The sequence below is a fragment of the Vulpes vulpes genome, chromosome 13 (genome assembly GCF_048418805.1).
Source record: "Vulpes vulpes isolate BD-2025 chromosome 13, VulVul3, whole genome shotgun sequence".
Lineage (NCBI taxonomy): Eukaryota > Metazoa > Chordata > Mammalia > Carnivora > Canidae > Vulpes > Vulpes vulpes.
The window spans coordinates 39,820,644-39,941,376 of NC_132792.1; the positions used below are offsets into that span (position 1 = coordinate 39,820,644).

At 43.7% G+C, this 120,733-nt stretch overlaps 3 protein-coding genes across 10 annotated transcripts in view; 2 read left to right on the plus strand and 1 right to left on the minus strand.

The window, feature by feature from the left end:
* TP53INP1 (tumor protein p53 inducible nuclear protein 1) overlaps positions 1-6,751 on the plus strand; it is an 18,853-nt gene extending 12,102 nt beyond the window's left edge. For 3 of the 4 annotated variants that reach the window (XM_072734293.1, XM_072734295.1, XM_026013815.2), the window contains one exon: positions 1,732-6,751. In XM_072734293.1, the coding sequence (XP_072590394.1) occupies positions 1,732-1,978 (247 nt within the window). In that variant the 3' untranslated portion in view covers positions 1,979-6,751. Of the gene's footprint in view, positions 1-557; positions 596-1,731 lie in introns of all 4 variants that reach the window. The other variant, XM_072734296.1, reaches the window with a different exon arrangement.
* A 29,080-nt stretch (positions 6,752-35,831) lies between these two features.
* Positions 35,832-49,822, plus strand: CCNE2 (cyclin E2). Of its 4 annotated transcripts, none has more exons than XM_072734300.1 (12): positions 35,832-36,042; positions 37,019-37,054; positions 37,141-37,237; positions 37,335-37,388; positions 38,308-38,459; positions 39,336-39,471; positions 41,485-41,631; positions 42,873-42,968; positions 44,261-44,395; positions 46,307-46,418; positions 47,761-47,918; positions 48,314-49,822. In XM_072734300.1, the coding sequence occupies exons 2-12, from the start codon at positions 37,041-37,043 to the stop codon at positions 48,425-48,427; spliced, it is 1,215 nt and encodes a 404-aa protein (XP_072590401.1). In that variant the 5' UTR covers positions 35,832-36,042; positions 37,019-37,040; the 3' UTR covers positions 48,428-49,822. The 4 variants fall into 4 exon arrangements, with proteins under 4 accessions (XP_072590401.1, XP_072590400.1, XP_072590399.1 ...); XM_072734299.1 differs by having other exon boundaries at positions 36,018-36,042; positions 37,144-37,237; XM_072734298.1 differs by lacking the exon at positions 35,832-36,042 and adding an exon at positions 36,315-36,362 and having other exon boundaries at positions 37,144-37,237.
* INTS8 (integrator complex subunit 8) lies at positions 40,575-100,642 on the minus strand. Of its 2 annotated transcripts, XM_026013783.2 has the most exons (28): positions 100,215-100,485; positions 98,250-98,424; positions 95,390-95,530; positions 95,005-95,076; positions 94,115-94,166; positions 93,040-93,222; positions 89,096-89,203; positions 87,569-87,724; positions 85,182-85,282; positions 84,615-84,756; positions 79,080-79,150; positions 78,544-78,719; positions 77,213-77,346; positions 75,463-75,573; positions 71,363-71,564; positions 67,358-67,479; positions 63,503-63,687; positions 63,056-63,089; positions 61,904-61,960; positions 61,744-61,805; positions 58,186-58,304; positions 56,291-56,394; positions 55,487-55,537; positions 53,891-53,964; positions 53,747-53,811; positions 53,554-53,597; positions 49,809-49,928; positions 40,575-41,972 (listed from the first exon to the last, which is right to left on the minus strand). In XM_026013783.2, exons 1-27 carry the CDS (start codon positions 100,342-100,344, stop codon positions 49,812-49,814), a joined length of 2,988 nt encoding a protein of 995 aa, XP_025869568.1. In that variant the 5' UTR covers positions 100,345-100,485; the 3' UTR covers positions 40,575-41,972; positions 49,809-49,811. The 2 variants fall into 2 exon arrangements, with proteins under 2 accessions (XP_025869568.1, XP_072590398.1); XM_072734297.1 differs by lacking the exon at positions 40,575-41,972 and having other exon boundaries at positions 49,735-49,928; positions 100,215-100,642.
* Between the last annotated feature and the right edge of the window lie 20,091 nt (positions 100,643-120,733).

Here is a 120,733-nt window from a genome sequence, read left to right on the forward strand (position 1 = left end):
GTTAGACAAATAATGTACTTTTCCATATATGTAGGATCCAAAGCACATACTTAAATTTAGATGAATTCCTTCTGAACATTGGGAAGTACTGCAAATTATCAGAGTTTTTTCTAATAAAATTTTTTTCACATCTTTATTTCTGGATTTCAAATCTTTTAAAAAAAAAACCCCGCTAAACTGAAATAGTTCAGGTGTTAACCAAAATTCGGATGGCTTTGGAGTAAGTAAACTTTCTGAGCAGGAAATAAGCGATGTCTCTAAAAAGTGAGACTGCTTCCATCCTGTCTGTCCTTCGGAATACCATCATTGGGCACGGAGAAGTAAGGTGCTTCAGAATTACAGATGGGCTTCAGAGTGTGCACTTTATTGTATGTTGGCCTTTGTAAGTATCGATTATGAGGTTTATGTGCTATCATAGTCTTAAGTAATACATGTGCCTTTAATGACCCATAGTAAACCAGTTTTAATACATAAAATGAACCATGTCCTAACAGTTAAATTAAATAGCATTTTAAATCGTAATAGTGATTTAATAGTTCACCATTTAACATTTGTAGGGCCAGGAAAAGCTGCTTATAAGACTCACGGGCCCAGAGTAAGTATATTCCCTTTGAGACTGTGTAATGCGTGTGAATCACTCTGAGCAGGAAAACTCAAAATGCCCACCTTTCAGAAGCTGCTGTCTCTGTATTAACTTCTCTCTCTTAGTTTCTTAATGTGACCCCCCCCCCCTTAATCCTACCATTAAAAACAAAACAAAAAAATCTTAGAAAGGCACAGTGTTTCCTCTAGTGCTCACGGGCGGGGTGGCAACTGCCCTCGCTGTGCAAGTACCCCTGGCCGCTCCTCAGACCCTCCGCGTCCCGTGCCAAGAGGGCACACACAGGCTGCCGGTGACGCAGGACACACGGACCCTCATGCGGTGGAGCCGTAGCTTAAGGGGGTGCCCCACTGGCCTTGGTGACACAACTGCGCAAACGCCACGCCACAGCATGCCCTGTTGGGACAGAAATCAAAGGCATACAGTTGTCTTTTATCATAAGCAAGTAGCGTTTTAGCTAGAAAAAAACTTGTCAAATGAACAGATTTTCCTGGGCGTATTTCTATAAATTCGAGATTTAAAGCTCGTTTCCTGGAGCATTCACCCCCAGACAGAAGGTGCAGTGAGCCTCGCGCATGCACAATCACCGCCTCGTAAGCACGGTCTATGGAGAGAGGCCTGTGCTAGGATCTCGGTCGCGAGACGTAATGATCGTGGCCTCAGCGTCACTGAGCCTCAGCTTTCTGAGCAGTGAAATCGGGCAATTCAGATATTTTCCTTTTAAGGATAATGGTGAGAACCAGATCCGTTATATTTGCAAAAACAGTCGGCCCACACGGACCCTCAGCAGGCGATAGTTCCCCTCACAGAAAAGCTTACCTGAATGCATTCGCCGCATGATTGAAGTCCACTCAAAACATGAGGCACTTCTTTTAAAAAAAGACAGTCTCCTGAATTAACCATATCTGCAGAGTGTATGGCACATGCCTCTGAGGATCTGGCTTCTCCTTTCTATCACTATCTGTCAGGGTGATCACAAACCAGAAGCTTGTGTGTCAGCCAGGAGACACTAAGCTCTTAGAGAAGCAGGAATCAATTGATTGTGGCAGGTTGAATCACTAAGTAACGTTTTCAAGTTCATTCCTAACATACTCTGTTACTTAATGCATCCCCGCGTTTTTCTGTTTCAGAGTAGAACCTCAAGATGAAATGGGGCAGCACATCCATTGCTACGTGGCAGCTCTTGCTCACACGGCTTTTCTGGAACAACCCAAGAGCTTTCGCCCCTCCCAGTGGATAAAAGAACATAGTGAAAGACAGTCTTTGAACAGAAATAGCCTTCGTCGCCAAAATCTTACCAGGGATTGCCACTCTAGGCAAGTCAAGCACAGTGGCTGGGCTGTCCATCAGCCCTGCCCACGTCAGTACAATTACTAAGAATTTCAAGCTTGGTTGGGATTCTCATGGTTTGTGCATATGTGTGTGGACGTGTGTGGAAGGACAATGAAGATGCTGTCTCTTTGCAGCCAACTGACGACCAATCACATAGTTTTATCGACGTGTTTAGACACTATCTTGAAAACCAGATTTACACGCTGTGTATCACGTAATGCCTTGCTTTTAACATTCACTTTTTTTTGTAAACTTTTTCAGAATATTTTTGGAAACATATCAATACGATTACAGTGTTTGGTGTTTGGGGATTGTCTTTAAATCTATTAAGGTGTACGTGAGTTAGCATTCTAAAGACATTTCTTCCCAAGTATGAGAATAGGCATCTTTCAATTTCATTTTATTTTGTATTACTTAATCAATATTTTGAGCGAGCAAAAATTTATTCTCAGGGTCAGCCATACACTTTATTGACCAGTACTTGATAATCTTTTCTGTATATAACGAATACGTTTTTACACACTAACATGAGCATTAACAGGTGATAGTTGCCATAGATACAATGGAATTATGGCTGAACTTTCTCTTGAAAGAAAACTTGATATATTTCTGTGTGTTTGAGGTTTTTTTTGTTTGTTTATTTGGTTGTTTTTGTTTTTTTGTTTTTTTCCGGATTAGCCATGCAGTTCATTTTGGAATTCAGGTACATTAAGTGTTAGTGAACAGTGCATTCGGTAATTCCAACGTGACTGTGTGACATGGTACAGAGACATTACAGAGTGTCGTGGGTCAAGAGCACTCGTCTCACCCGCAGAGGGATTCAATTAGACCTGTGAAGCTCTATTTGGGAAAATGTGTGTCTACGACTAAGCCGTGAGTCCACTATTTAACGTGTTTGGAGTCTTTCCTGTCAGCTCGGCTCACTTGCCACCTCACGTCAGCTGTCGATTCAGCAGAAGTACTTGTCCAGGCACTTTAGTGACCCCCTAGTTCTGACTGTCCCAGGGGGGAGATGTAGGCCTTGTGTTTCTGATACGGTGACCACGCCGCCGCCTGAGCTGCCGAGTGGCCGCCAGGCTGAGCAGGGGTTCCTGGGGACACCTTCCTAGCATCTGAATGAGGAGTAACCAGTTGGCTTCCCTCAGTTTCCATTTTTGGTTTTGTTTTTTTTTGTCTTTTGGGGGGTTTTTTTTTGGAAACTGGGGCTTCAGGCAAAATCTTTAACCACTTTGGCCTCTGTTTCCTCCAGCGGGGGAGGGAGCTTTGCCGCCGTGAGGGCTGCGTGGGGATCTGAGGTGGGCTGTCCGGGCCCAACCCTGTGTGGGCCGCCACGGGCCTGGGCCAGTCTTCCCGCCGCAGCCGCCCCCAGAGCGCCCGTGCTAAGGAGGCCAGGGTTCAGGGCTCGAGTCCCACGGAGGCCAGTTAACCCGGAGAAAAGTCTCTTTCTTACCTCCAGCCAGTCACTTTATTCTTAGCAGTTGTGATGGGTCCCCCTGAGCCACCCGCACTCCCTGGTTTCTTCTCGAAGTTACCCATCCACAGTCTAAAGCACATTCTGCCGACAGAACAGTAGTATCACCTCTGTCATCAAATAGCTTCTTTTTCCACGTCCTCTGCAACCTGAATTAAATTCATGGCCACACAAGGTTTTCAAGGGAAAAAAGCAGCATATAAGTTATGTGAAGTATTATATTTTTCAATGACCCTATAACAGCTCAGTGCAGGGAATTATGGGAGACTTTTTTTTTCTTTTTTCTTTTCTTTCTTTCTTTTTTTTTTTTTTTTTAAGTGAAGCGCTGTGCTCTTTTCTGCCTGGGTTGTTTGGAGTCAGAAGAGGTCAAACAGCATCCTTAGGTGGTGGTAGTTGGGCCGCTCTTCCACTGGCAGTGATGCAGTGCCAGGAATGTCTCCTCAGAACAAGAGCCTAGATCCCCCTTTCCTTGTTCCCTGTCCATTTCCACTACCCCTTTATTTATTTGTTTTCTGATTAGGGGCCAAGTTGTAAAGTTTTGTCAAACTGAGCTAGAAGTTATTTCGTTACTATTTGTGTTTACGCGAGTTGAGAGGTAGGGTGGAGTCTTCATGAAGGTGTGTGTGTTTTACGCCTTGTCTGTCGTAGGGCCGTGTGTTGGTCCCTTGAAAACAGACCAGCTCAATGTTTTCTGGATGTAAGCCTCAGAATACACGGGGTCTCATTTTTCATAGATTACATGCAAGTCGTTAGTACCTCACAAGCTACAGAAGTTCAGCCATGAGAATTTGTTTGGCACCATGAACAGATTTGTATATAAAACAGCAACAGTCTTTTTTTTTTTTTTACTATTATTTTTTCAAATTTCCTGATACCTGAAATACATTTACATCTCTCTCGATTATTGACTTTTTTTTTTGTTTGCTTTATCTAGACCTAGTTGGTTTTCTTTTTTCTTTTTTTTTTCTTTTCTTTTTTTTTTTTTTTTTTTGGTGGTTTTTTTGTTTTGGTTTGGTTTGGTTTGGTTTGGTTTGGTTTGGTTTGGTTTGGTTTTGGTTTTTTTATGGTTTATACCTGGAAAGCAAATACTTTGTCTTGGGGATGTTTTGTTTGAAGGGTTAGCATGCCATCAGTCATACCAGACTGGCTTCTGTATCAACACCCAAGGTTTCTGCCTGAAATTGGCATGTGTTGGAACTGAAAGAAGCGGTTACATAATTCATTTGAAGTTCTTGATCACTAGATTGTTGGGCTTCTACTGTGTGCAAGACACAAGACCAATAAGAACAGAATGATGTTGACTTGTTAAGTATTCTTTGAAACATAGCCAAAATGCAACTTATTATAAGTTAATTATCATTTCTGCTGTTGTAAATATTACTGGTTTACAATGTGCTTTAGTGCATATTTCTTAAAACTTCAAGCAGTGAAAAATAAGACCCCTCTGAACTTAGTGCTCTGTTTCTAAACTGATAACATAGAATGTTACTTGGAAAAAGTCTGGAATATGTGGTGCACACAAGCAGTGCTTCACGAACGAGTTTCTTAGCTTTTAAAACGCACCATGTTCCTCGAAGTTTGTGTTTTTGTTAATAAAACATTTTATAATGTATTTTCTATGTTTATTACTTTTTCTTTCTCAACTATGTATTGCACTGTAAGTTGAAGATAAACCATCCTTTATTTATCCTCTGTGGCAATGCATTTATATGGCTGGGTGGGTGGGGAATTTTTTGCAGAAGGTGCACAGCGATTGGGTTTTTTGACTTTCTACTCCAGCAGGCTTTTTCTACATTAATTTCCTGTATATTTTTCCAGTTCCCACGCAGACTGCTCCTGTTTACGTACCTTCTCTGTTGTATCAGTACTTTGATTCCAGTGAGAAGACAGTTTGCTTAAAACTTGCGAGCGCCATTCAGCATCGCCCATTGATCTTACTTTTCAAATCTTTGTAGTGCACTGGTTTTGTCATCTTTACATCTTCATTGAAGCTAAGTGTCTCTGCTATTTCTCTTTCCCCTCAAGGAAAGATACTGTCTTTCTACACTCATAGGAAAAAAAGAGTATCTATCTTTATCCTCATTTTCTTTGAAGTAGAAACAAAACAAAGCAAAAAAAAAAAAAAATGAAGGATTCCAACTGGAAGATAGGCATTTAAGTTTAAATAGATTAGTGGAGAAAGTTTAAGATTTTCCAGGTATTTTTGTTTTTAGAATCAGTAAAGAGACTGCTCCTTGTACTGGAGATACTAGCATATGTTTGTAATGTTATCTTAAATTTATCTTTTATAAGGCCCATTCATACTGGTTAAATTCTTTTAAAAGTTGGGCTACTCTCTTGGATGGCTTCGCTGCCATCAGTCACGTTGATGCATTATAAATGGCATCCTTATCTACTTATTTTAATGCTTAAAATTTTATATGAAATGCTTTATTAAGAGAACCTACCTAATACAGTGGTGTCAGCCTTGCCATGTACTAATTTCACTTGAAATATGACACCGGTTACAGTGGTTTAGGGCAGAGGAGGAGGTACTAGGAAGCCTACAGATAAGGAGATCTTTTTCTATTTGCAGCAGTATCCTTTATGTGGGAGGAGAAGTTACTATTCAAGGAAGGCAGCTTCAGTGGATGTTTTATATGTATCATTTAGAATTTTTCTTATATATATTTTTTAATTGTATAATTGTTAAATGCCCCATTTTGCTCTGTATGTGCTGAGGTTTTAGCATTTGTTTTCTAGGTGGACTTCTGAAAACCAAATCAGTACCTGGGGAGTTAGATGTGTGTGTATCCAAGCTTGATATGTATGAGTGGTTTTGCTTGCTTTTTGGTTGTTTTCCTCCAGAGGTTTGGAACTTTAATCAATAATTGTGTGCGTTATTTTCTTAAAAAGTAGCTTGGGTTTTTTTCTCAAGTATCCTTGTGAACACATTTGCTTTTCAAGGGCAGGGCATCAGTTAGACTGAAGAGTATTGTAGATTATTATACTATGTGCCTTCTTGATGTATTTCTGGACACAAATTTTTTCAACTTGAAAACTCAAAAGGGACATTTGGTTAGATTATATACTGTACATCATCTATGCATAAATGGCAGCTTGTTTTCTTGAGCCACTGTCTATAAATTTTTTTCTGTTTTTATAGGATTTTTTATACTGATTGGTTCATAGATGGTCAGTTTTATACACAGACTAAACAATACAGCACTTTGCCAAAAATAAGTGTAGCATTGCTTAAACTTTGTGTATTAACACCAGTTCTTTGTATTTGGGTTCCTTGGTGCATTTTGCACTACTTGGAGTTGTGGTTTTTAATCTGTCAATAAACAAAATGTTCTTTAACTTCACATTCGTCAGATTTTTTTATTTTACCTTTATGGTCATCAGTCTTAAAACTAACAACAACTTAATAGAGTTACTTGCTATTTAGTTTTACTTTACCCAAAAGATGGGTTCAGTATGCACTTTAAATGCTGTTTTAAAAATTTGTATAAAATTGGTATGTTAAAATTTCCCCCCTGAAATGAATACTCATTTATGTGAACATGAATTTGAGGATGACTCCAAACCAGTACCTCTTCCTCCAACCTATGTGTGTTAAACAAATACATAATTCTTAGCCTTTTTTTTTTTTATTTATGATAGTCACAGAGAGAGACAGAGAGGGGCAGAGACACAGGCAGAGGGAGAAGCAGGCTCCATGCACCGGGAGCCCGACGTGGGATTCGATCCCGGGTCTCCAGGATCGCGCCCTGGGCCAAAGGCAGGCACTAAACCACTGCGCCACCCAGGGTTCCCTCTTAGCCTTTTTTTTTTTTTAAGATATTATTTATCTGAGAGAGACAAAGCACAAGCAGGGGGGAGGAGCAGAGGGAGAAGGACAAGCAGACTCCCCACTGACACAGGGCTCAATCCCAGGACCCTGAGATCATGTTCTAAACTGAAGTCAGACACTTTACCGCCTGAGCCAGCCAGGCACCGCTGGTTCTTAGCCTTTTTAAAGCTACGCTGTTTTCAATGGCTCTTTCCCAGAAGAATATAGACACAATCTAACATAAACATCTTAGGGCCATATGGACATTCATTTATATATATATAATATATAAATTTTTTATTGGAGTTCAATTTGCCAACATATAGCATAACACCCAGTGCTCATCCCGTCAAGTGCCCCCCTCAGTGCCCGTCACCCAGTCACCCCAACCCTCACCCACCTCCCCTTCCACCACCCCTAGTTCATTTCCCAGAGTGAGGAGTCTCTTATGTTCCATCACCCTCTCTGATTTTTCCCATTCATTTTCTCTCCTTTCCCCTATAATCTTTCACTATTTTTTATATTCCCCATATGAGTGAAACCATGTGATGATTGTCCTTCTCTGATTGACTGACTTCACTCAGCATCATACCCTCCAGTTCTATCCATGTTGAAGCAAATGGTGGGTATTTGTCATTTCTAATGGCTGAGGAATATCCCATTGTATACAGAGACCACATTTTCCATTCATCTTTCGATGGACACCGAGGCTCCTTCCACAGTGTGGCTATTGTGGACATTGCTGCTATAATCATTGGGGTGCAGGTGTCCTGCCGTTTCCCTGCATCTGTATCTTTGGGGTAAATCCCCAGCAGTGCAATTGCTGGGTTGTAGGGCAGGTCTATTTTTAACTCTTTGAGGAACCTCCACACAGTTTTCCAGAGTGGCTGCACATTCCCACCAACAGTGCAAGCGGGTTCCCCTTTCTCCACATCCCTTCCAACATTTGTTGTTTCCCGTCTTGTTAATTTTCCCCATTCTCACTGGTGTGAGGTGGTATCATTGTGGTTTTGATTTGTACTTCCCTGATGGCAAGTGATGCAGAGCATTTTCTCATGTGCTTGTTGGCCATGTCTATGTCTTCTTCCAATCCAATCATGAAATGGGCAAAAGACATGAACAGAAATTTCACCAAAGAAGACATATGGACATTCCCGATTTCCATTAATGCCATAATCTGGGAGCTCTAGTTTAATTAGGCCATTCTAGAGAACCCAAAGAATATCCACCATGTTAATGAATCCTTGGGGAAAGATCTGCATTCTAGAACAAGCCGATTTCAAGACAGATTCTTGTCATCTCTGAGAATCCACACTGAGATATAATGATTGGGGACAGGCAGGTAGAGGGGTCATCCAAAAAATGGGAAGAACATCTTGAAGTGAAAAAAGCCGACCCTGGAATAGTCGGTTAATGGTCACCACTGAGAAGTGTTTGCCTGGCCTGCTTACAAGGGAAAGGGGTGGCTGAGGGAATCTAGCAGCTGTATCCCATCTCAAGGGCAGTGACTGCATGGGGTCTTGAAAGTAGGTAAGTAGAAAGCAAGGCTGTTTCATAAGGACAAGCATGTCAAAGTTTCAGTTTGACGTGGCATCAGGTTATCTCGCTCCTTTGTTTGACTGTGTCCTGGTGACCAGAAGGTTATTCGTTGCCACGTGGTCTGTAAATGCAACATATTGAAAAAAAAAAAAAAACACCTAAATGCTTATACAGAGGAGAATGATTGAAAATATGGCATATCCACAAATGGAAGTCTATGCACATTAATAAAAAAAAAAAAGATGAGCTCTGTGAACTGATCTGGAATTATTTCTGAGACTCTTAAGTGAAAAAAAAAAAAAAAGCAAAGTGCAAAGACTACAGTAAGCTACCCTTCACATAAGAAAGAGTATAGGGAAACACACATTTGTGCAAAATACTGGAGGAATAAATCCAAAACTACAGACACTGGCCAGCTACCGAGGATGGGTCAGAAAGAATTGGACCAAGGGGAGGAATCGGACAGGGTCGTGAGGATCAGGGGCCGCCTCATTTCTCTGGCATCCCTGTTTGCACAGCTCTGACTCCTAGAACCACAGAGATGCCGCCAACGCCCCCAATAATGAAAATCAACTAGGCTCTGGGGGGGTTGAGGAGGGACCCCAAATGGGAAGCAAGAGCAATTGAACCTATTAGAAATGAGTCCATAACCACCGTGAAAGCAAAGGGGAAGGAAGAGCTAAGTAGCTGGGAGTCCGTGTGTGCACTGGGGCCACCGAGCGAGAACACACCTGCACCAGCGCGCTCCTCTAAGGGGGTCTGTTTCTCACACATTGAGCAGCAATTCTGCAGTTAATTTATGTGCCATTAATTCATGTATAGCAGGACTGCATGGCGAATGTATGATAGAAGACGAGAGCCAGCTTTCTCACAGTACGTGGGGCACACCCTCCAAGGGGACCCCTGTGCAACCCACCCCTTCCCTGTCGGGGGGGCCTTTCCCATAGAATATGACAAAGGTGATAGGATGTCGCTCCCAGGCGAGGTTACATCCTACGGCAGAGGTAGGGATTTTGTAGACGTAATCGCAGTCTTAATCAGTTGCTTTTAAGGTCTAAAAAGACATTCTCTTGGATGGGACTGACCAATCAGAGACAGTCTAGAGGTCACGAACTTGAAGCAATCGAGACTCTCTTTCCATTGCTGGATTTGAAAAATGCCAGCTGCTCTGAATTCTATAGTTATTTTTTTAAAAAAAGAATCTACCTTCTAGTGGCCCAGGGAGCATGGGGACAGGTCCCTCCTCAGCCACGCCCACACCACGACACTGCCACATAGCTCTTTCTTCCACTTTACCTGCTTCAAGTTTCTAGAATATTCAGGCTGCCACCCTCTTTCTTCTCGGCCACCCTCTGTGCATTCAGCTTAGACCCCCTTCTGCACCACTAGGCCATCCTCGGGCCTGCAAGCTCAACCGAACCCCTTATCTTTCCAGCACGCCTGCTCCGCTAATCTCCAACTTCATGTCCGCCTCAGTCTAGGACCTAGTTTCTGTGCCCCAGCTGCCCCAGAGCCCCTAGAGGGTATCATACAATTGTGGGGAGCAGGGCCACGAGACGCCTGGGGGCAACAAGCTGAAGTGCCATTCTCTGGCGCCTTCTGTGTGCTGCTGGCCACCTCTGTGAGCTTCCCCTTCGCTCCTCTCTTCAAGCCTCCAAGCCCAGCGCTATCAAACCATGAAGTGCAAACGAATCATGTGGGAAACCTGAGTAAGAGTGCAGATTCTGTGGGGTGCCCCGAGGCTCCGTCAGTTGCAAGTCTGACTCCCGATTTCAGCTCGGGTCACGGTCTCAGGGTCATGAGATAGAGCCCTGCATCAAGCTCCATGGAGCCTGCTTAAGATTCTCTCTCCCCCTCTCTGCTCTCCCACCACCCCCACCTCTGCTCACACATGCACGCATGCACAGTCTCTTAAAAAAAAAAAGAAAAGAAAAAAATGCAGACTCTGATCCAGTAGGTCTAGGCTGGGGCCAGAAGTTCTGCATTTCTTTCTTTCTTTTTTCTTTTTTAAGATTTCATTTATTTACTCATGAGAAACACACAGAGAGAGGCAGAGACACAGGTGGAGGGAGAAGCAGGCTTCCTGCGGGGCTCCATCCCAGGACCCCGGGATCCCGACCTGAGCCAAAGGGAGATGCTCCACTGCTGAGCCACCCAGGTGCCCCAGATTCTGCATTTCTAATAAAGTCCCAAGTTATATCCATGCTGTGAGCTCACGGGCCACATTTTGAGTAGCAAAGCGCTAGCCTAAAGAATTTTTTTTTAAGATTTTATTTATTCATGAGACACAGAGAGAGGCAGAGACACAGGCAGTGGGAGAAGCAGGCTTCATGCAGGGACCCCGATGTGGAACTTGATCCCAGGACCCAGGATCACACCCGGCGCCCAAGGCGATGCTAAACTGCTGAGCCACCCTAACCTAACGGTTCTTAAACTCGATGAGCATTACAGACATCTAGGTATTTATCGAAAGGATACAAAAATACTAATTTAAAGGGGCACATGCACCCCGTAGTTTATAGCCACATTATCAACAACAGCCTAATTATGGAGAAAGCCCACACATCCATCAGCTGATGAGTGGATAAAGATGTGGTGTGTGTCTATATAATGAATATATTATTATATATTATGTATAGTTGAATATTACTCAGCATCAAAACGAATGAAATCTGGCCATTTGCAACGATGTCGATGGAGCTAGAGGGTCCTATGCTAAGTAAGTCAGTTAGAGAAAGACAAATACCTTATGTGGAATTTAAGAAACAAACACAGGAGGGGAGAGGGAAACCAAGGAACAGATTATAGGGAACAAGCTGGAAGGGAGGCAGGCGGGGGATGGATTGACCACGTGATGGGGGTTAGAAGGGCCCTCTGATGAGCACCGGGTGTTGGCAGTGATGAATCGCTAAATCCTACACCTGAAACTAGTACCACATTGTGTGTTAACTAACTGGAATTTAAATAAAAACTTGGAGAAAAAAAAAAGAATTACCTGGAGGGCTGGTTCAAACACAAACCACTGGGTCCCACCTCCTTAGTGTCTAACTAGCAGGGACTAGTGGAGGAAAGGCAGGCAGGGGCAGCGCCCTCCAGCCAAAGAGCAAACTGCCCTTAAAGGGAGAAGCCCCACCGCCCTCCGCGGCGCCCAGGGCGCCCTCCACCCTGCCCCGCCTGCAGCTCCCTGCAGCTGATGAGCCCGGGATAACAGTCTGACAGGTGACGGGTGCCTGGGGGTTAATTGGATGAAGACAGCCCACCAACGAGCTCGTGAAGACTCCCAGGCCGGGCAGCAGCCAGTGGCTCAGGGTTGCGTCAGCCTCCCGGGTGGGGTGCCGGGGTGCCGGGGTCCTGGGGCCCAGCCCCGCGGGGGCCCTGCCTCTCCTGCTGCTGCTGCCCCGGCTTGTGCCCTCTCATCCTCTGCCAAATATATAAGTAAAGTTCTAAAAGGAACCCCAAACCCTAGCCGTAGACCCTCCGACCGTGGCGACCGTGGCGACCGTCTCAGGGCCCCCCGGTCCTCGGGAGCTGTGCCCCTGACCACTGTCCCCCTGCCCGCGTCCTCATTCCTCCGAGGGACAGCGTGGCCGGACCTCGGCCCCAAAGGAAAAGAAATCGTGGCACGAAATCCGTGACCTGGTGGCGGCCCAGCAGGTGTGCCTGCAGTCCCCAGGTGCACTGAGGGCCTGGGACCACGGAGGCCAGCACCCCAACCTCCAGTGGCGCCCGGGACCCGGTCTCTGGCTGCAGGGTCCCCAAGGAGCACGAAGAGGAAGGACGCGTCCGGGCTTGGGAAGCACGGAGCCCTGCGGGATGCCCGTGCACCTGCTGCCGACGTCTTCCTCCGGATGAGAGCGGCCCAGTGCTTCTGAGGTCCCCCCCACCCCCAATGGTCCCAGAGGCCGTGGAAGCCAGCAGCCAGGCCTGGCCTAGCAGGAAGGCGCCACCCCCACCGGGCCTGGAGCCCAGGCCCCGCCTGCCCCTCTTCTGGGCCTGCGGACCGGGGTGACACCCCTTCCCACCTGCCGCCCTCAGGGAGCCCCCGAAGTGGGAGGCCAGGGCGGTGGCCCCCGAGCCCACCCGGGCTGCGCTGAGCGGTCTGCTGCTGCTCAGCCGCCGTGGGTGCGCCCTCCTGGTGGCCTCTGGGCTTGGAGCAGGGGCCCGCGGGCTCGTTCCCCTTGGCCCCCCAACAGGCCGCCGCGGGTGGCCGGGCAGCAGTACCGTAGGGAGGCCCGGGGAGCCGCCGCACCCCTGCCACGCGGCATAGGTGGCACTGCCCCGGCCCCTGCCGCCCTCCGGAAGGGGGTGCTCGGAGCTCGCTGCCCCCGGGGGGTCCCCATGCGGGGTGGCCCCACGCTGTCGTCTGTGGCCCTTGCCGGAACCTGCTTTTCGGGCGAACTGTCCTATTCCCTCTGAACTGTGCACATTTTCTTTGTTCCCTTCCCCCCACTGAGGGGACCTCCCGTCCCAGCCCTGCAAGATGCACGATTTTGTCCCTGGGACACCCGGCGCGCCCCGTGTGTCTCACGCCCAGCGGCCTGTCCGTGTTCTTAGTGACACTGAGAACGGGCCCTCTGGCAACTGGTGGCATCTTGGACCCAGCGTGGGACACTCCACGCCCTTTCGGTCCCCAGGCCGCGCCGCCTCCCCCAGCCTGGCTCCCCCTGCCCCGCTCTGGGCCTCTAAGCCCCCGGCCCTGGGTGCCGGCTCCCCAGGCATCGCTTAACCTCTGACCTTACCTCGGGTGTGCATTCGGCCCTGGGGCGGTTAAGACGCGTCCTTCTTGCTTGGCTGCCTCCTCTAAACTCCAAGTGGGACCTGCCAAAGCAGTGAGGCTCCGGGAAATTCTGTATTAAAGACTCTCTAGACCCCCTGGTTCCTCCCTGAATAATTACCCTGATGCATCGAGTAGGGCGGTATTTTCAGGTTCTATAAGCTAAAAATCATGTATTCAAAGGAATAGGAATCAGAGGGATTACTAAAAGAAGGGATTTACTTCTAGAAGATGAAGAAAAACTAACTTCAATTTATTTATTTATTTATTTATTTATTTATTTATTTATTTATTTATTTCGCTGCTGAATGATTTACCTAAGGAGACTGTGTCCCAAAGTTGCTTCCATACACCCTGGCTTGATGGTTTCATATAAAATTTAACATTTGACTGAATGAAAATTAATCTCCTATTCACACGTAAGGACGGTAAAGGGGAATGGAGAGTATCCGGTGCTCAGCGTTCCCCGAATCCCCTCCCCGGGGCGAATGTGGAGACTGAGCTGGAGAGGAGGAGGCTGGGGACCCTGTCACAGAAGGGATGCGTGGGAAGGGGCGTGGAGAGGACAGCAAAAGGAGATGTTTGGTTTGGGCCCCCTGAGGACTCCAGTCCACGGACTTCCACGCGGGAGCTCTTCCCGATGGATCCCAGGGATGACATTATTCGGGTCAAAGGAACATTTGACAACTGTATTCAGGGGGAGGCCATCCTAGGGCCTCCCGGCGGGCTCAGTCGCTTCAGTGTCTGACTCGTGATCTCAGCTCAGGTCTTGATCTCAGGGTCCTGAGTTCAAGCCCTGCGCTGTGCTCCATGCTGGGTGTGGAGTCTACATATAAAAAAGGGGGGGTGGATGCCTGGGTGGCTCAGCAGTGGAGTGTCTGCCTCTGGCTCAGGGCGTGACCCCAGGGTCCAGGGATAGAGGCCCTCATCGGGCTCCCTGCATAGAGCCTTCTTTTCCCTCTACCTGTGTCTCTGCCTCTCTCTGTGGGTCTCTTGTGAGTAAACAAATAAAATCTTAAAAAAAAAAAAATAGTAGGTCATGGTATAGACATCCAGTGCTATTTTATCCCACTACCTCCTAGGCTACAAGGAGCCTCTACAGGGACGCCTGGGTGGCTCAGCAGTTTAGCATCCACCTTCAGCCCAAGGCGTGACCCCAGGGTCCCGGGATCGAGTCCCACATCAGGCTCCCTGGGCAGACCCTGCATCTCCCTCTGCCTGTGTCTCTGCCTCTCTCTCTCTCTCTCTCTCTCTCTCTCTGTATCTCTCATGAATAAATAAATAAAATCTTTTAAAAAAAAGTAGCCTCTATAGAAGATGATAAATTGAGCAATGGATTAGTAGTTAAAGAGTTGACCAGGCTTTATCTGCGATGAACAAAGCCTCTAGAATAACAATAATAGGGGCAGTTGTGGTGGCTTCAAGGGGCAGCTTATTTCTTGGCCAGCCTTCCCTGTCACCTCCCCTGTCACCTCCTCTCTCACCTCCCCTGTCACCATTGCCTCAGAAACCCCGAGAGGCCCGGGCCAGGGTTTCCTGATTCAAACCCAGCCTGGGCTCCAGGGGACACGGGGAGTAGTGGCTTCTCCCTGAGGAGCCTGGCTCGTGGTGCAGGCCCTCGTCAGGAAGGGAGTCCGGCTGGTGAGGTCCACGTGCTCGGAAGACCTTGAGTTGTACAGGTCAGGCAAGGGGGCGGCTTTGTGGTATCTCTACTGGGGGCGGGGGGTGGGCGGATTATGAATATCCAGAAATCCTAGGCAAGTTAGAAAACCTTGGAACTAAAGAAGAACTTAAAGATTGATTTATTTATTTATTTATTTATTTATTTATTTATTTATTTATTTAGGAGAGAGAGAGAGAGAGCACGAGTGGTGAGAGGGGCAGCGGGAGAGGCGGACGCCCTGCTGAGCAGGGAGCCTGATGCAGGACTCGATCCCAGGACCCTGGGATCATGACCCAAGGCTGATGCTCAACCCCTGGGCCACCCAGCGGCCCCAAACAACAACCTAAAACACACAGAGAGAAAGTTCTGCTGGTCCTAAAGCATTTGGACCCAAACAGCGTCAGACAGCAGGTGCCGGGGATGTCTGTGTGCGGCGAGGCCTGTGGAGCCGGGGAGCGGCTGGTAGCGTCTTGAGTAGCAGACATGACGGCAACGTTGCTGTATGTCCCTGAAGGAGAGGAATAAACTTGGAATTAGCTCTCGTATACCTTGTTACAGAACCGGGTCGCTAGACCTCACACATGCGGTTACACGGAGCCGATGACAGCGCTTGTGTTCCCACTGAAATTTTTGCCGTATTCTTTTTAATAGAATTTGTACATTTTTGGACATTTCCTAAAATCCCTACAGGGTTGACATCCTAGACCGCTTCTTGGCGATTCTCTGTGGTTGCTTTTTTTTTTTTTTTTTTTTGCATGATTCTATTTTAAAGCCAGTTTTGCGAGGTGCCGGTGCCAATGCACGTACTGGGAGTTCAACCGTCTTGTCATCACGTACTCAGGCCCCAACGCCTTGTGTGTTTTGTCCGCTTTGACAGAGCGTGCTTTCCCGTCTCTCTGTTGTTACGTGGTGGGAAAGCCCACCGGTCTGGAGCCTGGGAGGGTGGCTTCTGGTGGCACGCCACGGCAGTGCCCGCCTTGCCGCTAAAGTTCCAGGGAGCAGGGGAAGGCACCAGGGGACATGGGGCTAATGCAGCAGGTCAGCAAGGGCCCCCACCCCGGAGGGACTCAGGCTGCGTAGACGCCAGAGGCCTACAGGCCTGGGGTTACTGCCTGGACGCACGCGCAGGTGAAGCCACGTGCCGTCAGGATCCGTCCTCCGCGTTTATTCCTCGTGGCTGTTTCTGCTTTTCAGTCGGGCCTAGTGTCGTAGTCCCCGTGAATGTGGCCTCAGTAAGCCGGGGACCCCTGGGTGGCTCAGCGAGTTAGCGCAGCCTTCAGCCCAGGCCGTGACCCCAGGGTCCCGGGATCGAGTCCCGTATCGGGCCCCTGCGTGGAGCCTGCTTCTCCCTCTGCCTGGGTCTCTGCCTCTCTCTGTGTCTCTCGTGAGTAAATAAACAAAATCTTTAAAAAAAAGAAAAGCCTCAGTAAGCCTGCGTGGCTGACGTGGTGACAGGGTGACAGCTGAGCTACGAAGGGACTGGGCCATTCTGGGGCCGGGCTGGGCCTCTCCCCTCCACGGGCCCGGCGTCCGGGAGCCGAGGTCTCTCTGGTAAGGGTGTCGTCTTGTCGGACTCCGGGACAGGGGTGCACCTGCCCCCAGTTGTCCGTGGAGGGACGACGGGGAGGACGGCCACCTGCCTGTGTGGCACGACCCAGAGGTGGGCCAGCACCCTGGTGGCGGCGCGGCCCAGGAGGGCTTCGTGTCGCCTGCCTGGCACCGACCAGGAGACCGAGTGGCAGGACGGAGCCCACTGGCCTGCAAGGGCCTCGGGGTCTCCCTGGTGCTCCCCGGGCCTCCTGGGCCGGCCCCCCATCGCTCCCGCGCTGGAGCCCCCTCGTGCTCCCTTCCCTTGCTTTTGGCCTGTGACAGCCTGACGTGTGCCCTATCCAGGTCTCCGTCCCAGCTTGGGGTCCCGACCCCTGTGACGCACTCGCTGCCCACTTTCGTCCTCCTAAGGGCCAAAGGCCACCATGGGAGTCTGCGGCCACGACCCTGGGACCCCTGGGAAGACTAGCGAACGCTTCTACTGCGCTCTTCTCCGAATCCATTTAAACTATGACGTGCACTGGGTGACGTGCTATATGCTGGCAAATTGAACACCAATTAAAAAAAAAAAAAAGGTGACAACTGCCACTCCTCGCACTTCACGGGCCAAAATGTGTTACATGCAAGGCCTAACCTTAGAGGCAGGCACATACCATCCAGGAACATCCCCAAAAATGGTGAGAACTGGAGATGTTTGATAAATTCCACCAATAATTGTAAAACCTGTAGTTTCAGGTAGCAGCCTTGCATAAACTCAAAAAATAAAAGTGGGATCACACACACAAAAATAAAACATAAATAAATAAATAAATAAATAAATAAATAAATAAATAATAAATAAATAAATAAACTACAACGTGGAGCCAGTCAATATTCTGCATAACCGGAATTGGTTGGAAGGCCACCCGAATTGGCTCTTTCTAGAAACAACATTATTTCAGTGTGATGAGGCCGGTTACCCATCCTATCAGAACCCTTGTCTGGCCATTACACACACATTGTCCCAAGACTAAAAGGGTCTCTGGTTTAAAAAAAAAAAAAAAAAAGGAGGAGGGTTGGAGAATTCCTGTCCTGGGTGCTCAGGAAGCTTTTTTTTTTTTTTTTTTTTTAATAGAAGGTCTTACTTTTTTTTTTTTTTTTAAGATTTTATTTATTTATTCATGAGAGACACAGAGAGAGAGAGGCAGAGACCCAGGCAGAGGGAGAAGCAGGCTCCATGCAGGGAGCCCGAAGCAGGACTCGATCCCGGGACCCCGGGGTCACGCCCTGGGCTGAAGGCAGCGCCAAACCGCTGAGCCACCCGGGCTGCCCAGCATTTCTTAATACAGCAGGAAACGGACATTTCTTCCACTGCATAAAAAAATTCTCTACAAAAAAATTAGGTCCACGGTTCCTTTTCTGCAATTCTCATCTGAAAAGCCCTTCAACCCAAAAGTTATTCCATAAATTTGGCACTGAAACTTATTTTGCAGCATAAACGGGCTTGAAGGGACCAAAGACTCAGCTGTCACAACATCACTCTCAAAATATCTGCTGAGTGTTGGAGTTTTGTTGCCTTTTTTGTTGTTGTTCTTTTTGTAACCAGGAAAACATCAAAGATACCCTCCTGGTAAACGTGAGAAGACAAAAAAGAAGAAAAAAGAAGTCTCTCTTGTTAACAGCGGCACAGAGAGGGAGGTCATCAGAGAAGCTCCATCCTGGCGCATTTGGGACGTATTTTACGAAAGATTACGGAGTAGAATAATTACTATCTACCACCTAAAGGGACAGAAGTCGTCTAAGTTGTACAATGATGAGAAGCAAGAATTAATAAAAATAAGAAAACAACTGCAGAAGACAAAAGTTAAAGATTTTTTTTTTTAAAGATTTTTACATAATCTCTACTCCCAACGTGGGGCTGGAAGTCATGACCCGGAGATCAAGAGTCGCAGGCTCCACCGGGAAAAGTTCAGCCTTCAGGTTACCATCAGTACAGTCACTAAGGCTTGGAATGATGTTGATAAATTAGTATTAAAAATGCTTGGCATTGGGGCACCTGGCTGGCTCAGTCGGTTGAGCATGTGACTCTAGATCTCCGGGTCATGAGTTTGAGCCTCAAATTGGGTGTAGAGAGGACTTAAAAATAAAAATCTAAAAAAAAAAAAAAATGCTTGGCGTCGATAGGATGCATAACCACACATTAATTATGAGGAAAATCAGAACCAAATTAAAAGACGTTCTACGAAACACGTGACCATCACTCCTCAAAAGTTTCAAGCTTGTGGGGAAACAAGAGAAAACTGAAGAAAGACCACAGACAAGAGGTGGCTCAGGAGACATGATGTTTTTTTTTTAATTTTTAATTTTTTAAAAAAAATTTTTTTAATTTTTAATTTTTATTTATTTTTTTTTTATTTTAGGAGACTTGGTGATTAAATGCAGTGAAGTGTCCCAGACTGGATCCTGGAACAGGAAAAAAAAAAGGCCATCAGTGGGAAAAACTGGTGAAATCTGATAAAACGTGTATCCATTAATTGTACTAGGCCGTTGTTAATGTCTTAGTTTTAACAAACGTGCCGTGGTTACTTGACGTTAGTGGAAGATGGGTGCAGATCGCACAGGGGCTCCGTACCGTATTTGTAACTTGTCTGTAAGTGTAAGATCACTTCAAAATTAGAGACCATTTTTATAAATGCTTGGCATGGGCCTTGGAAACCAAATCTAGGAAGACTTTGAAGGATTTCATGTGACCAGTGAGAAGACAACTTATGCCCCAAGGTCGCCAGTCAGAAGTATAAGGCCGACACCAAAGAAATGTTCCACCTTGACAGCGACCCTTCTGCTGGGCACTCTTGAGTGAGAAAATTGCTAAAGTGCTTTTTTTTTTTTTTTAAGATTCTGTGTGCACAGGATTTTTTTAAATTGTGGTAAAATACATATAAAATGGACCACATTAGCCATCTTTAAGTGCACAGTTCAGTGGTGTTGAACACCCTAGCCCTGTGCAACCATCGCCATGAAGCATCCCTGTTACTCCTTCCATCCTGTAAAATGGGAACTCTAAACCTACGAGCAGCTCTCCATTCTCCCTCCCCCCATTCCCTGGCAACCACCATTACAACTTCCGTCTTTCTGGTTTTGACTACGGGGGTACTTTATACGAGTGGAATCCTGCACTACTTGTCTTTATTGTGATGCCCTATGTCACTTGGCATAGCGTCCCCCCAAGGTTCATCCGTGTTGTAGCATAAGGAGGACCTTCTCCCTTTTTTCAGGCTAAGTAATATTCCATTGTATGGGGGTGTCCCTGGCTGGGTCCATCAGCAGAGGTGAGGTGTGGGAGTCTTGATCTCTGGGTTATGAGTTTGAGTCCCACGCTGGGTGTGGACATTATTTAAAAATAAAATATTTTTTAAAAATTCATTGGAGGGACACCCGGGTGGCTCAGTGGTGGAGCATCTGCCTTTGTCTCAGGGCGTGACCCTGGGGTCCCGGGTTCAAGTCTCACATCACGGTCCCTGCAGGGAGCCTGCTTCTCCCTCTGCCTGGGTCTCTGCCTCTCTCCGTGTGTCTCTCATGAATAAATAAATAAAATCTTTTAAAAATTTCCATAGTATGTTTTACTATATTTTGCTTATCCATTCATCAGTTGATGGACACTTGGATCACTTTTCTGTTTTAGCTACTGTGGATAAGGCTGCTGTGAAAATGGGTGCACAGTATATCTGAGACCTGCTTCTAATTCTTTTGAGTACCCAGAAGTCTGACTGTATGGAATTGCTGATTATACAGTAATTTTATTTTCTTGGGGCGATGCCTTACTGTTCCCCACAGTAACGGTACCATTTTAACACTCCCACCAACAGTGTAGAGGGGCTCTGATTTCTCTACATCCTCGCCAACATGTGTTGTCGGGTTTTTTTTCATAGTAGCCAACCTAATGAGTGTGTGAAATGGTTTTACGTACAGATGAGCATGAGGACAATAGGGCTGATGAAGATGAAACCACAGACAGGTGGGAAAAAGTACCTCGATGATAGAGTGAAAATGTGTGATGAGTCAACAGCTGGCCTTGAACTAAGCACATTTATCAGTGGATGTGAGTTTATGGTGGTTTTGGTAATTAAGAAGTGCTTAGATGGAGACTTAAATACCTCAGGCATGGGGAGATGTCCTTCAGGAGGCCCCTATTCGCATGCTTCCCTGAATCCAGCTCCTGGGATGGTGGGGGCCTCCAGCCTGCCACCAGTGAGAGGTCAGGGACGCTTGGGGCTTGCGTATGCACAGGCATATGTAGCTGAATTCGAACCTGTGTGTATTTAAACATTTATAAAATGTTTTCTTAGAAATAAGAGTGTTGGGCAGCCCGGGTAGTCAGCGGTTTGGCACCACCTTCAGCCCAGGGCATGATCCTGGGATCCCAGGATCGAGTCCCACGTCGGGTTCCCTGCGTGGAGCCTGCTTCTCCCTCTGCCTGTGTCTCTCCCTCTCTCTCTCTGTGTCTCTCATGAATAAATAAATAAATCTAAAAAAAAATATATGAGTGTTAGAGTTTTTACCATTTCTTTTTATTCCACTATTTCATTCAGTGGTTTATTACTAAGTACACTACACACTCTTTGTCCTAATGAATGCTTCGCTGCAGAATTATTCACCTCTTTGGTCATGATTTGCCTCCTTAGCTCCTGCTGGAGCTGTTAGATAACATACCATGTTACACACATAGTGCCTTTCAAGAGATCTGAAAAGTTTTGAGTCCCAAAATTCCCCAGGCAGGCCCCAAGGACTTTGGAGCATAGATTGTAGATCTTATTTTAGCAATTAAACAAATAACACGTTTGTAGGAGATGAGTACATTGCTCCAGGTTAATAGCCTTTGTGGACAATTTCTAATGCCCGCCGTGGTTAGCTACGCCGGTTTCTATCTCTCCTTCATTGGACAAAGGCCTCTGTTGTATGCGGCACTGATATGAAACCAATCCCTACTTTTTAAACAGCAAGACTGAAAACGTCTAATCCTCTCTGGTGAGAAGACTTCTAGGCTGCATTACAGTCTAATTAGGGGCATTTATAGGATTATATAAAGCATGAGGGACGCCTGCCTGGCTTGCTCGGAAGAGCCGGTGACTCTGGATGTTGGGGTCATGAGTTCAAGCCCCACGTTGGGTGTAGAGATGACTTAAGGAAACAAATAATTTTTAAAATATCATGTACAGAATGAATTTGTTTCTCCCTAATAATTCAGCGTCGCCTTTATGAAAAGGGGTCATTCGCCTGTGAAAGCAGGGCCTGGCTCCAGACCAGCCAGCTCGCTGAGTCCTTGTGTCCTCCCCGCACCCCAGGGCTGGGACCAGCAGGCCCTCCGGGCTGCGGTCGGGGTGCTGCCGGCCGTAGCACCCTCGCTAATGCCCTTGGGCTGGAAAAGCTTATTTGGGCTCAGATAAGAATAAATGATCCAGAAGGAGCCTGAACCTCTGAACATGCATTTGGGGTACCCGAGGCCCTCAGCCCATCCTACTTCTCAGCTGGGTCACTGGCTGGGGTCCCGGGGAAAGTAGCCCCAAGGGCTGAGCACCGTGGCGAGTCACCCCCCCTTCTGAGGAGGGAGGGAAACGGAGCCCCGGAGCCCTGGGTCCTGGAGGCCGGTGTTGGGCGGAGAACGTTGGGAGGACTGTCGCCCGGCCGCTGCGGACACACCTGCACGGTCCAGTGTTCCAGCCGCAAACCAGTAAGCGACAGAAACTGGATCATAGCCCATCTGTCTCGCAAACCCATTTTCTCCATTTTTTTTCACTTTATTAAAAAAAAAATCACAGTATCCCTGCGTGCTTGTTGTAACAAGTCAAATATCGCAGAGGGGTTAATGTCTCCTTCCTCATCCCACTTCTAACCTCACGATTACACACTTGACCAGCTGAGATGCTGTCCTGCAGAGTCGTGCGATCACGCAGACACATGGAGAAAAGAGTTCTGCATTTTCCCCAAAACTGTAAGATCATCCCATTAGCGTTCATCCGTAACTTTTCCTGCCCTACTCGCGTGGTAACGTTCCGGGACAGCTTTCTCAGCCCTGGCATGTAAGCCTCGCCTGCTTTTTAAAAACATAACAACGTGGTATGTTCCGTACTGCAGTTTATTCAACACTTCCTGACAGAAATTCAAATTATTTTCAGGCTTTTGCAATCCCAGATAATGCTCTGGTGAACTTTCTTGAACATATGACCTTACAAACTGTTAAACCTTGATTTCCACAGGATGAAGGAACAAGAATAACATGACTGAATGTAATCTCTTTCTATATATTTTTTATTTTAATAGACAGTAGGCTATGTTCTAAAAAGATACAGTAATTCCTATTTACAGCACCAATGTGTGAATGCTCATTTTCTCCCCCCTTGCCAGCACAAAATATTAGCAGTCTCCTATCTCTCTCTGTCTCTTTTTTTTTTTTTTTTGCCTACTACTGGATGGTTGAAAAATGGCATTTTGTTGAATTTCTCTGATTCCTGGTAAGATTGAGGTTTGAGCTCTTGCTCGCCAGGCTCTGACTCACAGACAGAGTGATGTGCAAGGCCAGTCAATGGAATTATCTTCTCCACGGCCTGGTCAAGTCACTCCTACTGGATGAGGCAAGATTCCCTTAGAGTCCATGCAAGGCGAACCCTCGGTTAGCCAGCAGGGCCCAGACCGGGGGGCATCAGAGAAAGAAAGAAAAACAAAACTAGGTTCTGAGTGGTTAGCAGTTCTAAAACCAGTAAATAAAAGGAGAGAGAAATGAGGTTACTTTTTTACTTTTTACTAACTTTCAAACTCAGTGACCTTTATCAAAACCGGGTCTTACAGGGGACGGCATAGGGAACGTGTGCTGGATGCCTCTTCCATAATCTCGTCCTTCACCTCCAAGATAAATAAGAAGGAAGGAAAAATAAATGACAGAGGGAGAGAGAAAAACGACATTTCCTTCAGCCGGGGCTGCATTCCTGTCCAAGCTGGAGGCCTCTGGGCGTGCTGGGCCTCCAGGGGCCTCCAAGGGCCTCCAGGGGCCTCCAGGGGCTCTGCTGCAGTGAAGCAGAGGGCACCCTGGTCTCCTACCAGCTCAGTCCACCCTCTCCAGCGGAGAGCGAAACCTAAGGACAAACCAGAGGCAGGAAACAGAGGAGCCAACTTCAGTGTAGTCCCTGCTTCAGCTGGTGGGGCGCCGTTGGACGCCCCCAGAGAACCTCTCTGAATCTTACATTCCCATTTTGAAAAATGAAGGAGGGGTTTGGAATGTTTCATGTGCGAGGTCGCCTCCAAAGCCAAGGCTCCACAGCTCCCACTGTACCCTGTCAATCGTGTTCTACGACTCCTGCGTCACCTTCTGCTGGTATCCATGCAGACGCGGAATGGTCGCCAACGTCCTGGGCTCAAGTGCCAACCTGCAAGCTACGTCACCTTAGACAAGCCCATTGAGTCCCCTGAGCCCTTTTCCTCATCCATAAAACCTACCAAATAAACCTCTTCGGGTTGTTGCAAGACTCAAGCGAGTGGGTGTGTTGGCTTATAAGTTCCAACGGTGTTAAAAAGCAAACGCAGTACAGCCACTCACTTCCATTTCTTTGCCCAATTTAAGCTTCACTCACCAAATACTTACATCATTCATTGCATGAAAACCGACAGAGGGTTTGGAGCACTAGAGCTACCTTAGCGAACGAGGCCCCGGAAGTTACGGACCTCGCGGGGCTGGGACGCGGTAGTTCTTTTAACGTGTGGGTCAGTTAAGGCGATCCTGGTGCAGGTGTTAGGGCCCGGGTGATCGGACCCCGCGTCAGGGGCTGGAGGCTGAGCGCTGGACCACACACACCGAGGCCTTGGCCTCCTGGAGCTTACCTCCCATCAGAGGGTTGACTGGGTTGGATCATGGGAGTCATCCCTGGAAGATCAGCCAGCGGACGGCGTGAGGCTGATTACGAGGTAGGAACCCTTGTTCTGGAACCAGGACTTCTGGCCTCTTGGCAACACTCAGTTTCCCCTTTATGAGAACTGAAGGCATTACAGATCCCGACACCTCCTGCCCCATTTCCAACCCCAAGCACTCGGCCTGGATAGGTCAACAGTCTACCAAGTGGAAATGTTGGGACGAGGCATCATGACAGCTCTTCTCCAGCCGTGGTCGGCTGTCCGGGCTTCACTAGATGCTTAAGCAGCATTCGTTTCTACATTCTGCAGGAGTATGGCTCGGCCCCCCGCTCTTGAGGTTCCTCTGGACCTACCCCATGACCACACCGCCAGGCACACCTGCAGGACCCATCACCATCCCTCGGTGGGATATTCCTGCCAGGGCACTCTGCTAGGCCCTCGCTTCCTGGCATTCGCAATATTCGAAAACTTGAAGAAGAGAATCACTAATAACTCCAGTATAAGGTGGCGTAAGTAGATGCCACTGGATAAAATGGGACCAAGGAGCTCCGCGGAGGGAAGACATCACCTGTGACCTGAGGAATTAGGGCCGAGCAGGACGTGGCCCTGATGGCAGCACGCTGTGTCCACACGCAGGCTGGACGTGTTGCACGGATCCTGTCCCCTGGCGAGGGAGCCTCGGCGAAGGACTCGGACGGGAGGCCATGAGTGATGGAGGGGATCGGGGGAGGCCGGCGCGCTGCCGCCCGGAACTGGGCCCCAACGGTGGGCTGTGCGGGTCCTGCCCGACTGGGCTTCCGGGGGTCGTGGTCCCACAGGGCCACCAGAGACAAGGTGCTGTCCGTGGTGCGTGGCCAAACTGACTCGGTTTCCTGGGCCAGACCGCAGCAGACGGGCTCATGTCATTAGGGACCCCGGGGTGTGTCCGGACCTAACCAAGGGAACCCTGTCTCTCTGCACTGTCACCGGACCGTCCACACTGCGGACTGGGCTCCCGACCAACGGCGCTGGGCACGGCGACCTCAGGGCAGCAATGCTGGGGGGCTGCACCGCCGTCCCTGCACCTGCCCCCGAGGAGGATGCCGGAAGTGGGGGACATGGAGGGATGCGCGCTGGCTGGGCCACCAGAACGGCACCCCCTGCAGTCACGGGCCAGCGGGAACAGCATTGGCAGCTGCGTTCCTGGGATGGTGACAGGCCCGCTGGGCCGCAGCCGCGCCGCCCAGAGGGAAGCAGACAGGGGGAGCCTGGGGGGCATGCTGGCCGCCTCGTGCAGAATGTCCCCGACTCTCCCGAAGATCATCCAGCGCCCCCAGATCGGAGGTGTGGGCAGTAGAGATGGCCGGCCTCAGGGCGACAACGGGGAGGCCCAAGGACCCCCCGGGGAGCCAGCCACGGGCCCCAGCGATGCCCCACATCCCAGCCCAGGGGGAGGGGACACAGCCCAGGGGCGACACCGTGAGCTGGACCAGGAGGAGGAAGGGAGGACTCACCACGGGCCTGGAACCCCAGGAGCAGGGCGGCTCCTTCCCCCCGGGAAGGGCCCTGGAAGCTTCGAGCGGGAGCCAGCTGGGACCCTCCCCTCTGGAGGCCTCCACACACACCCCTGAGCCACGGAGAGGGACCCTGTGAGCCGAGCAACCAGGAAAGCTGGCCGGCCAAGGCCCTGCTTGCAAACTGCGGGCCTGGAAAAGTCCAGGTCGTGCAAAGTGAGTGTTACCAAGTTGTAAGGCAGCATCGGATCAGAGGCACCAGGAGAAAAGCATCCAGACGAAGGTACCGTCAGGGAAAAGCAGATCTGAAAGGGAGTAGCCGAGCTTCCCGGCTATGAAAATGCATCAGAAACTATGAAAATGCATCAGAAACTATGAAAATGCATCAGAAACTATGAAATTATGAAAATGCATCAGAAACTATGAAACTGTGAAAATGCATCAGAAACTATAAAATTAGGCAGCCCAGGTGGCTCAGTGGTTGAGCACCACCTTCAGCCTGGGGCCTGATCCTGGAGACCCGGGATCGAGTCCTGCATTGGGCTCCGTGCATGGAGCCTGCTTCTCCCTCTGCCTGTGTCTCTACCTCTCTCTCTCTCTCTGTGTCTCTTGTGAATGAATGAATAGAATCTTTAAAAAAAAAAAAAAAAGAAACTATGAAAACGCATCAGAAATTATGAAAACGCATCAGAAACTATGAAACTGTGAAAATGCATCAGAAACTGAAAATGCATCAGAAACTATGAAAATGCATGAAAAACTATGAAACTTGAAAACGCATCAGAAACTATGAAAACACATCAGAAACTATGAAACTTTGAAAGCACATCAGAAACTATGAAAATATATCAGAAACTATAAAACTTGAAAACACATCAGAAACTATGAAACTGTGAAAACGCATCAGAAACTATGAAACTGTGAAAACGCATCAGAAACTATGAAAATGCATCAGAAACTGAAAACGCATCAGAAACTATGAAATTATGAAAACGCATGAGAAACTATGAAAACGCATGAGAAATTATGAAAACGCATCAGAAATTATGAAAATGCATCAGAAACTATGAAATTATGAAAACGCATCAGAAACTAGGAAACTTAAAACGCATCAGAAACTACAAAAACGCATCAGAAACTATGAAACTGTGAAAACGCATGTGAAACTATGAAAACGCATGAGAACTATGAAAATGCATCAGAAACTATGAAACTGAAAACGCATCAGAAATTATGAAGACGCATCAGAAACTATGAAATTATGAAACGCATCAGAAAGTAGGAAACTTAAAACACATCAGAAACTACAAAAACGCATCAGAAACTATGAAACTGTGAAAACGCACCAGAAACTATGAAAACGCATGTGAAACTATGAAAACGCATGAGAAACTATGAAAACGCATCAGACAGTATGAAACTGTGAAGACACATCAGAAACTATGAAAACACATCAGAAACTATGAAATTATGAAAACGCATCAGAAACAAGGAAACTTAAAATGCATCAGAAACTACAAAAACGCATCAGAAACTATGAAACTGTGAAAACGCACCAGAAACTATGAAAACGCATGTGAAACTATGAAAATGCATCAGAAACTATGAAACTTGAAAATGCATCAGAAACTATGAAACTGTAAAAACACATCAGACAGTATGAAACTGAAAATGCATCAGAAACTATGAAACTGTGAAAACGCATCAGAAATTATGAAATTATGAAAACGGCATCAGAAACCAGGAAACTCAAAACGCATCAGAAACTACAAAAACGCATCAGAAACTATGAAACTGTGAAAACGCAGCAGAAACTATAAAATTATGAAAACACATCAGAAACTATGAAAAAGTATCAGAAACTATGAAATTATGAAAATGCATCAGAGGGCAGCCCGGGTGTCCCAGTGGTTTAGCGCCACCTGCGGCCCAGGGCGTGATCCTGGAGACCCAGGATCGAGTCCCCACGTCGGGCTCCCTGCATGGAGCCTGCTTCTCCCTCTGCCTGTGTCTCTGCCTCTCTCTCTGTGTCTCTCATGAATAAATAAATAAAATATTAAAGAAAAAACAAAACAACCATGCCTCTGGGCTCTTCCTAAGCACGCACCAGTAACTATATGTAGTATTTGCGTCACAGGCCTTCAACTTTATGTAAATGGTATGTATCATAGTGAATGTTTCAGTCTACAATTTGCTTTTCCCCCTGAACATCACATTTTTGAAGACCATCCATGTTGCTACATGGGCCCTCCTTCAGCTTAACCACAGCACAGTATTCCATAATAGGACTACGCCTCCATGGACTTACCCACTCTTTTGTTGACAGGACTTTGAAAAAAGGTCTAATGAGTATGTTGGGATTTTTTTTTTTCAAGTTTTTGTTTAAATTCCAGTTGACATACAGTGTGATACTAGTTTCAGGTGTAGATTTAGTGATTCAACACTTACATATGCCACCTGGTGCTCATCGTCACAAGAGGGTGATGGTTGTTTGTTTGCTTTAATAAAACTGAAACAGGGGATCCCTGGGTGGCTCAGTGGTTGAGCGTCTGCCTCCAGCCCAGGGTGTGATCCTGGAGTCCCGGGATCGAGTCCCGCATCGGGCTCCCTGCATGGAGCCTGCTTCTCCCTCCACCTGTGTCTCTGCCTCTCTCTCTCTCTCATGGATAAATAAATAAAATCTTTAAAAATAGTAATAATAATAATCACAAAACTGAAACCTATACCTACTCTGTGACCCAGAAATCCCGCTCTTAGGTATGTACCTGAAAAGAATGAGTATGTTTGTCCCCAAAAAAGTGTTCACAGCAGGAATGTTCACCCACGAGAACGTCCACGGCACCATTACTCATGATCACCAGAACCTAAAAAAAATAAACCGAGGTAGAGCTATGATGGAACAGGGAACAGTAACAAGGAACAAAGTCCTGGTCGGTGCAGTGGCCCGGATGAGAGTGAGAAACACGGGAAGAAGCCGCACAAGCATGCGATTCCACACGCGTGTGTGTATTTACACGCATATAACACAGTATATATGTACCACGACGTTCTAGCATCAAACTAGTAAAACCACTCTATGGTGGGAAAAAAATCAGGACAGTGGCTCCTTGCTGGTTGAAGGTCGGAGCGGGGATTGCCGGGGAGAGGGAACTTTCCGGGCCCATACCATGATTCTGACTTGGCGGGAGTTGGGTTGCCCGTGTGTGCCCTGGTAGGGATGTAGAGGTGGCATTTGCGCTTTTCATTTTAAATAAGTTTCCCCTCTAAATAAATAAATAAATAAATAAATAAATAAATAAATAAATTTCCCCTCAAAACCAACCAACCCTGAACAAATGCTGAAGTCTGCTCACGCTGGGCACGCTCAGGTGTTCGGGGGGAAATGCACCGGTATCGCGGGTCCCATTGGAAAGGCACCCCGTAGTGAGACGGGATAACGGACGGACAGAGGGACGGTCGGAAGGCGAGAACTGGGGTCGAGTGGGCCCAGCAGAAAGCAGGTGCCGGTGCGCAGGGGTCCCTTATAAATCCCTTTGACTGTCATGGGCACTTAGAATTTTCATGATATCACGGGGCGCGTCTGAGTCTTGGTTCTGGCTCAGGCCGTGATCTCAGGGTCATGGGATCGAGCCCCGTGTCGGGCTCTGTGCTCGGGGCGGCGTCGTGCTCTCACTCTCGCTCCTTCTCTAGAATAAATAAATCTTTTTTTTTTTTTTTTAGAATAAATAAATCTTTAAAACTTTCATAAAGTGTAGGGCAAGATTCCAAGGTGGAATCTGTCCAAAACCAAGCATTGGTCTCTGTGCCCGAAAGCCAGCCTCCTTCCTCTGCCCGGGCCACGCTTGTCCGCCTGCAGTCCGTGTGCGCCCCCCCGCTCCCCTTCAGCACTCGCTCTCCACCTGGCCCCTAGCCTCGGGGCTGTCGCTGGTCACCCCTGTCCTCCTGGGTGCGTCCCTCCCGCAGCCCCCCGGGCCTCCTCGCACCCCCTCCTGCTGCGGCCTCCTCGGGCTCCCCGGGCCTCGCTGGGCTCGCTGCTGTCCTGGAGGAGCGGGGGACCCTGGGGCCTCTGCTCCCCTTCCCCCCCCACCCCCCTGCACGGGGCCCCCTGCCAGCGCCCGGTTCTCGCCGAGCCTCACCCCACAGGGCATCCCCCAACACCTGACAGAGCCCCTCCGGTCACCGTGGGCTGCTTGCACTGCCCTCCTCGCAACTCACTATCCCACACACGTCTGTTTTCTAGGCCCCTCACCTGGAACCAAGCTCCGAGGGTGCAGGGACTTTTGTCCGCTTCATACCGTGTCCCAGTGTTTGCTGGATGAATGAATGAGACAGAGGACGTGTCACCGCCCGCCCCCCACGGCTACTAGCCCCCCCCCATGACTATTTTCCTTCTCGTATGGGCTCAGCGACCGTGTTCCCCGCTCCCCTGGCCCCCCCACCAGAGACGCAGCCACGCTCTCCCCAGGCCCTGCCCGGCCCCCGCAGGTGCACCCCTGCCTCTGCCTGCCAACCCCACCCGCCGCCTGCCTCTCCCTGTCCTTCCTCTGCGCTGTCGGGGGGCACAGGCCACCATCCCCGGGGGCCCTAACGCCCAGCCCTCAAGACCTCTCTCCTTGCGCGCACCCCCAGCACCCCTACCCCAGGGTGGCCAAAGGCAGCTCCCAGCGGGCCAGACTCCCTGCCTGGACCCCCAGGTGCGGCTGGAATCCCAGGACCCCCGCCAGCAGCCCCGGGCCGGGCCTCCAAGGCCCCCACAGAGGCAGAGGCCCAGTGTGGGCGGGGAGCCCCTCCACTCATTCCACAGACGGGCTGTGCCGGGCCAGGCCCAGGCCGGGCAGGCGGCGTCAGGTAGGAAGGGGGGTTGCTCCCCAGCTCCCACGGCCTGGTATGGGGGGCAGGGGCGTGAAGAGCCCCACCTCACAGCAGGACAGCTCTCTGAGCGGGCATGTGGCAGGCAGCCGGGGCGCGGAGTGACGTGCAGGCACACGGGTCCACCCCACGGGCCCAGAGGCCTGGGGCACAGCCCCGCGCCCGATTCCCAGGTGCGGAGAGACGGGGCAGAGGCCCTGGCCTTCATCCCGAGGCCAGCGCAGCAGGGCAGACGGGGTGTGGGCAAGTCTGCGCCTGGAAACGGGGCTCTGGCAACCCGTGGAAGGGGCAAGCCTGTCAGGGGAGCCAGCCAGGAGATGACCACACTGAGGACACCCTGGAGTAGTCCTGAGCTGGGGGAGAGGGGGGAGGAAAAAGAAGGGGATTAATTTGGAAATGACACGGTGGTAAGTGGAAGCAGCTCAGCGCAGGGGTGCTTGAGTCACCGCACGGCAGGTCCCGGGCAAAGCGCGACGTCCTCTATAAAGTGGGGGTGACAGTAGGAACGCCTGTGTCAGTGCTGGTGGGGGCCTGCCAGGAGCTGGAACAGTGGACAAGCTGAGAGCACAGCTTAGCCCTCACCTCACTCTAGTTATGGGAACCCTGGGGGGGCCCAGCGGGTTAGCGCCACCTTCAGCCCAGGGCATGACCCCGGGATCCCGGGATCGAGTCCCACGTCGGGCTCCCTGCATGGAGCCTGCTTCTCCCTCTGCCTGTGTCTCCGCCTCTCTCTCTGTGTCTCTCATGAATGAATAAATAAAATCTTAAAAAAAAACAAACTGGTGGTTAAAACTGGTGCCCTAGCATAAATGAAGACAAGGTGCCAAACTATACCAGTAGTCATTGTACCACCACTCACTATTAAAAAAAAAAAAAAACCCAAAACACAACAGTTTATTGAAAAATGTCCTTGATGAGGCAATAAAAGGAATAGTCTAATGGAAAATTCAGTATTAAAATGTGAAAGGATTTTTTTTTCTGTTGGTGTGTTTTGGCTAAAATGGATAATAAGTTTAATGGTAGATGGTAAAAAATGTTGTATTCCTCTCTTCGTAGGAGATACAGTGGTTATCATGTAGCCATATTCATTGTGGCTTAACTTCAAATCTATGATAAAAAATATATTAAAAATACACTGGCCAAAGCTCGAACGATTTGAGCAACCAGATAAAGTACTATCAAGTTATACAATTCAAAATATTAAAAAAAAAAAAAACTGTTTAGTGCCGCCTTCAGTCCAGGGCATGACCCGGGGGTCCCAGGATCGAGTCACTTGTCGGGTTCCCCACAGGGAGCTTGCTTCTCCCTCTGCCTGTGTCTCTGCCTCTCTGTCTCTCATGAATAAATACATAAAATCTTTAAAAAACAAAAAAAGAAAACAAAACAAGTATAAATATCCATGAGTGTGTGCTGATATAACCACATCACTGGCTGAGTTAATCAATGAGACAGGAGACAAATCTAGCAGAATTCCAAATAAATCATGGAGATATTTTTCCCTAAAGGAGGGGGGCATAACTTCCCACTCCTTCCGTGCAGGCGGCGCACCGTGGCTTCCTTCCACCCAGCCTAGTATTTGAGGGTGGGGTTGGGGGAGCGACTCCACAGACGCTGTAGGTGGTCAAGGTCAACAGCAGCAGTCACAAGCCGCGGTGATGTGCGTACTCTTGGTACGATACGGGGACAACGGCGTCTACCTCTGCGGTGTTCTTCTTCGCAACCTACCACCTTAGTTGAACCATTAGAAAACCTAATTCCGCTAGAAAGTCATCCTACAGGGGCGCCTGGAAGGTTCAGCGAGCCGAGCGCCTTCCGCCCAGGTCAGGAGCCGAGGGCCTGGAACCGAGCCCCAGTGGAGCCTCTGGGCCGCACGCTCCCGGCTCAGTGGGGAGCCTGCTTGTCCCTCTCCCTCTGCACCCCACATTTGTGCTCGCTCGTTCTCAAATAAATACATAAAATATTTAAAAAATTTAAAAAGGCATCCTACAAATACTTGACCACTCCTTAAAACTGTCAAGGACATTAAGAGATCAGAAAATCTGAGAAACTGTCACAGCCAAGAGGAACCCCAAGGAGGCGTGAGTTCTAAACGCGATGGGTTCGGGGCTCAACTGGTGAAGCGTCTGCAATCCGCTCGGGTCGTGATGCCCGTGATGCCCGAGTCTGTGGAGCTCCCTGCCTCGCCCTCTCTCTCTGCCCCAGTCCCCACCCCACCCCACCCCTGTACTAGGGCTCTCTCCCCCTGTCGCTCTCAAATAAATAGAATCTTTAAAAATATGTAAGATACATAAATGTGGTAGGTTTGCATCTGGCTGCAATACAAAGACATTCGGGTAAAACTGATGAAATCTGAATGAAGCGTGGGCTTTAGCCAATAATAATGCACCGACATTGATTCATAATAAACGTATCACACCAATGTGTCAATAATAGGAAAACCTGTGTGAGGTGGTTGAGGAGGGTGGAGGGATATATGGAAGCTCGGCTCTACCTTTGCCATTTTTCCATAAATCTAAAACTTCTAAAAAATAGAACTGATTAGTTTGTAAGAAGTTTATCGTTAATTGGGAATAATTCTACTGTCCGTTACTCTAGCCTTGGAGAATCCAAGTTCTACAGTGGGATCTCCTTGCATCATTCAATTCAGTATTTACCAAGGTCCTACTTCATATGCCTCTGACCTGCTGGGTCCGGACTATAAAAAAGATGAACAAAACAAGACCCAAGGCCTAGGTGGAGATCAAAGACGTTTAAATAGGTAATTATTGTCCTGTGAGGTGAGCAGAACTGAAAAGTACAGAAAAGGGGTTTGGGGAAGGTTTCACAGAGGAGGCATAAGGAGGAAAAGGTACAGAAACAAGAAATAAGTGGGCTGGACCTGATTTTTTTTAAACCCGTGCCTCTAAAAGTCTTCCTGTTTTTCTCCCCTCCCGTTTTTTCCCTGAAAATTCAAGCCCTTAGAGAGGCCACTACTTTACTTACCATGGTGTTTTAACTTTGCATGAACAACAGGAAAATATACTTTAGAAAATGCCAAAATCTCTAAAATTATTACAGGCATGAAAGAACATCATGCATTTCAAAGTCATTTTTAAAAAATATTTATTTATTCATGAGAGACAGAGAGAGAGGCAGAGACATAGGGAGAGGGAGAAGCAGGCTCCCTGCAGGGACCCTGATGTGAGACTTGATCCTGGGACCCCAGGGTCATGCCCTGGGCCGAGGGCAGATGCTCAACCACTGAGCCATGCAGCCGTCCCCAAAGTCAATTTTTAAAAGAAATCATTTATTTTAGAGAGAGTGAGCACAAGCAGGAGGGGAAGAGAAAGAGAGAGAGAGAATCTCAAGCAGGCTCCATACTGAGCGTGGAACCTGACACAGGACTGGATCTCACAAACCGCAGAGTGCAAAAATAAGTGAATTTTAAAACTGGGATAAAAAAATAATAATAATAAATAAATAAAACTGGGATAAGTCGGGGAAAGAGGGAGCTACAGAGGAATGTATACAAATATGAAACAAAGATAACATATTGAAGGGCAATGTCTGAGGGCGCCTGGCGGGCTCAGCCAGAAGGGCCCGTGACTCCTGATCTCCAGGTTGTGAGTTCAAGCCCCACGTTGGGAACAGAGATGACTTACATTGAATTTTTTTTTTTAAGACTTAAAATTCTGGGAAATGGCAATTCTGTAGTTCAGCTTTGTTTCACCCAGGATCTTTTAAGCAAGTCGGTTTCTGCGGGTGTAAACCAGTAACAGGAGCGGACAGGGGGGCCAAGGGCCTGGCCCTGCGCATCTGCTCTGCGACGGCCACGTGCACCGGCGTCTCTATGTAACTCTTTGGAAGGAGCCTGGAAACGAGAGTGAGCTTCGCTTTCTGGAGAAAACCCGCGCTCGGAGGAACTTGGTCAGTTGCAGGCGAGCCGGATTGGAACCCGGGTCCGTCTCCGCCCGGCTCAGCCTCGTCCCCTGAGGTCGCCTCTCCCGCCTGCTTTCCCCGGGCTGCGGCCCCTGCACTTCCCGGCCAGGGGCTCCGGCCGAAGTTCACTTCTGGTTCCGCATCTCGTTCGTTTTTTTTTAATATTTTATTTATTCATTCATGAGACAGAGAGAGAGGCGGGGGCCCAGGCGGAGGGAGGAGCGGGCTGCAGCCGGGCGCCCGGCGCGGGACTCGATCCCGGCGCCGCAGGGTCCCCCCCCACCCCGGGCTGCGCGGGAGCTCCCAGGTCGGCGGGGCCTGGGCTCGCGGGCCCGTCCCGCCGCGCGCATCCACCTGTCCGCCGCCGGCCGCCGAGCGCGCGGGAAGCCTTGGCCGCCGGCCCCGCCCCTCAGCGCCCCGCGGGCGAGGTGGGCCTCTAAGCCCCGGGGCTCGTCACCCGCGTCGCGGGGCTGTGGGAGGACTCGGAGTTCCGAGGGGCGCGCGGGCCCCGGGGGGCGGGGGGCGGGGAGGGGGGCCGGGTCCCCGCCGCCGCCCGGTGCATCTCGGGAGCCCGCCGCCCGCCCGCCCGCAGCGGCTCCCGCCGGGCCAGGGCCGCGCCCGCCCCCGGGGCGCCTTTGTTCCCGCCCGCGTCCCCGGCCCGCGGCTCCCGGCGCTGCGGCCCTCGGCGGGGTCCCCGGGGGGCGCCCGGGCGCGGCGGCCGTGCAGGCGGCGAGACCCCGAGCCCGGGGCGGGCGGCTCCCTCCGCAGGGCGGGCTCCGCAGGGCGCGCGGGCGGCGGGGCGGGGCCGCACGTGGCGGGCGGCGGCGGAGGCGGCGGAGGCGCTGCGGCCCGGGGCCCGGGGCGGGGCGGCGGGGGCGGCGGGGGTCCCGGGCGGGGGCTCCTCCGCGGCGGCCTGCGCGGGCGGGGGCGCGGGCGGGGGCGGGGGCGCGGGCCGTGTTTACCTTCCGCGGCCGCTGCACGTTGCGCCGCCGCCCGCGCCTCCCATTGGCCGCTCCCGGGGGCGGGTCCGCCGAGCCCGCGCCTCCCGGCCGCCCGCTTCCCGCCGCCTGCGCGCCCCGGGGCCGCCGCCCGGCAGCTCCAGGCCCGGCCTGGGGGCGGGACGCGCGGGGCCGCAGCGGCAGGTGAGGCGCCGGGCAGGTGGGCGCGGGCCGAGGCCGGGGCGGCGGGGGCCGGGGGCGGGGGGGCGCCGAAGGGGGCTCGCGGGGCGGGGGGCCCATGGGGGGGCGAGCGCCGAAGGGGGCGCGCGGGGCGGGGCGCGGGGGCAGCGGGAGGAGCGGGAGGAGCGCGGGCGGGAGGCGGCGAGCGCGGGCGGCGAGCGCGGGCGGGCGGGGCGCGCGCCCGAGGTGTCAGTAGAGGCGCATGCGCGCGGGCGGGCCCGGCCCGGCCTATATATTGGTTGGCGCCGGCGCCAGCTGAGCGCGGAGCGGCGGCGGGTCCCGCGGTGAGGAGGCGCCGGGCGTGCGGGCTGCGGGCTGCGGGGGGGACCGGCCCCGGGGCTGCCCGCGGGCGCGGCCTGGGGGCGGGGGAGGGGCGTCCCCGCGCTGCCGCCCTGTGGGGGCCGCCCTGTCGGGGGGCGCCCTGTCGGGGGCTGCCGGGGCGGGGGCCGCAGGGAATGCGGGGTCCCGGGGGCCGAGCGTCCCGGCGTCGTCGGGGCGCCCCCCGCGCGGAGGCCCTGCGGGCGGTGTCCTCCCGGGCTGGCCGAGGCGCCCCGCCGCCCCTCCGCGGGGTCCGTCCCCGTGTCCCTCACTCCCCCCCTGGGGTCGGGGTCCCGGGGTCCCCGCGGCGGCCGGGCCCGGGGGGCGGGGAGGGCGGCCAGGAGGCCGGAGGGCGCGACCCAAGCCCCAGTTCCCGCCGCCGCGGCCGCCGCTCTCCAAATTGGCGCGGAACCGGCTCCTCCGCCGCCTGGGCGTCCGCGGCCAGTCCGGGATGCGGGGGGGGGGGGGGGGGGGTCCTGCGCTGCAAACCCTGGAGGTCCCCGTGTGGCTCGGGCACAGCCTGCGGACAGCCGCGGCGCGGGGGCCCCGCGGGCCGGGGCAGGGCGCGGGGAGCACGGCTGACAGTGTTCCTGAGCCTTGCTTTTTCCCCTCCCTCCTCCAGAGGCTTCACCCGAAAGAGGAGGATGTCCAGACGCAGGTAACCTCACTTGTCTTGTCCGTGCGTTTAAGACTACCTGAGACTCAGCACCCAGTGAAAGCTTTCCCCCCAACTTTCCCCCGCAGTAGCCGTTTACAAGCCAAGCAGCAGCCACAGCCCAGCCAGACGGACTCCCCCCAAGAAGCCCAGATAATCCAGGCTAAGAAGAGGAAAACTGCCCAGGTGAGGCAGCCAAGGGGCGAGGCAGGCAGGTGGGGGCGGGGGAGGAGAAATCCCCGGCTGGGACCTCGGTGTGACAGTGGTCTCTTGTGTTTTGCAGGATGTCAAAAAAAGAAAAGAGGAGGTCGCCAGGAAACAGCAGTATGAGATTAGGGTACTGCAGGACTGGGCTGGGGGGATTGGGGCGAAACAAGCGGGGGACCGCGGAGAACAGCACTGTGCTGTTGCGGGGCTGTGGGAAGACCCCGCTGACGCGGTGACCGGGAGGGCCCCGGGGGTCAGCAGGAAGGCGCGCATCTCCGGGGCTGGTGCGGCCCCAGTCCGCCTACAGCTGCAGAGTAAGTTTGCCTTGAAGCAGCTGGTTCCTCTTTGTAAATCCCTCCCTCTTGGAGTCGCCTGGTGCACCAGGGCCCGCCTAATCTGTCCAATGTACTGCTCTTTGTTCCCTCCCCGACTGCCGTGGAGGGTCCTAAGAGCTGCTCCTTGTGGCCCAAGTGGGATGTGAAGCCACTGACAGCTGGCACGTCCCCCTGGCTACCTGTTCCCCGTGGGGGGGGCGGTACAGAGAACGCTGGAGACTCTGTACCAGCCTCGGTTGGGGAAAGGGTCCTTTAAATGTTTGACTTCATTCAGTGGATTCCATTTTTTAAGGCTTTGCCTTATCGCGTTCTGAAGTATGGGTGCAGGTTTACCTGGGGTGGGGAGGGAGGGAGGAACTTCCTATAAAACAAGGTGCCCTTGCCACTGCCGTAAACGAGGCAGAATTTTGATTTTTACGATCCTGAAAAGTGATTCATGTTTGGCTACAGATGCATTTTCTTATTCCTCCCCTCCCCCGACACCTGATATCTTCTTGTATTTCCAGAACTGTATTTTGTTCTCTAAAACATCCCACTTGTTGCTACTCACGGAGATCACTAGGAGCTGTTATGTCTTATGTATAAGATACACCTGTCAACTAGATGTCAGCCATGCTAGCTATAGACTGTGTAGAGATATGCACTTCCACTTAGGAACGATCCAACACAAAAGCTGATTTTTTGCACCATTTTTTTCTCTTTTTTTAATGACAGAATTGTTGGCCACCTGTATTATCTGGGGGGATCAGTCCGTGTATTATCATTGAAACACCCCACAAAGAAATAGGAACAAGTGACTTCTCTAGGTTTACAAATTACAGATTTAAAAATCTTTTTATTAATCCTTCACCTTTGCCTGATTTAAGGTAAGAAAATTTTCTGTAATTTAATATCAAAGGTTAAAACTGTACTAAATATTGTACATAATGACACTTTTGAGTCCTATTTTGCCTTCGTTAGAAGAATAGAAAAACATCCAAAACTTGCTTTCTTTACTAATATTTATGCATGTATCAAGAATGGTGCTGTTTGCAAAGGATATGGGTATTTAAAACACTGATTTTATGAAGTTATTTTCATTGCGGAATACCATAAGCCTCAGGAGAAGAGCTGAATCATCTTTTAAATGGAATTTAAATGATTTTTCTAAAATCATTGTTCAAATGGAAGCACTTTAACATGAACTCCATTTTCACTTGACATATCAACCCTATTATTTCTTGCCAAGCTTAGAAAGATCCATACACAGTTCTTTTTTCTAGTTAATGTGACTAAGAGGTACAGCTTACACAAAACGTGTTTTGTGTGTAACGTGTTTGGCTCTAATACACAAATCAACAGGCAGACATTTACACTTACCATCCCTCCCCTTCGCTGTACTTTGTCCAGCTACCACCACGTTAGGTGACTCGACTACTCTACTGGGATTATATGCTTAAATATTTAGATTTTCAGTGTCGCTCTTGAGAAAACCTTGTTATCTTAAGTGGGAGAATTTGTAATTTATAAATGGGGAAAGTACTCCTGAAATCCACAGCCTAGGTTCTTGCTGTGGGATTTCAGGCTTCTGCTTTTTCATGCTAAAGAAATGGTTTCTAGCAATTTTGTCCTAACTTACTAAGAGCTGCTCCTTCCATGTTCTAACTGAAAATTTTATTTCAATGCCTTGAAGTTTATTCTTTGTAAAACAGATAGCGTATTCTGTGGGTCACATGGTTATTCTTTTCTTTCCCTTTCCATAGTTGGGGATGTTCAAAGGATGTTTGGCTAAACATGCTTAAAAAAGAGAGCAGATATGTTCACGACAAACATTTTGAAGTTCTGCATTCTGACTTGGAGCCACAGATGAGGTCAATACTTCTAGATTGGCTTTTAGAGGTATGTTCCATCAATATAAATTTCCTTTGTCTCTGTATAATGGAAAGATATTTAGATGTGCGTGCGCCTTCCACGTGCCCTTGGTAGGAGCCATCCTTTTGGGGGGTACCTACTGTAGTCCAAAATGGAACGCGTCTGCCTTGTGAGAATGAAATCTTAACACAGCCACTACATCCCTTACAAGCCAAACCCAATGGAGAATTCCTGATGTCTGTGGGTGGTGCTGTGTGCCAGGCATTAGTTACTATTGAGGGTAACCAAGATGAACGGGAGGTATAACTGACGAGGTTTTGAACCCTGCTACGCAAAGAACCAGGACGAGGTTTCAGGGCCCTTAGAGGTCCTTTTCTGCATCACCAAAATCAAAATAGGATTTGGAATCCTGATTTCTAGGTCCTAAGTGATAAGGAGGCTTTGAATATCCAGAAGGCTAATAAGCCCTGTAGGTTCCCTATAGTCTCCCTTTAATATATACCTTTATTCCTTTTCATAATGCACTGTGCCCTTAATGTAAAGGAGTAGCAGTGACCTCCAGGTTTCTAAAGATCTGTGCCAGAAAGTTCTCCTGCTTAGGTCCATTCCCCTTCTCTGGATAAATTCTAAGAGTCTCAAATTATTGAGAAAGGGATTACTTGTGTACATGACCAACTGATCTTCCTCCAGCCCTTGGATACTTGCTCTGTAGTTTCCCTGTGCTTGACAGAGATGATGCACGGAGGGAGAAACCCTGCAGGCTCCTTGGTAGAATGATACATGGCAGAGTAGATCTCAGAAGCTATCAGAAAAGTCCTTAAGACTATAGAACGCTGCCCTTTTGAGTCCAGTTCTCATACCTTATTCTGAATAGAAGGGAAGCTATTTCAATCATGTCGGTACAAGTAGGTGGCTGCGTCTTGACCTCTGGAGTGCCTAGTGATTATGGAAGCAACCAAAGCACAATTAGGTAGATTTTTTTTCCTTTTTTTTTTTTTTTTTGTTACACTGATTTTTTATCTGGTGGTTGTCCATCAGATTTATTGTTTTCCCTTAAATAGGATTATATGCAAAACTGTACAGAGTGTTAAACTTTTTCTTAGTACATCCTTTCAGTCTCAGAATGCAAAGATGGTTCAACAGTACTTTAATGTTTTAAAGGGAAAAAAAATCAAAGTCTCAATAGACGTGAGAGACATTTTTTTGAAATTGTTTCCATTCATTTCAAAATGTATAATAAATGAAGATTCCCTTAACACACTGTATATTAGAAATTCCTGTATTTCCATCCCTGTTTCCTCATTTTCAAAATGGGGATAATGGTTGCTACTTCCTGGAGTTGAGAATTTAAAGCTTTCCCTATAATAAGTATGGAAATGACAGATACTGTTTATTATTAATGACACTAGTGAAACATTAGGGAAATTCCCATTATAGTCAAAAACGAGGGATGAGATCAAGACTTTTCTATCACCAATGTTGTTCACTCAGTTCTCTTCTATAAAGACTCTTGGCCAATGCAGTACAACATGAAAAGATGAAGTTAAAAACAGAAAGGAACTGTATCACTTTGTAGTTAAATGTCTACATAGAGCAGTGAAGAGAATCATTTAGAGCTGTTAGAATTAAAAATACAGCTAAGTGTGAAAACTTATTTACCAACAATAAACAATTAGGAAATTAATGGAAAAAAGTTATCACTCCTAATCAGCAGAAGTATAAATGTATCTGGGAACAAATTAAGTCCTCATGGAAAAAAGAAAAAAAACTATAAAACTAGTAAGAACAAATGCGGATGGTAATAGATACTTTTTATCCTATCATAGTGCACATTAATTATCTGCCTCCCCTCCTTCACCACCCCCCCCCACCTCCCCCCCCGCCCAATCCCAACTGTGGTATCCTAAAAAGCAAAGTTGGGCTTTAGAAATATTCTGAAGAAAAAAAAAAAAAAAGTATTCCGAAGACTCGTATATTAGGAGAGATCTTTCTAATTTGGAGAAATGCATAGAATATTTCAACATGTGGATTCTTCTCTAGGTATGTGAAGTATACACACTTCATAGAGAAACATTTTACCTGGCGCAAGACTTTTTTGATAGATTTATGTTGACACAGAAGGATATAAATAAAAATATGCTCCAACTCATTGGAATTACCTCATTATTCATTGCTTCCAAACTTGAGGTAAGTTCTCAAAGTTTATCTATTTACCTCAGACTCCTTTAAATCAGCACATTAATCCTAGCCATAAAAAAAAAAAAAAAAAAAATCCTAGCCAATAGAGCTTTTGACAGTAACTCTGTAGGAAAGATGAGTGGGGTTTTTTTCCAAAACATTTTCTGAATATTATTGATTTTGGATGAATGGATAAACATAGTTCCCTTTGTAGTATCTGAGCATCTGGTTTAGATTCTGGAACATTACCTGGGTGAAGTGTTCTATGGCACATTCTGCTGAACAAAATACACCGGTGTGGTCTCTGTACGTAATCCTGGCACTTGGATCCATAGGAGAGTCTTTGAATACTGAATACAACCAGATGAAATAAATACGACACCGAGTTAGAATAATAATGGTCTATATCCACACTAAGATTTCTGTATCTGGTGGTAGTGCCAGGATAGAGGACAACTCTTTTCTTGCCTGAGGTTTTCTTTCACACAATCTTTTTTCTTAATACAGTTTGGGTATCATAATTTCTTCTGAAAGTTTGAAACCTGTATCATTTTGAGGGTGGGAGAGGGACCGATTCACTATTTGGACTCTCACTGTATGCTTCAGGTATTCTTTCCAGCCTGTTCTCACTCGTAGCAGGTCTCTCTTCTACTCTCATCATTCCGTTTGTTCTCTGGACTCTTAAGACAGACCAGTCGGCCAAACTGCACAACATATTTCTCGACATAACCTACTTTTTATAAAGTAAAGGAAATGTTTTCCGTAGTTTCTAGACCTTAGTCAAGCCTTGTTTCAGTCTGGCCAATACACTAAGAATTTATTCATGAGAGAGGCAGAGACACAGGCAGAGGGAGAAGCAGGCTCCATGCAGAGAGCCCAACACGGGACTCAATCTTGGGACCCCGGGGCCACGCCCTGGGCTGAAGGCAGGCGCCAAACCGCTGAGCCACCCAGGGATCCCCTACACCAAGCAATCTTAAAAGAAGTTTGGCTTTTTATTTTTTAACTGAAATGACTGGTTAAAATATTCTAGCTGTTTATTAAATGAAATTCAAGATCAGGTCTATGAAAATAAGTCTCAGTATAGTTGGCTAATTTAGATTCCTACATCCTTAAAAAATTTCGTTACTAAGATATATCATCACTTTATGAAGCTGTCCTTAAAAATGAGGCCTGTATGTGATTTGTGTGACTTTTTGTTTTCATCACAATTTCAACTGTGCTTAATTTTTTAAAAATCCATTTTAAAGGAAATTTATGCTCCTAAGCTCCAAGAGTTTGCTTATGTCACTGATGGTGCCTGCAGTGAAGAGGATATCTTAAGAATGGAACTTATTATATTAAAGGTAATAAATTTATTACGTCTTGGTTGCAATTTAGTAACTTAGTAGTTACTACTGAAAGACCACAATATAAGTAGAACAGGTTTTATTCAGTTTTAGGGTCCAGTTCAAAGAATTTAATGCATCAACATACTGACAATGGTATGAATGGAGGGGAATTTACTTAACCTGTAGACTCTTCTTTTTCTCTATCCTTGAAGTTTTCTATATTGAGAATATATTACACTTTCTTGATTTTAAAGTGATTAAGAACAACACTTTGAAAAGTAGTTAGCATACCACGCGTGAATATGTATAAATGAATTACAACGACTCCCAAATCTTAGTTCGGATTTTCCCCTTCTTCCAAAAGATAATGAGAATTATTTTATTGCCTTTTTTTTTCTTTTTATTAAAAAAGGGCTATTAACACAGAAGGATGGAGAAGAGAAGCATAAAGGTTTTTAATCAGGCCCTAAATTAGAGTTAAGGCTGAATGTTAGCTACTAGAAAGTATGTTATTAAATCTGGATACCATGAATTTATACATAAGACACAAGAAAACAATGACTTTCACTTATAGATTATCTAAGGTATATGTATTATAAATTATAAATTCATATTTTTTGCTAATTATGTCTATAAACATTTGTATTCATGGCTCTTAAATATCAAGTGCCCAGGCAAGATTCCATTCTCACAATAAAGTTGCTCAGATTCAGGCTTGAAGCACTGCATAAAGAGGATATAAAGAGAAGATGGAATTCTCTGTAACACTGTTCTCCCCTAATTATTGTAGACTGCTTGTAAATGGTAAAGTCCCTGGGCTTCATGGAGGAGAGGATATCATAAATCCGGATTTGTCTTTTTTGTTTTGAACTTTTACACTGATGAGAAGCTATCAAAGACCATGGAAAGAAAAAGTCTGGAATCAGTTCTTGGAAAATCTGAATAGAATTGGCTTTGGTCATTGAATACAATTTCACAAAGGCAGCTTTGATAAATAATAAATAGATGTGGAAGACCAGGGGCTGTAAGAAAGAAGAGGAATGAATACTAGGCTCAATGAGCTTTCTAAATAAAGACAACTAGAGAATAATAAAGGGGCCCATATTAATAGACTGGAAAATATAAGCACCTTTACATTCTGAGGTAGCTATGAATTTTTTTTTTTTTTTTGCTATGAATATTTTTAATAAAAATGGAAGAAATAAGCCAAACCGGAAAGCTTTTAAATGACTATCGAGTAAAGTAGCAATTTATTAGATTGTCTATATACCTACATTTATTAACAGGCATTTTTATTCCATTAACAGGCTTTAAAATGGGAACTCTGTCCTGTAACAGTCATCTCCTGGCTAAATCTCTTCCTCCAAGTTGACGCTCTTAAAGATGCTCCTAAAGTTCTTCTACCTCAGTATTCTCAGGAAAAGTTCATTCAAATAGCTCAGGTATTTTCACTGAATATATGCTAATGTCGTTTATTATAGCTGTTTAGTGCATTTATAGTCTTAAAATAAGCTAAACTACAAGAAACATAATGAATTAAATTCACTCTGATGAGGACAGAACTGCTGATACTGGGAACAGAATCTTGTGTTACTTAGTAATTCTAGAAAACTTGTGTTGCTTAGTAATTCTAGAAAACAAACTTATTAATGTTGGAGTTTAATTTTTTTTAATGTTTGAGTTTAAATGTATTAGGAGTAGTTTTCATTCTTTGAGTACAAAATTACAGTGAAAGACTTCTTTTTGATGTAAAATGGAAAAAGGCATTTTGTCTGTTGTCTTTCGTATGAAATTAATTTGAAAACACGGGGTACTCATTCCATTAGAATGAAGAGTACTTTGGTTACTTTTTTAAATTTATTTTTATTTTCTAAAAGGGGCCCTGAGTCTATGTGATTTTTATTTATTCATGAGAGAGAGAGAGAGGCAGAGACCCAGGCAGAGGGAAAAGCAGGCTCCCTGCAGGGAGCCCGACATGGGACTTGATCCCGGGACTCCAGGATCACACCCTGGGCTGAAGGCGGCGCAAAACCGCTGAGTCCTGTGTCCCCCACCCCCACCCCCCCCCACCCCCCCCCCCCCGGGCTGCCCCTTAGTTACTTTTCTAAAACTTGAGTTTAAACTCTGCTTTCCTAGGCCAGCAGAACAAACGTTCTTTCCTGCCTGCTCCTCGGAGGTATCTTAATGGCTACCATAACTGCCATATAGGAGCGAGGAAGACCGATGTTCTAATTCTCTGCAGGATACGAAAAGCTTACCATGGAATTGAAGGAACTGTGGTGTTCTGGGATGGGTTTTAAAGAACCTAGGTTGAAATTTATTTTTTTTTCTAGGTTGAAATTTAATTTGTATTTTAAATCTAGTCAACACACTGTGAACTAAAACTGAATTACCAGTAAAATATTAGAACTGGTTCATCTTATAAAATTTTCTAATGAATAAGGCTTATATTTTTCTGTCACAATTCCCAGTGTCCCAGATTATCTTAGGCAGCCGCTACATCCTTTTGATGGAGAACAAACATTTGATAAGCTAGTAATCACTGTGTCTACATTGTTTGTTTCTAACTCTTTTACTCACATTTCTATCTTCTGGACCCATGTGAACAACTTGTTTTATTCCACTGGACAGGTATCACCTTAGGCCTCTGAAATGTAGCTTTTTTACACCATTCTGCCCTTTGTTCAATTTAGTATCTGGATTATACTGCCTTTTAGCTAATCTAATCTCACTATTCAGACTACACTGAGGCAGATATACAGAAGGGACTAGGTTTCTGAAGGATCATTCTTAAAAATGTATCTTTCATGACTTAAAATCATCCAGTAATTTCAGTAATCAGAACTAAAATTCTTCAGGACCCTTTATGATGTAACTGAGCTCACCTATGACCTAATCTGTCCCTCTCCAGCTACTGTCCTCCTCCCCCTTTAAGGAATGAAGGAAAGGAATTCCTTTGTTCTGCACGAGGAGTTCCAAGGGAAAGGGGTACCTTCTCATCGTCTTGGCCAGTGCTGTTCCCTAGACATGGAATACTTCCTACACCCCCCGCCCCCAATCTTCCCAGCTGCCTTGGCTTTTAAGATTCACGCAGCACAGGCCTTCCCCACTCTGGATTAGGCGCCCTTCCTACCACTACCACCGCACTGCATCCTAACAGTCCTGGTCCCTTATTCACTTCCCAACTCAAGCCACCACTCTGAAGTAAGTTCTCTTCGGGTCCCTGCAGTTCTAGCAATCTTGGCATACGGGTCCATGAAGAAGTACTCATTACAGCTGACTGGTCTTTAGGAGCAACACGTATTACTCATCCTTTCTCCTCCTAAATATGTTTTTGCTTTTTCCTTTGCTAGCTTTTAGATCTGTGTATTCTGGCCGTCGACTCACTAGAGTTCCAGTACAGAATACTGGCTGCCGCTGCCCTGTGCCATTTTACCTCTGTTGAGGTGGTTAAGAAAGCCTCAGGTAAGGCACTGTGTGTTTCCTTACATGTGCACAACTAGGAAGGGCACTTGTACCAACCTCAGCTTCCTATCAAGATAGAAGAAAATTAGTTTAGAGGCCACCTGGGCGGCTCAGTTGGTTAAGCATCTCCCTTTGGCTCGGGTCATGATCCCAGGGTCCTGGGATTGAGTCCACCAGGCATCGGCTCTTAGCAGGGAGTCTGCTTTCTCTCCCTCCCTCTCTGCCCCTGCCTGCTCGAGCTCGCACTCTCTCTCCATCCCCCTCCTTCCCTTGCCCCACTGCCCGTGCTCTAAAATAAAATTACAGATTACCTTCCCTTGTGTTAGAAGTACTTTCTAATCTTCAATATATATCCATTAACAAAAAATAAGGTCAAATGGAACTTCTATCCATTTGAAGTTAGTCAACGTAGGTATAGTTCCACTTCAAGAATTCTTTGTGTGTTGACAATTTGTTTCATTTGTAGAAGTTATTGGTTAAGAAGCCCAGAGTCAGGGATCCCTGGGTGGCTCAGCAGTTTGGCGCCTGCCTTTGGCCCAGGGCGCGATCCTGGAGTCCCAGGATCGAGTTCCGCGTCGGGCTCCTGGCATGGAGCCTGCTTCTCCCTTCTCCTGTGTCTCCGCCTCTCTCTATCATATATAAATAAATCTTAAAAAGAAAAAAAAAGGGATCCCTCGGTGGCGCAGCGGTTTGGCGCTTGCCTTTGGCCCAGGGCGCGATCCTGGAGACCCGGGATCGAATCCCACGTCGGGCTCCCGGTGCATGGAGCCGGCTTCTCCCTATGCCTGTGTCTCTGCCACTCTCTCTCTCTCTCTCTCTGTGTGACTATCATAAATAAATAAAAAAAAAAAAAAAAAAAAAGAAGCCCTGAGTCTTGGGGCACCTGGGTGGCTTAGTGGGTTAAATGTCCGATTCTTGATTTGCTCCCACAAACTGAGATGGAGCCCTGTTTTGGGCTCCACACTCAGAGGGGAGTCTGCTCCTCTGCCCTTCCCCCTGCACGTGTGCTCTCAAATAAATATTTAAACACAGCAGCAGCTCTTTTTCTCCCTCAAAATAGTCACATTATTAAAAGGCCAAAAATCAGGGCACCTGGGTGGTGCAATGGGTTAAGCGTCAGACTCTGGATTTCAGGCCTGTGTTAGGCTCTGTGTACAGCATGGAGTCTGCTTGCCCCTCTCCCTCTGCTCCTCCCTTTGCTATCACATGTTTGCACTCTCTCTCAAATAAAATAAAAGGCCAAAATCAAGTTCCAACAATTTAAAACAGATTAACACTCTCAAACTATGGTTAAGGGCGGTTTCTAACGTAAACCTCACATTTTCCTCTTTCCTCTCTCTAGGTTTGGAATGGGACAACATTTCTGAATGTGTAGACTGGATGGTGCCTTTTGTCAGTGTAATAAAAAGTACTAGCCCCGTGAAGCTGAAGATTTTTAAGAAGATTTCTATGGAAGATAGACACAATATCCAGACACATACAAATTATCTGTCTATGCTGGTATGTTTCTTGTGGGGCTTCTTGGTTTGATATCTAGTAAGTCACCGAAACTGGTAGTAAAGATACTAAAAATACTTCAGGGCGGTGCTAGAGGCTATTAGGTAGTGGAAAGTTCTAACGGGCACACACTAATGTCACAGCCAGACTGCGGAGTGTTTCAGGATCAATGCCGGTAGCCCGGGGTAAGAGTTTTTTAAAAATACAGTTACAGGCAATTCAAACAACTGAATCTCCAGAACGGGACTAGTCCTACTTGCAGAGACCTAGAGAGACCACTAACGTTTGGGCCTACGTAGTCTCAAATTAATACCCAAGAGTTTGCTGGTTTGACTTTGTTTTACTCTATCAGTGCTTTATATTACCTGATAATCTCTGCATGATTTCTTCACATCTAGGATGAAGTAAACTATGTAAACACCTTCAGAAAGGGGGGACAGCTGTCACCCGTGTGCAGTGGAGGCATTATGACACCGCCGAAGAGCACTGAGAAACCACCAGGAAAACACTAAAGAAGTTAACTAAGCAAACATGTTCGGATTGACTGAGTATTGGGTATAATTTCATAGAACTTGAACTACTAAAGTTTTCAGGAAAGTAGTGCTGTGACTGTCCTAGCCAATTTGAAAGTTTCACTGCCATTCTTTGATTAAAAAAAAAAAAAAAAACAACACTTAAAATTGGCATTAAGGAAGAAATTCCTAGATTAGCTGTTTAAGCAGCTGGACTTGTTTACAAAGATGACTTCATTCCCAATGTGACTGGATAAAAAGCCAGCCACAATTTATGCCATAACAATTTTTCTTCTGATCCAGTGTTACTAGTTGTATCTTGATAAACTAAGAATTTTATCATTGGAGTTTTAGACTAGGTAAGGGCTACCTTAAAGGGGACACTGAGTAATACAATACTTTGAATCTAGTTTTTAGATTCTCAAAATTCATTCATATTCTTGACTAGTGCAATTTGGTTATTGAAAATAAAATTTAAACTTGTTTACAAAGGTTTAGTTTTATAATAAGGTGACTAATTTATCTATAGCTGCTGTAGCAAGCTATTATAAAACTTGAATTTTTACAAATGGTGAACTTTAATCTGTTTTTTTAAACTGGTACATTTGCCTTGCCATAATATTTTTTTAACCAGTAAGGCTTAGATGAACATGGCATTTAAACTGTGCTCTAAAAAGGGGGAATACCAAAGAAATTTTAAACAAGATAAATGTTGCAGCTCCTCTTTTGGGCTTTGACACAGAGGTTGCTTTATAATGACTTTGTACACCACAATTTAAGAAGTACCCTTTCAACCTATTTATATGAGAAAGTCACTTTATTAACTCCAAGATATCCCCAAGGACTTTTTCTTAATTTAGTGTGACTAAGACTATTTATGTTTGCAAAACCATTAAGGTTCTTTTTAAATTCCTACATAATGAGTTAAGGACAGTGTCAAAGTGATTAATGCTTAACACTTGACATAAATTTCTATTTTCGTAAGGCAGAAAAGTAGTACATGTATACTGACTCCTAGATTATTTATTAAAAACAAAAAAACCTGACGTAAGAACTTGCTGTATATAGACTAGCTACTTCTACACAAATACTTCAGTGTTTTTAAAAATGAAATTTGGCCTCAAGAGTGGGTCTAGTACAAGACAAATTATACTAGATTGCTAGTTTATTCTGTTACTGGACATGTGAATCTCTTCCTTTGAAGAAATTATAAATCTAAGCCATGGTTATGGTATGAAGTCTTCTGTATAGTTGTTTTTACTGTTTCAGTATTGTCTGAAAAGAAAACACCACTAAATGTGTACATATGTATTATATAATCTAATACTGTTTATTTTTTAGCCCATTGTTTAAAAAATAAAAGTTAAAAATTTTCACTAACTGCTTAAAAGTAAAGTTTTGCCATTGCTTGGAGAAATTTCTTTTTCCTTCTCTGCGCTGCCAGCTGTAACACTTCTTCTGGGTTGCTTGCGTTCAGTTCGGTCTGGCCGATGGCTTTGATCTTCCAAAACAAGAAAGTGATATTACTACAGGTGTAAAAAATAAAGTCTTGCTAGTACACCTAATACAGCACTACCTCCACGCTAACAGTTGGTCTCATGGTAAGGGCTGCGGAAGACATCCAGACCAGAGCCACCGGTCATGGACTAACAGTAGGTGCCCCCGCGTCATACCCCAGCATGCCAGCGGTAGCCTAAGGCCGTCCCACACCACCACGGCACTCACCTCGCGTCCCCAGGACCTGTGGCACGTATGGTTACAACCGCTGTATCAACCTGGGGTGTATACAGGGCTCTCGCACTAGCCGTGGTCTCAGGCACCCACCGGGGCCTTGGCAATTATCCGCAGGGGGCGGGGGGATACTGCTCTACAGTAGCACTAATTCACACTAGTATGTAAACCCAAATGTCATTTGACACATTTTTACAGTTAAATTAAGGCTCTGACAAAACAGCCTGAAAAATCAAAATTCATGTTTCAGGAAAGGCTTCATTCTTTTAATGGGAAAAAATAGCTAGTTGCTCAGCAGCGTAATAGCAACAGTGGTTCATTTCTTTCATGATTAGAAAGCGTCACCTTGGCCTATTAATAATCCACAGAATTCAGCCAAGGAGCACTTTGGGAGAACACATTCAGACCTTCGCAGATTACTTTAAAAGTAGTAATCTATACCTTTAGATTAAAAAAGCCAATTAGAACATCTCTAAACAACAAAAACTACTGTTCTGTAGCCTGAAGGGTGGCGGTAGTAGTACTGAGAAATGATCATCAGCAGGAAGGATTGCTGGACGATTCCATTTCAATCTGAGGGAATGTGTGTGGAAAACCGGGTCCTACGGCATAACTAGAGCATTACTTCCAAACAAACAATGTCACCAAGATGACAGGCTACACAAGTCCAAGGAGAAGGCAGAGGTTGGAAATGGCCAGAGACTGGAGAAATAATGGTGTGCTCTGCGTAGGAGCCAAAACCATGAGTGGATGACACCTCCTAGGGAGGATGTAGGGCAACCTGAAAGTAACGGAAGGACTAGCTTTCGGGGAGCCAAGGTTAAGGGGTCGACAGAGGGAGACACCCACACAGAAGAAAAGTAACAGAAGAATTGAATAAAAATGTCAAGGAAACCAAAGGAATAAAGAACTTTAAGAAGTGAGATGTGAACAAAAGGCTAAGGACTGAAGAGCACCCACTGGCTTTGGCCTTCGGTGACGCCAGGAGTCCAGTTACGCCGGATGGAAGAGCTTCAACACACCATGCAGAGAAGAGGAAGAGGAAGTAGAGGCACAGCCGCAGATGAAACCGTGTGTAAGCTGGGGGAGGTTAAGTACAGGAGTGGAGACAACTCATTAAGTGTCGCTGGAGAGAGAGAAAGCCTAAAACCTTGCCTTCATCAAGGAGTAACCCTTCTCACCAAGAGTGCCCTGAGCGGTGAGTGCAGGGACATATTTTAAAGGTGGGAAGGAGGGATTTCAAGCTGGTACTTAATGGCCACAATTCCAAAGACTACAGTTCCCATGTGCACAGGAGCTGCTCAATCTGTCTTCTGGTCTATTCTACACACAGGCAGGAAGCATGGAATAGGGGGAGAGAGGACAGGGGGCTAAACAGAAGGAAAGTCTAAAATAGTCCCTGACCACTGACCGCTGGCCCGGACACAGGAGATGAGGGGCCAGCGAAGGGCGGAGACCATGGTTTGGTTGGTAGTGGCACCAGTTTATATGGTTGCAGGATTTTTTCCAACCGGACTCAGTGGCTCAGGAAAAAAAAAGCACACATTTTTGAAGTGGGATTTTTCCAGGTGAAATGAAGGATGAAAAAAGCAAAGATGCTGTAAATATCAGTCACAGGGTAGTTCTGACAGTAAGCCGTAGACAAGGAGGGGATCCCAAATCTGGCTGGCCATAAGAACTACCTGGGAAACTTAAAATCTGGATTCCAGAACCTCATCTCAGACCAAGCGACAGTATCTGACGCCGTACAGATTGGCATTTGCTGCACTGAAGTGAGTAGGGAAGGAAGGGAAGCTGTGAAGGGGCGGACAGACTGGTGAAAACCTAGTCTTCAACCTGAACACCTCACTGATCCTGAGGAACATGGGAGCCAGGAAGTGAGAGAGGGACAGGTAACTGGCCCAGAGCTCTTACGTGGAACAATTCTGACGACAAGGCACAGCTATGGGTGGGGTGGATAACGCAGGGTCACGGTAACCATGGAACCCGTAAAGCTAGGGGTGTACTGGGTAAACTGACCATGTACATCCTGATGCACGCAGAGGAATAACCAGCAGACTGGTTAGATGAGCTGGTAAGGAGAAGACGTAAGCTTTAAGGACAAAGCATAAACCGATCACAAGGAGAAACGGTTTGGAAGCAGCACTGGGGAAGTGACAGGGTCGTACTGCCTGCCAGCCCTGCACAGGCTGGAAGTGGCAAGGGACTCGCCTCCCAAGTAAAGCTGGCTTTATGTTCTTTTTCTTTCTTTCTTTTTTTTTAAATACTATCGGGCTATAGGGATCCCTGGGGGGCTCAGTGGTTGAGTGTCCGCCTTGGGCCCAGGGTGTGATCTTGGAGTTCTGGGATTGATACCTACATCGGGCTCCCCACAGGGAGCCTGCTTCTCCCTCTGCCTGTGTCTCTGCCTTCTGTGTCTCTCTCATGAATAAAATCATAAATAAATAAATTAATTAATTAAATAAATTAAATAAATAAATAAATAAATAAATAAATAAATAAATAAATAAATATACTATTATCATTTTTCCTCTAAATGATGGTCATACAATTTAGTCCAAGTAGGGAACTTTAAAAGACATACCATAGGGCAAAATTTTGTTAATATGGGTGAAAGAGCAAAGACAAAGTATCTATAGTGATAACGATGCAATGAATGTTAGGCAAGTAAAAATGGGCCAAAAATTTATAATGCTTTGGCTAGTGAGTCAAATTTTCATATAAATAATTCATCTCTTCAATAACTACTGAGCATCTGTTATGCACCAGGCACCATTCTAGGTAGCAATTATGACACAATCAAGTCCCTACTTTGTGGGGAAATAGCCAGTAAGTAAGTATATAGTACATCAAAGGTACGTAAGTATAATGGAGGAAAATTTCAAAAGGGAAATGAGAAGCAGAGAGAGTCTTGGGGGGGAAAAGGGTGGGGAGAGACACTGCAGTTTTATAAGATGACATCTCAGGAGACCTGAGAGAAGAAATGTTTCTGGAAAATTAAATTTCAAAGGCCCCACAGTGGTGAATGCTTTCAGCATATGCAAGGAACAGTAGGGCTAATGGGATAAGAGAAGTTGGCAGGGGAGAAAGTCAGGTAGATGGTTCGAGGTCAAGTCATCTGCAACCCTGTAGGCCATTATGAGGATCTGACGCCACACGAGATGGGAAATCATTTAAAGATTTGGAGCAGAGAAAGGACATGATCTAACATTTTAATACAAAATAAAGTAGGGGTAAAAGCTCTAAGATCAAAACAGGATCTGTTAAAAGTAAACACAGATAACCAAATTCTGGTAGCAACAAGGTACACAAAATCTTTTTTTGTTGGTCCAAATCTTAATAGTTTAATACCAGGGGAAATAGTATATACTGAAGAAAGGCATAAAGTAACTTACTGCAATTTGTCTTTTATCTGTTTCTCCTCTTTTATGATGAAGATCTAAACAAATCAGTTAAGAATAATAAATCTGATTAAATGCCATCACAGAATCTCAATTGTGCCTCAAATATGATTTGTAAAGTACACAGTATTTTTTTAATTTACAGAAATGAACTGTTCTAATAGCCCATGTATTGATGAAAGGATACAAGTCAAGTATTCCAAAATGGTGACATCCCATATGTAGTCATAGTAGGAGTCCATAGCATCGTGACTGAAAAACAGAATTTAGTTACTTCCTCTTTCTTAAGCAGAAAATTTCAACTTCATTTTATTTTAAAAATCATTCATACCTGTTTTGTTCCTGCAATGATTTAAAGGCTGTCTTGTAGTCAATCTCTCTGAGGAACTGACATAAAATTGCCACCTACATAAATAAAGATTTGAAAAATGGTTTCATGTAACCAGTATCAACAATGATTCCTGCTTTGGATAGAGTAAATTTATTTTATTCAATATTGTTTAGAAATCTCTACACTCAATGTGGGGTTCAAACTCACAACCCTACGATCAAGAGCTGTGTGCTGCTCCAACTGAGCCAGCCAGGTACCCCCAGCAGGGGTAATTTTTAATGATTCGTACATCATCACGATCCTGTGCTCCCTGCTCAGTGGGGAGCTCGCTTCTCCCTCTCCCTCGTCCCCTGCTTGTGAGCATTCACTCTCTTGAGCTTTCTCTCTCCCTCTCTCGTACTCCCTCTCAAATAAAAATCTTAAAAAAGAAAAATCTGCCTAATGTTGTTAATCAATGACCTAAATCATAAATTTTTACCAGCTTTATTTGAGAAACTGGCAAAAAGCCAGCTCAGAAAACTAAAAGGAATGGAAAACTGCCAAACAAAAGTATTATGTAATGACTTTCAAGGATGTAGAGAGCATGCAATTAGAGCCGTCACAGCTAATTCACTCCTCCGCCCCCTCAAGGCTCTGGCAACCACCGATCTACATTCTGACTATAGATTCGCCTACTCTGGACATTTCACATGAATGAAATCCTACTACAAAGCCATGTCAATGCGGTTTTTATTCAACATAAACACTTCTAAGATCCATCCCTGATATAGCATGTATCAGCCCTTCATTCACTTTTATGGCAAAATAATATTCTACTGTAGGATCTACCAAATTTTACTGATCCATTCATCAACTGATGGACATCTGGGTTGTTTCTACTTTTTGGCTCTTATGAATAATGCTACTGTGAACATTCATGTACAAATCTTCCTATGGACAGGTTTTTAATTTTCTTGGTTACAAACCTAGGAATTAAACTGCTAGGTCACATGGTAATTTTAAGCATACATTTTGAAGAAGTGCCAAACTGTTTTCCAAAGAGGTTGCCCCATTTTAGATCACTACCAACAGTGAGTGTATGAGGGTTACAATTTCTCCACACCTTCACCAACAGTAGCTACTGTCTGTCTTTCAATTACAGTCATCCTAGTCAATATGAAGGGTAACTCACTGTGGTATTGATTTGTGTTTCCCTAGTGACTGATGTACATATCCACTCTTAAATATTTAAAAAAAAAAAAAAAAAAAAAAAAGGATGCCAGGGTGACTCAGTGGTTGAGTATCTGCCTTTAGCTCAAGGCGTGATCCGGGGTCCTGGGATCAAGTCTCTGCCTGCTTCTCCCTCTGCCTAATGTCTCTGCCTCTCTCTCTGTGTCTCTCATGAATAAATGAAATATTAAAAAATATATGTATATAAAATACACACACACACACACACACACTTGAAAACACTTCCATTTAGAAGATTCAATGACCAATGTTTTCTAATTCATACTTTCATTTTAGTTAAAATTTACTAAAAAATTTTTAAAGAATATGCCAAATTCTTAACCAAAACTATACATATGAAAATAAACCAACATAATATAAACTAACCTGTGTGTGGCAATTCAGCAAAGAACAACATTTTATCATTCGTTTTATTACCTACAAAAACAAATTGATTATTTTCAAAAACTAGTTAACATCAACTGTAACCAATTTACCATTACCACTCTGATGTGGAATGTCAACAGTGGTGAAAACTACGTGGGAATGGTAGGTATGTAAGAACTCTTATTTTTTGCTTAATTTTGCTGTGATTCTAAAAGTGCTCTAAAAATTATAATTTTTCATTAAAAATAGCTGGTTACTAAAAAATTTAAGGAATTATTTCAAAAGCCATTTATTATTAAGTATTGAAAAATACCATTTAGAAGTTGATACCGGTGGCCTAAACCAGAGGAAAGAGAAATACGTACAGAAAGAAAATGAAATAAATTTGAGATTTACAAGATAGAATCAATTATGTCTTGAAGACTAATAGGATTTTGGTAAGAGCATTAGCGAATAGAGGAGACTCAGGATTTGGGCTTGGTCAACTCAAATGGCTGACTGAACAAAAGGTGTGTGGTGTTTTGGAGTTTTGTCATCGTTATTTTATGGAAAAAGGTCAGCAGGAGGGAGACTATAAGGTAAGATGCTGAAATCAGTTTTGGACAGGTTGAGTTTTCAGGTGTTCTAGGAAATCAAAGCAGCAATGATCTATATAGGCCCTGAAAATATGGAGAGGAACTGGGTCCAGAGCATTCAATTTAGGAGTTACCATCATATACGTGGAAACAAACTCACCCTGAAAGGGGTCCAGGAAAATGAAAGCATTCAGGTAGACAAGAAAGAGAGCCCACAGAAACAACTCACCTGGTCTGTATACACGTCAGGGGGCACGGCTTTATTGAAGAAATCAGAACACACAGCTCCTGCCTGCAGGTAATAGTGAAGAGCTGCCGAATACTGATTTGTTGCTGAAGTAGAAAAATGGAAATGCAGAATTACCTATTAGACACACCAGGTGAAAAAACAGACAAGGCCTCTTTTGTGAAGAGTTGGGTATTATACTTCATGAGTTGAAAAAAGCAGACTCAAAAACAAAACAAAACAAAACCAGACTCAAACCACAAGGCTACAGATAACACTCAACGAGGACAACACAGAAAAATCGCATCTTTAAAAACTATTTTAAGGAAGCAATAGGATATGCTCCTTGCTTTCTAACGGATTAGCCAAAAATTTAGCTCACAGAAATTAAGTATTGGAGGTATCTGTTTCCCAAACACCCACTAGGAACATGCCTAATTTGCTGAGGTAGTTTATCATCAGTAAATCTATTTTGAATATAGGTATTAAGATCTTGAGAATAAGTTATTTGGGGGGTTAGGGTGAAAATGAACATTAAAACTGGTATTTAGGGGGATCCCTGGGTGGCTCATGGTTTAGCAGCGCCTTCAGCCCAGGGCGTGATCTTGGAGACCCAGGATCGAGTCCCACGTCGGGCTCCTTGCATGGAGCCTGCTTCTTCCTCTGCCTGTGTCTCTGCCTCTCTGTCTCTCATGAATAAATAAATAAAATATTAAAAAAAAAAACTAGTAATTATTGGGACGCCTAGATGGCTCAGTGGTTGGGTATCAGCCTTCAGCTCAGGGCATGATCCTGCGGTCCTGGGATCAAGTCCCACGTCAGGCTCCCTGCATGGAGCCTGCTTCTCCCTCTGCAGAGACACAGGCAGAGGGGGAAGCAGACTCCTCCTGACAGTTACGCATCTGCCTTTAGCCCAGGGCCTGATGCCAATGTCCTGGGATTGAGTCCCACATCTGGCTCCCTGCAAGGAGCCTGCTTCTCCCTCTGCCTGTGTCTCTGCGCCTCTCTCTCTGTGTCGCTCATGAATAAATAAAATCTTTACAAAAAAAAAAGTGTCTAAACAGATTTTAAAATAGCATATTTAGACTAGAACATTTTAAAATAGCAATTTTACAGGGTCGCCCCTGGATGGCTCAGTCAACTAAGCATCCGACTCCTGGTTTCAGCTCAGGTTGTAATAATTTATTTTTTTTTTAATTTTTTTTTTAATTTTTTTTTTTTTTTAATTTATGATAGTCACAGAGAAAGAGAGAGAGAGGCAGAGACACAGGCAGAGGGAGAAGCAGGCTCCATGCACCGGGAGCCCGACGTGGGATTCGATCCCGGGTCTCCAGGATCGCGCCCTGGGCCAAAGGCAGGCGCCAAACCGCTGCGCCACCCAGGGATCCCAGTAATAATTTATTTTTTAAAGTAGCGATTTTACAAACTAAACTTTAACTTCTTTCCCTAGGAATGTTTTAACCGACTTAGTAGATGAACATTCACTTTTTCAAAAGAAAAAAAGAGTTAACATAAAAATTTAAAGCATCTGAACCAAAGGCTCAACATGGAAAAATGAATATATAATGAGTATATCTAGAAGAAGAATTAGAGGTCAAAAAAAGACTTAAAGTAGTGGGGAGGGACACCTGGGTGGCTCAGTGGTCGAGCACCTGCCTCCAGCCCAGGGCGTGATCCTGGAGTCCCAGGATCGAGTCCCGTATCGGGCTCCCTGACTGGAGCCTGCTTCTCCCTCTGCCTGTGTCTCTGCCTCTCTCTCTATGTCCCTCATGAATAAATAAATAAATTCTTTAAAACAAAATAAAATATTGAGGAAAAATGTGTAATAAATTTATTTTTTGCTTCTAAAAATGCTACAAAAAAGAACAAACCACAAAGCAACCATACATCTCACTTACCAAAATAAATGTCTGCCTGAATAATTAACCAGGAATGGTTGTTTGGATTTATACTGAGGGCATATCGAACCAGCTCCTTCACTGTGATTGCCACAGCTTCAAAGTCCACTGACTGGAGGCTTCAAAGGAAAAACAAAAAACAAAAAACCCACAATGAACATTAATCTCTCTCTTTCAACTTCAAATTCCATACATATTTATTAAAAACAAAAAGATTTAGCCAAAATTTAGGTGACCAAAATACAATGCTACATATTCCTGAGAGTAGACCCATTAAAACCAACACAGCTAAGTGTAGGAGGGCCCAGGCCAGCTGCTCTGGGCCGGGTTAAACCTGCAGCCCTCTGATGCAGAGAGCCCTCTGCAGCCCTCTGTGAGCCTACCTGCCAGCCCCAGCCCTGCTGCCCCCCTGCTGCCCCCCGGAGGCAGTCGGGCACAGCCGGAGAGAACACCGGCTCCGGGTCAGACCCCCGGGAGGCTCAGGTCCTAGCTCTAGCATTACAAGGTGAAGCTGGATAAAGTGCTTCCTGCCGGGAGGGGTCAGATCCGGCCATAATCTGCCAGCCTCCCCGGGACAGCAGGAAAGCTGCGGTACTGTCTGCTAGATTATATTACATTTACAGCTAAATGACTGAAACTCCTTTGTGATATTTTATAGAAATCTATAAAATGTTGGGTCGCCCGGAGGGCTCAGCGGTTGAGCGTTTGCCTTGGACCCAGGGTGTGACCCCGGGGTCCCAGGATCGCATCCCGCGTCGGGCTCCCTGCATGGAGCCTGCTTCTCCCTCTGCCTGGGTCTCTGCCTCTCTCTCTGTGTCTCTCATGAATGAATATACAAAATCTTTTAAAAAATTAAATTTAAATTAAAAAAAAAACTTTGGGAAAAAAAAACAACTTCGTAGAACCTGCTGAGTATGTGAATATAGGAGTGAAGAGGAGCAGGGAGGTAGACATCTCGGCACAGTGGCTCTAGTCTGGGGCAGAGGCAGAGGAAGTCCTCGACCATTAATAGGAATGGGGAATTTGGGGGGCCACCTGGGTGGCTCAGCAGTTGAGCCTCTGCCTTTGGCCCAGGTCGTGACCCCGGGGTCTCAGGATGGAGTCCCACATCAGGCTACCTGCATGGAGCCTGCTTCTCCCTCTGCCTGTCTCCACCTGTCTCCTGCATCTCTCACGATTAATAAATAAAATTTTTAATTTATTAAAAAAAGAGAAATTTATAAAATGTTACCAAGAATTCTACCTACATATCAAATAACTGATCTTAAAATAGCCATACTTAATTCATGCCATTCTCACACTATTCTTGGGAGTCAATAAAGACTCCTGCTCAGGAGAAGTTTTTTTTTCTGGTCATTTGGTCACATTTTATTTTCTCTAGGTCAATTTACATAAAAGTATCATGAAGATAATAGTTATTAAGCCTATTATGTGCCAGTTCTTATTCTAAACACCTAGTTTAGAAAATGTATTAATTTATTTAATCCTCACAAATCTGAGGTAGGTACTATTCCTACATCCACTTAATAAATGAGAAAATGGACTAAGAAAGCAACTTATCCAAAGTTATATACCAGGTAAGTGAAGAAGAGTCTTTGAGACTCAAACCCTATCAATCTAGCTCAAAGCCTCTATGGTAAACTATTTTTTTGCCTCATTTATAAACATACACTGAAAATCAATCATTAGGTTACATTTTTTTAAGAGACTTTTTTATTTTAAAGATTTATTTATTCATGAGAGATATAGAGAGAGGCAGACACACAGGCAGAGGGAGAAGCAGGCTCCCTGCCGGGAGCCCGATGCGGAACTCGATCCCAGATTCCGTGATCACAGCCTGAGCCGAAGGCAGGTGCCCATCTGCTAAGCCACCCAGGTATCCCTGAGGTTACAATCTTAATTTAGGATAAGGAAGCAACTTCACAGAGTTCCTACCAATCACCAGTTAAAAAAGCAGAAGGATCTCTATCTGATTTTTGGACTGCTATCTAGTATACTAAATTTTACACAAGGTACCTCTGGGTGGCTCAGTCAGTTAAGGGCCCAACTCTTGATTTTGGCTGGGGTCATGACCTCAGAGTTCTGAGATCGAGCCCCATGTCAGGTGCCTGCTTAAGATTCTCTCTCCCAGGACACCTGGGATCTCAATGGCTGAGTGCCTTCAGCTCGGGGTGATCCCAGGGTCCTGTGATCGAGTCCCTCTGCCTATGTCTCTGCCTTCAGTGTTTCTCTCATGAATAAATAAATAAAATCTTGGGACACCTGGGTGGCTCAGCGGTTGAGCATCTGCCTTCAACTCAGAACATGATCCCAGAGTTCTGCGATCTAGTCCCACAACGGGCTCCTGCATGGAGCCTGCTTCTCCCTCTGCCTGTCTCTCTGCCTCCCTCTGTGTCTCTCATGAATAAATAAATAAATTTTTAATAAATAAATAAATAAATAAAATCTTAAAAAAAAAAATCTCTCTCCCCCTCCTACAGTCCCTCCCTCCCCCACCTGGTTCCTGTGTATGTGTAAGAAAATTAAAAAAAAATTTTTTTTACATAAAAATCTACACTTAAGAGATGCCTGTGGCTGGCTCAGTCAGTAAAGCATGTGACTTGCTCTTGGGGTTGTAAATTCAAGCCCCATGATGGGTATAGAAATTACTTAAAAATCTTGAAAACAATCTACAGTTACAATGTTATGTAATAGGCACATTTGCTTCTTGATGCATAGTGATCCTTTGGGAAACAAGCCTCAGTGAGCACAGCAGAGGGTCACTCACCCACCTTTGATCCTCCAAGCCTCTACATGAGATGCACAACAACTTCCAATCTCCAAGCTTGGGATGAAAGCAAAGTACTCTCAATCTACAGACTGCTTATCTACCTACTAAAATCTTTTCTTCTTCAAGTATGCCACAAAGAACAATAAAATAAGGCCTAGTCCTGCCTTTTAGGCACAAAGTGGGGGGAAAAAAAAGGGCAGCCTGGAGAGAAGAAAAAGTAACTTCTGTGAGGAAAGAAATGGGACTTCTGAATGAGAAGCTGCTATGTGTAGGAAGAGAAATGTGTAAATAGTTTCTTCTAGAAAAAGAACATTTTCTTCTCCCTCTCCAAAATTCCATCATCTTCTTACAATTCTCAGGAGATGAAAGAGAGAACATTTCTTAACGTATCCAAGAACTTAGTAACTAAAAAGGGTTTGGGAGCCTCTGACAATCACAGCATTAGAACGGACCCACAAAGAATTATTAAAAAATCATTTTCAAAAAGATACTTGTAAAAGATGTAAAATGCTGGAAACCTAACAGGAAATTTTTTTGACCTTGATTTTCTAATTCTACCCATTTACAAAATATCAGGATCACTTAGGGATCTTTTTCGACCAAAGGCTGGTATACCTTAGCTCTTAGAGTCACACCATATTCATTTTTAGGAAAATAATGGCTGCAAAAGACAAACTAACTTGGCTGTAGAATCCTTATAGACTTTAGCCTTTTAGTCAAATTATTCGAGGTTATCTGTATCAGGATGGTTTCTAAATACATAAATAATAAGTTATAATACATCTTACTTGGGGATGGAGGATGGCCAAATAGAAATGTGCTCAGCTGTAATATCATTCACAATGTCCTCCTTTAAAAAAAAAAAAAAAAAAAAAAAAAAAATTAAAGTGTGATTTTAACAGGAAATTTCTTTCAAAGATTTTTTTAATAAAATTATAAAATACTGACCCGAACATTGTGAAGTTTCACAAATAGTGACAAAATAATAGTCAAAACCAATGGTTCCTACAATAAAGAAAATACAGAATCCTTAAATATTATAAGTATTTAATATTCCTATCAACCTCAGGGATACCAAGTATTTTCTCTCTAAAGATTCTTTGACTTTAGAAATGTACCATATTCTTTAGTTTAAAGCATACACACTACAGGTCAAGTTTATTTTTAATCTCATGAAAGAAACCATAGTATATAATTTACACAAAAATTACCCTACTTAGGGGAGCTTGGGGGCTTGGTTGGTTGAATGTCTGACTCTTGGTTCTGGCTCAGGTCATGATCTCAGGGGTGTGAGATCAAGCCCCGAGTTGGGCTCTGCTCTCAGCATGGAGGGAGCTTGAGATTCTCTGCCCCTCCCCCAATCACGTGTGTGTGTGTGTGTGTGTGTGTGTGTGTGTGTGTCACGCACACACACAGTTTCTCTCTAAAATAAATAAATCTTAAGAGACAAATTACCATATTTAGGTGACTGGTTTATGGTGCTCAAGTCTCTTCAGATGACTTTTTGAATTGAGTAAATCTCTTTTCCAATTAGTATTTCCAGCTATCTCTAAAAAACGTTTTTTTTCCTTACTCAACATTTAAAGGATGGAATCTAGGTTATGTTCAGTAAATACATGTAACATTAATCCTAGCAAAAATTAAAGCTAGGCTTCACACATCCAGCCCTATTAGGAAGACTGCTTTAGGGACGCCTGGGTGGCTCAGCAGTTTAGCGCCTGCCTTCAGCTCAGCGCGTGATCCTGGAGTCCTGGGATCGAGTCCCACATCGGGCTCCCTGCAGGGAGCCTGCTTCTCCTCTGCCTGTGTCTCTGCCTCTCTCTGTCTCTCTCATGAATAAAAACATAAAATCTTACAAAGGGGGGGGGGGAGATTGCTTTAAAATTTAAAAAATACCTGTTCTATTCACTAAAACATGTAAAGGTAAATGCACAATAAACCTCTCCATTCAGACCATCTCAACTTCAGGAATGATCACTGAAGATAATAAGCACACTATACAGAGCACTTAAATAACCAGCATTTAAACACTCAATATTTTTCAGTCCTATTTCATGAAAATCAGTAGTAATAATTAGATCAACTTTTAGTAAGACTTACCCGTAATTTTTTGATAAAGGAAAGTAGTTCGCTCCTACAAAAAACACAAATTTTGTATACACATTTACTATCATAAATTAGAAAGTAAATTATAGATGTAAGTTTATTCCTAACTCTCCAATTCTGCATGTATGAAAGAGCATAATGTTCTATTGTTAAACAAACCTAATAAAACAATTTCTGTTTTAATCACATGTGACTTCTTCAACACTATGCAGTCACAGGCATCACTGATTCTGATTTCCAGAAGATACTAAATGACTAACAATCTCTTAAAAATAACATTTATAAACAAAAGACATTTCCAAAGGTGGCCATGTCAGTCCAGAGATCAGCACCAGAGAACTAACACTGTCCATCTTTATGATATACAAGGATAAAGGCAGATGCTCTTCAAACAGTACAAATAGAATAATAAACTCAAAAAATAAACTGACAGAAACATACCGATACATTATACCTAATGTAGATTCCCTCTGCTTTATTAAACTAACTCTGCCATCATTTCCTCGTTTGTGTTGACTGGACACACTACAGATCTGAACAACAACTTCCCAAAGGTCTTTAGCAGTCCGTCTACTTTCTTTAGGGCCAGGAAGTTCTTTGCATGTAGCTGCTAAAAGCTGTCCAAGCTATAACACGAAAAACAGAAAATATACAAAAAAATAATTTGTGACATCATACATCTAAGTTCTATTATTAAGGCACACTTAAAGAAGGATAACTACCCAAATATACCCCAGTTATTTTACATTGTGCCTTCTATCCAACCTCTGAGGAATGTTAGAGCTCACTGTCTACTGACGGATCAGAAATCTGAATGGGGAAGAGAATGCTCTGGTTCTGCTGCATTATAAGGCTCATTTTTTCTACACAATTAATGAGGACAAAAACAAGTAGAGTCTAATTACAAAACTGAGACAAAGCAGAGAGGTACATGATTTATTAAGAGTGTGTGTGTGGAGGGGTACCAAGCTGGTAAATAGTATGATCCTACTTAAAGAGGTAGGGGCTGTGTGTGTGTGTGTGTGTGTGTCTATGTGTGTGATGGAACAATATATACAATGTTAACTGTGGTAAAAGCCCAGAGGTGCAATTAAAATAGTGCTTTAGGGGATCCCCGGGTGGCTCAGTGGCTGAACATCTGCCTTCAGCCCAGGGTGTGACCCCGGGGTCCTGGGATGGAGTCCCACATCAAGATCCCCGCAGGGGGTAAGATCTAGAACAACCTTTCTCTAAGAAAAAGCCACTGGGGCTACTGCAGCTGTGAGGAAGCAGCAAAAAGGAAGGACAGACTACTGAAGCTGAACGATCTGATAGAGGCAGCCTTAGAGACCAAAAATGCAGGAAGAATCCATAAAGAGTGCAATGGCTGAAAGCAAAAGTCAGAGAAAATATAGGCTCAAAAGGTAGAGGGGGGAAAAAAACAGACACAAGTCAAGTTGAACACTTCCTACATTCCCTCTGTAATTTCCCAAAAAGAGGGCCCCTCTATCCTTCGTCCTTATTAAATCTTACACATCATTCATTGCTCTTGTAGAGAGTGAAGTGGCAAAGATCATTTCAAGTCCATCAGGAAAACCAGATGCCCAACTGAACCTAGAAAATAGGATGGGGTCCCCACTGCTGACGGCAGCTTTTAAGGAGGTGGTCATACTATGACAAGATGAAAACTGATACTTTTCCCAATCTTTTTATAATAAAAAATGTCACACGGAAAATCTGAATAGTCCCCTGACACCTGCAGACCGGACTCACCGTTGCTGCTCTGCACACACTTCGGAGCCTACGAGTACTGTTTGCCGGCTGCTAAGCTGCAGACACCACACCTCGTCCCTAAGACCCTTGGGATGTATCTCCGGGGACGGTAACACTCACCTTCATAGCCACAACTGCATGATCACACCTAAGGTAATTCAGAACGCCGGTGCCTCCTAAGGCAGTAGAAATGATGTAAAAACCCTAGGTGTGGGCGCCTGGGTGGCTCAGGGGGTTAAGCTTCCGACTCTTGATTCCTCCTCAGGTCATATCAGGGTCATGAGATTGAGCCCTGCGTTGTGGAGCCTGCTTAGGATCCACTTTCTCCCTCCCTCTCTGGCTCTCCCCACCCCCCGCACCACTGGCACTCTTTCTCTAACAACAACAACAACAAAACCCTAGGTGTGCTCTGTGAATGGACATCAAGGAGTCCACAGTCTGAAGAACATTTCACCCTATTCGTCTACTGAACACAAGTTCGCTTAGCCAGGGCCACCGTATATGCAGCTACTGACTGCAGTGCAGGGCTACTGTAGCTCCTTATCTCAATTCATTTGCCGTTGTCAACAATCACATGCTTAGTTGAAGGTCACTTACGTTAATTTACTTGAAAGTAAGAATTTTGAGAAGTCTTAGGCCCCAGGGGCACCTGGCTGGCTCAGTCAGAACACGTGACTCTTGATCTTGGCGTGGTGAGTTCAAGCCCAACACTGGGTACCAAGATTACTTAAATAAGTAAACTTAAAGAAAAAAAAAAAAAGCCTTGGGCCCAAATCAGTTGAATTCCATAAACATCTATGTGTGGGAACCAAACAAAGCACTGAGAATATAGAAAGTAAGTATCTAGATTATACAGGTCCAGTGCAACAAAAATGTATGTCCATGGTGCAAAAGTAGCAGGGCCAGTGGCACAGTTCAAAGGTAATAAGAGGAGAAAGTGATTTACTCATTTGCAGAGAAAGGAATAAGGCAAAGCTTCGAAGAAGCCACACCAACAGGCAGAAGTGGACGGGGCACCCTGGCTAAGCGACCAAATGGCACATGCTTACATGCAGAGGCAGAGAAAGCATCCGGTGTACAGAGCCCTGGAAGTACTCAGAGTACTCTGGTACTGCCAGCACAGAACCGGTGTGACCAAGGAGCAGGAACCAGCAGACTGAGGAAGAAGCACCTATACCTTAAGGCCTTGTAGGCCACACTCAAAAGACATAGGTCTTTGTCCTATGCTACTACTATTACCACCAAGCCCTCCTCCTCCTCCTATTAGCTAGTCTCTAACAACCCACGCGTCCATCAGTCCTGTGCACTTTCCAATATACCACACTGCCTCCTATCCTCATCCAAGAGGGAGACTGTATAGTTTCATACTATTTCAAAAGATCACATTTTAGTTACATGCTTAATTAAGATTATTCCCTTTCCTTTTTATGATTAACAGAATATTCAAATTAAAAAAAAAAAACAGGAAAAATAAAACTGATAAAAATCACCTAATATTCCACTATCCAGAGATAATGACTGCTAATATCCTTCCAGACTTTTCCCTTCCCATGTCTATCCATGTCCCACGCCAAATTCCAAGTTTGGAAACTGCTCCAAATTATAGTATTTTCAAAACAAAGTCCCTTACTCTAGACTTCTTTCTCTGACAAGGGAGCAAGGCGCCAACTAGGGAAGGTGCCACACAAACCCTAAGCAGATGAGATGATGAAATGCTTCAATGACTCTTCAGCAAGGTCACCAGATATCCCTCCTTCTTCTGGACCAGATCAAGGAGACTGCAGGAAGCAGTGGGAGAACTCAGCCCAAAGTCAGGCAACTTGCAGCACAATATCCTGTGCCCTTGTATACAGCAAGCCATCAAACACACACCCAGGTCCACCGAAGCACAGCTCCCCAGAACTCATTGCTGAGAGAAGCAAAGAAAAAGCTACTGTCCTGAGCAACAAGCTAGGATCATAAAAGGAAATATCTTGGAACAAAACGGTTCTCTCTGAGACCTTATTAAAGACCAAGACTACGGGGCATAATCAGACAAATACTCTAGATATGAGGTAATGACGTTACAGAAAGTTCACTAAAAAAGCAGATATAATCCAATGTCTAAAATTTCAAAGAGAAGGATGATTCAAATTATGACAATAAATTTTAGGAACAAAAGGAAGAAAAACTTTACAAAAGAAATAAGTAAACCTTCAGAGGGTTGAAATGAGCTCAGTTTTTAAAAGGACATACATGAAATTAGGAGGAAAAAACAAAGTAAAAAAGTGACAAGAGTCTTGTGCCTGGGTGGCTCAGTCAGTTAAGCGTCGGCCTTCAGCTCAGGTCATGATCATCCCAGGGTCCTGGGATCAAGCCCCGCAGGAGGCTCCCAGCTCAACAGGGAGTCTGCTTCCCCCTTTTCTCTCTCCCTCCACCTCTTTGACCTGCTTTTGCTTGCTCTCTCTCAAATAAATAAAATCTTAAAAAAAAAAGAAAATCTAAAGAAACAGGTACAATAATCTCATCCTAATAATCCTTTTGTTTAGATTAAACACAAGTTACCTTTACATATGGATTATTCTGAAGCAGAAATGCAGGAACTTGCAGTGTAAGGTATTCATTTTCCCTCCAGTTTAACATAAAAGCAACACACTCCTCAGCAATAACTTGACGAAGAGGAATATCTAAAAAAGAGGAAAACAGTCGGAGTTACCATCATAACATTAAAATGAGAACAAAACAAATACGTACTAAGATTTCAGTTAAACAAATTAAAAAGTATCTGTAGATGAAAAAATAGAAAAATTCTAAAGTTTTACATTTCTTCCAGCAAAAGACTGCATGGTCCTACTAATCAACAAAATCATCTGCTAAGAATATTTTACATGCCCAACGCCCTCCTGAGGAAGTTCACAGTACCTGTCCTCTAGAAACTTGTAATTCAAGTGAGCAGAGAACACACAAAAAAGTACATTGGTACATACAGTATAAACTTTTAGCACATTAAGAGCACAGAAATAGCTAAAACACAGAATTGTAACAACTCTGAGTAAACGTAGTTTAAATATTTCTGATTAAAATGTAATAAATACTCCTAAGAAACAAGTCATTCACTTTCAAAAAATACTGACTATACCAAAAACAATTTTAAATAAAAAGTAACGAGACCCCCTCCAAAAAAAAAAAAAAAAACCCAGAATTGTTTTGAACAAGAAAAGGAACTGTTTTGCACATAATTTCCTTTGAAATAATTATTAAATATACCTTAATATAAAATAGGTTACAAATGTTCATAGCTCAAAGTATATACCATTCAGGTTTTAATGTACTTCAGCAAAAAGAAAAAAAAAATCAAAAGAATGCTAAATAACCATGTTAACTGAAAACAGAGCTATTAAATGTCTTGAGTACCTATATTTTCATCTTTCTAAACAAGACAGCCTGTGGCTCTTTATTTCTCACCTTACCCAAAAAGGATTTGAAATGAAAAAGAGTGGCAAAGGAACACAGCAAAATAAATTATACATTATTTGTATCACTGTCAAAAACAAACAAACAAACAAACAAACAAACAAAAAACCAGAAGTGAAAGCAGTATCCCCAACGCATGCCTATCACTGAGTTCAAGATCACACAGCATTCGGCTCCAAGGCTTCCTTTATTCACCCAGCACTCTTCAATAAAAGAACTAACAAAGGTTCTTAAAAATAAATCAGAATCTAGGGAGAATTCTGATACAGGCTGAAAAGCAGTAATTTGAAGATTTAATTTCCTTGTAGGCATCTCAATGCAATTAATCATTATCTCTAAATGTAGAGTCCTATGCTACAACAGGAACCCAGAGCAGGCCTAGAATTCAATTTTTCTGAAATCTAAGGAACATAACAGGACAAGTATCTCAATAGAACGTTACCTAAAATACAAAGATATTAAAAGTTGAGGAATTTCAGGCACCTGGGTGGTTTGGTCAGTTGTAGCGTCCAACTCTTGATTTCAGCTGAGGTCATGATCCCAAGGTTGTGGGATCGAGTTCCATGTTGGGCTCCAGGCTCAGGTGGGAGTCTGCTTAAGATTCTCTCCCTCCCTCTCCCTCTGCCACCCCCCACTTGCATGCACACTCACATGCTCTCTAAAATGTCTTTTTTTAAAAAATTAATAAAAGGAGGAAAATTCCTCCCATAATACATTACTGGTTTTAGAATAATTAATCTGTAGCCCTTATTTATAAACAGAAGGATGGATCTGTTGTCCATTAACATCACTCCCAAATCCTGATAGAGCCAGGCCAATCCACATTAACACCCTCTTTTACAGAGGGCATGCATCTAATTTGATCAAAATTGACCCAATATCACCAGGGAACAATTTTTTTTTCCTTAAAAGAAGAGGGAGGAGGGTCACCTGGGTGGTATAGTTTATCAGGCCTCCAACTCCTGATTTCAGCTGAGGTCATGCATCTGCATCAGGGGACTGAGCCTGTGCTGGGCTCTCCTTCTCCCCACCCTACTGCCCCCTCAACCTACAGGCTCTCACAAAAGAATAAACCTTAAAAAAAAAAAAAAAAAAAAAGAGGGAGGAAAAGGCAGAGGACACCTTTTTGTACCCCTCCCCCTCCCGACCCATGGAGAGACCCGACTCTCACAGTGGCAGTGGAGTGCAGAGCTGTCAAACATCAGAGCCAGGTATCTGCTGAACCCAGGGACCTTAGTCTGTAACTGAGGCTTGAATACCAGGAACTGAGTCTGTGCTTGCTCCTCCTAACAATAAAGGATATGCTTGCCTTTCCATTTTAAACACTATTTGTAACACAAACTAAGGGACAAGCACCTGAACATCCAACAAGAACTTACATAAATTATGTTCAGTCCTAGGAGTCTTAGACCAAAAACAGAAAAAGTGGTATGAATTCCAAACCACTTAAAGGTCAAAAACGTACTACAAATAGACCTGTGCTTATTTAAAGGCATTTCCATCCCTTTCAAAGATTAAGAACAGAGGCTTAACCTGGACTGATGGGTTCAATTATGTCCCTTACTGCATGACTTTGGCCAAATTCCTTAACCTCTCTGCACCTGTTTCCTGACTTATGAACAGGAATAATTAAAGTAGCTACAGGAATAATTAAAGTAGCTACTTCACAGACCTGCCACCAGGACTAAATGAGTTATGCACCTAAAGCTCTTAGAATAGCTGATGCGTGCAGCTAACACTCAACAATGTTAGAATTTTTAAAAATTCCTTTTCCTTTCAGAGAAATCATACAAAAAATCAAACTTCCATCTTATTTAAAACACACACACATACACAGCATGTGTCAGTTGATAATACCAGTATGAGATCAATTTTTTTTTAACATTTTTATTTATTTATTTATTTATTTCAGAGAAAGAGTGTGAGAGAGGCAAGCAGGAGCAGGGAAACTGATGAGGGGCTCAATCCCAGAACGCCAGGATCATGACCAGAGCCGAAGGCAGACACTTAATCGACTGAGCTACCCACGTGCCCCATGGATCAATTCGTAAGACATTAAAGGGCACTGACGCATTAAAACTCATATAGTGCTAAAAAGTTGTATTATCTCCTAGAAATCAGAATGTTTATCCAAAAGACTCAAAAGCCAAAAGCCATTTTTGTTTTGGCACATTACTAATACCTTCCTTTACACTTCAATTTTATAGCTTTAAATGTGTACAGTATGTTTTAATTGCTCTAAATATTAGTAAAAGATGTATAATTAAGAAACTGCTTTAATTAAGCAAGATTTACACACAACAGAGATAGTTTATACAATAAGCTCCTTTTCCTAACAACATAGTTACAACTGGTCACACAAGGTCTGTTCCTAAAGTGACAGGCGAGTTCTTGACCCACTGGCAATCTGATTTCTGTGACGGTAATGAGGAATCAAACATTCAACCTATACTTACTAGAACATTTTAATTCTTTGTTAAAAGAGTATCTTAAAATTGCCATATAGTTTTATACTTCACTGAACAGTGTTTCCTCAATATTCATTTCCACCTGAGACCTGAGTTTCCTCACTTGGAAAGAGGGTGTTCACAGATATACTTAGTTAAGATGACATCATACAGAATTAGGACAGACCCTAAATCCAATGACTGTTGCGTTCGTAAGAGGACACACACACACCCCTCCCCCAAAGACACACTGGGAAGGCCACGTAACAAAGGAGGCAGAGACAGAGTGTGAGGCGCTAGGCCAAGGAATGCCCAAGACTGCTGGGAGCCACCTGAAGCTAGAAAAAGCTTCAAAGAGAGTGTGGCCCTGCAGACACCTTGATATCAGGTGTCTAGTCTCCAAAAATGTGAGAGAATAAACTTCTGTTTTAAATCATCTAGCTTGTGGTACTTTGTTACGGTAATCTTAGGAAATGGAATAGTTTCCCTACATTATCCTCAATGTTTAAGAGATGTCTACACCTGATTTCTGTTCTAGGAGAGCAGTAACTTTTTTTAAAGATGGCAAAAAGCCAAGAACATGTTAAGACTCTTCCCTACAATTACTTAAGTAGCACATTTCTGAAATTTGACTTTGTGAACGTCTTACCAGGAAGCCTCATTTCCAGATATCCCCGCACCCTACTAATAAGATCAGAAGGAGGCCTCTCTCCTGATTGCCCTGTTCCAGCTTCATGTGTATGAATATCCAAAAGCAGCATCTCATTCAGCATGACCTGACGAAGTTTCGGTGAGAACTCTGTCACCAATTCCAAACAAGCAGCAAACAGCTGTTTGGCATGGGAAAAGTCCTATAGAAAGAAATAACAGATCACTGGCTCACCTTTCCTATAGAATCAAAAAATGTACATGAGTACAGAACAAAAAATTCATTTAAATGGTTTACACTGATTATCCTGGAGAATGAAGCCAGATTATCTTTTATCATCTGTGTCACTGATTTATTCCAATACATACTTAATTCTTTTGTAATTAAAATCCAATAAACAGTATAAAAACATGCTATATTATTAAACAAGTTGTACATAAATTGTAACCAAAAAAGCTTTTATAGAACTTACATATTATATACACATCATATACATATATTTTATATATATAACTTATATATATTATACACACACACATAATACATACATACACATAAATTATACAGATTTTAAACATATATATGTATAAACAGAATACATACAGATTCTGTGACAAGTACCCTACTATACCTAGGCTATACATTCTTCAACAAGGTTTCACATTCTAAAATCTTTGCACACACCCCTTACTAGTTCACATCATTGGCTAATAAATCAAATAAATACACTACAATCCAACCCTTTTCTTACATATCTGCTACTAATTTTTTCAAAGAGAAGTCTTCATTCATTTTGTCTTCCACCATGCCTCCTTGACTCCTATCCTCAAGACAATGAAGAAATAATTCTTACTAAATGACGATCTTCTCATTGTGCAACCTACTGACCACTTTTCAGTTATCTTACAATGCTTGAGGGCTGCAATCACAGGGCTGCCCACTCCCTTGTTCTTGACATTCTCTCCATTCCCTTGGCTATTATGACTTGACCTCGGTCTGGTCCTCATACCCACCATGCCACTGTTAAAAAAAAAAAAAGCTTCCTGGGATTTTGATTCAGATTGTAATGAGTCTCTCTGTAAATCAATTTGGGGACAATTGATGGCCTTAGTATGTTTTTTAATCCATGACCTTAGTATATTTTCATTTATTTAGGTCTGCATTTATTTATATTTTTGTCTCATCAAGTTCTATAATTTTAAGCTTATAAATCTTGCATGTATTTTGTTAGATTTATCCCTAAATGTATGTATGTTTTAAAATAAAAAATAGTGTAATTCATTTTTTTTAAAAGATTTTATTTATTTATTCATGAGAGACACAGAGAGAGAGAGAGGCAGAGACCTAGGCAGAGGGAGAAGCAGGCTCCATGCAGGGAGACATGGCATCCAAAGCAGAAAGCTAAGTATTGTTTTCCATTGTTTTTTCCCTCCCTCTTGCCTTCTCATCGCACATCAATAAGCAATCAATTCTAGATTTTACCTCCTAATGTTTCCCTCTGTTTTCTTTTATCCTTTCTAATACTTGTGCCACTTACTAGCTGTGTGACCTTGGACAATACCTTTGACTCTGATTTCCCACCTACAAAACTGAGCTAACACCTTCTACACAGTTTGTGTGTATGTGTGAAGAATAAATGAAAGAATAAATATGTATGAAAACTGCAGAATAATCTGTGTGCCCAATAAACGTTAGTTATTTTAGGCATGGAAAAAGAAAAGCTGCCAATGACAAGCCGCCTATTATAAATTTTTCAACAGCTCCACAATTATACAGAGCTGTATAGTCCAATATGGTAGCCACTAGCTATATGTGGCTACTGAGCATGTGAACTGTGACCAGTCCAAACTGGTTATTTTATTTTACACTTGAGGTGTAAAATACTACATTTTGAATGAAAACCTAGCACACACATTAGAAAAAAAAATCTAGTGTTAGTCTAGAAATAGTTCTCAAACCTTAGCATGCATCAAAATGGAGGGCCTATTAAAACAGAACTGCTGGTCCTCATCCCCAATTTCTGACTCAGCAGGTCAAGAGTGGGACCCAATATTTAGCATTTCTAACAAGTTCCCAAATGTGGCCAATTCTGCTGGTGTGGCAACCATGCTTTGAAGGACCTCTGGTTTATAGCACTATCTACTAAAGGTTCTTTGCTCACTACCCTCTTAAAAACAGTTTTACATAAAAATTTCTATCAGAAATTGAATATTTAACCTCAGAAATATTTCTGGAGGGAGAGTTTAAGGAGAAGCTAAAGTGTAGCAAAAATACAGACTTTCTGAATAAATGAATTACACAGGATGCCTGGGTGGCTCAGCAGTTTAGCGTCTGCCTTTGGCTCAGGTCGTGATCCCAGAGTCCTGGAATCGAGCCCCAAATCAGTCTCCCTGCATGGAGCCTGCTTCTCCCTCTGCCTAGGTCTCTGCCTCTCTCTCTCTCTGTGTCTCTCATGAATAAATAAATAAAATCTTTTAAAAAAAATGAATTACACTATTTTTTATTTTAAAACATACATACATTTAGGGATAAATCTAACAAAATACATGCAAGATTTATAAGCTTAAAATTATAGAACTTGATGAGACAAAAATATTAATAAATGCAGACCTAAATAAATGAAAATATACTAAGGTCATGGATTAAAAAACATACTAAGGCCATCAATTGTCCCCAAATTGATTTACAGAGAGACTCATTACAATCTGAATCAAAATCCCAGGAAGCTTTTTTTTTTTAAGTAAACAATGAAAAGCTGATTCTAAAATTTATATTAAAAAGCAAAGAGAAGGGTACCTGGCTAGCTCAGTAGGTAGAGCATGTGACTCTGATCTCTGGATCATTTGAGCCCCACAATGGGTGGAGAGATTACTTAAAAATCTTAAGAATGAATGAATGAATGAATAAATAAATAAATAAAAGAGGGAAGGAAGAGGGGTGCACCTGGCTGGCCCAGTCAATACAGCATCTGACGCCTGTGATCTTGGATTGGAAAGATCAAAAGCCTCACATTCAGCAGAGTTTATATAAATCTTTATTAAAAATAATAAAATTCAAAGCAAAAGACCTAGAATATCCAAAGTGATTCTGAAGTACAATAAAACTGGAGGCCTTGACAGCACTTGGTTTCAAAACTTACTATAAAGCTAAAGTATAGCTCTTGTCCCACCTTTCTAAAATAAGCTCCAGAGTTGGGCTCCCTGTTCAGCAGGGAGTCTGCTGCTTCCTCTCCCCACCTCCCACTTGTGCTCTCTTTCACAAGCTCTCTCTCAAATAAAATCTTAAAAAAAAAAACAAAGTAAGCTGGAAAAGGAAAATTGTGAAAAGAGAATAGAACGTGGAGAAAGAACAGGGCATGTTACCTCTAACAGTATTTCAGGTGATTTCTGTAACGGCTGCACCTAACTTCCTCCTCTAGCCTCATCACAGCCTCACCGCGCACACCAGTGGCACTCTACCATCAGCTTACTCCTGCCAATCCGCATGTATACCATCCTATTTCTTATCTTTGAGCTTTTCCATGATGCCATCCCTTTTACCTCGCTAACTTATTCAAGCCTTGAGGTTTATTTAGCTCAGGATTTCTGCCTGAACTAAGTTTGGAAATGTCATCTTTAACCTGCCTATAAAATTTTCTGTACTAATACTTGCACAATTATACCATCTTAAATCATTTATTTAACATTTCACTTACATCTCAACTTCCCAAATACACTACAAAGTCCTTATGTAAAATAAATTACAAAAGTGATTTTAAGAGATTTGGAACACAATTTTACTAACAGAATCCTAAAGATACAATCAATAATTTTTCATGGTCTCTATATTTTTAAAAAGGAATGGAGCAGTATCCATATATCCAAGACTCCAGTTATCAAGGTGAAGGAAAAAGAATGAACTACAACCCCTTTAAAATATCTTTTTGGAGAAAAAGAAAAACATTTTAGGCCTAGAACTATATTTTAAGATCAAGGAAATATAGGAAATTCTGATTCCTGGGTTTTATGGTAAAATTAATAATGCTTTTTTTTTCCAAGGTCAGACTCTGGCTGAATATAAAGCATATTCTTAACCAGCAGTTAATGTACACTTTTACTCACCTTAACAGTACTGCAGTGTAAACCTTTGGCCATGAGAATGTAAACCAAATCTCTTGTTAAATTGTCTTTAATTCCCAGGATAACCCCACTATAAACAGAAGGTACCTCCCACTAGGAAAGAGAAAAATATATAAATATACACACATAAACACACACACAGTCATATCTAGAGAAGAATCTTTCAATAATCTTCAATCACATTTAAAATGGTCATGCAAAGGTCACCTTTATAGAGAAAGAAAAATGACAGCAATAATGAAATGTTAATCAAAATGAACTGTAAGCCAATATTAATTTAAATGGACTGGAACTTCCTAAAGGACAGTCTATAGAAAAAGAAGAAAAAAAAAAACCCCTAGGAGTATATAGATATATTTTTATGTGATCTTCACCACAATACTCTGAAGTAGGTACAATTATCCTCATTTTACAGATAAGAAAAGCAAAGTGCACAAATGTTAAGTAACTTGCCCAAGATTGATTCTATAGCTAGTAAGTATAGAAGCTGGGATTTAAACTCAGGCAGTAAGATCAGAACTCTCCAACTATTATACTTCCTAATCTATAAAAATGAGTACTACTAGCATCAACACTGATGTTCAGGGAAGTTTTTCATTTTACTGCACTTCCATGTTCAAACCCCATAAAATGTACATAACTTTCTGGCTGCTTTTTTACTTACACTTTTAGCAGACAAGTATACAGTAAGTTAGAAGTACTGCCATAGTACTTTGATTTCTCCCACATCTATGTGCTATCTCCTTTGTACCTTAGTTACATTCCACTGAAATAGTGTTCTAAAAGTTATTTTCATTTGCACTTTGCATGCAGAAAAGCTTTTAAATAAATAAACTCAGAAATAGGTAAGTCCATTAGCTGGGCATTTTTAAATGAACATACAAAGCCAAAAACTTCCTAGAAGTAAGTTTTTATGAATCAATTTCAATCTGCAGGCAAATACTCTGTAAGCACATAGCAAAGCAGCTACAGACTACATAGAAAATATTCCTTATACATATACTTACAGCTACATTTAAAGTATTTGGAGATGCTATGACAATAAATAGAATATAAATTTATTTTAAAAGTTACAGACTTAATCACTTTTCTTCTCAGCTTTTTGGCTAAGATCAGACTTACAAGTATCCTTTTTGACATTTTGTATAATCTCCATCAGTCATGTTCAAAGTGCATTTTGTCACGTGAAAGCCCTAACATTATTGAGCAAACAGGGTCTTTATTCTAAAAAAGGTCAGAGAATAACTCTTCTATTAAATTACATCAGAGGAGCATGTGGATGGCTCAGTTGGTTACGCATCTGAATTCTGCTCAGGTCATAATCTCAGGGTCCTAAGATGGGCTCTGCATTGGGCTCTTCCAAGCTCAGAAGGAGTCTGCTCTTCCCTCTCTCTCTCTGCCCATTCCCCCACTGGTACTCTCTGTCTCTCAAAATCTTTTTAAAAATAAGTAAATTACAATCAGAAAACAAGTATAACACTTTTTTTTTTTTTTTTTTTTTTTTAGTATAACACTCTTATCTCTTTTTTTTTAAGATTTTATTTATTTGAGATAGCACATGCGCAGGCACATGAGTTCCAAGAGGGGCAGAGGGAGAAACAGACTCCCCACCAACCATGGAGCCCAAATGGGGCTCGACCCCAAGATCATGACCTGAGCTGAAGGCAGATGCTGAACTGAGGCACCCAGGTGCCCCCTTCTTATCCACTCTTGAAAAAGTGTTATTTCTAACCTTGTTAGACACTGTCCAGAACTGGCGCTCTGAAGTCATGCCATGTAATTCAATTAAAATCTGTCGAATCCTCCAGGGATCCACTGATAATATCAGCTGATGCTCCAACTGACCAATGTTGACACTTGCTGAAGCTAAGAAGAGATTTCTATTTCAATAATAATTTAAAGAAACAATCCTACAAATATGAGAATGATAATTTGTTGAGAGAAATTGTATGTTTAAGTATTATATCTCTAAGTGAAAAACAGCTCTCATTTTCAGAACTCATTCATTCAACACAATGTAAATTTTATCCTCATACAGAAAACCTAACAATTTGTATTAAGCCTGTATTTAATAAATAAATAAAATATAAACAGATAAAAATCAGTAACTGTTCATGGAAAGAACAAGATGGGATATACAGAAAAACTTAAGTTGTGCAGACAGTTTCCTGTCTCAATTTTTATTTGAACATTGGCCCTTTAAAACATACCCTACAGTTTGAAAAGTTTAGATTTAAAAAGTCTCCTACTTTCAAACATAATATGTTAATAAAGGCACATATAAATATTTTTTATTTGTTTTGGTAAATACTAAAAATGTGCTTTTCAAAGGAAGAAGAAAAGAAGGTGGAGGCACCGCCTTCCCAGAAAAACAAAAAGATCATTAAAATCCCTAATTACAACTCAGCTTTCAGATACAGTCTTCATTAATCCATTCTCCGCATTTTAGGTCCTAATGTCATTTTCCTAGTGAGGTTCAAGCAGCTACAATTTTGTTTTGTTAAACCAACTGAATTGTCTCACCTACATTAAGCTCTAAAGCTTATGTTTCTTATTAATGAACAGCACTATATTTTCTATTTTATGTATTCATAAAATAAAAGCAAAAATGGAAGAAAATGATCAAATGAATACGGAAAAAAATGGCAACGTTACTCAAAACTGGTATACTGAGCCAGCAGATACTACAACAGCTCCGCGCTGATGGCTGAAATGCAGGAGAGCCTGTACTCTCTCTGAGTCTCAGGACCCTTTACCACTCCCCTCCCAGCTTTCATTTTTACCTCTAAGAACACAGCAGCAGCAGGAGAATCACCTTGGTATATTTCCCCAGCTAGAATCTTGTATGTAACTAGGCCTCAATCTCCATTAACCATAGACTCAGCAGAGTTCCAGCACTTAACTGCTTAGACAGAAATAGGACTACAGAAGACTAGTAAATTTCTAATTAATTAATGATATAAATTAAAACAAGTGCGAGGGCAACCTCAAATACACTGAGGGGCAAATATAACAGAGGGGCAAAATGTGCCAACATTTTCGCTAGCAGACTAGAGAGCTAACCTGGGATATCATAAAATGAAGTTACAGGTTTAATGCACAGATTTACTCTAGGGGATCTCTTCCTCATCTGATCAACAAGTAGCTTTCGTTCTTCATCTTTCAACAATGTAATGAAAAGCTCATGTGAAGAAATCATGAAAACATACTGCAGATCTTCCAACCCCAGACACACATTCCTAGATCAGTAAAAATATTGTAAAACAAAAAAAGTTTATAATTTAGTTTGGGGAAAACAATCATATTAACCAATCTTTATTAAACCATTTAATAAGCTACCCATTTCATAAACTGTATAATAATATTTGAAATAGATCTTAAAAAATTTTTGGTCCTTATTTAAAATTGTGACATCATGTCCCAATATACAGAAAGAATAACTAATATAAATCCTAAATTTTGTGTCATTATACAAATCTGAACTGTCTCTCAAATGACTACCTGGATATAAGACATGCAGGACAAATACAAAAAGTAATTAAAGTTATTTTTCTCACAGGACTAAAATGAAAGTTAAGGGGGGGAAAAAAATCACTTACTTTAGAAAAGCAGCCATGTTTTCTTTCAAAGAATCTGAAGCTTTTTCTAAATTTACTGATCTTGAACATACCTAGGAATTTGAGTAATTTTTATTTGAATATTGACCCTTTAAAAAACATACCTTACAGTTTGAAAAGTTTAGATTTAAAAACAACCAAATTCTCCTTTTCAGTTACATATCAATCACAGATTTGGCTACGTAACTTAAGATAAGACTGTGACTAAGAACCATTATGGAGAGTGAGTAGAACATGAACATTTCAACAACTGCAGGTATTTATATGAAAAAAGAATAACCTACCTAGCATGGTATAGAGTTCTCCCAAAATGTATAGATTATATTAACCAATTATATGAGGTGATAAATTCTGCCGCAGCTCCAGCCAGAAAAGTGAAAGATTTCACCTGAGATAGCTGAATGATTGGTAATAGCTAAAGTACTGAGAACCAACAATTAAGAAGGTAACAGACGTTTTAAAAATAAACAATGAAATTAAAGAATAACAAAAACTAGTTGTGGAATATTAGTTACCTACAAATAACGATCTCACAATATTCTGACTTTATTCATCAGATTAGGATTTCCTCCAAATATTACTTACATGAAACCAAAATAAAGCAATCACTATAAAAGTCCCTAATATAAGGAAATTGTCAAATACTCTCTAATATGTTAACAAAAAAACACAGAATGTTCACAGCAGCATTATTCATAATAGCCAAGAATTGGAAATAACCCTAAAGTCCATCAACTGATAGACACACAAAATGAGCAACAAATAATGTATCCATTCAATGGAATATTATTCAGCCACAAAAAAATAATGAAGCACTGACAGATGCTACATTATGGATGAATCTTGAAAACATTTAGTAGGGCAGCCCCGGTGGCCTAGCAGTTTAGCACCACCTTTGGCCAAGGGTGTGACCTCGGGGTCCTGGGATCGAGTCCCATGTCGGACTCCCTGCAGGGAGCCTGCTTCTCCTTCCGCCCGTGTCTTTGCCTCTCTGTGTCTCTCAAGAATAAATAAATAAAATCTTTAAAAAAAAAGAAAAAGAAAAGAAAAAAACATTTAGTAAAGGGCGGCAGGGGGGAAGGCCCACATAGGAGTGCGTGAGTGGCTCGGATGGTTGGGTGTCCAGTTCTTGGTTTTGGCTCAGCTCAAGATCTCAGGGTCCTGGGACAGGGCCACAAGTCAGGCTCCACAGTCAGCGTGGAGTCCACTTGGGTTTTGCCCCTCCCCCTGCTCACAATCGCTCTCTAAAATGAATTTTAAAATTAAAAAAAAAAAAAAAAGGACCACATATTATTTTCTTTTATATGAAATGCCCAGAGCAGGCAAATCCAGAGACAAAAGTAGCTTAGTAGTTTCCTGGGGTGAGGGAACTCAAGGAAAATGAAGGAGGACTGTTACTGGGTAAGAAGTTTTGTTGCAGAGTAGAAGAGGGAGGGTGAAAATGTTCTAAAACTGACTGAGGTGGTGGTTGTACAAATCTATGAACATACTAAAAACTAAAAAAAAATAATAATCACTGAATTGTACACTTTTAACGGATGAATAGTATGTGATTATACCTCAATAAAGAGGTTATTAAAAGGAAAAAAAACCGGAGCAGCTGGGTGGCACAGTAAGTTAAGTGTCGGACTCTTGATTTCGACTCAGGTCACAATCTCAAAATGCTGAGATCGAGCCCCACTCCAGCTCCACGCTGGGTGTGGAGCCTGCTTATGATTCTCTCCTCCTACCTCTCTCCCCCTCAAAAGAAAAAAAAAAAAAAGGCAAAAAAGGACAAAGGAAATAAGTTTTCAAGTACTGTGCTCAGAAACAGCATTGTAAATTATGCTCAGATGAATAGATTCCTCTATCAGCATATAGCATATATACATCTTGATGTACAAAATACTCATATTGTAATAATTTTGCTACACACTATAAATTAATAATGATCTTACAATAAGTAACACCTGAATATGCTTTCATGCTACCTTATTCACACATAGTGATGCACTGTATACGTGTCATGAAAATTAGGTAATAGGTGTTAACTTCTGATAAGCAATATAACAAATGTGTTAAGTTCAATTCTTAAAAACAGTTAAAACATGACATACTGGGCATCTATAAATGCTATAAACATTTTATTTCTTTTTAAAGATTTTATTAATTTATTTGAAAGAAAGAGCCTGAGTTAGGGGGTGGAGGGTGAGGGCAAAGGTAGAGGGAGAAGCAGACTCCTTGGATGAGCAGGGAGCTCTGATGTGGGGCTCAATCCCAGGACCCTGAGATCAAGACCTAAGCCAAAGGCAGATGCTTAATTGACTGAGCCACCCAAGCATCCAATGCTGTAAACATTGTTAAAAGCTAATAAACTTAACAACGTAGATTAAGTGGGGGCACCTGGTGGCTTAGTCAAGCATCCAACTCTTGACCTGAGTTGTGAGTTCAAGCCCTGCATTGGGCTCCACACTAGGCATGGAACCTACTTTTTTTTTTTTTTTAAGATTTTATTCATTTATTCATGAGAGAGACACAGAGAGAGAGAGGTGGAGACACAGGCAGAGGGGGAAGCAGGCTCCACGCAGGGAGCCCGACGTAGGACTTGATCCCAGGACCCCAGGATCACACCCCAGGCTGAAGGCAGGTGCCAAACTGCTGAGCCACCCAGAGATCCCCTGGAGCCTACTTTAAAAAATAAATAAATAAAAATAAAAATAAATGGATAAATTCTTAGAAAATTACCTCTTAAAAATAATCAGGAAAAACAGATTACCTCTACATCCATTGAAACTGAAGCAATATCAAAAAAATCTTCCCTCACACAAAAAAATCTCTAGGCCCAAATATTTCATTGGTAAATTCTACCACTTAAAGAAGCATTCATTTTTATGGAAACTTTTCCAGGCAAGGAAAAAAGATACCTCAATTCATTTATGAGGTAACCATGACCAAAACCAAAAGTAGGACATTAAAAAAAAAAAAAAAAATAGATGCCTCAACCTCATACATGTATGTAAAAGACCTTAAAATATTAGCAAACTAAACCCTGCAATATAGATTTTATTTTTTTTTAAGATTTATTTATTTTTATTTGTGATAGACAGAGAGAGAGAAAGAGGCAGAGACCCAGGAGGAGGGAGAAGCAGGCTCCATGCCAGGAGCCTGACGTGGGACTCGATCCCGGGACTCCAGGATCACGCCCTGGGCCAAAGGCAGGCGCCAAACCGCTGAGCCACCCAGGGATCCCCCTGCAATATAGATTTTAAAAAGAGAACATATACCTAAAATGAATATGCTATATGTCCATTATATCTCAACTAAAAAATAAAAAGTTATGACTGGAGTTTACTACAAAGAAGCCAAGGTAGCCTAACACTTAAAATTAACATATTTCTGCAGCCACTGCAGAAGTCAAGATGGAGATTCATCAAAAAATTAAAAACAGAACTACCATGTAATCCTGTAATGGCACTACTGAGTATTTACCCAAAGAATACAAAAACACTGATTCAAAAGGATATACGCACCCCCATATTTACTTCAGCATTTTTTACAACAGCCACATTTTGGAGGCAGCCCAAGTATCCATCGATAGATGAATGGATACAGATGTGTATGCATAAAATAAATAGCCATAAAAAAGAATGAAGTCTTGCCATTTGCAACAACATGGATAGAACAAGAGAGTATAATGTTAAGTGAAAAAAGTCTGTCAGGGAAAGATAAATACCATATGATTTCATTCATATGTAGTATTTAAGAAACAAATGAATGAAAGAAAAAAAAGACCAACCAAAGAGACTCAACTACAGTAAATATCTAGATGACTACTAGAGGGAAGGGAGGCAAGGGAGGCGGGGAATGAAACAGATGAAGAGGATTAAGTCAACACTATCTTGATGAGCACTGAATAACCCATGAATTGTTGAATCACTGTATTGTACACCTGAAATGAATATACCACTGTGTTAATCAGAATTTTTTGAAAATTTAAAAATTGATGTATTTCACCACATACACTAGAGGTGAAAAATTAAATTACAAAGCATCATAATAGAAATACAAAAAGCTTTTAATAAAATCTAAAAATCATTCATGATAAAAAGAAGAAACAGCGGCCCCTGGGTGGCTCAGTGGTTGAGCATCTACCTTCAGCCCAGGTCGTGACCCTGGACTCCCTGCAGGGAGCTTGCTTCTCCCTCTGCCTGTGTCTCTGCCTCTCTCTAAGTGTCCTTCATGAATAAATAAAATCATAAAGAAAAAAAAAACCCTCAACAAAGCCGTTTAAAGGGAGCATACCTCAACATAATAAAGGCCACATATGAAAAATCCATAGCTACCATCATCCTCAATGGTGAAAAGCTGAGAATCTGAGAGTCTTTCCTCTAATGCCAGGAACAAGACAAGGATGTTCATTTTTATCACTTTTATTCAACATAATAATGGAAGTCCTAGCCACAGCAATCAGACAACAAAAAGAAATAAAAGGCATCCAAATTGGTAAGGAAGTAAAACTTTCACTATTTGCAGATGACATGATACTGAATATAGAAAACTCAAAAGACTCCACTAAAAAACTGCTAGAATTGATAAACCAATTCAGTAAACTTCAGTAAAGGAAGATACAAAACTAACCCACAGAAATTTGTTGCATTTCTATACATCAATAAAGAAGCACCAGAAAGAAGAAAACAATCCCATTTATAATTGCACCAAAAATATTAGACACCTAGGAGAATAAACCTAACCAAAAAAAGGTGAAAGACCTGTACTCTAAAAAGTTTAATATATTGATGAAAGAAATTGAAGATGACACAAAGAAATGGAAAGAAATGCTCATGGATTATAAAAACAAGTATTGTTAAAATGTCTATACTACCCAAAGCAATTTACATATTTAATGCAATTCCTATCAAAATACCAACAGCGGGGACCCCTGGGTGACTCAGCGGTTTAGCACCCGCCTTTGACCCAGGGCGTGATCCTGGGGTCCTGGGACTGAGTCCCACATTGGGCTCCCTGCATGGAGTCTGCTTCTCCCTCTGCCTGTGTCTCTGCCTCTCTCTCTCTGTGTCCCTCATGAAAAAAAATTTTTTTTTAAATTGTGCTTTATGTATTTCTCTCAATGTCTATCACATTAAGAGAGTTAAAGAAAGAGGTAGAAAGATCCAATGCAAACACAGATTCTGGAGCTCTCAGGATAGGTCATTGTTACAATTTGGGAACTTTTAGTCAACAGGTGACCCAAACTTTAAATGAGAATTTAAAAATGATATGAGACAATGAAGGAGTCAGAAACAAATGACCATAAACAGAAACACTACAGAGACGTCGATGAAGGATTAAGGAAAACCTAGTAATGGAGAACTATCAAAGAGCTCTAGCAAAGGATAAGGTTGGAGAGCACAGTCCGTCGGGAGTATCAAACATAGCAAGCCAGATGAAGAGAGAAAGGGGGCACCATATTTGGCAACCAAGAGGTCACTGGTAAGCTTATAGCAAAATTATAAATCAAATAGGGAAAAAATATCTTACCTCAAGAAGAAAGTCTATTTTCTCTTTATTAGGTCTAAGAAACAGCTGGTTAAATTGAACACTAATCGCTCTACCTTCCAATATATCACGGACTGTATTACAGGCACAGACTTTAAAACAGATTTCATCTAGAGCTTCATTTCTGTTGAATACAAAAGTATATCTGCTAATATATTCTTTTTAATAAAAGAAAAGCATATATTACAAAACCAAATTCACAAGAATGAGTTATTTATCCTTGGAGGTAAGATTTTAGGTTTAGGTTATTCAAGCATATGTCAAGGGTAGGGATAGAGCAGAAAAGTTTTAAATTTGTCCAGGGACAATTTAGTTACAGCTTAGAAAATAAAACCAAATTCTGCTAATTTTTCCCAAGTGCTTTTAAAATGAGATTAGATGAACATTAAAGTGGTTCCTCTGGCTACACTTATTTCTCATATAATAATAAAACTAAAAGTATTGTCATAGACTTAGAGGGAATTTGGAGGTAGATTTTTGATAAACCCAAAATGCACTCCGCTGTTTTATTCAAAAGTAAGAAAGTAATTCTTCAATTTATTCACTTACCCCTGTTGAGCTTTCTGGAAGAGTTCCCTTAATACTGACTGCCGGAACTGGACAGGTAAACTGAAGGTTAAGTTATCTTCAATGAAAATCTTTACTACATCCTAGAATACAAACATAAAATTGTGTCCAGTTCAATAATCACGGCAAACTTTACTTTAAAAGTCTTTCCAAAAAGAAAAAAAAAAGTCTTTCTATAATGGAAAATATATATTGAAGATAATCACAAGAATATCTTAACCAGGAAAGTCTTTTCTAAAACTTTAAAATAAGACTGAGGATAAAAAAAATAGCCACCCACCCCCCCCAACCCTGCTTTTTTAAATTGAAGATCATGAACCAAAAATGAGAGGTGAAGGAAGAATCAATCAATAAGAAGCAATTCAGGTAGGTTATTAGAAGTTGTAAAAATTCTTTTCATCCATTTAAACATCAGTTCATACAACAAACTTAACAACTACCAAAACAGTTAAGATAACTCAGATGGAAAAAGCATGCAAAGAAACAATTATAATAAACATAAGTGGTTTAAATTATAATAGCTAGTGAATTATAGAAAATACCCACATTATTCCATATAGACTTTGTTTCATGTCTTTAACAAGCAACATAAGAGAAAAAAGAAGTGATAATATAGGGATAGGAAAGAGGATTTCCAGAAACATTAAAGCTAATCAGCTGCTACTACAAAAGTACTGACAAAAGTAATTTCAAAACTATAGAGCAAACACTGTATCACCTCCATAGCAAAACATGAACAATGGCTACAGAGGCAAGACAGCCTCTTCCCACCCGTGAGAAGACACATTTGTTACAGCTGTTCAAATAACTATTTCCATTTACTTCATTTATTTATTGGGCGTTGGTGTAGAGGGAGAAGGAGAGAGAGAATCCCCAAGTAGGCTCCATACCCAGTGCAGAGTTGGAACATGGCTCGGATCTCACAAGCCCAAGATCATGAGCTGAGATGAAATCAAGAGCTGGACGTTTAACTGACTAAGCCACCAAATAACTACTCGATCAGCACAAAAACTACAGTTTACATAAAGAGAAAAAACAGGCTAAATATGATTTCTAAGATATATATATATATATAACTGAAGTGATAAATTTCAGAGTTGCAATTTACTCTTCCTAGCTACTCATTACAATACTTTGATTTACAGATGTTGGCTCTTCATTATATTCACAGGAACATATGCCTATCCCTGAGTAGTATTTCTAAGGTCTCGTTTACATAGGTTTACCACTCCAGGGAGCTTCTTCAAGAGTCTATTATCTTACTATATTAGGGATATATAACTAAAAGACGTTTAAATAAATAAATAAATTCATCTGTACCTAAGAAAGTTTAGTCTTCTTCCCTAGGGCAAAGCAGAATTTGAAAAGGGGGCAGAGGTAGGAGAGGAAGTACTATCCCTTTTCTTCTCCTATTTTCTGTGGGGAAGGAAAAAAAATATCAATTCTATTTAAGAGTGAGCTAAAAAGCTCAGCTAAAAGCCCATTGGTAGAGACAAAACTAAAGATATGCTGTAGCTTTGTCATTTCATGACTCCTACTTTAAGTAACATGAAGCCTTTCCGATAAAGATTTTAAAAGTACAAATGATAATTCCCAAAGATTTTTCATTATAAAACTAAAAATATATACCCAAAGAAGACAATAAAAATATCGAGACTAATTTAACCCTTTCCGTGTGTAAAACTGAGATAACAACCAGGCTCACTGGTAAAGCAAGCTCTGTAAGAGACCATCCAAACCACCAACACCAGCTTGCTCACTTTCTTCTTCAGTCTTAATATTTGTGGTGGCTAGTAAGGCCAGGCTACAGGGCCGTACTTTTAAGTCAGACACAAGACTTAAGGCTCCACAAAACTAACAATTCTCTACCCACAATTTTAAAACTTAAAAGTTCTGTTTACAGAGGTTTTTTTACTTAAGATTTTTAAAAATTTATGTATTCACAAGAGACACTGAGAGAGAGGTAGAGACATAGGCAGAGGGAAAAGCTCCCTGTGGGGAGCCTGACACAGGACTCAATCCCAGGATCCTGAGTCAAAGGCACTCAACCACCGAGCCACCCAGGTGACCCTGCTTAAAGAGTTTAATTTTAAAGAATTTACTTAACAAGGTCAAATTCTATATCCTCAAGAAAGGATATTACCAAAACGAGTCAATATCTGTATAGCGCACCACTTAGTTTATAAACTGTAACTTCCCACTTGATTCTCCTAAGAAGCTTATGCAATGAGTTAATTATTACCACCATTTTAGAGACCAATCTGACTGTGACTTGCCCCAAATCATACAACTGGTAAATGGTGATGCCAGTTGTGTCTGGCTTCCAAAGCTTTTCAACTACCCTATTACATCCCCATCATACATCTTACCTGATAGTTGCCAGATCTCAAACAAATATGGACTTGACTATATGGAGTCAACTGTTGAGATGTACTATCAGAAGAAGGTACAAGAACATCACATGCTTGACAATAGCCTGCTAACCGCTTCTCATCTATGGTACAATGAAGAGATAATGAACCTATCTGTAAAGTAAGAAGTATACATCATTATCCATCAATGTAACAGAAACAACAGTCTAGTACCCACTCAATGCATTTTAACAGTATAAGAAAATGTAATGGAAAATTCAGAGCTGGAGGAATCATAAAAAAAATGAAAAAGCGAAAAAAGTTTAGAGCAAGGGTGAACAAACTACTGTTCACAAGCCAAATGTGGCCTGTGGCCAATTTCTGTATAGCCCTTAAGGTAAGAACCACATGTAAGGTTGTAAAGGAAGGAAACCAAAAAACACAACAAATGAGAATATGCCACATAAACTGAATTTAGCCCACAGAGCCTAAAATAGCTACTATTTGGCCTTTTATAAAAGTTTACGGACTCCTGGTTTAGAGTTTCCAGGCCAACACAAAACGTAGATACCTAAGTAGATATGACAATTGAGATATTAACACTGAGAGTGAACACTGTGAAAAATGAGTTTAAAATATTTAAAAATACATAAGAGAACAAATATGATGAGATGCCTGGGCAAAAGTAAAATGGGGATTCTCAATAGGTCTAGAATAGATGTAAAGTAAATCTCTTGAGCATTTAATCAATTTCGATGAGAGACAGAAACGGGAATTTTTCTAGGGACCAAGCACATGAAAACCTAGTTATATACTTTAAAATTCAGTTGCAGGAATCATAAAAAGAAAAATTCAGGTGATATATATATGAAAAAGTTCACTCTTACTAAGAATTCAGAAATGCAAATGTTTAAAAGTTATGGTTATTTCACCGTTAGCAATTGGGAGGGGGAAAAACAAAAACACCACATACACCTCTCACTACAGATCAGAGTCACCTGAGTGAAATGTACCTGGAAAGCAACTTGGTTTTAAGTTTCAAAGCCTTTATCAAATTAGTAACCACTAACATGATAATTCTATCTGTAGGAATTTAACTTGAAAGTATCTAAAAACCAAAAAAACCATATGCTTGGAGACAGAAATATTACAGCTTTATATATATTAAAAAAAAAAAACAGCAGCAAACATAAATACCCAAATACTAGGGAAATGAAGTAAATCACAATATCCCTATATAACAAAAGAGAATACATTTAAATACCAAAAGATTTAAGTATAATAACAATATAATATATATAGTTAGTCTAAGCTCATCTGTAATAAAAACAAAGAATGGAAACAGGAAGAAAATAAGCTAAAATGACAAAGGGGTAATTTCTAGGCAGTAGTATTACAGAGTTTCAAAATGTTTTCAGTATTTTTTAAAACTTAGCAAATGTACTACAATAAACACTTATTTTTATTATCATCAGAAAAAGTAAAGCCAAAAAGTATAGACTTTTTAAGGACTGAATGTTATGTGCCTTTTATCACTGTATTTACCTCTGCAATTAGTTCTTTGGTTCTAAAAAACTTTTCTCTGGCATTTTCATAGACAGCTGAATTTGTGGAGCCTTGCTGGAAGTATGCTGCACCCAAATCATAGCACACCTAAAATTGTAATGAGTATCAATTTGCTTATTAGTAACTTTCCATTTTTAAGAGCTGACAAAACTCACAATTATGTTTATCTCAGCGAAACACATTTCAGTGAGCAATGAAACAATGTTCTTAGTCACAAGCAACAGAATCCAGTGGACTGATTTCAGCAGAAAACAGATATAACAGGTTAACATTTCAGGTGGCCTACAGAATTAATAGACCAAAGAATCAGACTTGAAGGGAGACAAGAAGCCAAGATGAGAGCCAGAACTGACCTGTGAGCACTGCAGCCATCGCAACACTAGACTCCGATGCTCTCAGCAGCCACAGCCACCAGCACTGCAGAGAGCAGCAGCTAGCTACACGCCTGCTAGGGCTGCCCTGGGATAGCTAGCTGCTGCTCTGGAAACCGGATTTTACTGTCACCACTGCTGCTATTCACCGTCGTAATGGATTCTCTATCATCTCCACTTTTCTTTTTTACGATTTTGAGAGAGAGAGCGAAAGAGAGCCCACATGCGCGTGGGGAAAGGGGCGGAGGAGACAATGACCTGAGCCGAAACCAAGAGTCTGACCCTTACCCGACTACAGCACCCAGGTGCCCCAATCTCCACTTCTTTTTAAAGTGGGGGAGAGCACCTGACCGACCAGAATGAAATATTGAGAAATTTGAATTAATGACTATAAAAGGACTGAAAAAGACAAAAAAAAAAGTTACTAATAGAATTTCTGTATTTCTTCAAGAACATTCTTAAACTGATGCCAAGATTCCATCAAATGCAGAAATCAAAGACTCAGCTTATTTAATTCAACTTGAACGTTTTATGGACAGAGCAAAGCCCAGAAGGGGACAATGTCTGCCTAAAGACATATAACCAACTACTGGCAGAGCCCAGGCTTGAACCTCGATCCCATAGCTCCTTATATCCTGTCCCAAGTTTATTCTACACATCCTGACAGGTTTGGGAGTTTTTTGTTGGTTTTTATTTTAAGATTTGAGAGAAAGAGGGAGAGCAAATCTCAAGCCAACTCCATGCTGAGCATGACGTGGGGCTCAATCCCAAACCCTGGGATCATGACTTGAGCAGAAACCACGAGTCAGATGCTCAACCAGCTGAACCACCCCAGTGCTACAATAGATTTTTCTTTAAAAAGTTTTCAAATTAAAAAAAAAAAAAAAGTTTTCAAATTATTCCAAATAGGAGAAAGTTCAAATCCCTTGGCCTACTCTTCAAGGGTCTCAGAATCTGGACTAACTTCTCTCTCAAAATCTCTCTATTCTCCTCTATTTCAACCACACCAGCCTTTTCAAGTCCCCATTCATATCAGATCTTGGACATATACTTTCCTGTATTTCCCCTCCCTGTATTTCCATCTACACAAAACCAATCTTAGCTAACATATTCTTGTTCCTCCTCCAAACTCCTAACAGTCTGATATCCATTAGAACTACCCTTTATTGATAAGCATGATATATAGAACTAATCAGGATATATTCTTCTCAGCCTCTATGATACTGCTTTCCACTACTTAATCCACATTAAATGTTTGGCTGATTTTCACTCTAGAGTGCTTCCTCCCATCTGGGACAAAGTGGTGCTAAAGAAGATTTTTAAAAAGGAAATGGATATACAGATATGTATACACACATGCACACATACATATTATAGTTTCATATAGTTCCTCTCTCCAAAGATAGATTACAAGATATCAGAAGGATATTTTCAAGTATTACTATATTAGCCATTAGAACAAGTTTTTATTTTTAATTCTTCTTTTTTCAAGATTTTATCTTTAAGTGGAGCACGTGGGTGGCTGAGGTTGAGCGTCTGCCTTTGGCTCAGGTCATGATCCCAGGGTCTGGGGATCAAGCCGGGAGTCTGCTTCTCCCTCTGCCTGTGTCTCTCTCCCTCTCTCTGTGTCTCTCACGAGTAAATAAATAAAACCTTTAAAAAAAATTATCTTTAATCTCTATACCCAATGGGGCTCCAACTTAGTTACTTGAGTCACATGTTTCTCCAACTGGACCAGCCAGACACCCCCATTAAAACAAGTTTAACTTCTAGGGTCACCTGACTGGCTCAGTACAGCATGTGACTCCTGAACCCAGGGTCATGAATTCAAGCCCTCAATTTAAAAAAATAAAGAATTCTAGGGGCACCTGGGTGGCTCAGTGGTTGAGCATCTACCTTAGGCTCAGGTCGTGATCCTGGGGTTCTGGGAGTCCCAAATCAGGTTCCCCACAGGGAGCCTACTTCTGTGTCTGCCTATGTCTCTGCCTCTCTCTGTGTGTCTCTCTCATGAATAAATAAAACGTTTAAAAATAAATATATAAAACATTTAAATTCTATAATCAAGAGACAGGCAATAGGTTAAAAACAAAAAGCCTGATAATAAAGCTGCCCTGAAGGACAATAAAAACTTTCAGTTTTACTGGGGAAAGAATGTAAAGATTTTCCTTTTGAGTCAGGTATATTTCTGTAATGTAAAGAATGCACTTTAAACATTAACATGCCAGGAAGTGAATATTGCTATTAATTTGCCATTCAGGACACAGAATTAGGACTCAGCTACATAATTAAGAGAATATTTGACAGCTTACCAAGCACACTGAGATGTTTTGTTAAGAGTTGTTCTCTTTTTCAGGTTCTATCACCCCACTCTATAGTGAATATCAGAAGTATTAACAATAATTTTTAAACAGACTCCCAGCGATTACAAGATACTACAGTGCCAGAAGCCCTCCTATACGCAAGTTTCATTAACAATTTAAAGACATTACTGTCAATCCTCACTACTCCTATTCCAACCATAACCTCCATCTCACCAGGTACCAAAAAAGGACTACCTTCAACTCTGCAACCAGCTAATCTGGAAAGGCACCTCCAGACACTGCCCTAGCTATTCCCACCCGTTTCAGAACGGGAAACAGTGATGCAAGAAATCATGCAAGGGGCACCCATCAAGAAATCATGGCTCAAGGGGTAGAGCATGTGACTCTTGATCTCTCGGGGTTGGGAGGTCAAGCCCCACTCTGGGGGCAGACTTTACATTAATTAGTAGATTAATGAAAAAAAAAAAAACTGCCAAATCGTTTCAAAAAAGAAAGCAACATGCCAACTAACACAAAGAAGAGCATACAGAATGTAAGATGCACTATCCTCGTGGCCCTCTTTAGGCAGATTTTGAATACTTTACAATTTCTATTATACTAAAGATCTTGTGCTACAAAGTGAGGAAGATGCAAAATACCCATTAAAAAAGAGATACCTCAGAGAGTTTACAATCCAGCAGAGAAACCGACAACATGAATCCATAAGATATCTCACAACATCAACTGAAAGTGATCAAAGGAGCTAGAGCCCAGAGTTACAGAAAGCAGACAACCTTAAGATCCTTAAAGAAACTACTTTCTCTAGAAGCCTATATTTTTCTTTCTTTTTTTTTTTTTTTTAGAAGCCTATATTTTTCAAAGCACAATATTTGTTTTGCAGGGTGGGGTTTTTGTTTTTTTGTCTAATCAAATATCTAATAATATCAATGAACTGTAAAATCAGTTACATGCTCACTGTATTCTCAGTATTTCAACTCTGTATCATAAACATGACTGGGAAACAATTTCAGAGGTGATAAAATCAAATAAAATTTCCCTTCCACTTCTTTTAGAAAAATTTCAAGTGAAGTCTTATAAAATTTACAAATTAAATAGGATTCAAAGTTTTAATTGCATCTTAAGTCAAAATGAAAGAGACAAAGGCAGAAATTCTAATTAAAAATACTAGAATGATCTCACTTAAGATTTTCCAAAAATTTGCCATATATTGATTAAATACAGATATAAATACCTGGCATTGCATCTCCTCAGTTTTGATTTTCAATCCAGCGGTAGAACTCTCAGTTTCTCCATTTACCATGCCTGGCTCCACTGCCAATAAATCTAGAGTTCTCATTGTGTGGACATAAAGATCCTTGTTTAATTTAAGGGCTGCCTCCAGTACCAAAATAGAATCAGAAGCTTGCTCTTTTAGCTACAAAAATTCAATTAAAAAATTATTAAAATACAGAAACCACAGAAAATTAACCAAAATATATTTACAGGATATTTCGTAGCTTGTCCTAAACTATCAAAAAAAATTTTAACACAGCAGGAGTACAAGTAAATGTGCCGAGATAGTTATCTTAAATTAAAAAAAAAAAAAAGATACAAAGTTCCTATTGTGAAAATTAGAAATACAAAGTGAAAAAGATACTTTTTTTAACAGAAAATTTAAAGAAAAATGCTTTAAAGATTTGCTTCCACTGACTTACTCAAGAAATGTTTGTATGCTTCAATGTATCAGCCATTTTAGTAGACACTCATAACAAAAATAATGCAGGTTTTTTTCCTTCCACATTCAAAATACTATGGCACATTAATTTTATACAGACACAGAACACAGAACAGTCTTATCTTCCCTCTCCTTTCCTAGCTCCTGGACTTTACATAGTATCTCTGGCACCGTAGGTGTTAAAGAATTACAGAGATCATTTTCAAATTATGGAAACGCCCATGTTTCTTTTATATTAACTAGATTTTAAAAAAAGCTAATAGTTTTCTGACTGCAGAAATAATTTTAAAATATAAGTAACGTGTTTATTGTAGAATTTTGGGAAAATTATATAAAGATATCACCTGAGTGATTTCTCTTACCTGCTCAAGTATCACAAAAATTTGAAAACAGAATTGGTGGCAAAGCACCACCATTAATGCTGAAAAGCTGTACAACTTACAATTATTACCAAACTATGTTCTTAAAAGTAAAAACCTGTCATTGCCTCTAGACCTTGCCAACTCTCATATACCTAAGGTTATAAGAAGTATGTGAATGTGCTCTGCACGTGCCCCAGAAATGTGTAAGTATAACTGATGCCGATACTCACTACTTTCAAAATGTTTTCTGTTAGCTCTTTCTCCTGTTGCATCTGATTCATACTGAAAGAGAAATGATTGAAAAGTATCAAATGTTACTCAAAAGACTGAAAATTCTAAACTTCAAAGCATTATTCTTGAAAGTGAGGTGGAATTTAAATAAAAATGTTCCTAATGCTATTTCTTTTCATGCTTAAAAAAACAAAAACAACTCGGTGCATAGGTGGCTCAGTCAGTTAAGCATTCAACTCTTGATTTCTGCTCAGGTCATGATCTCAAGGTCCTGGGATGGAGCCCCCAGTCAAGCTCCATGCTCAGGGTGGAGTCTTCTTGAAGATTCTCTCCCTCTGCCCCTCCCCCCTACTTGCACACACTCTCTAAAATAAATAATTCTTCCAAAAAACAAGACAAAAAACTCCCCAAAACTCAATTATGATGCTTATTTAACCATTATTTTCCTATTTGCTTTGTGTTAAAAAAAATAGTAACAATCCTCAATTTAAGACTAAAACACTGACAGCAAAAACTCATCTATATCAAGTTAGAAACTATGGTCTAAGGTGCTCTAAAACGATTTCCCTATATACAGAATACTTATTCGAATAACTTAATTACAAAAGAAAATTTCACTACTTCGGAGCAGGTGAGCTAACACTTACTAAAGACAAAAGGCACAATTCACAAAGTGCTGGCTCCCCTCATCTTTCTATAGCTCTCTACTCTGGATATCCAGAGCCCTACCTGATTCTTCCAAATCCTCCAAAGCTACCTGCCTGCAAGCCTTCTGCCTTCTGGGTTCTACTTTACACTTCTGTACCAGGGTTATTAAAAACTTGCAAGAAATTTTTTTTTTAATTCTGATGAAAAAAGTACCAAGCAAGGGTCATATCTGCCAACTTACACACTTAACTGAGGAGGTCCAGGTTTTGCCTGTTTGACAGGAAAACTACTTTGGACAATTGTCCTAATTGCCCTGAAGAAAAAAACAGAAAAAGAAAATTTAATACATTATAAATATCACTTATTTTTTCAAGTATTCCTTAGTACATTTGTATTATAAATTATCTAAGGTTTTAATTCACATAAAAACTTCATAAATCATCCACATTTTTATCAGAATGCTCTTCTCAACTATGCAGTCACGAATTTTCTCCACCCTCAGACTAGTTTTTAAGATCCTCCAAGAGATCTCTAGGGTATGAGACCCTTAAAAGCATAACCCTGAAAGCCAGAGGGCAACTCAACAGAGGCTGCCCAACACATTTTAGATCTATGAAAAAATTTACCATCTGTTGTAGAGAAGTATAGCCATGGCAGTGGTTGGAGGTAAAGTAGCCAGATCCATGTCCACATGCTTTGTCCCAGGAGGAACTTTACTGATGCACAGCAATTCATTTAGTAGCATATTCAATACTGGAACAGACAAACTTAAAAGAAAGAAGCAGAAAGTTCATATCTGCATAAGAAGCATAAAACATACAATTCAGTATTTTCACTAAAAATAATTACATTGTTAAAGGACTAAATCCACGGGGCCATTTTATTAACCTGTCTCAACAACTTATATGAAAGTACTCAAATTCAAAATATTTTTTTAGGGGATCCCTGGGTGGCGCAACGGTTTGGCACCTGCCTTTGGCCCAGGGCGCGATCCTGGAGACCCGGGATCGAATCCCACATCAGGCTCCCGGTGCATGGAGCCTGCTTCTCCCTCCGCCTGTGTCTCTGCCTCTCTCTCTCTCTCTGTGACTATCATAAATAAATAAAAAATTAAAAAATATATATATTTTTTTAAATCTCATTATGAGGGACGCCTGGGTGGCTCAGCAGTTGAGTGCCTGCCTTCGACTCAGGGCGTGATCCCAGGGTCCTAGGATCGAGTCCCATATCGGGCTCCCTGCGAGGAGCCTGCTTCTCCCTCTGCCTCTCTCTCTGTGTCTCTCATGAATAATTTTTTTTTTAATCTCGTTATGAAAACAAATTATACACAAAAGTAGTCATAAACAATGAACCCCCAAGTGCCCATTATTCAGTTTCAACAATTAGCAACTGATGGCTCATGTGGTTTCATCTCTTCTCTCACCTACTTCCATTCTTCCCATACTATTGTGAAGCAAATTTTTAACATTAAATCATTTTTTCCTTAAGTATTTCAGAACAGATCTCCAAAAAATTAACAGGAGTGCCTGGATGGCTTAGTTGGAAGAGCATGTGACTCTTGATCATGAATTTGAGTCCTACTTTGCATGTAGAAATTACTTAAATAAAACTTAAAAAATTAATATAGTCACAGGATTAATTTCGCATCTAAAAAGTTTTCAGTTGCTTATTAAATATCCCTGTGTTCAATTTCCAACTGTACCAAATACTTTACACTTTCTTTGTACACATTACTATCTCTTGATATGCTCCCCCTCAGATTAAAGAATTTTCCTTTAATTCTAATGCTTAACGCTAAAAAAAAAGTCTTTAAACACTACTAGAGAGAACATAAACTAGTACGACCCTCTTGGAATGCCATCCGGCAATATGCATCATGGGATTTAAAAATGTTTATACCACCTGAGTCAGCAATTTAATAATCTGTACTAAAGATATAACCAAAAATTCAGATAAAATTTAAGGCTGTGATTTACTAGAATGAAAAACTGAAACAAACTAAATATCAATGGAAGAAGTTAATAAATTATCCACATAAAAAAAAACTATCCACATGATGGAATTATCTCCAAAAAATAAAATGGGTAAATGTTCATTGTTATGTGGGGGAAAATGAAAAAGAAGGGGTGCCTGGGCGGCAGAGTCAGTTGGGCATCCAACTCTTGGTTTTGATCAGGTCATGATCTCAGGGTTGTGGGATTTGATTCAGCAGAGAGTCAACCTGAGATTCTCTCCCTCTCCTCTGTCTCTGTGCCCCACTCATTCTCTATAAATAAATAAATAAATAAAAAATACACACACACACGGAGAGGGGCGCCTCACTGGCTCAGTCAATAGAGCATCTGACTCTTGATCTCGGGGTCATGAGTTTGAGCCCTACATTGGGTACAGAGAATAATTTAAAAAAAAATAGAACCCCATGTGTCAGGATCCCTGTTCAGCAAGAAGTAGGCTTCTCCCTCTCCCTCTGCTCCTCCTGTGCCCCACCCATACTCACTCTCAACTCACTCTCGCTCTCAAATAAAATCTTTTTTAAAAAACAGAAAAAAAACAACAAAAATTATATAAAAATGTTAGAAGTACTTGTCTCTCTATTATTTCCTGGTTTCTGTATTTTACTTTCTCTTTAAATTGTGAGAAAAAGGGGGATGAACATAACCTTCATAGTACTTATTAACAAATAAGCACTGACTAAGATATTTTAATAGTTTAGTAGATAGTGATTGATCAGTAAAAATAACTGAATTCTGGATGGCTCAATGGTTTGAGTGTCTGCCTTTGGCTCAGGTCGTGACCCTGGGGTCCTGGGATCAAGTCCCACATCAGGCTCTCTGCATAGAACCTGCTTCTCCCTCTGCCTGTGTCTTTGCCTCTTTCTGTGTCTCTCACAAATAAACTTCTTAAGAAACTTAAAAAAAATAACTGAATTATTTAACAGCAAATCATCTATACTATGTAACAACTATCATTAATTTTCATTCATTTTCTTCAGATACGTAAAAATAGACTAAAACATTTAAAACCGTTTATGTGTGGATTTTCCCTAGTTATCACATCAAGCAATGATTACCTCATTATTAAGTTCATGCTTTATTTTTATTTTTTAAAGATTTTATTTATTCATGAGAGACACAGAGAGAAAGGCAGAGACAGAGGCAGAGGAAGAAGCAGGCTCCATGCAGGGAGCCCGATGTGGGACTGGATGTGGGACTCAATCCCGGGTCTCCAGGATAATGCCCTGGGCTGAAGGCGGTGCTAAACCGCTGAGCCACCAGAGCTGCCCAAGTTCATGTTTTAAAAGGCAATTTAAATGCACCTAACATTCAAAAACTTTACACCTTTTGAAAGCAGTTGCAATATTTTACCAAGAATATAGAGAAAAATAACTTGCACTTTAGGGCCTGATTACCATAAAAGCATATATAGAAATAACCCAAAATATCTAAGTAGAGCTTCAAAAACATATTTCTTTTAAATATTATGTACCTTTTCTCTAGTATGTCTAAATCCCACTTCAAATGCGCAGCAACTTTAAGAGCAAGCAGTTTTAAAATACGATTTCTCTTGTTATCAGGTGGAGGTTGCACCTGGTTTTGCTCATTAACTGAAGGTTTGGAAGCCTGTTCCAAAAACTGAACGATAAGTTGAACTGGTGCAGGATCTAGGATTTAAAAGAAAATGAATTCTTAAGTTTAAGTTCTAATTGTGAAGATGCAAAAAGTTTCACTGTATTGGTTTTTGGCCACAGAAAGAATTCCAAGAGCTGTGTAGTTATAAGGACTAAGGAATAGGATTTCTAAGAGCTATGTTTGGGATTGCAAGGAAGACCAGGAAGGGCGGGAAGGAGAATGGTGATCAGACTGGTGCAGAAGAAAATACATCACAACAAAGAATACAATGGTCACGGATTTCCAGGTCAGCAAATTAGAAGACAGACAGTTCTAGACGCCTGGGGGGCTCAGTGGTTGAGTGTCTGCCTTCAGCTCAGGGCATGACCCCAGGGTGAGTCCCACATCTGGCTCCCTGCATGGAGCCTGCTTCTCCCTCTACCTGTGTCTCTGCCTCTCATGAATAAAACAATAAAAATTAAAACTTTTCTCCAAAAAAAAAAAAAAAAAAGAGAGAAGACAGACCATCTATGGAACTGTTTTAACAATTAGTGGGACCTGCATCAAGTTACCTCTCTGCACCTGTTTCCATCATGCAAAATAGAGGACACCGCCATCTACCTGAGGTTATGACGACTGAATTAAATGAGATAAAACATGAGCAGCATTAAGCCTGCCCCTGGAAAGCACTCAGTAACTGTGGGAGAAATGATGAATTCAAAGAACTATGGAAGGATCCAGGGGATGAAACCATGGCTGTGGCAGAGTGGTCTCCACCGCTTTGGGCTCAAGGAGACTGAACGAGCTACATCTTCAAGAACTTTGGGAGCAAAACCCTATCGAAGAAACTTCTTTTTCACGCCCCTCCCTCCATCCAGAAGCGCCTGGAGGCCTCCTCCTTCCCTGGGATATCAGCCTTCCCTATTCGTCCAGCCGTTCCCACGTTAACTTACAGCCCAACCTCCCTGAAAACCAGAACGTTCAAAGGACCTAAGATGATAAGGAGTCCGCGTGGGGACCAGCCCCCCCACAGCAATTTCTCTCCCTCAGCAAAGCGGCCTCAGGCCGGAGTCCCGCAGCGGGTGTCCCAGCCCCCCTTCCCCCAACCCCGCGGGACCTCCTCCCGGAAGCTAAGACCCCCAAGAGTAAAAGGACAAGGGGGGTCGGGGCTTTGCGGTGTCAGCCCTCCCCGCGCCCGGCTCCGGGATGCTGAAGGCTTAGCGACGGTCGGGGGGTTGGGGAGTCGGAGATCGGGGGGTCGAGGATCGGGGATCGGGGATGGCGGGGTCGGGGATCGGGAGGTCGGGGATGGGGGGGTCAGGGAGTCGGGGATGGGGGTGGGGGTCGGGGATCAGGGGACCGGGTATCCGGGGGGCCGGGGATCGGGAGGTCGGGGATCGGGGCGTCGGGGACCGGGGGTCGGGAATCGGGGAGTCGGGGGCCCGGGGATGGGGGTGGCCTGAGATCGGGGATGGTGGGGTCGGGGATCGGGGATGGTGGGGTGGGGGATCGGGGAGTCGGGGCGCCGGGAATCGGGAGGCCGGGGATCGGGGCGTCGGGGGGCCGGGGTTCGGGGGGGGTCGGGGATGGGGAGTCAGGGATCGGGGGGTCGCGGATCGGGGCGTCGGGGGGTCGGGGATCGGGGTGCCGTCGGGGGGTCAGGGGGCCGGGGACGGGGTTCGGAGCCCGGGGGACGGGGTCGGAGTCTGGGGTCGGGTATCGGGGTCGGGGTCTGGGTCCGCTCGGAGCTCGGGAGTCGGAGCGGGTATCCGGGTCGGGTCCCGGGGGTTGGGTCCGAGTATCCGGGTCGGGTCCCGCCCCCCCGGGCCGGCGCCCCGCCTACCCGGGCAGGGCTTGCGCAGGTGCTTCTCGAGCAGCGACTCCTCCAGCAGGAACTCGAACCAGCTGGTCTGCGGCGGCGTGCAGGGCCGGCTGGAGGTGGCCGCCTCCCGGTCCGCCGCCTCCGCGCTCATCCTGCCCCCGCCGCCGCTGCCCCCGGGGGCGCTGCCCGGCTCCAACCTGACCTCGCGCGCCTGCGTCTCCGCCTCCGCCTCCGCCTCCCGCCTCGGAGCCGCCGCACCTCCCGAGCCGACGCCGCGCTCGCACCGTCCCGAGGCCCGCACAACCCAAAATGGCGGCGCGGCCCGGGCGCCTAAGGCCCGCCCCCCCGCGCCGCCGCCGCGCCTCTGGGCCAATCGCTGTCCGACTTGTCGAGAGGGGGCGGGGCCGAGCCCTGGGCCACGCCCCTCGTGGTTGCCATGGGAGACGCCCGCGGAGCCCCGGGTCACAGGTGGGCTCCGCCCCTCTCCCGGGAGATTCGCCCTCCCGGCATGCAGAGGGCCCCGGGGTGCGCAGGGACGGCGGCGAGCACCCTAGTTTGAGCCGCGAGCCGGCCGTAGCTTGCCTTCGGTGCTCTCAGGTTCCCCGTCTCCATCTCCTAGGTTTCCTCCTAGGAAACCAGCGCCCCGACCCCCTTCCCGGAGGGATGCCGGAGGGACGGCCCACCGTGGGATCCAGCTGCTGCTACTTCTCAGGACCAGCTCTCGGGGTGACGGCCCTGAGGAGGGCGCGTGATTGGATGAGCACCCGGTGCCACACTGAATGTTGGCAAATTGAATTCAAATTTTAAAGATGTAACCAATAAATAAATAAATAAATAAACAAACAAACAAACAAAAATGTAACCAAAAAAAAAAAAGAAGAAGTAAAAAAGGACTAGCTCTCAATACTTAGCTCAGAATTCAGCCTCTTGATAGCCCAGCTAGAGATATGGTCAATCCCATTTTATATCTAACTCCACTCTGTAATGTTCTATGTATTTTAATTAACAATTAAAATCAGAGAGAGTGTATTCATAGGTCGTGCACATGCTCCAGGTAAAGAGTGGAGTCTTGTCTAGGTCAGGCCATTTAACTTACTCTCTGAAGCTCAGTTTCCATATTTGTGCCTAATCTTAGGGTTGATGGCAGGGCAGCCGGGGTGGCCCAGTGGCTTAGCGCCAAGGCCTGATCCTAGAGACCCTGGATCGAGTCCCATGTTGGGCTCCCTGCATGGGGCCTGCTTCTCCCTGTGTGTCTCTCATGAATAAGTAAATAAAATCTTTTAAAAAGAGAAAATCCAAGAGCCCAGCAGCGGGCTCCATCCCAGGCCCAGGGGGGACCATGACCTGAGCAGAAGCAAACACTTAACCTGCTGAACCACCCAGGTGCCCCTATCTGGGCTTTTCAAACAAGGCCTGGCACCTAGAAATATCCATGTTTCCTGATCTTATATAATGCTTTTTTTTTTTTTGCAAATTATTTTCATACACAGAACTCTAATTTTCTCCTGTCAACAAACTCATTATACATCTTTTAACCAATGAAGAAATTGAAGTTCCAGAGTTCTCATTTGCCCAACATTTCCCAATAAAGAAAGGGCTGAGGGCAGCCCAGATGGCTCAGGGGTTTAGCGCCCCCTTCAGCCCAGGGCATGATCCTGGAGACCTGGGATCCAGTCCCACGTGGGGCTCCCTGTGTGGAGTCTGCTTCAGCCTCTGCCTGTGTCTCTGCCCACCCCCTCTCTCTCTCTGCGTCTCTCATGAATAAATAAAATATTTTTTAAAAATAAAAGAAATAGGGATCCCTGGGTGGCGCAGCGGTTTGGCGCCTGCCTTTGGCCCAGGGCGCGATCCTGGAGACTCGGGATCGAGTCCCACGTCAGGCTCCCGGTGCATGGAGCCTGCTTCTCCCTCTGCCTGTGTCTCTGCCTCTTTCTCTCTCTCACTGTGTGCCTATCATAAATAAATAAAATAAAATTTAAAAAAATTTTTTTTTAAAAATAAATAAATAAAAGAAATAGTACTTTAAAAAAAAAGAAAGGGCTGAGCCACCGCTCTAATGATCTTTCACCTGTACCTAGGCTGAGTCCAACATGGATAAGATCAATTGCTTATTAGTCTTTTCCAGAATGAAGAAGCAGAATTCATAAGTTTTAAGAAAAATAAATGGAAGTAATTCCTCCGTAAGCAAAAGTAAATCAAATGCTTCAGTGGCAATCACTGCCTTATTCTTCTCTTCCTGCCCAATCCTCTTTCTGGGCTCTGTGCTACCTCTCCTCTTTCATTTTAGGGTTCCCTGGGATCCTACTCCTTATCCTCTTCTCACTGTAAAAACCCTCTGTGGGTCACTCTCCCACAATTCCTGCAATTCTATCCTATGCTCTAAAGAAATAATGTATTAGACTAATAAAACATGAGGACTAAATTAATAAAATACAAACAGGGAGATTAAACTGTTATTTTCATGGAAGATTTGGCATGTTTTACTCACCAGTTAGGCATAAAAAGATGACGGGAAAAAGGACAGATCCTATGTTCCTGGCCCTAGTAATAAGGGTAGATGACCTGTGTCCTGATCCTTTGCCAATATAATAGCTATGGGGGGGGGGGGGAATTCATGTTGGAGGACACCTGGATGGCTCAGGGGTTGAGCGTCTACCTTCAGCTCAGGGCATGACCCCCGGGGTCCTGGGAACAAGTGCCGCATCGGGTTCCCCACAGGGAGCCTGCTTCTCCCTCTGCCTGTGTCTCTGCCTCTCTCTCTATGTGTCTCTCATGAATAAATAAATAAAATCTTTAAAAAAGTAAAAATAAAAATAAAATAAATAAATAAAAGAAATTCATGTTGGAAACTTTTGAATAGGCACCACCTGTCAGGTGTCAGAATGGAAATGTCCAGAGGGCACTGAGTTTTAGATGATTAATATATTTAAAAAAAAAAAAAACATTATATGGGGCAGCCCAGGTGGCTCTGCGGTTTAGCGCCACCTTCAATCCAGGTCCTGATCCTGGAGGCCCGGGATCGAGTCCCACTTCGGGCTCCCTGCATGGAGCCTGCTTCTCCTTCTGCCTGGTTCTCTGCCTCTCTCTCTGTGTGTCTCTCATGAATAAATAAATAAAATCTTTCAAAAAAGAAAAACCATAATACTAGCAAATGCTCACTTGTAAACTCGCTATGGGCACTGTTCTAAGCACTTTATACATTGTCTTAGTCCATTCAGGCTGCTATAAACAAAATTTCATAAGCTCAATAGCTTATAAACAACAGAAATGTATTTCTCACAGTTCTGGAGGCTCACAGTCAGGGTGCCAACATGGTTCAGTTCTAGTATCAGCCCTTCAGCCCTCTTCTGGGGTGCAGGCTGCCAACTTCTCATTGTATCCTCAACTGACAAAGCAGAAAGGGAACAAGTTCTTTCCTAAGGGCATTAATCCCATCCAGGAGGTCTCCACCATTATGGACTCATCTAATCCTAATTATTACCCAAAGGCCCTGCCTACTAATATACCATCAGATTAGGTGGTAAAGTTTCAACATTTCATTATATAAGGGAGAGGAGCACAAACATTCAGTCCATAACATGCCTATTATCTCATTCAAGCCCTGCAAGGTGGGTTTCACTATTATCTTTATTTTCAGGTGATAAAACAAGCACAGAGAAATTGTTAAAACTCTCCTAAAGTCACACAGCTATTAAGTGCCAGATACTAAGCATGAATTTAAGCAGCATGACTTCAGAGATTAAAATCTTACCCCACATACTATGTGCCTCTTTAATAAGAAAAGATCAAACCAAACCAAAGAAAACATTCCAATAGAAAACTGGGCTGAGGTCAGGAAAATGTAAGCTACAAAAGAAGATATCTGAATCCAAGTCAAACACTGAATAAAATATTCAGGCTCATCAATAATCAATGAACAGAGTTTGATAAGTTAATCGACATGATTGCAAATTCCAACTAACCTTTTTAAAAAGCATCACTTTCTTGACTTTTGGTGTAATATCAAAGAAGAAAAATACCACAATTATCTGAAAAAAATTAAAATACTCTTTTTTTTCTTTCTTCTTCTTTTTTTTTTTTTTTTAAGTAAGCTCCAGGCCTGGAATCCCTGGGTGGCTCAGTGGTTTAGAGCCTGCCTTTGGCCCAGGGCATGATCCTGGAGACCCAGGATCGAGTCCTGCATCGGGCTCCCTGGATGGAGCCTGCTTCTCCCTCTGCCTGTGTCTCTGCCTCACGCTCTCTCTCTCTGTCTCTCATGAATAAATAAATTTAAAAAAATAAATAAGCTCCAGGCCACATGGGTCTTGAATTTGTGACCCTGAGATCAAGAGTCACATGCTCTACCAACTTAGCCAAAAAAGCACCCCCAAATACTCCTCTTTAAGCTACGTATCTATGCGAAGCTGGATTTTCTTCATGTATTTTTACAAAAAAATATACAGTAATAGTTCAAAGACAGAAGCAGATATGAGAACCCACTGTATTCTACTAGCCACACATGAGATCTGCAAAAATGTAAAACAAAGCCATCTTCTTACCAGATTTTTTAATGAAAATAAAGTTACTTTGCATAAAAATTATATCAACATATAATAGGCTTGCAATTTGCATTAGTTTTATTTATTATTTATTTTAATTCCAATAGTCGGGATCCCTGGGTGGCGCAGCGGTTTGGCGCCTGCCTTTGGCCCAGGGCGCGATCCTGGAGACCCGGGATCGAATCCCACATCAGGCTCCCGGTGCATGGAGCCTGCTTCTCCCTCTGCCTGTGTCTCTGCCTCTCTCTCTCTCTGTGTGACTATCATAAATAAATAAAAAATTAAAAAAATTAAAAAAAAAAAACCCAATAGTTAATATACAGTGTTTCAGGTATTTCAGGTGTACAATTTAACGGACTTTTTAAAAGATTTTATTTATTTATTTAACAGAGAACGGGAGTGCAGGAACACATAAGCAGGGGGAGCAGCAGAGGGAGAGGGAGGCAGGGGGAGAGGGAAAACAGGCTCCCCACTGAGCAGGGAGCCCAATGCAGAACTGATCCCAGGACCCCAGGATCATGACCTGAGCCGATGGCAGACACTTAACAGACTGAGCCGCCCAGGTGCCCCAATAGATTTTTATTTTATTTATTTATTTATTTATTTATTTATTTATTTATTTATAAAGATTTTATTTATTTATTCATAGAGATACAGAGAGAGAGAGAGAGAGGCAGAGACACAGGCAGAGGGAGAAGCAGGCTCCTGCGGGGGAGCCTGACATGGGACTCCATCCTGGGTCTCCAGGATCACACCCTGGGCTGCAGGCGGCGCTAAACCACTGGGCCACTGGAGCTGCCCAGATTTTTATTATTTTTAAACGATTTTAGGATCCCCAGCTCCACTGGGCCACACCACCATTTTGAATTGTGTGGGTTTCCAGGACGTTCTAAGCCCAGCCTGATCCCTGGCTCCCTGAGATCTTTAAAGGAATTAAATATTTTAAAAGTATCTCAGTTTTATTTTTTATTTTTTTAGTATCTCAGTTTTAATTTGTAATATGGTAAATATCAATAAATATAACTCATAAAGGCTGTTTATCACTTATGAACCAGGCACTGTGCCAAGTATTATACACAGATCATCTCAGTTAAGCCACATAACAATAATTTCACAATTATAATTTCACAATAATTAGGTACCATTAGCAGTACTATGCCCATCTTATAGATGAGAAAACTGAGTCTCAGGGGAGTTAAGTGACCTGCCCAGTATCATGCACCTAGTTAGTAGAAAATAGGGATTTGAGTCCCTGTTTTATCTGATCCCAGAGCCCAATCACTCCATCAAGAAGATAACTTGCTGTTGATTTTTTGTTTGCTTATTAAATAGACATAAACCTACAAAAAATGTTGCAAGAATCGTATAAAGAACTCTTACAACCCCTTGACCCAGATGTCTCAATTGTTAATATTTTACTGCATTTCCTCCATCATCCTCTCTCCAATCCCTCTATGTCTCATCCTGCTTCTTTACACTCAGTAGAGTAACTCATCCTAGTTTGGCCAGGCCTTGCCCCGGTTTTAACAGTGAAAATCTTACATTCCAGCACCTCCCGACCCCCGTCCTGGGCAAACCCTGACATGAGGCCCGTTGCCTGTGCAACTGTACTTCCTCACTTTGCTTCCAGTTGCTTTGGTGCTGGGGGCTGACATCTCTCCTTCAGGAAGGAAGATGGAATGAGAACCTTGTAGTTAATTATTAATTAATCAAGTGGCCTGAAGGTGCCAGAGTGCTTAGCTTTAGAATAAGGGAAAAACCACAAATTAGGTGGTTCCAGGTTTAATAATATCATAAGTGAAATTCTAACAAACATTTTTACAGTGGTGATATGTAATCACAGAACATCTTGCGAGGTTCATATACTGTATGTGCTCAATAACTATTCAAGTAGGACTCTGTCTTGTGCTCGCAACAGGCTGCTGTACCTGGTCTTATTTCCTCTTCCTTCCCGAGATCACAACCTGGGTGGAAACCAAGAGTCAGATGCTCAACTGACTGAGCCACCCAGGTGCCCCAAGATATTATTAGGGTGTTATGCACCCTAAAGATGAAGATGTTTTTCTCATCACCTGAGAACCACATCGGTAAAAATCCATTTAAATTCAGTTCATATGTTTAAGGTTTTTTGTTTTTTTTTTAAACAAATGCACTACAATTCAATTACGAGTAAACGATTTAAAACCTTATTCAATAAGTATTTGTGGGGTGGGGTGCCTGGTTGGTTCAGTCCGTGGAGCATGGGACTTTTGATTTTGGGGTCGTGAGTTCAAGCTCCAAGCTAGGCAGAGAGCTTTCTTAAAATACTAGTAATAATAGGGACATCTGGGTGCTCAGCAGTGGAGCGTCTGCCTTCGGCCCAGGGCGTGACCCCAGGGTCCCAGGATCGAGTCCCACGTCGGTTCCCCGCAGGGAGCCTGCTTCTCCCTCTGCCTGTGTCTCTGCCTCTCTGTCTCTCAGGAATAAATAAAATCTTAAAATAATAATCATAGTAATAATAATAATAATAAATGAGGGAGAGGAACTATGTTAATGGTTACACTGCCATCTTGTGGCCTTTGGGGAGGGTCCATATCTACCAGGTGTGCTGGATGACCTTTGCCCAATACTTTCTGGTGTGGAAGAAGGAAGATAGCATGAGGCTTGTCATTGGTTGTTGAGCTATCCTTACCTGAGCTATCTGGCTACATCTACTGAATCACATCTTCCTAGGGACTCCCAGAAGCAGATCTTTCAATAAAGATAATGAGTCCTACAGCCATGAAACATGACTTCCCGGGCGTCTGGCTGGCTCAGCCTGTAGACCATGCAGCTCCTCGGATCTCAGGGTCATGAGTTTGAGCCCCATGTTGGGTGTAGAGATGACTTAAAAAAAATAAAAATAAATACTTCCAAACTTTAAAAAAAATGATTTCCTTACGCTTATATTTTACTTCTCTCGGGCTTTCCCTGGACTCCTTGACCATGTAGGCTCCCTGTTACATGCTCCTGTAGCACTGAGCATCAGCGTCCTAGCCCTCAACTCACCTCCTTGCAATCAGTTAGGAGCCTAACTTCCCTGCGAGACTAGGCTCTTAGGGGTGTGGTGGCGAGGAGCAGGGTAGTGGTTGCACTGCGTACCTAGTTACAGTCCTCGGTGCGTGAGAGGTGCCCCATAAACACTTGCTAACTAAGTGAGTTGTTGTGTTGAGCAAATAGCACCTACGTTCCACACGCACCCAGATGGGGATTCAAGCCTTTCCGTATCTCTCCTTCATCTGACCTACACCTTTACTAAATTGCTCTTAAAACATGATTCTCTGCTGCTGTAGGTTTTACAAGCAGCAGTGAACCCAGAGCTCTGCTAAGGCAGCGTTCACACCGTGCACTTGTCTTTGTTTCACTCCTACGTGGTTTCTAGCCGAGCAAGGGGTGCAAGGAGACCCCATCTCCCTCGAGAGGGCGCGCGTGGGTGCTGAAGCTGCGTCCCAGGGGCTTCCTGCCTTCACCTGGCCACCTGCACACCGCCCCCCCCTACCACCCTGCCGACGGCGACAGACCACCCTGCTCCGGGCCTGGGCCGGCAGCTGCCTCCCTTCCAGCATCTCCAGGCCTCACGAGGGGGGCACAGCCCTCCCGCCAGGCTGGTGGCCAGGACAAGAAGCCACTGGAGCTTTCATGTTGGTCTCTCGTTGGCTTACTTCCAGCTACTGTCCTCCTCCTTACCTGGGGCTTTAAGACATTAAAATCCATCTGCATGCAGATGAGGCAAGAACTGGACCTAGAATCATACTGACGTTCTCAGTAGCCAGGACAACACTGTCCCCTTAACACACCAGCCAGGGCCCCAAAGTCCATACTGAACTGTTTCCTCGTGTGGTTGAAGAATCCTGAGTCACCGAGGCCGACACTCCACCCTTGATAAGCCCCTGGCTTCATTCAGCACTGTGCGTGAGCAGAGCGTGCTAGGTTTAACCCAGAAGCAAATAATGTGATTGCTCTGAATCGCCTGCTTTCGGGCCACACACACGTGCACACACACAGTCAGAGAACAGAGGTGTTTAAAGTGTGTTGTACAGACCGGGGTCGTGCCCCTACCTGCTTGTTGCTGGCCTGCATGGAGCCAAGCCCTGCCCTTGACAGTGTGTGCTGAGCAGGGCTTACAGCAGGTGGCCCTTGTCCGGATGTCCAAGAGCATGGTCAGTGGCTGCATCTTCTAGAAGAGTCTGGGTGCCGGGGAGCGTGGCTGGGGAGTTCAGCACATAGTGTGAGCTGCCAACCGGTTCTGAACAGCAGACCCACACCTCGGTCTGGGCTGCAAACTAAAACACACACATAGGGCAGGGGGATGGGGTTGCTGGGTGACAGGCACTGAGGAGGGCAAATGATGGGATGAGCACTGGGGGTGATGCTGTGTGTTGGCAAATTGAATTCAAATTTAAAGAGTGTAAAAAAGGGATCCTGGGGGGCTCAGTGGTTTAGCGCCACCTTCAGCCCAGGGCGTGATCCTGGAGACCGGGAATAGAGTCCCACCTCAGGCTCCTGGCATGGAGCCTGCTTCTCCCTCTGCCTGTGTCTCTGCCTCTCTCTCTCTCTGTGTCTCTCACGAATAAACAAATAAAATCTTAAAATAATAATAAAATAAAATAATAATAAAAATAAAATTTTATTATTTTTAAAAATAATAAAAAATAATAAAATAAAAAGTGTAAAAAAATTAAAATAAAAAATTAAAATAGAGACACAGACTGGTCCTTCAGTGCAGATGGCTCGAGAACCACTATTCCAGAACCTACATAAAAGGTACTCTTAGCCACACTGAACAAGCTTGAAGTTCACTGTACACGAAAAACAACAAAATCCACGAAGAAAGGACTTCTGTGAAAGGAAAGCAATTTAGTTTGTTGTTGCAGCAAAACCAGGACTGACACAATTCCTTCAGATACTTCTCTATGTGTTTTCTTTTTTCTTTTTTCTCTACGTGTTTTTTCTTTTTCCTTTTCTTTTTTTAAGTAATCTCTGCTTGTTCATATACTTTTTTTTTTTTTTTAAGATGTTACCTATTTATTCCTGAGAGACCCAGAGAGAGGCAGAGACACAGCAGAGGGAGAAGCAGGCCCTGCGGGGACCCATGCAGGCCTCGAGCCCTGACCCGGGGTCATATACTGCCAGAGCCAAGTAAGCCAGGCCTAGAGGGGGAAGCAGGTGCTCGGGGAACCCACACCCACAGTGGGTGCGCCACGGGCCCTCTGCAAGAGGGGACCTGCAGCCTCAGCCCCCCAGCCCCCCTGGCCGGGCAGGCCCCCCACGGAGCTGCATACCCCGCAGGCAGCCTGTTGGAGGGGAGGAGCCAGCAGACACGCTGGGGACCTGGAGAGCCACCGGCGGTGACCGCAAGGCAGCGGCAGGCCGTGGGGAGCCCCGCTCCCGGCCCTAAGCACTTGCTCGGCTGGTGACCTCCCCTTCTGGGACCCTGCTCTGTTCTACCTTGACTGTTCAGGGGCGCTGCTCCCAAGGGCTCCCGGGGGGGCCAGGGACAGTCAGCCCCCCAAGGCAGGCCGCCCACTGGCCGCTCAGCCACAGTGTGGCCTTCAAGGGACACGCCGAGAGGCTCCGAGCCTGATGCTAGCCAGTGGGGGGCACTGAGCCTGAAGATCCCCGGCCAGGGGCTGGAAGCCGTCATCTGTGGGCAGAAGCAGTGGGTCTATAGAGAAGAGGAAGGGGCAGACATGCCAAGAGAAGCAGAGGTAAGAAACCAAGTTCAGCTCCAATGAGACACAGTAGCTAAGTGCTTGAAGATTTTTTTTTTTAATTTATTTACTCATGAGAGACCCAGAGAGAGGCAGAGACACAGGCAGAGGGAGAAGCAGGCTCCCTGCAGGGAGCCCGATGTGGGACTTGATCCCACGACTCTGGGATCACAACCTGAGCCAAAGGCAGATGCTCAACCGCTGAGGCCCCAGACATCCCTTGAAGAATGTTTTAAAAAATGTTTATTTAAGTAATCTCTACACCCAACCTGGGGCTCAAACTCACAACCCCAAGATCAAGAGTCACCTGCTCTTTCACCTGAGCCAGGCAGGTGCCCCTTGAAGATCTCTTTAGTATCCATTTCAGGCCTATTGCTGGGCATGGAATTAGAGATCCTAAGCAGTGTTGTTCCTCTCCCGAGTTTCCTGTCCTCAGAAGCCTGAGGATTTCTGTCCATGACCATGACGGTTTCTGTTCTTCGTGATCCCCAACACTTTGGCATACCTCACTGTTGCCCACTCCCAGTATGGGAACCTGAATCACAAGGAGGCCTTGTCCCTGTGATATCTCAGTCACCCATTTCCACATGGCAGTCATTGCACCATGTGGCATGTCCTGCTGCCCCTCTGAGCGACATGGCTCAGCCCACGGGACAGATGGCCTTGCCTCTGAGGACCATGAAACGTTCCTTGCTTTCAACAGTCTACTTTCCCACTGAACACCAGGCTCATCTTATTGCCACCACATAATTACAGTTCCTAAATGATCATATATTGAACTTAATCAGATGGTATTAAGCAACAAAATTTCCTTAGAAATTCCAAGGACGACAGAGTGGCGTGCCTAACTCTTCACCAAGGAAAAAACTCCCAGTACAATTTACAGTTCCACCATAGGAAGGGAACAATGTACCTCCTTGCTGGCTACTTACCCGTGGCCAAGGATGATTTGCGGCTAATAATCTGCCTCTTAAAAGAAGTAGAGGGTGGTGCACCTGCCCAGCTCAGTCGGCTGGGCGTCTGACTCTTGATTTTGGCTGGATTGGTGATCTTAGGTCATGGTCTCAGGGTCATGGGATCAAGCCCCGCATTGGGCTTCTCACTGGGTGTGGAACCTGCTTAGGATTCTCAATCTCACCCTCTCCCCGTCCCCTGCTGTGTGCATGTGCTCACTTGGGCTTGCTCTCTCTCTCTCAAAAAAAAAAAAAAAAGTAGTAATAGTAGTAGTAGTAGTAGTAGTAGTAGTAAGGGGTTTTAAACTGTGTTTCCCAGGCTATGAAGTATGGTCCCCCAGGATTGACCAGGGAGTGCTTCAATCTCACTGACAGACCAGCCCCTTCACCTTTGCCCCTAAATAAACAAATCAAAGAGCCTGGCCCTCTAGACCAAGCATTCTCAAAAGGGGTGATATCAGATCTAAAGGGGTGCCAAGTTCTCTTTTTATGTAAACAAGCACAATGTACATTTAGTACCCAAACAGACATACAGTCTATGAGGGAGACCATTCCCAAAAAAGATCTCTGAAAAAAGGCTTCCTGGGGGGGCCATATGAAAAATAGGAAATTGAGAAACATTTGTTTAGACTCAAATGAAATCCTGAGTTTTGCACAGGAAATGGTACAGAGAAGAGACCATCAAACAAGACAGAAGCCAGAAATCCAGTTCTGGATTCAGCTCTGGCACAGCTGTGAAAACTCGAGCAAATCAATGTCTCCGAACCTCTCATGTCATTCCCAAAATGAGGATAACAATGACCTTCATGGAGTTGTCATCAGGCTCAAATAAAATAATGGCTATGATTGTGTTCTACCCTCATTCTTTTTAAAAAATATTTTATTCATTTGAGGGGCAGCCCCAGTAGCTCAGCGGTTTAACGCCACCTTCGGCCCAGGGTGGGATCCTGGGGACCCCAGATCGAGTCCCCACGTCGGGCTCCCTGCATGGAGCCTGCTTCTCCCTCTGCCTGTGTCTCTGCCTCTCTCTCTCTCTCTCTCATGAATAAATAAATCAATAAATATATATATATATATATTTTATTCATTTGAGAGAAAAAGAGAGAGCAAGTGTGCACAGGGGGAGGGGGAGAGGGCAAGGGATGAGCAGACTCCGCACTGAGGGGGCAGAGCCTGATGCGGAACTCGATCCCAGGACCCCGGGATCGAGCCAAAGGCAATCCTCACCCCCTGAGGCACCCAGGCGTCCCCCCCCCCTCTCTTTTTTTAAATAGAGACTTTATTTATTTATTATTTATTTGAGAGAGAGAGAGAGCGAGAGAGCAGGGGGAGGACAGAGGGAGATGGACAAGCAGACTCCTCCCTGAGCCCACCTCGGGGCTCAATCCCACAACCTGGAGATCATGACCTGAGCCATAATCAAGAGTTGGACACTCAACCGACGCGCCACCCAGGTGCCCCTGCCCTCAGTAGTAGGCCCTTCTCTTGAACGCTCTGACGTGCCATTGCCATCAGGATCCATAGTATGGACGGTAGCTACTAAGGACCAGCATCTTCTGAGAGAACTATTTTATAGCTGAAGGAAAGAAGAATGTTTGAGTACCACCACGAGTTTTGTAGCGAGGGTGGGTTCATCAGTTTTGGCTATTAAATGGACTAATTTACAATTATATAGCCTGTGTTCCTTGGGGCTTTGGGGATTTGGGGAAAAATCATTGTGACTAAAATTGTGCAATTTTATAAAAGCTCAATCATCTTGTTTAATTACTAGTGCACACAACTCACAAAGTTCATTCATTTGTCCACCTTGTCCTAAATGGATTTAATGTGGCCCCATTCTCCAATAATGTACGTCACATATGGTCTGCTCGCAGGTATCCTTTAAGGGGCTGCTGAGAGCACTAATCCCTCTCAGGTACTTGCCGATACAATTCCACACCATCCGAGGATTTCCTGTGCTTGCAGAGGGGCACTCACTGCTACCTGCACTTTGTCACTCCTATAGTTACATCTGTATATCTAACAGACACGTTTGAAAATTAGGTTTATTTTATTTTGGTTTTTTTAAGATTTTATTTATTTATTCATGAGAGACACAGAGAGAGAGGCAGAGACACAGGCAGAGGGAGAAGCAGGCTCCATGCAGGGAGCCTGATGCGGGACCCCATCCTGGGTCTCCTGGACCACACCCTGGGCTGAAGGCGGCGCTAAACCGCTGAGCCACCCGGGCTGCCCGAAAATTAGTTTTTTTTAAATGCTTAAATACGAGTCACAATTTAATCTCATGAACAATGTGAACTACGATTAACAAATTTAGTGTGACTGATCCAAATACATTAAAAAGCCATCAAAAACACAAGAATTATAAAATGTATTTCTCCTTATACTCTAATCTAAAATATTAACCTTCTCCTAATTAACTTCTTCATTTTTACCCCCTACATTTGTTCAAATGCTCCCTAGGGTTACAATACTTGTGTTGCTACCTTGCTGAGGTTATGGTAACGCTCATCTCCACACCCTCTTAGGGTCATAGACATCTGAACACACAGAAGAGAAAGGGAGGTCACAGGTTGGCGGATGGGACTCAGCCTTAATTGCTGCTTTTTAGGTGATTCACATGCAAGCTACAGTCAACTGGCTGGGTCCACTTTTATATTTGACCTTTGCTTGCTCATAAGACTTTTAAGCTTAATATCTTTCTTGTAAGATACATGTAGCTACATGTGTCTACGATCATTTATTTACACAAGCACTATCTTCCTTGAGATGAGATGTTTTCCAACAAACTTTGCACTATCCACCATCACGGGGTACATTGTTTGCATTACTGCAAATTTAATTTTTTTTAAAAAAGATTTTATTTATTTATTCATGAGAGACACAGAGAGAGAGGCAGAGACCCAGGCAGAGGGAGAAGCAGGCTCCATGCAGGGAGCTCAACGTGGGACTCGGTCCTGGGAACCCGAGGTCACACCCTGGGCTGAAGGCAGCGCTAAACTGCTGAGCCACCCGGGCTCCCCTGTAAATTTATTTATACCTCAATAATATCTCATGGTCTGTAGGGTTATCTAGAGATTTCCTCTCCTGAGTGATGGACTCAATTTGGCCCAGTTAGCGCCCCTCCTGGGGACTTTAGATGAGCCATCATCTTGGAACAATGTCTTCTTTTTGTGACAGTCAGTGCTGATCATCAGGGCTTCCTTGTCTTGATGTGGTTTCGGCTATTCTCTGGAATTCATCTACATTGTTTAGTATAAGATGTACGACACTTTTAGAGATGTTAAAATGTGGGACAATAGGTACTTTAGAACCATTGAATTATGATCTTGAGTTCCTCTAGTTCCTCATACTCATCCTTCTTAACAGAGAGAGAGAGAGCTACACATGACACTCATAAACTTAATAGAAGTGAACTACCCGTATATTACCAGTTCCTCATTTAAACAACAAAGTAGATCCTACTACCATCATATCCTAGTACAGCCAACCTTGTGTATCACAACCACTAAGCTGTATACTCTGTATTAACTTTTCCATTTGAGGATCATGAGGAACTTTGACCTATAATAGACTCAATGTATTTCAACTTACTATATTCACTATTTTCTTACTGATGTTCAAATGGTCATAATTGGGGCACCTGGGTGGCTCAGTGGTTGAGTGTCTGACTTCGGCTCAGGGTGTGACCCTGGGGTCTTGGGATCGAGTCCCGCATCAGGCTCCCTGCATGGAGCCTATTTCTCCCTCTGCCTGTGTCTCTGCCTCTCTCTGTGTCTCTCATGAATACATGGATGGAATCTTAAAAAAAAAAAAAAAGAAAAACCAAAGGCAAAACCAAAAAACAAATGGTCATAATTTGGGCTGAAGTATAGTTCTATTAGGTAATACAGATCTAGCTCCTTCTTGTTTTTTTTCCCCTGCCTCAAGATGTGGAATTAACTACTACAAGTCCTTACTCCCTTGTTGCAGAAAACATTTTAAAAACCAAATCTGGAGGAGGGGTGCCTAGCTGGCTCAGTTGGTGGAATGTGTGACTCTTGATCTTGGGGCTATAAAAGTTCGAACCCCACATTGGAAGGAAAGATTATATAAAAATAAAACCTAAAAAACAAACAAACCCAAAAACCAAATCTGCATGATATGAGTCTATCTAAGGGTTAAATCAAATGGCTGCTGCTGCTGCAACTTTTGGTAGTAACTGAGCTGCATAATCAGTTCACACTGATTTTTCAATTTTTTAATTGGGCTATTGATTCTACTTTTTTTTAGACCATGAAGTTTAATCAATCATGGTATGTTTCCATTATACTGATAGTATTTAATCACAAAAGATCAGTATCAGTTCCTCAGAACCTCCTCCCTACACCCCAAAAGACCTAACGGGCATTTTCAAGTGTTTATATCCACAGCAATATTGTACACTTTTTTTCTTTGAAAATTTTTATGATGTTTCCGTTGCTTTTTATTTTTATTTTTTTTATTTATTTATGATAGTCACAGAGAGAGAGAGAGAGAGAGAGGCAGAGACACAGGCTGAGGAAGAAGCAGGCTCCATGCACCGGGAGCCTGATGTGGGATTTGATCCCGGGTCTCCAGGATCGCGCCCTGGGCCAAAGGCAGGCGCCAAACCGTTGCACCACCCAGGGATCCCTCCGTTGCTTTTTAAATTACAAAGTCAATACATGTTTATGGAATTATACTTAAAAAAATACAAAAAAAAAGAACAAATTACAAGTTGCCAATAATTTTGCCACTTTCCCATTATCAACATTTTGCTGTACAAGTGGTCTTTGCTTTGTACAGTAGTGCAGAACGACAGAAATGACCCTGCGAGCTGCAGTGATGCAAAAATGATCCCAGTAACTATAATTCCATGATCTTTAAATTTTAAGACTTTTTTTGTTTAAGGGGCACCTGGGTTGCTCAGTGGTTAAATGTCAGCCTTCAGCTCAGGTCGTGACCCTGGGGTCCCGGGATCGAGTCCCACGTCGGGCTCCCTGCATGGAGCCTGCTTCTCCCTCTGCCTGTGTCTCTGCCTCTCTCTCTCTCTGTCTCTCATGAATAAATAAATAAATAAATAAATAAATAAATAAATAAATAAAATCTTAAAAAAAAAAACCCAACTTTTAAAAAAAGATTTATTTATTTGACAGAGAGAGAGAGCATCCAAGCATAAGTAGGGGAGGGGCAAAAGGATGGAATCTTTAAGCAGACTCTCTGCTGAGCATAGATCCCGACATAGAGCTCTGTCTCCCAAACCGTGAGATCATCACCTGAGCCAAAACCAAGAATTGGAAGCTTAACTGAGCCACCCGGGCTCCCCTAAATTTTAAAACTTGGAAAAATTTTGTCAGAACATTAAAAAAACTCTCTAATTGGTGGTGATATATGAACAGGGAAGTAAAAGGATGGAAAAAGTAATATTTATTTAGTACATTATAATTTAAACATTAAAAACTCTGAGAATTGGGGATCCCTGGGTGGCTCAGCGGTTTGGCACCTACCTTAGGCCCAGGGAGTGATCTTGGAGTCCCAGGATCGAATCCCACATCGGGCTCCATGCAGGGAGCCTGCTTCTCCCTCTGCCTGTGTCTCTGCCTCTCTCTCTCTCTCTCTCTGTGTGTGTGTCTCTATGAATAAATAAAATCTTTAAAAAAAAAAAAGCTCATTATAAAAAAAAAAATCTAGATGACCTTGGATATGGTGATGACTTTTTAGATTAAATACCAAAGGCACAACCCACGAAAGTAATAGCTGATAAGCTGAACTTCACTGAAATTAAAACCTTTTGTTCTGTGAAAGGCAATGTCAAGAAAATGAGAAGCCACAGACTGCGAAAAAATATTTGCAAAAGATATATTTGATGAAGGACTGCTACTCACAAATTTTTTTTCAATTTTTATTTATTATTTATGATAGTCACACAGAAAGAGAGGCAGAGACACAGGCAGAGGGAGAAGCAGGCTCCATGCACCAGGAGCCCGACATGGGATTCGATCCCAGGTCTCCAGGATCATGCCCTGAGCCAAAGGCAGGCGCCAAACCGCTGCGCCACCCAGGGATCCTGTTACTCACAATTATAAAAAGAATCCTGCCCTGGGTGCCTGGGTGGGTCAGGAGTTTAGCACCTCCCTTCCGCCCAGGGCGTGACCCCGGGGTCCGGATCCATCGAGTCCCACGATGGGCTCCCTGTGTGGAGCCTACCTCTCCCTCTGCCTGTGTCTCTGCCTCTCTCTGTGTGTCTCTCGTGAATAAATAAATAAATAACATTTTTAAAGGAAAAACCCCAACTATGATTTGTATGCTAAGGGCTCTAATGGATAGACAGCCTGCAAGAACAGGTGAGCAGTGTAAGCAGAGAGATAGAAACCCTAAGGAAAAAAAGGAGAGAAATACTAGAGATCAGAAACCCTGTAACCAATGTGGAGCCTGTCTCTGATGGATTCACTGGTGTTGCTAGTTACTTCATCCAATATACTTAGATTTCATTTAACACGCCCACCCTTAGGGTTAACTTTTGCAGAATTAATTTCTAATGTAATATTCAAAGAATATTACTCCTTCGGCCCCTCCCTCTGCGTGCTCTCTCTCTCTCTCTCTCTCTCTGTCAAACAAATAAAATCATTTAAAAATTTTCTAAAAATAAAGATTTTTATTTGAGACAGAGAGAGAGGACGAGCGGCAGGAGGTAAACATTATCCTGATGTCACTGTGTTTTGTCACTGTGATCATAAAAACCACCAATAGGATCATAATGGCATATTTGCAGCGGTTCCCCGAGCACAGTCCTCATTGCCTTGACATTTCGTTTATCAGACTGACAAGGAGCCAGCCCCTCATTTCAACGGCCCTGGTCATAGTTTCCAGGTAAGTAATAACTCTTCATGAATTCGACTTCTTACCAATACTACCAAAAAGAAAGCCAATTGGGAACTACTGAGAGGATGGCTAAAGGGCCACCTGGGGGCTCAGCAGTGGAGCACCTGCCTTGGGCCCAGGGCGTGACCCCGGGGTCCCGGGATCGAGTCCCCCGAGTCCCCGTCGGGCTCCCTGCGTGGAGCCTGCTTCTCCCTCTGCCTGGGTCTCTGCCTCTCTCTAGGTCTCTGATGAATAAATAAATAACACAATGTGCTCTGTCCTCTAAAGGCGGCCTTGACCTCTGGAGGCGGCCTTGACCTCTCGGGCCCAGGGCACATGGCACACCTGGATTGGTGTGAGGAGCGCCGGGGAGCGGGCCTGCTGACCATCATCTTCTCAAAGAACAACCCTTGACAGTCCCTGGGAACTGACCGAAGGGCACAGGCAACCCGAAACCTCTTTATTCTGCGAGCTCCGCCAAGCTAGGTGAGGCCTGGCAGGGCCTGGGGAGGGGGCGGCTCCTGGGGTGCAGGCCGCTGAGGGCCCCGGGGTCTCGGGAGGCGGCGCCCAACTCCGCGGCCCCCAGGGGAGGCCAAGGTGAGGGTTCCCTTCCTCACCTGTCAGCACAACTCGAACAAACCTCCTGCGAGCTCTAAAAGGGAAAAAAGGAGTGTTATTCCAGCCCACGCCCGACAGCAGACCAGGAAACACTCTTCACAGGGAACAAAGTGATCTGAGGGCGCCTGGCGGGCTCAGGGCAGCTTGTGACTTGATCTCGGGGTTGTGGGTTCGAGCCCCATGCTCGAAATTACTTAAAGTCTTAAAAAAAAAAAGTGTTCTGGGAAACGAAGAGTTTTCACAGGGCAAGGTACCTTTTCGCATCTTGTAAAAGCTCATGGATTGTAGATTAGCGGACAGGCAGGACTCAGGTTCTATCGTAAAGGAACGCAGGGCCTGGGGACACGGAGGCACAGCCATCTCAGGGGTAACGCGCTTTTCCTTTCCGCTACTCATTCTGGAAGCAGATGTGCCATGCACATGTGCTGGGCCACAAGTCAGGCTTTCGGTTCCAACAAAGTTTATATACAATCAGGTTGACTTAAAAAGACCTCAAGAGTGGTTTCCCTTGTACACTGGGATTTTAAAGAGTTTTTCTCTCATCACAACCAGCCCCCAGGTTAGGAGTAGAGACTCTGGGCACCTGGGCGGCTCATTCCATTTCGGGTCTGCCTCCGGCTCACGTCAGGATCCCAGGGTCCTGGGATCCCACTCCCTGCTCTGCGACAAGCCTACCTCTCCCATGGCCTCCCTTTCTGTCTTTTATGAATGAATAAATAATATCTTTAAAAATTAATTTTTTTTAAAAGAGTAGAGACTCTATCTTAGGCATGGCACACTGGTCATTGTCACCCCAGCCGACTCGGAGGGTGAAGGTTCCGGATTGGGAGAGCCATGTCAAGACCACAGAGGCTATCATCTCCACCCAGAAGCCTGCTCCTAAATTAGGAATGCCGTGTAGACACACAACTGCCCCCAGTGCCAGCTCCGGCGCTGTGGCTCAGTGATTTTTGCCCAGAGAAAACCAGGACGTACAACAGAGAGCTCCACAGCTATCTCCAAAAGAACCGTCTTTGTTTGAAAGAGTGCAGGGAAGTTCAAGCTTAAGGGTATTCCAAACAACAAAGATTTTGGTGGAAAGCAATTAAGAAGCAAGGAAAGAGACAGCAAAGAGCCCTCTTGGCATTAGGACAAACCATAGTCATTTGCTCTCCCTTCTCCCAACTACTACCAAACTACCCCTTCAAAGGAGACAGGATTTAATTGGATCAGGTTGTGGAGCAATTCATGCCTCAGGAGATCTTGAAAACAATACAACGGGGCAGCCCTGGTGGCTCAGCGGTTTAGCGCTGCCTTCAGCCCAGGGCATGATCCTGGAGACCCAGGATCAAGTCCCATGTCTGTCTCCCTGCATGGAGCCTGCTTCTCCCTCTGCCTGTGTCTCTGCCTCTCTCTCCTCTGTGTGTCTCTCATGAATAAATAAAACCTTTAAAAAAAAAAAAAACCAATACAACAAGCTGGAGATATGACTAGTAGAGTTTCACAGCTGCGTAAGACCAAGGAAAGGGACGGTCCGGGCCCTGCTAAAACCACAGTCACCCCGGGGTGACCGTGTATCTGCTCAGGGTGGTGGTGTCTGAGGACCAACATCAGAGGCTCCATAGTGTGGAGGAAACAGACATCACTAAAATAGTTCAGCCGAAGCTCAGCAAATAAGCCAACTATAATAACAAGCTCCAGGGGGTACCCACAGTTACTATAGAGAACATCAACAGAGAGAATAGTGGTACAGGCACACACACACACACACACAGACACCCAAATGGAAATTCAGAGAGTCTCAGAAGTAGATTTGAACCGACAAAATTAGCAAACTTGAAGACAGATTGATGGAGGTTATG

Bases quoted from the DNA above. Each gene is read 5' to 3' on its own strand.
- CCNE2 (XM_072734300.1), top strand. The intron at 39,472-41,484 runs GTATGTTCCATC...ATTCTTCTCTAG, and splicing joins TTCTAGATTGGCTTTTAGAG to GTATGTGAAGTATACACACT. The intron at 42,969-44,260 runs GTAATAAATTTA...TTCCATTAACAG, and splicing joins TGGAACTTATTATATTAAAG to GCTTTAAAATGGGAACTCTG.
- INTS8 (XM_026013783.2), bottom strand. From the start codon at position 100,344: ATGAGCGCGGAGGCGGCGGACCGGGAGGCGGCCACCTCCAGCCGGCCC. The intron at 85,283-87,568 runs GTAAGATGTATG...TTTGTATTCTAG, and splicing joins TGAGATCTGGCAACTATCAG to GATGTAGTAAAGATTTTCAT. The intron at 78,720-79,079 runs GTAAGTGATTTT...TTACTGATCTAG, and splicing joins AACATGGCTGCTTTTCTAAA to GAATGTGTGTCTGGGGTTGG.